General features: G+C 44.0%; 2 protein-coding genes across 6 annotated transcripts; both read left to right on the top strand.

Moving 5' to 3' along the window:
• Positions 1-2796: 2796 nt before the first annotated feature.
• Positions 2797-7152, top strand: GSX2 (GS homeobox 2; the record flags this gene model as incomplete). Its single annotated transcript, XM_083756012.1, has 2 exons — positions 2797-3797; positions 6815-7152. Exons 1-2 carry the CDS (start codon positions 3263-3265, stop codon positions 7150-7152), a joined length of 873 nt encoding a protein of 290 aa, XP_083612138.1. The 5' UTR covers positions 2797-3262.
• A 44194-nt stretch (positions 7153-51346) lies between these two features.
• On the top strand, positions 51347-114891 carry PDGFRA (platelet derived growth factor receptor alpha). Of its 5 annotated transcripts, none has more exons than XM_083755447.1 (23): positions 51347-51635; positions 69093-69153; positions 70634-70948; positions 75655-75921; positions 77711-77841; positions 79828-79999; positions 80092-80281; positions 81625-81740; positions 84490-84613; positions 86012-86205; positions 87578-87672; positions 87768-87900; positions 90606-90710; positions 93138-93248; positions 93925-94078; positions 95140-95306; positions 98071-98186; positions 98808-98930; positions 99841-99952; positions 106624-106723; positions 107931-108036; positions 108616-108851; positions 110263-114891. In XM_083755447.1, exons 2-23 carry the CDS (start codon positions 69096-69098, stop codon positions 110408-110410), a joined length of 3273 nt encoding a protein of 1090 aa, XP_083611573.1. In that variant the 5' UTR covers positions 51347-51635; positions 69093-69095; the 3' UTR covers positions 110411-114891. The 5 variants fall into 5 exon arrangements, with proteins under 5 accessions (XP_083611573.1, XP_083611574.1, XP_083611571.1 ...); XM_083755448.1 differs by lacking the exon at positions 51347-51635 and adding an exon at positions 52315-52654; XM_083755445.1 differs by lacking the exon at positions 51347-51635 and adding an exon at positions 53136-54549.
• The last annotated feature ends 29288 nt before the right edge of the window (positions 114892-144179 follow it).

Below are 144179 nucleotides of genomic sequence, written 5' to 3'. Positions count from 1 at the left end.
GATTATACCTGTCTTTTCAACCCGTGTTAGTTTAAGTGTCTTGTGATTCACATTTTAAAGATTCCGGTTGTCTCCAAAACACACACAGCTGATTTCGTCTTTCTCTCTCGTGATATCCTTTCCTCTATGTACTCGGATAAATGGCGACCGAATTCAGTGGAAGTGACTCCTGAGTAAGTGTGCACAGGATTGCAGTCCGATAGTTTCTCCTCCACTCCACTTCGGGTTGTGGGGGGTTACATATTCATGGTTTTATAAGTGCTTTCAATAGCAATTTGTCGACTTCTGCCGACCCCAGGTTGAATGGAAATGGATGGGGAGCTCTCGCCTCAAGAAGGCTGCAGCAATCTCCCCTCCATTAACTCTATAAGCCGCTTCTTAAACTCCCATAAAACAGGTCATTGGGAAATCGCGTAATATGCTGCGAAGTGTCTCTGGCTGTCCTCTAATGAAATCTGAAATGCTCAGGAATCAGCGAGCGCGCCTTTTCGCCATTTAGCCAATTTCCCTCGGCCTGATCGCCTCGGCGAACTTGGTGGAGATCAAAGCATCCTTCCGGCCGGCGTTTTCTCTTTGCATTAAGGCTTCGGAGTGAAGCCCCGCAACCATCGCCAAAGTTTGACTTGAAAGTCTTCCGTTTTGGCCCAGAAGCATCCAGAGGAGTTTTAAGCCTTTGTGCCTTGAACTAATTGCCAATTTGACAAAATCCACTGCTTGCTTGCTTTTAAAAGAAAACCTCCTAGAACCAACTTTGCGGTTTACTTTGAAGGAAGGCTGAAATCCTAAATGACTGGGGGAATAAGGCGTCCCACTGAATTCACTGAGGATCCTTAGGCTACAGTCTTAGGCACACCTCCCTGGGAATTACTACCAAAGGAAACTCGCATAGGATTGGACAGTTAGGAATGCGCTGCAGGAAGCTTCAGTTTCAATAGGACTCTCCTCCAGACAAGTAGGCTTGGTTTGCAATCGTAGGCGCATTTGACCGGAACTGAATTTCACAGGATCGTGCCGCAAGTCTGCCTCGCTCTTACAACCAAAATCACTTCTGCACAATGTTCACCAATTCCTACTGAGTTCAATGACACTTGCGCGCACTGAGTTAAGTGTGCGTTGGATTGCATGACTTGGCTCTCGGGTTCCCAGTATCACTTTACAGAGGATTTAAAGCAAAGCAATGTGGGGGTAGTCTTCATGTGGAATGTCACCAAATGTATAGAATCAGCTCCCCCTCCCTTTTTTAAATGCACCTAAAATAGGAAAGAGACGTAAGTGGCTGGGGTGTAAGTCGTAAGAAGAGCAGGTGGTGTCTGCAGCAAGAGTTGCGCTCCTTTTAAAAAGAAAGCTCTCTATTCCACTGTAATCTTCTTCCTCCCATTCACGCTACAAATTCGCTTCTCAAACTACTATTAATACATTATACGACCATGCTATGCAAGCTTATTCGGAGTCGTAGGGTTGCTCAGTGAGACTTATTCCGCAGTAAAAGGGTTTATGGTTGCAGAGAAGGATATTGCTATACACGTTTACTCGAAAGTAAATCGCACTGAATTTTATGGGACAATGTGTATAGGACTGCAGTCAGAGGTACTCAGGCATAAATAGCACAGAATGGCAGGTGGAGTACTGGCATTTTGGACGACCGAGAAGTAAATTCAATTCAGACTCATAGTAGGAGGGGATAAATATACAAACAAGCACACACACACAGAGAGCGCAAGTGCGAAAGTGACCTTGTTTAAAAATTAGAAAGCAAGGGTTTAAAATACTAAAACCAGCTTCATATTATGCAGGGAAGAGCTGCTGCAAGGCGGCATTTTGAAGTTACATAGTTGGGGTTATGGCAGCAAAAAGTTATCGCTACATTTACACAGTATTCTGTGTTCAGTGGAAACGCGAGAGCGGCTAACTGAGCAAGCAAACCCGATCCTATGCGGTTTAATAGAGAAGCAAATCCCTCGGAGCTCAGACGAGCTTTCTTCCACGTTAAGTATGGATCGTAATACCAGAGCTTTCTACGTATGTATGGATCGTTAAGGCACGGTTCTCAAAACTATGAAGCGAAGAACATGAAGCAACAGTTAGAAGCGCCTTCCATTAGGGTCCATGGGAGCCAATGCTCAGAGCAGAGCGCAGGAGAGGAGAGCTGCGCAGGAGCTGGGCTCTATGTTAAAACCCTAGAAAAGGCGAGCTCGTTGCCTCCCATTCTGCCCCCTCCAGTAGCCCAGCCGGGGCAGAAGCCCAGAGCCCCACTCAGCAGAAGGAGCAGAACGGGCCCCAAACAAAAGCAGGGCTCCTGGCTAACATCTTTTGAACTAATAAAACATAAATCTCAAGGCAGGGTGGTCATGCTGGTAGGCTGGACCACTAAGTCTAGCGTCTAACATTTCCTAACTGCTCCCCTGGAAAAAGAGACTCTTCTGGAGAAACAGTCCCGTTGCACCTGACAGTCGCAGTGACAGGAGCTCTTGCCTTGGACACCTGCGAGGGCTTACAGGGGCTCAAAGAGAGCAAAACGCGAATGGAAGATGAAGGACGAGTGAAAATGGGAACCAAATAGATGTAACGCTGGGTCCTATAAGGGAGATAACGGTTGTTGTGTTGAAACAAAGTTGGCCCACCAAGACGCAGAGGTAATCGGACTTTTTTTTTTTTAGGGCTGCGAACTGGAAACTTGTAACTTGCGCCCAAGCACTTGCTGTTTTTGCCTGCCGACTGAATCTGGTGATGGAGGAGGAACAAGAAGAAGAATAGCCGACAGCCCTGAAGTCCCTATGAAATGAAGGAAACGCACACGCGCTTCTTGCCAAGCAAGCTCCCCTCCTTTCTCTGCCTTCTTTTTTTCCCCAGGCGGTGGTGGTGGGGGGGAGAGCGTCTCCCCTGAAAAGGGTCCCAAATAGGAAGCCCAAGGAGCCTCAGATGCGCGTCGATTTCCAGGCATCACGTGTTAAATAGTTGCTATAAATCCCCACACCCGCAGTAGAGGGGGCGGGGGAGAGATCCAGGGGAGGTCTAGAGAGAAGGAAAGGGGGGTTGGTTGATGGTGTGGTTTTTTTTTTATAAGACCAGCCCTCTCCAGAGCCCCCCTTTGTTCAGCTCTCAGACTTAAGCACCTTCCGGGCTCGCCCAGGGGCTTTTGCAGAGGCGACTCGGCCCCAGGAGGACCGGCTCCGCAGAGCGCACGGTGAGAGCGCACAGAGCCAGAGAGCGCCACCGGGAGGCACTGCCAGCCAGCCAGCCTGCGCGCCTCCGATCCTCAACCATGTCTCGCTCGTTCTATGTGGATTCGCTCATCATCAAGGACCCGGCTCGGCCGGCTCCCTCGTTGCCGGATCACCACCACCCGCCCCCCGGGCAGGACTTCCTCATCCCGCTGGGCGTGCCGTCGCCGCTGGTCATGTCGGTGGCGGGCGGGCCGGCGTGCCCGTCGCGCAAGAGCGGCGCTTTCTGCGTGTGCCCACTGTGTGTCAGCTCGCACCTGCACGCCTCTTCCCGGGCGGGCGCGGCAGGAGGAGCCGGAGGAGGAGGAGGAGGAGGAGCGGGCGCCGCTGCCGCCATCCCGCTCCTCAAGGGCCACTTCCCTCCCGCTGCGGCCGGCGAGGGCCAGTATTGCCCCCGCCTGAGCCATGCCCAGCAGCAGCCAGCCCCGCAGCAGCAGCAGCAGCAGCAAGCCGGCTCGGTGGCCTCCGCGGCGGCGGCGGCAGTGGCGGCAGCGCACGCCCTGGGCCACCCACCTGTCTGCGCAGCGGCCGCCTACAGCATGAGCGACCCCCGGCGATTCCACTGCCTCGGCATGGGTAGGAGCTTCCTCCGCCTCGCCCCGCCTTTGGGGGACAGGGAGGTGGGGTTGGGGGTCCAGGGGGCAGCGGGGTGGTTGAAAGGAAAGCTGGGACAGGTCCACTAAGAGGTCGGCTCTCCAGGTAAGGCGGAGTCCAAAGGCGATCCTTCTGCAGCCCTTCGTTTCCGGAGTGGCTCCGGATCGTGTTCGCACCGGTTGGTGCCGAAAGAGTTAAGCGGGGAGAGGAGACCCCTCTGTGGGTTGCACCTGTGTGAGCCCCCAACCTGAAGGAGCTGTAATCAGTTCAGCCTGCATAGCATGAGATCTTTGCTCTCAAGGTCGTAGGTTCCAGCCCCACGTTGGGCAAAAGATTTCTGCATTGCAGGGGGTTCGGCTAGATGACCCTCGGGGTCTCTTCCAACTCTACAATTCTATGATCCTCTGGAGTCTTTCCGTTTGCTCCGACGGGGTTGTGCCATAAGCCAGCTCCACCACCGTCCGTCGTCCTGTCACTTGCCTACTCCGACAAGGGACATTTGATTCCGCTCCCCGCCGGTGTTGGCAGCTCACGCGTTTCCAAGAGTGAGCCCCACTGACTTCCCAAAGCATCCTCAAATCCTTCCACGGCAACCCTCGCCCCCTCCGACTCCCAAGGAGACCAAGGACCTCCTTAAACGCCCCTCTGACTTCGTGAGGATCAGCCCATCATCAAGAGCCCAAGGCTCTTAAACTCACTCAACCTCTTCTCCTCCGGGGGGCCTTCAGTGGGGAAATTCAGAAGCTAAGAAGTGCGAGGACTGGCGCGTTAGTTTAGCGGGCTTCTTTTTTCATCTTCCCTAGACACGAAGGTGAGAAGTTGTTAAAGTGAGATCTGGATACTGTAGGTAATGTTGTGAGGCGGCGGTGCGGGTGGGCACTAAAGTATTTCCGCACCCTATAGACTGCAGTCCTCCGTTTCCTCCTGGCTAGATTTGACGTGAGTGTGATTATCTCGCAGAAAGCAATTTGGGGATTGGTATCCCACTTAACTGAGGATAAGTGGTCAGAAAGATGCGAGGATGGAGCTGCATGGCTCCCAGAGAACAGGTGCAGAGGCCGGGCTGGCTCCGGCTCAGAGCAACCCGAAGAGAGCCAGATGCGTGTCTTTGATTCTGAATGGAGCAGAGCGCGTGTATGTCACAGGCTGAACCAGAATCAAGCTACGGGGTGCGCCTCTTCTTATGAGAATAGCGGCAAACCCCAAGCCATTCTCTCGCGAGTAGTCCCATTGGCTTGAGAATCCCAGTCTGAGCCTACACCTTCAGACCGGATCAACGATAAGTTCTGTGAAATGTGCTTTTTTCGGAGCAATAGGCTTGACGGATACGAGTTGCACATTCAGTCTTAGAATGGACCGTTTTCTCAGAGACACGGATGTGAAGGATGGATCTGACCCACGTTGCGATCCTTAGCAACCTCAGCCAATCAAGGCTTGCATCCAGTCAATGAAAAGAGGCAATAGCTCGAGGAAGATCCTATTCTGATCTTAGCTGCGCACCAGAGTCCAACAAGACTGCTCTGAGATTCTCAGTCTACACTTGCAATCCAGGATCAGGACACAGGGTTACTTTGAGTAGATTTTAGGTGCATGCAGCTCATTGGGACTGGCTTCTGCAATCCGCATAGATGATCCGGATCAATGCAGGCATAAACTGGAACCTCTGAACGGTTCTTTCTAACTGGAGTTAATAATACCGAAGTTAGAATAAAGAGTTTGAAAGGTATCCTTCTGCGCGCGCCTTTCCTTCGAGCAGACACTTTGACTTTGCTTCTCGTGTGCTTGTCAAAGGTGTAAAAAAAATAATACTGTAAAGGTCTGCTGCCAAGAAGGGCATAAAAAAGTTCTTCCCTCTCGGATAAGGATTGACGAGGTGTAGAACTGTAACCTCTCATTTCCAACTAGCGGGACTTGAAAAGAAGTAGGCTGTTCTCTCTGAAAGCTTCGAGCGAGCCTGAGGAAGTCTAACAGTTGAAAGCAGGGCTCAGCTATGGGCAATGCAGCAATTTGATTTTCATTTAAGAACAGTTGGAGCAGATAGTTACTACTTACCATTGAGTAATTACTACTTTCAGAAGAAGAAATTAGGATAAGAGGATTTCCAGTCCAGAGGCGTGGCTTGCAGGCAGCCTTCCTGACACCTCCTTAGAGTAAAATAATAACGTGATATCAGTCAACCGCGGAGTGTGCAAGCTTCTAGAGTTTCAGTTTCACCTGGCAAAGGTGAAGAGGAAAGGCTACATTGGCTTCCACCTGGTTTAGCTGCTTGGGCAGAAATAAATTGCCACACACAGTGCTAGAATTCTGAGCCTTCCAGCAGAGTGGATGGACTGTCGTTCCATCACAGGGTCATTCTGCACAGGTGCCTGATAAATTTGTGGAATTTGCTGCCACGTGGTGATGACCTTTGGTGAAGATGGCTTGAAAAGGGGGATGAGACTGAGTCACGGAAGACAGCTCTGTCGGTGGCTACTGGACATCATGGCTGCCAATGCCACTTCAAGGAACAGAGGCTCCATGTCTGTGAACAGCAGTCTCTATGGAACAAAAAAGGGGGTGGGGGTATTTTCCTCATGCACTGCCGCAGTTTGCAGGCTTCCCATAGTCAACTGTGCTGGTCTTGATGGTCTTTTGGTATGATCCAGAGGGGCTCTTACAGTATTATGTTCTGATGTCTCCTGTTTTTTTGGGATCAAACTAGTCACTGTTCGGTGCTCCAGCGCTTCTAGTTAAAGACCTCGTGTTTCATTTTCCTAAAACAAGTGACTCCAAATTCTCAGCGGATTGCTGGGGGAGCCACCCTACTTGTAGCTATTCCAGGCCAAGCGAAAGGCTCCCTCTGTGTGGCACTTGGTTCTTTATTCCAGGACTCAGCCCGGGTTTTGGAAACATATTCCAGGGCTCAGGCCCAGCATTTTAGCATTTCCTTTCTGTCGGTTGCTAACTGGGTCTTTTTGTGTGTGTGTGTGTTCTCCACCTCCCCCCCCCCCCCCCCGCAGGAGGCTCGGATGCCAGCCAGTTGCAAAACGGCAAGCGGATGCGCACGGCCTTCACCAGCACGCAGCTGTTGGAGCTGGAGAGGGAGTTCTCGTCCAACATGTACTTGTCCCGGCTGCGTAGGATCGAGATCGCCACGTACCTCAACCTGTCCGAGAAGCAGGTGAAGATCTGGTTCCAGAACCGGAGGGTGAAGCACAAGAAGGAAGGCAAAGGCACCCAGAGGAATCCGCACGGCGGCTGCAGCTGCACCGGCAACCCGGGACGTTACTCCAGGTCCGAGGACGAAGAGTCGCTCTCGCCGGCCTCGGCTAGCGAAGACAAGGTCTCCCCTTTATGAAAAGGCTCCCCTTGGACTTCTTGACGGGCGATCGCAGGCAGAGGCAGCCAAGTTGAGCCGGCGGGGCCTTCTGCAAAGAAGAACAGACTCCTAAGGGCTCTGTCCACGGGCCTAGTGCTAGATTTTGTTGAATGTAAATGAACGTTCAGTTGAAACGGTATTTATAATGTAACACAAACAGCTGCAAGGCTGTTCCCCGCCCTCCACTCCCAGTTAACACACAGTTCTGCCTTCCCCTCTGAAGGGGGTGGGAGAGGAGAAACTCCTTTTCTCTTTCTTCCTCCCCAAAAATATCAGTTCCTTCTTCCTTCCAGGGTTTGTGGGGAAAAGTTTAGAAACTGGAATTGGGGAAAAAATACTGTCTGAGACTCTCTTTTTTTGGTACAGATCTTTATATGAAATGGAAAATAATAATAATAATAATAATAATAATAATCCGAATTAGAGTTGTTCGGTGCTCTCCTTTGTATGTGAATAGTTTTATATTAAATTTATATTTATATTTATTTAAATAAAGGAGTTCAGACAAGAAGTGTGGTGGCTTTCACTTTTTAAAGGATTTATTCCCCTCCCCACCCTCTCTCTTGCCAGCATTGAACCTGAAGCTCTTTGTTTCTATAGAAAGGTAAAGGGACCCCTGACTGTTAGGTCCAGTCACGGACGACTCTGGGGTTGCAGCGCTCATCTCGCTCTACAGGCCGAGGGGGAATTGTTTCTGGAGAGTGAGAAAGGGACCATTCAAGCCACCTTAGTCTGTCGCAGCAAAAGCAAGGAAGAGTCTTGTGCCACCTTAAAGAGTATCCATTGCATAATGGCATAAGCTCCTGTGGGTTACTTCATCAGATGTGCAAAGCTTTGGCCCAAGTGAGGAAACTACATGCAAAATGTTGTGTATGTTTGTGAGGGTTGTGCAAAATGCCAGGAAAATGCCATATAGTATTTCTAAACTCATGGTACATGCCTTTCTAATCAGAGTCCCTATCCAGGATTGGGGGTGGACAGTGTATGTGTTTCTGAAGAGGAAAATGTATCCTTTTCACTTTCCTCTCACTCAATTCCTTTCTGTATAATGTGGGAAGGATTTTTTTATTTTAAAAAAATTCAAAAAAGTGCAATTTTACTCCTTTAGTTCTGAGATGATTACTACATTCTCACACACTTGATTTTATGTGCTGTGTGGAAGCTCAGAATACACAGATCTGTGGGAGGTTGGGGTACCAATTACCACTGCAGGGTTGTGTTGTTGCTTTAAAGAACTGCTGTTTCCCTTTGCTCTTGATGGAGAATGAAGCAAGTAGCCTCACCAAAGTTTTTCTTCAGTTTGCATGAAGCAGCTTGAGGAATGACAGCCAACCAAACAAGCTGTCTCCTCTTGCCTTTCTCCCTGTGTCCATTAAGGTGAGCAGTCAGAGCCATATGGGAGCTGCTTTTCTATAGCCTGATCACACATGGCTAAGGGATGCATCGGAAAGAGACAACCTACATAAGAATTTCCCTATTTCTCTGTACTTGAAGTCTATAGTTGTGCAGCAGACACAGGCAGTACCATCTAGGGAAACTATTATTGCCCCCATTATACATTTTGCAGTATTCTACTTAGAAGTCAAGCTTTCTACTCATCCAAGTTATCTTGGTATTTGAAGAGAGTTGAACTTCATCCCTTTTCTACTTCCCCCACCTTCACTCCTACTTCCAGGATAAGCAGGTCAATTCCCTCTCCTGAACTCTGTTTCCCTTTTCTCATCATTGCATTGCTCACTTGCTCTTCCGCATTTTGAAGGTCCTGGAAGCTCACAGTTCCTGGCTAGAACATTGTGTACGTTTGTTTCAATTTCCTTTCCTTTTCGAATTACAAACTACTGGGTGGTATTCAACCAAGTGTTACTCAGAGTAGACTCATTGAAATTAACAACTGTACGTTAGTCATCTGGGTTTACTCCGAGTAGGGACTAGCACTGAATACTATCTAACATCTTCTGGCCACTTACAGAATCCACCAGCTATAGAGAAAACCATGGCTTTATTTAGGGTTTTGCTCCCAGATTGATAGGGATGGAACCACTCAGGTTTGGTATTGGGGTGGGGACCTGCAACAATACATTGCAGCAGATCCCCTGTCCTTAACAATAATGTTCCTGTTCAGGACTCCAACCAGCCTGGAACATAAGCTTTGAAGCCAATGGTGTTTGGAACTCACGGAGAAGAAGGAAAGCCTCATATGTAAGGGAGAGAAGAAAGGTCATTCATTTCCTTTCCACCACCCTTGTGAGACTTTGTCATATAGCAATACAGGACACAGGTTGCATTCCCTGCCCCAACCCTAATCTCCACCTTCATTCTAGGCTGTTGGGAGCTTAAGTAGACCAATTCTGCCTCACCCCACCACCTTTCCAGCTGACTCTCTAAGCATTGTGTAGAATTATAAGCATTTTCAAATGCGTTGTAAATGAGAGGTGTCATGGTAGCTCTGCAGTGCCCAGTGTGTATATTGCGTATTGTGGCCTAAGGCTGGTTTGGGTTTCCATCTGGAAATCACCTGTGCAAGGTGCTCCTGGGGTTTCCACAAAAATCAAGTTGCTTAAATTCCTCCTCAGGTTGACAACCCAACCCCCAATCAAAATCAATTGCTTGGTTCCAGTAGAACATACTTTGTGAATAGCATGAGGTCATGTTGCATTATTAAAGCTATACAATCTATCTAATTTTCTTTTTCTTTTGTACTCTTTTACAAATTCTGACCAAATGGAATGGGTTGAGAAGAAGGAGAACTAAAGTGCTTCATGCACAATGACGCTACAGGGTTTCATCAATGCCCATGGGTTTGGGTTGAAAACTGTTTCTGCCCGAAACTGTACTGGCTCGCACTGCTGAGACATTAGGTTCCTTGCTTTTAGCCTTTATATTGCATGTGATTGCCACACATTTGCTTCCAACCAGGCTCACAGCTGGCCCAAGTCAAGGAAATAGGCCTCACCTTCTCCCAACATCTCATTCCCTACATTATATCTATCACCAGGGACACTAATTGAGAAGTCCTCAGTGTCTCACCAGACCTGCTTCTGGAGCTTTAGTCAAAGATTGGGATAGGATACTAGCCAACTAGTTTTTGTAAATTGCCAGTTTGAGTAGCACAGACATCATTCTTCTCCCAGCTCTGCCTATATTTTGCCTTTGGGCTGCCAATCCAAAAGCCACTTGGAATTCCACAGAAAGCCAGGCTTTTGTTAGGGGGTCAGAACCTCAGATTTGTATTGATTTTTATTCATTTTTACTTATGGGGGAACTGTCCCCCTGCCCCCCAGCTACATCCATGGTGGGGCCACAGGAAGGGAACATGGTTGAAAGAGGGCTATGGTCAGAAAAAGGTGTGGGAATGTTCAGGGAGGCAGGAGATGGTATATTGTTTAGTTATATCCTTCCCAACTTGTGTTAACAAGTTCTAAAATTTAGCAGAGTAACATCCCCCCTTTTTAAACTTTCACAGAGGATAATGTCTTTGCTAGGCTTGCATAAGCCTCTAAAATAAATTTCCTCATAAATCTCCTTTATTCCCTCTTAAAAAGAATAGACACCACACAGTCTTATATAAAAGTATAAAATAGTTTACTCACACACATTCTGTTCACAGATGGATCCCAGAAGGCAGACTTGAATTACAAAATATATACACTTGGAATCTATCCCATAAGGAGATAGTTCCTTAGTCCTCTCTTGGAAGCCAAGAGAGCATCTCAGGCTAAGCAGATGTTGCTTCTTCGAGGAATGGAGTCAGACAGAGATATGGCAGCCTCCCCTGTGCTGTTTTGTTACCTGCGCAGGTGAGGGCACACTCACCTCTGGTCACATGTAGAGGATGTTTCTCCCAGCCCAGGAGGAAACAGGAAGTTCCGACTGGCTGGTCCAGACATCCCCTTTTAATGTCCACTCTAGGAATGTTGTATTTGATTGCTCTGTGTTTTACACCCCACAAAAGGTTGGAAAACACTGATTTAATTTTGTGACCTTCCCTCAAGTGTTAGACTGATACTCTTTGAGTTGTTCCTTCTTCTTTCATCTGTACCATGGGAGAAAACACATATTTGTGTGCTTCTCCTGCTGAGAACAAAGAGCAAGCATGGCTCTTTGTATCTCCACCTTAGGTAGATAGGTCTTTCCTAGCAAGTATGCATACCCTTAAATAAACTTAGCTTTCTTATTTTCCATTCTCAGAGTCTTGGTGTGATTATACCCAGGGTAAAGTGTGCTCCTCCAGCAGTATTCAGTTCAACTTGTGTGTGTGTGTTGACACCAAAGACTATCATGTATAAGGACAAACTTTATGAAGTTTTCTCCTGGAAACAAAAATACAACTAAAGAGCTCGTTCTTTGAGGCTAACTTTGATGCAAACACCTCTCTTGTGATTTATTCTGGTACAAAATCTTTGTACCTCACCCCTTCTGCACTTGAATACTCTCAAGTTTAAAGACAATAGAATTTGCTTGGAAGTAAATGAGATTAAGGGATGTGGGTGGCGCTGTGGTCTAAACCACAGAGCTTAGGGCTTGCAGATCGGAAGATCAGCAGTTCGAATCCCCGCGACGGGGTGAGCTCCCATTGCTTGGTCCCTGCTCCTGCCAACCTAGCAATTCAAAAGCACGTCAAAGTACAAGTAGATAAATAGGTACCGCTCCAGCGGGAAGGTAAATGGTGTTTCCGTGCTCTGCTCTGGTTTGCCAGAAGCGGCTTAGTCATGCTGGCCTCATGACCAGGAAGCTGTACGCTGGCTCCCTCGGCCAGTAAAGCGAGATGAGCGCCGCAATCTCAGAGTCGTCCGCGACTGGACTTAATGGTCAGGGGTCCCTTTACCTTTTTAAATGTAAACACAACCAAACACTTTTCTGCCCCCACATTGTTTTAATGGAAGCCATTTAAGAACTTACCGGTAATTAACTCCCACTTTGGCATCAGTAGGACTTGGAAGTATCCCTTTGGCTTGCTCATGAGCATCTTGCTCATAGGTTTTCCACAGGCAGTTTATATTATGAACTGCACATGAAAACAAGCCGGTAATAGAAGACAGTTTTGAAGTTGAAGCTGAATGTAATTACGAGTTGCAAAATGCCTGGTCAAAAGATAGGAATGAAGATCCGCAAATGGTAAACTTTGCTGCGAGCATTTCTAAGCAGGCTGAGGAGGAAGTAGGTCTCATTCAACTCAGTGGGCTTGACTCCAGAGTAAATATGGTTAGGAAGACAGGGCTGGAAAAGCCCAATCCACTAAAACTCCAAAGATGGTGCCTCAATACCTTCATTCCACAGATTCTAGCAATTTTCTGACTTCACTGGGAATAAATGGGTTTAAATCCAAGTATGTTAACTGGTTTGGGATCGACCTGAAATGAAACATTTTTACATTGGCTAGAGTTTGTCCATAGATTTTGGATTATTATTGTTGTTTTAAAGAGGAGCTTGCTCGACTAAACAAATATAGGCTATTTTATTTGTAGATCTTCAAAAATTGCCAGGACAGAGCCAAACATGATTTCAATGGGTAATATTTACTGCCAGGGTTTTATGTACATTTCTCAGAAACAAGCCTCTTTGAGTTAAAGTTGTGTTACCTTGAAGTAAAGATACACACAGGATCGCATCCTTAAATCCTACAATCACCACTGAAATAACTGAGGGTGCAGGGATGTCCTAAGCACAGTTACTTGGAAATGACTCCCTAAGCCATGTGTTTAGGAATGCAGCAATAAAAAGTGCTTAACCATTTGCCATGGCGATTTTATGAGTTTGTCCTCATACTAAAAACAAGCTCCTTGGGCATCCAGCTGCCAAAAGATTGGATATACATAATATGAAAGAGGTTCGAGGATGCATTAAGGCATCCCTTAAGGTTATCTCTGTGTTACTTAACCTGACTGCAAGAATATATCCAAAGAGGAGCAGCAAATAAATATCTAAACAGGCACCCCATCCCCCACCACACACTTCCCCATGTGGAACATAACTAGTTCCAGATTAATTAAGGAGTGACAATTTCAATCTGCTGTGAGGCCACAGTTGGCACTGCCCAAGGCTGAGAGTGGGGAGTTTGCCAGGCTTTGCTTTTTATTGTCCGCCTTCTTCTCTGAAGAACAGACAAAGATGGATAGAGGGACCCTGAAAAACAGGAGGCGTATTTCAAGCAGCCCAATAAAGGAGGCCTGTCACTTCAAGACAAGAACCAGAGGGCTTTGATGACTTTGTATTGAGCATCACCGTTTCCAATAAGTGACTCCCGACTCCCTTGAGACTGGAGGCTGAAAGGAAATTTAAGGGGATGACACTTCAAGTGAAGCTACTTTAGCCAGGGCACTCCAGGGCGAAAATCCGCTTAAGGGAAAAGAAAGATACTGCATGGACAACTTGGCCTGGGGTGTGCGTGTGCTGTTTTGTTTTGCTTGCCAAAGTCAAACAAAATGTAGGGATTCAGAGTTGCAGAAAAGTGGGGTGCAGACTCTTAAGCCGCAAATAACTGTAGGGACTGCTCTGGAGAAAAGGGAGCAAAGCTGTCTGGGATCAGTTAGGAAGGAATCCTTAATTCCTCATTTGAGGAGAATCATTTGGCTGAGTGGAGGATATGTTTTAAAGGGGTCTTAATGAAGGTTTGGGGCTACTGTTGGTGCTTGGATTCCCCCAAATTCTCTTTGGTTTCTCACTCTTCGTACCTCTTAGATATAGACCAAACTAGACCCAACCCCTCAGAAACATTGGCAGCATTATAAATAACCCCATATGCATATATGGGTCAGGGTGTTGCGTTTTAAGTCAAAACACTTGAAAAATCTTGACAAAGCTAAACTGGTGGGGGTATTCCCACACACAAAAGCCCTGTTGTCTTTCCTTTCTACACGAGGCCATGTTCCCAAACCACATTCCACTCTGTACACGACTACTTTGGACCCACTTCTGTACACGGCTTTCCCCATTCCCACATGCCTGGGCCGAATTTGGATTCCCACCATGTGAAGCGAAGTGGCCTTTGGGAGGGTTGTGTTGGTGTGTGTGTGGAAAAGCTACATTAACCACCTCATGAGCCCCGAATGGAGACCCTTTTTCCATGAGAGAAAAGCGGAGTCCAAATCCAGGGGGCTGCTTAGGTGAGGCGAGGAGGCTGCTGAGGAAAAGGAAGGTTTTCTCGAGTGCTTGAGGGAGGGCAAAAGAAGTGGAAGAAGGTGGGCTTTCAAGGAAAAAGAAAGAGAATGTGCGTCAGAAATGACTGCGTGCGAGAGAAGAAGAAGAAGAAGAAGAAGAAGAAGAAGAAGAAGAAGAAGAAGAAGAAGAAGAAGAAGAAGAAGAATGGGCTTAGGGACGAATGGACGGATGCCAGGCTGAGTGTAGCTGAGAGAGCACGTGTGAATGTGAGGGAAGCACAGTCGTGCCTTCGAACCCGTGTGAATGGATGCGTGGGAAGTGGGAGAGTGAGGGACAGCTGTGTGACAGGAAGCCTGTGCTTGGGAGTGTGGGGGAGACGCTTGTGAAGAAAGAAAGAAAGAAAGAAGGAAGGAAGGAAGGAAGGAAGGAAGGAAGGAAGGAAGGAAGGAAGGAAGGAAGGAAGGTTAATGTGAGAATGGGGCAAGGGGACGTAGGCGAGAGTCAGTCAGAATGGTGCGAGTAAATAGGTATCTGTGGCAGAGGAAAACAGGGGGGGGGGGGAATGCGCGTGGAAATGAATGGTCCTCTGCGCGCGCGCGAGAGAGTTGTGTGACAGAAAATCTGCATTAGGGTGTGTGAGGAAAAAGGGGAGCCAACAAGAAAGCACTGGGGCGAGAGGGACGGGGTTGCTCAAGTAAATGAGGTGCTAGGCAGGCGCAGCCTTTTGGAGTTTTCTGCCCAAGCTCTTTTCCCGCCCTTTTCCTGGCCACCTCGCCACCGACGCGTGGTCAGTCCAGAGGGCCAAACGAACCCGAGGGACGAGAGGGAGGGTTTGGCATGGCGGCCGAGGGGGGCCGGCGAGGAGATTAACCCTCGCTTAATTTAACGCGGGGTGGTTGTTGTTGTTTTTCTTCTGCTCGCATTTTCGCCACCTTCCGAGGCAGGTGAAAGCGGAGCCCTCATGCGGGCTCATTCACGGCCAGGAATGAATGGCTCTTTTTTCAACTCCCACGTCCACTCACACAATATGTCACCGGGGGGGGAAAGGCAGGCCATGAATATGTTGGTTTGAATCTCTCTCTTTCTCCACCCCCCACCCAAACACACCAAATACTCATATTCTTAGTGGAGTTACATCCAGGCTGTATCGAAATGAAATCAGATGAACCATGCCAGGAGGGTGGATTCAAAGCACCCAAAAAAATGAGGAAAAGGGAGATTATTAGATTCCCCACCCACCCCTGGAGACAGAAGCCCCAGAAAGGAGATCGCTAATTAATAATTAGATAAACATGATAATTAACAGCAATTATCAAGCAAAACCGGAGGACTTACTCCCGAGTAAACGTGTCTACTATGACTGGGCTGCGAGGCAAGGAGCATCTCGCTTGGAGCCAGTCGTTGCCCTAATACAGGGTTTCGATTTTATTAAAGCACTGAAGTAGAGGCTTCCTTGAATCATCATCATCATCATTCATGCATTGCAGGGGGTTGGACTAGATGACTCATGGGGCCCCTTCCATAGAATCTGCAGTTCTGTGATTCTGTGATCATCATCATTTTTGAAAACCCTCCTGGCCACAAGGGATCCAAGGCATAAAAGGCATAGAATTGTAAGAGTTGGAAGGGACATCTAGTCCGACCCCCTGCAATGCAGGAATCCTTCACTCAAAGTGGGACTCGAACCCACGACGCTGAGATCATGAGTCTCATGCTGGACAGACTTATTCATTCATTCATTGCATTTATATGCCACCTTTTCTCCAGAGGTGGCATATACGGTACATCCTTCTCCCTCTCCTCGTTTAATCCGCAGGACAACCCTGCGTGGTAGGTTAGGGCTGAGAGATTTGTGACTGGCCCAAGGTCACCCACTGAGCTTCATGACTTAGTGTCCCAGGTCCTAAACCAGCACTCAAAACCAAGTCGGTGGTGGTGGTTATTGTTGTCGTTGTCGTTTTAAACAACAACAACGAGGGAGCCTTAATAAAATGGGGTTTAATATAATGGAAGCGGAATGGAGTCGTTGATGGGTTTTTTTATTAAAAAAAACACAAGTATTGTAAGGAACCAGAAAGCGTGTGACATCTAGGGGTGGGGGTGGGGCGCTACCTGGGTCTGGCAGGCGAAGAGGTGACCCATGCAAATGAGCTCGTGCTAGCCGAGGAAGAAATACACTCCAAATCTTCCAAAAGCTGTTTCTCTTTCCTCCCCCTTCCCCTTCGCAGCGTTTCCCCCCTATAGAAAAGGGAGGTATTCTGCATGACAAAACACAATTAAGCTTGCTATTCAGGAGTTTTTGCAGCTGGTAGCCCATTGGGAAAGTGGGAGGAAACGCGAATATATTAATTGTTGTGTGCAAAAAGTTTCTCTTTTTTGTTTTTGGAGGAGGAGGGGGGGGAGAAAACGCTCCGACTCTTTGGAGCCCTGCCCCCTGAACAATGTCGCCTCTTCCCACGTTAAAAGGCACGCTTGTCACGGATCAAGGACCTTTCGGAGTGAACCCTGCGACCTTCTTCTGCTACAAAGGTTAAACGCAGGAGGTAGATCCCTCCGGGGGGTGGGGCAGAAAAGGGCACACGTGTAGCATCAGTTGCAGATTCAGAGGTTGGGTGCGTAAAAAGATCCAGGTAGGTGAGCGCGCGTGCGCGCACGCACACAATTATGCCCCAAGAAGCGACAGATCACTCGACGCCTGCTTGTAAAAAATATTCAGCTGCACTCCAGCTGAAAAGCCAGGGATGTGAGCCATTAGACAGAAGGCGAAGAAGCGCAGCTTTGCACACAGGGTCGGTGCTGCAAAGAGCCCTGGAAACACGGGGCAAGGGGAGGGCTGCAGCTGGGCAGGTGATTTATGATCTGCAGATTGCTGTAGCCTTGAAAAAAACAACAACCAAAGTCTGCGACTGCGTTGGAATGAATCTTGTTCTGATCAGGGAGAGGGAGGTTTCCTGTGTTGTCACCTAGCTCCTTTCAGGCCTTGGAATAATCAAAATAGGCAAAGGCGCTTTTCACAGTTTCCCTTTCTTCTCGCTTCTTTTTCAAACGGTTGAAAAACAACAACAATCAACTTTCCTAGATACCATGATGAACAGCATCACGGTTCTAGACCTCATGATAAATGTTCGGTAATCCGTCTGGTACCATAAAGGCTGTGGAAGGGACTTCACAGCAATCCAAGGTATTGGTGGAAATGGGTTTGAAAGCTGAGAAGAGCCTTATACTTACTTAAAAACACAAAAAGTAGATAATTATGCAGTGAAGGCCTCTGTGCCTGTTTGCTGCTGAATCTAACCCTGTGCTATTAGTACTACTGAAGAAGTGGGTGAATCACTAGTTAACAGCCCTTCTAACTAAACAACATAATAAAATTAAGAAATTTTACAATATAAAACTGTAAAACAGTTGGTTTACTATAAAGAGCAAATAGTTCAATAGCAAGTAACTTCGTATTTACTCTTCTCTGTAGAAATATAATTGGAGACCCCTTTCTGGTCATTTATTGTGGACATCAATAACTAGAAATGGTAGTGCTAATCTCACAAGTACCTACCTACATGCAAGCCCCAAATTTTCATAATTTCTATCTGTCATCATTCTGATTATTATTTTTCTAAACTGAAACACACATTTTCGCAGAGGGAGCTATCATTGTGTTATATTTTTGTATAATAAAGTCATTCCACACAGTGAAATAGTATTCTGGTTTCACTTTCCCTGTCATCACACTACGATCTGCTAACTTCCAAAAATTTATGCAAATCTAATGTGCTTTCGAATCTACTGAGCACCTCAATTTTCAAAACCTTGAAACCAAAAAAGTATTTTCTGCTGCCATCAAATCTAATGCACACCCTAATTTTCATGATGTAATTTGGCCAAAAAGGGTGTGTGTTATAATTGAGTAAATATGGTAAATACAGCTGTGCATAACCTTTCCAGTTTTGTGTAATAGCAAGTCTAGTCACAACCAATATAAAATGTACAAACACTTTTGGTTTCAAATGTGTGCTGACTTCTTCAAATGCAGAAAGTGATATTAGTTTTGGAGTTTTCACTGTCATGAGCCCTGCAGTGCTATCAGTATCTGGGTTGGGTTTGAAGTTGCTGATGCATGAGGAAGAAATTGGGGGGTGGTCCTGAATGATGGGAACCTAGGTTAGAGGAAGGGGGCTGCAGGGGGACTAGGTTAGAGGAAGGGGGCTGGAGGCTGCAGTGACTGAACAGGAGTAAGAACAGAAGGGTGCAGTCTTGGCACCTAAAACCAGACACTGCTTTTGCAGATGGGAGCAGACTTACCCACCCCAAGGAAATATGAGTTTGCAATCCCAACATTCCTTGTGTCTGCTGCTGAGCTTGTACAGTTATATGGCTGAATAAATATCTCTTTCTTACTTACAAGTAAGAGCCTCTTCTTGTGTGTTTTGTGGCAAGAACTAGGACATTCACAATCATTTGTCCTATAATTCTAGACAGCACTCTATTCCAGATAATATCTACCTGTAGACATTGCCATCAAAGATGTGTATAAGTTCCCTTTCCCCCACATCCTTTCCAACAGTTTGGGAGGAACTTTCACTGCCTTTGTCTGAACCACACAGCTTTTAACAGTTTTTAACTGTCTTTAATTGCCTTCAGACTGTTGTTTAGAAGGCAATTAATAAATCAATGATAATAATTATTATTTATTTATTATTTATACCCCACCCATCTGGCTGGGTTTCCCCAGCCACTCTGGGTTGCTCCCAACAGATTAAAAACAGAATACAACATCAAACATTAAAAACTTCCCTAAACAGGGCTGCCTTCAGATGTTGTCTAAAAGTCAGATAGTTTATTTCCTTGATATCTGATGGAAGAGAGTTCCACAGGGGTGTGTGCCACCACCGAGAAGGCCTTCTGCCTGGTTCCCTGTAACCTCACATCTTGCAGTGAGGGAACCACCAGAAGGCCCTCAGAGCTGGTCCTCAGTGTCTGGGCTGACTGATGGGGGTGGAGACACTCCTTCATGAATACAAGAATAAGATCAGTGGTGACACATTTTCATTGTGAGGAAAAAACCCTCATTAAAATGAACTAGATTTACTTTGAATTAAGATGGTTAGCAGTGGAATAAGGCCTTATAGCTTGATGCTGTTGAATGTAAGGTCTATGTGTGGACGTATATCCCACTGATTTGAGTGGGACTAGCTCTTAAGCTAAGTGTGCATATATGATTTCAGCTTTAGAAAGATACTAGCCTTATAGTAAAAGGCAACTCATCCCAATAAGATAATGTCTAACAACTTTATTCCCTCCTTTGTGGATTCTGCAAGAAATGTGTTAATCTATGTGACAATGATATGCTTTAAACATTAATAATAATTAAGGAGGCACATTTTAGCAGATTGATAAGTTAGATCAATCAGTTAACAAACTTTTAATGAACTAAAAAGGTGTTTGACTAAGTTGGCAACATATTTTTGAAAAATAAAAATTATTAATGCTAATACTTTCTTAAAAAGAGCCATTTCCCATTTCACCATCTCACACAGAATCTTGTTAGATGATGCCTGATGTTACACACAGTTTAAATCAATGTATGCAAATGTATATACAAATGTAATTGCATAATTAACTACAATGGCAAACTCTGGGATATCTCGTTTTTAAAAAGATCAAGGAGTGGGTGATATGATAGACTAGACTAGTAGACAGAGCTACTGCCTGTTATAGTTGCCAGTTCTAGACTAGATGAACAAATCCTGTGACCCTCCGCATTGTGTCAGATCAGATTCTTGTGAATTGATGGAGGCTCTGGGCAGTGACAGCCTCGTCATGGTTTTCTAGGCTCTCATTAAGATTAGACTGCTGCATACCTGGGACTGCCTTTGTTGCCTTCAAAGAAACTTCATTTATATGGAATGTAAGTTAATAACTGGGATCAGTGATAGGGTACACTTCTCACCAGTTCTTAGACTCCTATACTGGCTACCAGTCCGTTTCTGGTAGCACCAATTTAAAGTGCCGTGCAAACATTTAGAGATCTAAACTGCTTGGTGGCAGCTTATGGACCTGTCCAAATAATAAGTTAATCATTGGTGTGTGTTTTGAAGGCTGTGTTTTAAACTGTCAGCTGTGTTTGCTTGTGTTTTTCTTGCTGCTGCATTTTTCTGTTGTTCCTTTATCTTACTATTTATTGTAAAGCATCTTAAGCAATGCATGTGTATTGGAAGGAAGGGCTATAAATCTTTATAACCAGTGGATTACTCAATCTTCTTTCGCTGAACTGAGTCAAGTGGTAACTGGAATGTGGCTCTTTTTTTACCAACCCACATGTAGAATGCCCTCCCTAGGGAGGCTTCGTTTTCTGGCAGCAGTTTGATGTGGTTCAGGAGCTGGGAGAAGATCTTTTCGTTTACCTGGCCTTTCCAGAATACTAGCTGGTTTTTATCACTCGACTCTGTTTTTGCTTGTTCTGCCATAGTTGTTGTTGTTTTCATATCACTTATGACTGTTGCGAGCAACAGGCTGAAAGGTGGTAGAGAAACAATTATAAAAATAGTGACAGTGCTACTAGCAATAGATCAATATTTTTTGGTGGGGGGGAGAGCCTATATGTTGCAGGGACCCTGAGGGGGTACAAGGGATGCTCTTTGTGGAGCTGTATTGCAACCATGGGGTCTGTTGCATGGAAGCTGGGCCACCCAGTGGCAGGAGTCATGGTTTGTCCCAGTAGCAACCCCAAGTAACTTACATTGGCTTTCCCCATAAGATGGAATAATACCGCATTTTTCCGTCTATAAGATGCCCCCATGTATAAGACGCCCCCTATTTTGGGGGACTCAGATTTAAGAAAATGGAGGGAGATAGCCCCATGTATGACGCCCCCTAATTTTTGACATTATTTTTTAGGGGGAAAAACCTAGTCTTACACACAGAAAAATACGGTAACTGTTCTTTTATACAGACAAAGTAACACCATTAGAGTGGAGTTTTCACACATGTGGGGGTCAAAGCCTGTCTCTGATTATCTCAGTTTCTTAGAGGGAACAAAATTTGTTCCCTTCCCATCTGCCTTGCTGGCCACAGTCATCCTGGTGAACTCAGTAGGACCCACTGGGAACCAAACTTGAACCTGTCTATGAAGTGCACAGATGTTGTGTTTGATTATATTGAAGTTCATCCCCTCCAGCATTGTACTTCCAAACATGTCCACTCAGGGCATGAAGATGATGGTCATTCATTTTTGCTTTCCCCTAACAGTTGGCAATCAGAAATAGGCTGCCTCTGAACATGAAGGGTTCATTAGCTGTTACGGCTAAGAATAATGAATTCATTTACCGTATTTACTTGAGTCTAATGTGCCATTGAATCTAATGCACACCTCAGTTTTCAGAACCTTGAAACAAACAAAAAAAGTATGTGTGAATGTAAATGTGCCATCAAATCTAATGCACACCTTAATTTTCTCAATGTAATTTGGCCAAAAAAGGTGAGCATTAGATTCGAGTAAATATGGTGATCCTTTTATAAAGTCATCTAAGCTTGTGGCCATCTTTCTGTCACATCTTTCAGTCCTTAGCTTAGTAAGTTAATAATGCATTGTGGGGGAAAGTGCTTTCATTTGCTTTTATCAACCGAGCCTACTGCAATCAATTCCATTACTTTGCACCAAATTAGATCGAATAAAAGAGCTGTGTTTATATTATATAAAAATCAGGGTACAATTTTACATATTTATGGAAGTTCGAGAAGTGAAGCAACACCCTCAACGACCCTTCTCTTTTTTAAAATTTAAATTGGTTGGCTTTTGACTGAACTATAAGAAAGGGAAAGAGGGATTCAGATATTGATTTTCACCTTGGTATTCAGCAGACTGTCTGAATAAAAATCTGAATCCCTGAACACATTATTATCCTAGTCATGTATTTACAAAAGTGGCTCAGACTGTGAAGAAAAAGTAAGCAAGCAAGCAAAGCAAGCAAACTTGCACTGGAAGGGATGATAGATCATGTTGGATTAATATATTTGGCATATCAGCTTTGTTTAATGCAACAAAGATCACTGAGACAGTGCATAGCATCTTGTTCATGAAGGAGCAAATACTCTCTAAGTCTGTGGGGAAGGGTCATGGCTTAGTAACTGGGCATATGTTCTGCACCCAGAAACTTCTGGGTTCAATCTCTGATACTTTTATATAAGGCTGAGAAAGACTTATCTGAAGTCTGGAGAAACACTGACACTCAGTGTAGTGCTCTTCAGACATTGTTGGACTCCAACACCCTTCAGCCCCAGCTAACAGAAATTATAGGGGCTGTAGTAAACAACATCTGGAGGGCTCCATAACGTCCACCTCAATATAGATGAAACTGAGTCTGATTCAGTGTATAGAGGTCTCGTGCACAAAGCGAGAAGAAAGCAAAAGAAATAACACATTAAGAATAGCGCAAACCTGCCAGGCTATAGTTGCTATGATGCAATCAGTAGCATTCAGGAAAAACACATCTGGGCCCATGAATGATGTGGGGTCTCACTCAATGATAGTGATTGACACAAAGGCCTTCGAGAACTGTGCAGTGACTGACATGTTCTGGGACCTTTGACCAAACAACCCTGTTGCAGTCTGGTTGAGCTTTACCTCGATGAAGCTAATAAAATACCAGCAAAGATACATTTAGGGCTTCACCAAATATTCACCCATTTCCAGGTTTTTTACAGGTTAAAGGGTTTTTTATTTTTTGAAACATTTCCCCTTAAATATAATCTTTTTGGAGCCTGCTAGCTACCAGCTTTAACACCCATTTTTTATTTCCCAAGTTACTGCAACCTCTTCTTGATGTAATCACATGGGAGATCCCAGATATTTGGGAACCACAAAGGGAACAAGGGGGTGTCAATGAATACTTAGCCAATCAGAGCAGGAGACACACTGACGTCACTGAGCTTGAGGAAGCTTTCCCTCACTCTTAATGGATGAACACTTTCAACCTATCTCAAACCAGTTCCTTAAAAACTGTTGAAATGTGTGTGCGCATGGTGGGGAGATATTTTTTTAAGCTATCCAAATGCTTCATGGAAAGTTTCTCCTTTGGGTTCATATCTACCAGAAACAAAGCAGGGTACTGTGGCTGGATGGGCACCAGGAACAAGCTGCTAAGTTCCTTTCTGGATCTGGAGCCATCTAGTGGCCTGAAAAAATGATTATACAGTACATACCATGCAATGTGTAAACAGATTTTTTTTGGGTTGTTGTTTTTTTTGAAACTGTAAGAAGTACTAAAGTTAATACAATTGGGGGGTTGTTGTTTTTTGTTCGCTTATTTCTCAGAGCCATTAGAGATACTGTGAATGGGAAAGGTAAAAAAGGAAAAAAAGTAGGAGAAGGGAAAGAACAGAAATCAAAGGACAAAACTTTCCTTTCCAAAAGTGCATTTTGACCCTCTGACAATTTCACTATTTCATGTTGCCAGGGCTTCATGAAAGGGAGTACAGGAGGAGTGATCAACCAATCAAAGATTGTATGTGGATTTAAATGCTTCATTCTTAGTGCAACTAGAGCAGAAAATGGCACAACGTGAATCCATTCTAGTGGCACTGATTGTAATGAGAATGGGAATGGCACAAAGGTAACCCATTACAGTCTCAATAAAGTAATCTTGTGTGGTCTTCCTTGGATGGCCTAACACCCTTGTGCTCTTTATTTTGTGCAACCTTCAAGTTTCTTTTGCAGAATAACTGCATGCTACATAGCCATGGAACTGCACTTTCGCGAAGCCTTATTCATCCTTAAAGGCTATCAGCTCCCACTTTAATCAAATGGATGTTGACCAGTAAACTTCTTGCAGCCGTATTATTACAGCATCATGAAAGTGATATCAGAGTTACTAAGGAGGCACTCATCATTGCAGACCTATTTCTAGGTACTTAGGACTCTGCAAAATGTAGACTATTTGTCCGGAGAGAGAAAATGCCTCATTGCTCTGTGTCTGGTTTGGTCATGTGCAAGCTCCATTGATTACAGAAGCAAACCCTAATGCAGCCGTGAAGAGACATAATGCTTTAGTGGGACTTGTGTCTGTGCACTAACGTTTGCTTATTTGCAAATCTACGAATACAGCTCATGGCATGCAATTAATTCAAATGAAAAGAAGGCTTTGCTTTTTGAGGAAAAATAAACCACAATGGGCTGCAGGTTTAGAAAATGGATTTTTTAATAGTGGATATAGCTTAAAATGGAAAGATATTTAATGAGTAAGGATGCAATAAAAAAGCATAATTTTTTAGGCGAAAGCCCAACTTGGGCTGAGAAAGAAGAAAGAGATAAACACACAATTATTACAATATTCTGTACAGGCAAGACTCAAAGTTTCAACAGATCTCAGAAAAGGAAGATGTTAGAACATACAAAAGCACATGTCTTTCGGCACTGTTAAAAATATAACTTTGAGGATTTCACCCCTAAAAGTAGTTTTCTTTGGGCGGCATTCAACTAGGTTTTACCCAGAGTAGACTCATTGCAATTGATGAACATGACTAATTTAGCTCCACTAATTTCAACAGGTTTACTCTGAGTAAAATTTAATTGAATACGCATCTTCATTTATCAGTTCACTGTTACTGAACAAATGTTTTAAATCATATACTTGCAAGCTTGGTGCTGTAGGAAATACTTATTTGCAAACCCAGGGACTACGTTTAATTCCAGTCTGCAACTATATATGAGTGTGTGTGTGTGTACCATTTGTATTCCATCCTCTCCTCTTCCTTCTATCTTCATCTTCTCTTCCACTCTTTTTGCGCCCCCTCTCTCCAAAACTTAATAGTGGTTTCACTGGTATTAATAATATTAGCAGTGGCGTAGCGTGGCGGGTGCAGTGGGGGCCAGCCGCACCGGGCGCAACATCTGGGGGTTAGGGTTAGTTGGCGCAAATCCATGGGTTAGAGGGCGCAAATTACTTGCCTTGCCCCAGGTGCTGACAACCCACGCTATGCCACTGAATATTAGGCAGGTTGTTAGCCAACTGTAGATTCAGAGTGAACAGCCAAATACCAGCAGTTAAGGAAGTATCTGCTGCAGTGCCAAATAATCATTAGTTTGGTTTATGCAATTGCTAGTCATAAGCAGTTTTGTTCTAAGTGGTTCTTATCAGCATCACATCTTCATTCTTATGGAAGAGAGAGGTGGTAATCATAATAAGGTATTGAGCCTAGAGTCAGTATACTCCAGTTCCGGTCTCATAATTGCCACCAACTCAATTGGTAGCTTGAAGCAGCCCTAAATCTGCAACCTTACACTGTTGTTGTAATTAGTGAGATAAAAGACGTGAAGTGTTTTGAACATTCTAAAGTGTGGCAAAAATGCCAAGTAGTATTTAGTGCTCAGGCTTATTACAAAAACAGATATACTCCAGATTTCAAATAGCTGCTAGTCAAAAGCTCTTGACTGCATTGTTATGTGTTACTTGGGTTTTCAGCTTTAGGATGTGATAACAGACAATTAAATTTACTTGGCACGATAAAAAATGCATGGTTTCTTTCCAAATGTAAGTATGCATTTCAAAAGGATTGCTGACTCTCCTTTAAACGTCTGGTGGAGGAATACAGTTTTTTCAATGTTCTGTGCCATATTGTGCAACTCATCCTCTGGTTTCCCCCATCATTTATTCACTGTAGTTTTGTTAAAAAATGAGCCAGTCATTCATTACAGAACAGAGAACCATTACACAGCACTCTTTCTTTCATGGAGATAACTTTACAAGATGTATTGCACAAAGGAAGTGTTATCATTAATAGTTGGCTGGCTAGTATTCCCCCCTCCCCCCAGTGTAAGATAGGCAGTTTCAAAAAGCTTCTGGATCTGTTTTCTAAAATAGCGTAAATACCTAGCTGAGCTTAATGCAAAACCAAAAACCTTTGAGTGCAATCCAGAATTAAGTCTTCTTCATCTTCAATGGAACAGAGATAAGCAACTGATGGGCTTTAACTTTGACTAGATTTCGACATTTTATTATGGCAATTCTAAATGGAATTAGCATGGGCTAGGTCACTGGTATTAGGTCAATGTGGTAAATGTTTATACTTTGGGTGGGGGGAGTGGTAAATCACATGGAAGAACTTCAGATAAATTCCAATAAGTGGGTGGAGCTATATTGGGCATGCTTTGGACTACAAGCCAAGCTCAAGCATTGCATGCAACTGTAGCAGATGATTGCTCCAGTTATAAGAAAGAGAATGATAGACTGATTTTGGCTGTGCCCTGTTGCCTTAAGAACACAATAGCATAACAATAGCCTTGTTGGATTAAAAAAAATAAAATCCTTCCAGTAGCACCTTAAGGTAAAGGTAAAGGTAAAGGGACCCCTGACCATTAGGTCCAGTCGTGGCCGACTCTGGGGTTGCGGTGCTCATCTCGCTTTATTGCCTGAGGGAGCTGGCGTACAGCTTCTTGGTCATGTGGCCAGCATGACTAAGCCACTTCTGGCGAACCGGAGTAGCGCACGGAAACACCGTTTACCTTCCCGCCGGAGGGGTACCTATTTATCTACTTGCACTTTGACGTGCTTTCGAACTGCTAGGTTGGCAGGAGCAGGGACCGAGCAACGGTTGCTCACCCCGTTGCGGGGATTCGAACTGCCGACCTTCTGATCGGCAAGTCCTAGGCTCTGTGGTTTAACCCACAGCGCCACCCGTGTCCCTTAGTAGCACCTTAGAGACCAACTAAGTTCGTATCTTCATATCTGAAGAAGTGTGCATGCACATGAAAGCACATACCAATAACTAACTTAGTTGGTCTCTAAGGTGCTACTGGAAGGAATTTTTTAAATTTTGTTTCGACTACGGCAGACCAACACGGCTACCTACCTGTAACTTGTTCGATCAGGCAGTCCAGTCCAGCATCTGGTTCTCACAGAAGCCAGCCAGATGCCTACAGGAAGGTTGAAGCACAAGAGCACTCTACCCTCCTGCGGTTTCCAGCAACTGGTATTCAGATGTATACTGCCTCTTACTGCAGAAGCAGAGGATAGCCATCATGGCTAGTAGCCACAAAGGAGTCAGCCTCACTGGAAGTCTTATCTTCCATGAATTTGTCTAATGCTCTTCTCTTTTAAAGCCATCCAAGTTGGTGGCCATCACTGCCTGTTGTAGGAGCAAATCCCAAAGTTTAAATATGCATTGTTTGAAGAAGTACTTTTTTCTGTCTGTCCTGGGATCTCCCAACATTCAGCTTCACTGGATGTCCTCAGGTCTTAGTGTTATGAGCAAAGGAAAAAACCTTCTCCACACCATGCAAATGTATATGAGCTTCTATCATGTCAATGTCCCAAATGCTGTAACCTTTCCTCTTAGTGGAGTTTCTCCATACCCTTTATCATTTTGGTTGCCCTTTTCGAAACCTTTCCCAACTCTACAATATCCTTTTTGAGGCGAGGTGACCAGAATTGTACAGAGGATTTCAAATGTGGTGACAAAGTAGTTTTGTATGATGGCATTATGGTGTTGGCAGTTTTGTTTTCAACTCCTTTCCTAATAATCCCTAGTATGCAATTTGCTTTTTTCACAGCGGTCACATACTTGGTCAACACCTACGCTGAGCTATCTGCCATGACTCCAAGGTCTTTCTCCTGGTCAGTTGCCACCAGTTCAGACCCCATGAGCTTATGTGTGAAATTAAGATTTGTTGCCACTATATGCATTGCTTTGCACTGATTCCAGGGTTTCCAGGCACTTACCAATAGTTTAGTTTCCTTGGAACGAGGGACAGCAGACACTGTGGTGTCTTTAGGATATATGGTTTATGTGCACACATATACAGCCCAAGCCTAAGATGGAGTGGCTCACAGCGTTAACACCTCAGCAGATGCTGATTCTCCTATAGTCATAGCTTGGATTCAGCCCCAAAGCAAGCATGCCTCTGTCCCTCAGCTTCTCAGTCTGCAGTCTGCCTCCAGCTGAGCTCTCACACACTACAATCTTATTGTGCTCTATCTACCATCCTGATGAGGAGGGGAGAAGGCCTACCCATTTGTCCAGAGGGCACCATCACTGTTGCCACCCAACTCATTCTTTTGGGATGCTGATAACACCTAAGTGGCCAGCTAGGTCCTTATCTTGCGAAGAATCTTGACTGACTAGACAGACAATAGAATCCTCCCACAGTTTTTTACCCTCACTGGGTATAAGACCCCAAGAATTGGAAGAGATTCAGAGCAGACTGACCCTCCAAACCTGCAATGTCCAGACATTGAAAATGTATAAGCATACCAATGAACTCACATTTAGCCCTGATCACATAATGCTTCTTCATGGTTGAAACTGCCATTTGGTTTAACTATATGGTGCAAGTTCCACCCCCCCAACCCAAACCCAGAATACTGGATATACATTGCTTGACTATGCAGTCAGTTGTCTTTGAGATCACAACAGAAGAGACACAATCTTGTGAAAACAAAAAATTATCATCAGAGCCTGACAGGAATGATATGTTTCACTTCCTGGAATTTGGGACTGTGTAGTTTTATATTTTGCACATTCTTGTTGTGGAAGGCACTTGAAACAGGGCAAGATTAAATCATTTGCTCGTAGCTTTCCCAGACAAAGCCATCTGTTTTTCAGTAATATTAACACATGAGCCTGATAGTTCCATGACTCGCAATTCTGTAAACATGACTTTTGGAAACACTATCAACTCTGAAACCACTAACTTAGTCTGAAACCGCTCCAAGGATATTGTGAATGTCTGTTTGTTATGCTAAAAATGTCTTCGGAATTTTCACTCACAATTTTGAATAACTGGATTTAAAACTGAACAATCTGAGGTAACTGGATAGCAAAAACAAGGATTCACATACTGGATCCCTATTCTCCTCTATTCTACAGTAGTAGCTTGTGGTAGTGTTGTAACTGCTGAGACTTCCAACATGGTTGTTCCCTTGTTTCATTAGTACAGAAAAGGAAGGCCTACAACCAACTACTGCATTTTTCGCTCCATAAGATGCACCTGACCATAAGACGCACCTAGTTTTTAGAGGGCGAATGCAAGAGGGGAAAAAATTATTTAAAGGGAGCGCTGAGCAGAGCCTGTATGCATCCCAGGCTCTGCTCAACACTCCCTTTCATGAGCCGCGAGAAGCATGTGTGCGGCGCTTGCAGGCTTTTCCCCAAGGAGGGAGAAGGGCAGCCCTCACTGATGGGCTGCCCTTCTCCATCCTCGGGGGAAAGCCCCCAAGAGCCCACACATGCTCCATGCGGCTCTTGCTGGCTTTTGCAGGAGGTGGGGGAAAGGACAGAGGGCAGCCCTGTGCCCTGAAGGCTCCCCGTGCCCTGAAAAGGCTTCGCGCGGCTAAGCCAGAAGCTAGGACAGCAAGAGGGAGTGCTGTGCAGCGATCCCTCTCGCTGTTCTGGCTTAGATGCTCAGCCTGCATTCGCTCTATAAGACGCACACACATTTTCCCTTACTTTTTAGGAGGGAAAAAGTGTGTCTTATAGAGTTAAAAATACGGTATATTATATGGCATATACACATACCCACTTCGACCATTTGATATTTTGTACTGAATACATACCACAACATCTTAAAAAAATTCTGGCTACAGTTCTTCCCGAACTGTTTTCTCCTCGAAATGTGTATGTGTGCCTAGAGTGAGCAAACTAGCTATTCTCAGAAGTCTTAAGTGACAGGCTTCATCAAAACAGCTTAGAAAATCTATTCTACAAAACTACAGTGCTACAGCAGTCTAGTGAACCCAGAAACCTAAAAAATGGCAAAAAAAGGGCAGGACATAGAAACTCTCCCCTTCCCAAAACAGGGGACACTACAAATGTTTAAACACCCACCCAGCTATAAAATATAAAAAGCTCATAACTTCTTCAGGTTAAAATTATTAATTTTAAAAGGCCACCACATTTCTTAATAAAGAAAAGAGCAGCATACAGATGGACATATAACATCTATGTCATTCCAAAATGCAACAAAACAAACCCATTCTGCATAACCACTCTGTATACAAATTGAATAATAATTCCAAATGATTATTTTGGACATTTGTCTTAGCTCCCTTGATTTATTTTTGCATTTGTTAAATTTCATTTATGTTGATTACCTTCTAATCCTCTGGCAAGGAGGCTGATTTTAGGGATATGTCACATATTTTAATATGTAACCATTTCAGCTATGTATTGTTTCTGAACTTTCGAGGGAATGCTATATGACACAAGGGGGCCTGAGACATTTTGGCACCTGAGGCAAATGACAAAATGCCCCCCCCCACCAGGGAAGAAGGGATGAGTAAAGATCTAAGTCAGGAACAAGGGGAGGGGGATAAAGATCCTACACCGGAATCTGCTGCCCCTGTGGATCCTGCCGCCTGCTTCACCTTGCCACATGGGTGGGCTGGTCTTGTCTGGCACCAACAACATGCTACTTTCAACATTTTGAAATATTTATTCTACCAACTAAAACTTCATCCTGGGACACCTCTGTCTGATACAGTTCTTAACAAGCATTGCCCTAAAACAATGGTTTGACAAGGGCAGCAAAGACAGAAATCATTTAAGCATCTCTGCAATTTCCTTACTTTTTTACACCCAACCCCCCCCCCCCCCGATTAGGGGAGGCTGAACTTCATAAATGAGAGGCATTTTCTCCCAGTGTCAGACCTTGCCACAGCTGATATCGTCAGCCAGCTAGAAACAGGATGCTTACAGTGTTCTCTTCTTGATTGCGTTAATCAAGACCATTCAGGTTGTACAAGGGGTACAAATGATGCTGAACTGAATCATCTATTTTACTGAAAAGGTCAGTGTGACTAACAGTAATCCTGAGCTCCCTACGAGGAAGTACATTCACCCCCCAAATCAATAGGACTTGCTTCTAAGCAAATATGTTTAGAATCAGGGTGTAATGAGACAGCAAAGTTTTGGGCTTTCCCATAATTACTTTCTGAATGCAATGGCAATGTACGACCTCCAGTAACCAGAGGTTTCTGAATATCCGTTGTTGTGAATCACAAGAGAGAAGGGTGCTATTGCACTCACGTCTTGCTTATGGGCTTCTTATAGGCATATTGTTAGCCATCGTGAGACTAGGATGCTGAACTAGGTGGGTCTTTGGCCTGATCCAGCGGGTCTCTTCTTAGATTTTACTTTATTAATGCAAAAATAAAAATAAATGCAGAACGTTTTAACACATTTGTGCGCATAACTTAAGATGTGCCTTACTTATGTTTGATTGTTGTCACACAGCTCTTTTCTAATTGACACAGTTTGGTCCTTTCGTGGGTGTGTCTGTTGACAATTCCAGATTTAGTATATTTGGTGATTAAAAGTCTTTTCTGAGCGATTCCAGCTGCGAAACTCACACGCACTCGTGTTCTTACAGAACCATCATGTTCATTTCAAAAGGAATTATTCCTTCCTATATGCTAGCTGTTTCCCGGTGCTCCTTGAATCCCAACACATCTCAGGATCTATTAACTACAGCCTTCTTTTTTCAGAAAGTGAAATAGCACAGGGGGGAGCCCGGCCAGCTGATACAGGCCTTGCATCATCCCAGCCTTGCAAAGTGGTTTGGGGCTGACAGGGTGGCATGAGGAGGACACAACAGCCATGCACTTTTGGTCCCAGCCCTGCAAAGCAAAGGTGAGACTGGGATTGAAAGTTTCATGGCTCTTGTGTCCTTCTCATGCTGTCCTGCCAGCCCTGAGCCTCCTTGTGACGCTGGGATGCTGGGACTCCTTTGCCTGCAAATTCCATCCACTTCTGTGGAAAGAAAATGCATGTAACCATTTTTAGATTCCCCATGGTTTCAGTTTTAACAGAATCGATCGGTACCCAAATAACAGGTTCCTTCCCAACACAACAGACACATATACAAGGCAAAACTTGCAGCTGGCGCAAACCCTTAACATTTCCTGCCCTAAAGCATTTATTTCTGTTGGAGCAATCAAAAATTGCTTAAACTGATGTTACTATTCTCAAAGCTAGGCTAGGCAGTGGGTCTGCCAGAGTACAGGACATAACAGAGCAAGTTCTTTTAAACTTTCTTCTTTCTATGTCAATATTGGGTAGACTGAAATGAAAACCAAAAAAAAGAAAAGAAAAAGAAAAAAAAGAGTAACACATGGAAAAGAACTTAAGAGGCTTTTTAGAAACAGTGACCATACAGGGCAAAGAGCAATTAAAAGACACCAACAGGTGTAAATGGGTTGTAGGACCTCATATTTACAATAGCTTGTATCTATTGGATTTGTCCACTTATATTTTGCACAAGCACAATTCTATTCCTGTGACATGTCTGGTGTTATATGACAGTTACATTCATAACAACAGCACCGTTTCTGCCATTCTACATGGAAATGGTTTAAAATAAGGTCACTGTTGCATTTATTTGTATTAATTAGAGTTTATGAACCAGATATTTTCCTTTTAATCCAGCAGCAATACGATGCAAGTTCCCATAGTCTTATGTAGGACACTGAACAACCTATGATGCATCAAGGCAGATAGAGCACATCCACAATGTATTTTGGTTGCTTGATTATCCTTTTTGTCTCTTTGCCCTCTCCAGTGTTTGCAGTCCATAGCATCAAAACAATGAAGTTTATCAAACCTCTGCTGGGATGCATTTGGGTTGACACATCATATGCTACGCAGGCTTGTTCTTTAGTTATATATGTGCAAGCAACTCCTTGTTATTCGACTTTACAGGGCATTTTTAAAAAATAAAAAAGCACAATAAGCTCTATAATGGTCTGCTAGGTCAGACTGGGAAAGACAAGGCCACATTTGGAAGTAATTGTTTCTAGTTCTCCCCAGAGACATTGTCCTATTCACAATACTTTCATAACAGAGGTTAGCTAAAACCAACAGTGTTCTTTGGGACAGTAAATAGAACATGTTCATAAAATGGAATTGGCTGGAGATGAGAGAAGTTTTCCATTGTAGGGATGTTTGAGTGATTTTTTTTAATAAGAAAGAGTCAAATCTTGTTCATTGTATAAAGTTAACAGAAGTGGTGCACACACAAATACTCCATTTACCCCGAGTGGGGCGTGTAGTTTCGTCCAGAGGTGAAATCTGAATACCTCATCCACAATTCAACTGATTTTCCTTGGACTCCTGCCAAGCTGTCTTGAACTAATTTTGTTGTGCTCTCCTGGACTCGAGTGCCCCCTAGTGGCTCTGCTAAAGGCCACTGGGGAACTGTACTGCTCTGTGACTTACACTCTGCATCATTTTTCTTATTATTAACTCTTGCACGCTACTAAGGCAATGGGATGCTGCTGTGGTGGGGATGGAAGTACTGCTGCATGTGTGTGTGTGTGTGTGTGCGTGTGTGTTTAATGAAATTGCAGACAAGCCTTTTTGACGTTGCTGGAAACCAGCGCCATAGCAAACCAAACTATTTCAACAACAGCTAAACCCAGCCCACATTGTGCAATATTATATAGCCAGCAGCGCAGTCTGCAGAGGAAGTCTCTCCTCCCTCCCCCTGCCCTCCATCGTCTAACAGATGTTTGCGCAGTGACATTTGGAAATCCTTGCAGCACAAAGGATATTAATAATCCTGTAGTTGACTAACAATCCATCTCAGGTCATTAGGATTTAATGCCCCATGCGCAAAACCACCTGGAGGGCTTTCGTATCCAATACCTCTCTGTTTACCTTGGGGGACATTATTTGGCTGTTATTGCTAGACATGTGCTGTGTGCTGGCCCACATCTTTCCATCTGATGCATTTGCAGAACATTTAACTCTCTGGCCTAAACTTCACCTCTGCCACAGATTTCCTGCCGGGCCCTGACTTAAGCATAATTAACAAGTTAACACTGAAAGCATGGCCCTTTCTAGGCTAGAGATGGTGATTCCACAAAACAACAGGATCTGGAATTAATTAGTATTTGGGGAGAAAGTTGCCATTCTCACGTTCCCTTGCTCAGCTCCACAAATTTGACAGGAGGAGTTCATTTGTGTTGGCAACAAGAATTAGTTACACTTGGGGAATGTGACGTAGGGCATTCTAAAACTGGGCAAACATAGAAATAAACCTAGCAAACACATATTATTGCTTTTGCTTACTTTTGTAGCAGTCTATAGGGACTATTGGGGGACGCGGGTGGCGCTGTGGGTTAAACCACAGAGCCTAGCAAGATTAACTGGGGTCATGTACCACCTATATATCATTTTCATTACATTTTCCTTCAGAGCATTACATGCCGTGAAGTTCATCCCCGTGGTCCACAACCTTTCCCAATCCTCGAACATAATATTATGCCCAATATCCTGTGCCCACTTTATCATGGCCGACTTAACCATTTCATCTTGTGTATTCCATTTCAACAGCAAGTTATACATTTTTGAGAGTACTTTAGTCTTAGGTTCTAACAATTCTGTTTCCAACTTCGATTTCTCCACCTGGAATCCTAACTTTTTATCATTTCTAAAAATTTCTTGGATCTGAGCGTAGTGTAACCAGTCTCGCACTTTATCTTTCATTTTTTCCAAACTCTGCAATTTCCAATTATTGCCCTCTTTCTCTATTATTTCCCAATATTTCGGCCATTTGGCCTCCATATTGGGTCTTTTTCGGGCCTTGGCCTCCAGAGGTGATAGCCATCTTGGAGTTTTATTTTCCAATAGGTCTTTGTATTTTGTCCAGACATTAAACACTGCTTTCCTGACAATATGATTCTTAAAGGCCTTATTGATCTTAACTTTATCATACCATAAATATGCATGCCAACCAAATGCATTGTTAAAACCTTCTAAATCTAAGACATCAGTGTCTTCTAGAAGTAGCCAGTCTTTTAGCCAGCAGAAAGCTGCGGCTTCATAGTACAACCTTAAGTCTGGCAGGGCAAAGCCCCCTCTTTCTTTCGCGTCAGTTAGTATCTTGAACTTAATTCTGGGCTTTTTGCCCTGCCAGACAAATTTAGAAATATCTCTCTGCCACTTCCGGAAACACTCCGTTTTGTCTACAATCTGCAATGTTTGAAACAAAAACAACATCTTTGGCAATACATTCATCTTGATAGCAGCAATTCGGCCTAACAAAGAGAGCTTCAAATTTGTCCAGCTGTCCAAGTCTCTCTTAATTTCAGACCAACATTTATCATAGTTATCCTTAAAGAGACATAAATTTTTTGCTGTTATATTTACCCCTAGGTACTTCACCCTTTTTACCAAATTTAATTCTGTTTCTCTCTGAAACCGTTCCAACTCTGTATCTGTCAAGTTTTTTCCCAACACCTTAGTTTTCTGTTTATTTAGTTTGAAACCCGCCACCCGACCAAAGTCCTGAATCAATTGTAACACTCTTTTTGTGCTAGATTCTGGCTCTTGCAATGTCAAGACAAGGTCATCTGCGAAAGCTTTAAGCTTATATTGTTTCGCTCCGATCTGAATCCCTTGCACCAACCGGTCCCCTCTAATCAAGTTCAAGAGCACCTCCAGGACAGAAATAAACAGCAAGGGGGAAATCGGGCAGCCTTGTCGTGTCCCTTGCCAAAATATGCCATGTGCCAGACAATAAATGTTGGAAATGTAAGGAAAATGAAGGAACATTCTTTCACCTCTGGTGGACTTGTCCCAGGGTGAAGGCCTTCTGGGAAATGATATATAATGAGCTGAAAAAGGTATTTAAGTATACCTTCCTTAAGAAACCAGAGGCCTTCCTCTTGGGCATTGTCGGCCAGATGGTGCCAAAGAAGGATCGAACATTCTTTTTGTACGCAACAGCAGCAGCAAGGATACTTATCGCTAAGAAGTGGAAAACTCAAGATCTACCCACGCTGGAAGAATGGCAGATGCAGCTGATGGACTATATGCAACTGGCAGAGATGACTGGCAGAATTCGAGACCTGGGAGAAGAGAGGGTTGAAGAAGATTGGAGGAAATTTAAGACTTATTTACAAAAATATTGTGATTTGGTGGAAAGTTAAGTAGGATGTTTGATCATAAATAATTGGCCATCACAAAAACGGATTGGAATGGGATGTAAAGCGAGGCTAAGAGAAACAAATTTTCAGAGGACTATATTTAAATAAGCAGTTATAAAATTTGCAAACTAGATGATAAATTGCTTGGAAAAATTTATGATGATGAAAATGGCAGTGGGAGATGCGAGGAAGTCCAAAGAAGTTATGAAACTTTGTTGAGATAAAAGTAAGGTTGTTTATTGTCTTTGTACTTTATTCTGTAAAAAACCCTAATAAAAATTTTATTAAAAAAAAAATAAACCACAGAGCCTAGGAGTTGCCGATCAGAAGGTCAGCGGTTTGAATCCTTGCGACGGAGTGAGCTCCTGTTGCTCTGTCCCAGCTCCTGCCAACCTAGCAGTTCGAAAGCACATCAAAGTGCAAGTAGATAAGTAGGTACCGCTCTGGCGGGAAGGTAAACGGCATTTCTGAGCACTGCTCTGGTTCGCCAGAAGCGGCTTAGTCATGCTGGCCACATGACCCCAAAGGTGTACGCCGGCTCCCTCGGCCAGTAAAGCGAGATGAGCGCCGCAACCCCAGAGTTGGCTATGACTGTACCTAATGGTCAGGGGTCCCTTTACCTTTACTTTATAGGGACTATCAGAAACTAGTCAAAATGTTCTCTCCCCAACAGGCCACTCAGCAGCACATCGTTCAGTAGTAATGAACAGGCACACAGATGCACATCATTTCTCTCTCTCCTCCCCAACACATGAATGATCAGCTGAGCCCTGCTGCTTGTCAGGGTAATTCAGTTTCCCCTTTATAGAAGCCAGGAGTGCCAACTTGGCCTGGCGGCCATGGGTGCCCTGGATTGTGGATGCTATGCAGCATGCATGGTCCTGGTACTGAAATTTGTGGGTGCCTGGCCCCTTCATGGGGAATTTTGTGGGTGCTCAGGGCCCCAGGGAATTGGCACCTATGGTAGAAGCCATTCTGTCAGTTGTGTTCTTGGTGTCATTCAAGAGATATGTCTATTCAACTTGTAAGCCCTACTCAAATAGTACAAACTGCTGAACTCTGCCTGCCAAGGCCGGTTTAGAAATTTTCTCCATGTCAGAAATCAGGGAAATGTGGTGGTTCCTTTTTGCTGCCAGAAGAAAAGCAGCTTAGAACTTCCCTCTTAGTGGCCATAGGTTGGGCTGATATGCACAACCAAATTGTCAGAGTGGATTGAGCATGCAAATGGTGGAAGAGCTTTCTGAGCGCTCTGCACAGCCTCCCAAATAAAGCCGGACTCAGAGCTTCTGAAATCTACTACAATGAGGCCTGGAAAATTGACTCCTCATTCATTGTGATACAATGCTCAAACAAGGTCTGTATAAGTCAAGCCAAGGGTGTTTGACTAGGACTGGGGAAACCTAGATTCAAATCCCTCCTGAGGTTATGAAGATCACTGGGTGGCCAAGTTTTTGTGAGTACAAATCTTTATTATTGCCAGCTTTCAGACTGCAAGAAACAAAAGTTATGAGCACCAGGTAGACCACTGAACATGGCTGGTAACTTCCATTCAACTCTGCGGATGAAAAACTGTGCTTCATGGCTTCCTTGCTATGATTATGACTTAAGGTGCAATCCTATGGTGTGTGGGAGGGCATTCCAGGACCATAGGACTATATTTGCCCCAATGACACTGGATAGAGAGAGCCAATGTCAGAGCCTCCCTTTCCATTGCCAAGGACTCCTCCAGTGCTTTAAGCAGTGGGCATGCTGGGGACATGCCAGGGTTGAGCCAGGAAGCAGTTTAGATCCAAAGCCATTTTGGTTCCCCAATGTGCCCCAAACTGTGGGAAAGGTAGACACACTTTTATTATTGTCCGATGAGATAGTAAAATACTAAATGGGAAATGGATGAAGGAACACAAGAGCGTTCATCCACTTGCACTTCTCCCTTACCAGTTTCAGCCTTTCAGAACTTTGAATCAAGTGGTAGAACTAACTTCATATTTCTCTGCCTCCAACAATTATACTCTAAGATGATAGTCCTATGCCCAATCACTTAGGAGCAAGCCCCAAGAAGCTCTGTGGGACTTAGAGAAAACATGGCTAGGATTGCACTTTAAATCCTCTCCCAACTTAAAACATGCCCATACTGAGGTCAAGTAATTATTTTATTCCTTTTATTTCTATTTCTTTTATTATTATTATTGATGTGCATGTGACTATGATGATGTATGGAGAACTGGCTTTAGATCTGGTCTTCAAAACTTGAAGTTCTCAAAAGCTGAATATTTCAGTCATAGTTACCTTAAGTACTATTTTTTATTTGTTTGGCCATAAGGGCAAAACAAAACTTTGAATTTTTACAAATTAATTTTTATTTGCAAATTTAACAGGAAGCAAAAGAAAAAAGATGAAATGAAATTAATGAACAAAAAGAGAGAAGGGGGAAAAAATGATAAATAATACTATTGATGGTAGGTCACCATCAGTTCACATTGCAGATATAGTGATCATCAACACATGAATCTTACATTAAACTTGTAAGTTCATATAAGCCCTCCAGATGTCCCAAACGAAGATGTTTATACAAAATTAAACACAAGAACAGTATTTAGATTCAGAGAAGCAGCACAAGCTCTGCCCTGGTCATCCTTCTCAACTCATATTTTAATATATATTTTCGGGACCTGCATACACAATGAAATTATTGACAGTGCCAAGTGCCAAACACTGACAATATCTTATTTGTCATGGACTTCTTGCTTTTTGTGATTCCTTCCTTGGGGTATTTTAAGTGAAGTTAGCAGTGGCCTCCACTAGATCTCCCCCTTTTCTCCTTTGATCTTCATGGCCCTGGGCTGGGGACATTATCAATCAAGTGGTCCATCTTCATTCTGTGACATGTTCAGAGGCCCAAACTGTGTTTTTCTTACAGTGAAACAATATTAAGAATCCCTGCTCCAAACACATTACTTGTACCCAAGGGCCTTGTCTATCTTTCTTCTTGCCTCTTAATTAACTGGTTAAATAACCTTCTTTTACAATTATACAGAACAGGTGACTCAAAATGTCAAGGCACTCAATAAAGCTCTAAGTGTTAGTAAGTGTTAAAACACACAGAAGTAAACACTCAGATTTGTGAGAAAGTTGAACAACCTGATGCTTCTTCTTGCATACCAAGTTTGCTAGTGGATGGTGGATGTTAAACATATCTTTAATGGTCTATTAGGCCGATTTTGATCGAAGATGACCGGAGGTTATCTTAAAACCCATTGTAGAAGGCACCTGAAGCCACAGATGACTCTACTCCAGTATTTAGTGTGGCCAGAGTAGGAATAAAAAAACACAAGCTTAGACCAGGCTGGCTTTTTAGGATCATAGGAACTGATTGTGCTTTGCAATCTGCAAAACTTTTGCCTGTATGCCTGTTTGCTTCCCATCTGCTCAACCAGCATATTGCTAGATAAACAAACACTTACAAAAACACAACAAGCCTCCAGTAAATTTAACTCTCTTGCTGCTTTAAAGGTAATTGACTCTTCACAGGTTCTTGGAACTTCCTATCACGCAGGGAACAGGGAGTGCCAAACAATATAATAAAAGTACAAAGTATCATTGTATTTTACCAATATATTTTTACAGCTTGCCAGTTACATAAGGCAAAATGGTTATGGGAAGTAAATGAGGGCCCCCCTTTTTAAGCACGATCCCCAAACTTCCACTTGCACAAACTCCACACATGCACACATGTGTGCACACTGAAAGCCACGGCAATAACATAAAGCTTTTGGCTCCATGACCTCATTCCAAAGTAGAGATGCTAAGTCTGCCTAAGGGCCAAAGGCAGCCTCACTGCCAGAAGAGTCAAACCCCAGGACTATAGAAGAAAATGAAACTTGTTTCCAGGAAAAATATGTATGCCATATTTAACTTCTTTGGAGGATTGCTGGGGGAAAGGGAGGAAGAAACCAGCATTTTACATTAAAAGCCAAAGAAAGCAACGACAACAATAACAACAGCAAAGAAAATATACTGAGACTGCAACAGCAACCACAGTGAAACAAGCAAAGAACACAATCAATTATCTTAAGTTAAACAGCCATGTTTGAGTAAAACAAAGGTAGGGGGAGTGAAGGGGTGGGAACAACTAGTCTTTAACTTCTTTTGTCTCTAGCTTAGTTCTCTCTTCCTTCCCGCCCCTCACTGGAGCTGTGCTATTCAGAGCCAAATTCTGTTGAGCAAACAGAATGAGTAGGCTGGTGCTGTAGAAGAAAAACAAGAAGCCAAAGAAACCATCCATGTGAGCATGTCAGCAAAAGAGCTGCCTAACCTTGTCAGGCTTAGTGCAGATGATGGTTGAGATCTGGTCTCTTTCCTCTCTGTTCTTTTGTCCCCTCAGTGGAGGGAGTCTTTAGGGTCTCTGGGAAGAGAAAGATTTGGAGCTTCACTTACATGCTCTTCCCATTGTTTATCCCGGCAGAAAAAACATTCCTTGTATCTGCCCTGTCAAAATATGGTGCCAAAAGAAAAATGGAGATCACGATCTCTCTAATTCTCTGCAGACTGTGCCTGAGACTCCCAGACACTCTTTGGAATGATCGTTGTGTCATCAAAATAACTATGGCACCAACTGCATTTGACTGAACAAAATTGTCCCTGCTCTGCTCAAGGCTGGCCCTGCCATTAGCGTGTCTCAGGAGCAGAAGCTGAGGGGTGGTGCACAGTGGCAAAGTACTATAGGACAGAGCTGAATACACCATGGAGTGCCTTGTCTTGCACCCCTTAAGTTAACCCACTGCCCAGCATCAGTGCCTGTTGCCACTTGTTAATGGTTGTCTCTAATAAGACTTCAAAATCATTTTAATTTCTGTGTTCTATCATTGTTTGGTTCAGACAGTGGGATGAACACCAATGGACTCCAGGAGCACAGGGGGGGGGGGGAGATTCATTTTGAGGAATGTTAGGGCCACACCTGGCAAATAATTTTTAGACAGTATTGAAATGTGTGATCCAGCTGTCTTAGGTTGGCCCTGGCTCTTCTGCAGTAGTTGCTTCTAATCTCACTCCTCCAGTAACTTCAGTGGGAACTGTTATGGGCCCATCTCACACCCATGCTGTCTCATAACTGTTCAGAGAGGAGCAATGATACAATGTTCCTTGGCCCACTTATTGAGATGCAGTATAGACTGTTGCAGCCATACCATGTTAGCCCCATGGACAGATGCACAGTGACATTAGGTTCTACCTTTTATTAGACCAAGTGGTGGCGCTAACCCAGGATACCTAATGTGGCGATCACACAGGGTCCCCAGACGTTTCACCGTCTATTGATCCCTGTGCCACCACTTTATTTCTCGCTGCCACCACCCAGGCCCTACCTGGTACAATACTGAGTCCAGTCAAGGTTAAACTTCTGTTTATTTATTACAGTTTAACAAGCGTGTGGTTTCATAAACGGTATCGATCAATTGCAATCATGGGGTGCCTATCCAGACCTATAACTTCTGCTACCTGCTCTCTCACTAAATCATCTCTCAGATATTTACTTGTCTTCCTAGCCCCTACTGTTCCTGACTCAGCTTATTTCGCTACACTAACTCAACCTACCCACACTCTATCCCAATTCACTCCCACACCAAGCAACCACCCAACTCCCAACGAACTTCTCCCTTTGCCCCTCCCATAGCTGGTTTTATAGTCCCTCTGACTCCACCCCCTGGGTTCTGATTGGGTAACTTGTTTAACCATTTCACCTCCAGCACTCTCATATGTTAACGTCACACCTGATTCCAGCATTTTTTTCCACCCCACCCCACCCCACCCCAATACCCCAGATTTTGGGAGTAGTGCTGAAAAGCAAAAAATAAATTAGACATGGTGCTGATGTGAGTGGAAAGGTGTACACCTTTGACCAGCCCACCAGCCCAATGGGTATGCAACTCAACCCCACACTGGTCATCAGATCAATCATTTGAAGAGCAGGGCCCAATTGATAAACCTCCCTCCTTGGCTGACCTGCAAGGATCAGCTGGGAAGCAGGGTTGTGTGTGGGTGCAAGCATCTGTGATCACACCCTGTGGTGTCAGGTTGCCCCTGCAGGGTTGGCCAAGGGTGAACGTGGCCCTTGGGACCAAAAAGGTTAGCCTTCCTCAGTGGCGTAGCGTGGGTTGTCAGCACCCGGGGCAAGGCAAGTAATTTGTGCCCCCTAACCCGTGGATTTGCGCCCCCTAACCCTAACCCCCAGATGTTGTGCCCGGTGCGGCCGGCCCCCCTGCACCCCCCACACTACACCACTGGCCTTCCTTACTAGATATACCAAAAAACAACAAAAAAAAAAACCACTATTGCATCACGTCTGATCTCTCAGACGAGTGAGAGTTGCAGAACAGATTTGACCAGGCTAAGTAGGAACAACCTGGCATAAGACCCCCTCTCTCCTCCCTCAGCTGCTAACACTGTTTGGAGTGCCTGCCTGGTTTCTTCCCATTGCAGAGTATAAAACAGTGGAAACATTCGCATAAGTGAACGACTAGTTTTGCTGATGCCATTGACTAGGGTTTTTTTACATGTGCACACACATTGCCCCAGGAGTGTTTTGCAGTTGCAAGATAAAGAAGGAACACGTGGAGGAGGAAGGGGGTGCTTGTGGACCTAATTCTACCTATGTAGTCCCTGGGAGTCAAGGGACTGGGTGGGAAAGTGAAGCTTGCATGCCCTGTGTCACTGAATAGTTACCACTTCCCACCTACCTACTTGAGCAATGACAGCCTCCTGTATGTGTGGCTCCTCAGATAAGGCACTAGAAGCCTCTGTTTCTAAAAAAAGTGTCTATGTGCCAATCTTCAGCTGCTAGCTGGAAACCATAGGGGAAAAAACCAGAATGAGATCGGTGCTGTGTGTGTGTTTTTCCTCCACCCAGCCTCCTTTCTCTTCGGAGCAAGCGTTTGCCTCTGGTCTGGATCAAAGAAGAAATCTCCAAGCCATTTCCTGCTGCTAGGAAAAAAGGATGGACGTGCTGCTCCGTCGGTTCTCTGAGATCGCAAGAAGAAATCGCTGGGGAAAGACTTTGATGTTTGCAGAGAGAGAGAGAGAGTGGGAAGACTTTCACACCTTCCCGAAAGACCACTTTGCTCCAGAGAACGGATGGTGCCTTTTTGTAAACGTCAGGGGGGTGTTTCGAAAGCGCGCGCCCACTTTTCTTTTCTAGGCAGTTTTGAATAAGGGCTGGGTTTTTTTTTTGGGGGGGGGGGGAGAAATCCAAAAAAGAGACTTTTAAAAAGCCCGCCCGTTTGAAGGGAGACATTCCATAAGGTGGGACAGCCGAGAAGGGTTTCAGATGAAGCCAGCGAGTCTATTTGCTGCGAAAAGGCATAAACACGGGCCACCATAATTGAAGCCAGACCTTCCATCGAGCAAGACAAAAGACTCCAGCTCGCCTCAGGGACTCGTCTGCAGAGTTTTCCCCTCCCCATAGCCGGCTCCCTCCTCCTCCTCCTGCAAGTTCCAGCACACCCACCCACCCACCCACCATTTACGAAGTTAATAAAATAAAAAATAAAAAGATAATCGACCATGTCAGGGAAGAGGGCCAGGGAAGGACTCTGAACCAAAGGCCAGCCCAAGAGCAACACCTCCCCTTGGCTGCAGTCAAAACAAAAGGGGGCGAAATGAACGAAGAGGCCGCCTCGGCTGGGTTTGCTTCCCCCCTTTGGGATGAGGCGGGAGAAAAGGGCGCGAAGGGAGAGGAAACGCGTCTGCGTCCATGGAGGGCGAATGGCGCGCAGCTTGAAGGAGGCGGGGGGTGTTGGAAAAGCCTGCCTTCGAGGACCCTCGACTCAATAAATGGCAGAAAACTTAACGAGCAGCTCTGGAAAGGAAGCCCCCGCCGCTCGCCTCCCTTCTCCCCTCCTCCCTCAGAGTGAGTCCCTCGGACTCGGCCGCTTCGCCACTTTTAGTCAACGTGGACCCGCGCGGTCTCCATTGTGGTACATGGACGCTGTGTGGGGCGACGAGGAGTGTTTAATATATTTGGGCGTCTGTTGTGGGACAGAAGAAAAGACATTCGCCTCAGCGACTGCTCCGAAAAGCGGGTTTGGGCGGCAGATCCCCCCGCCATCCGCCGCCTCAGTTGGTTTGCGAGGGGAAATCCGTCCGCCAGTGACAGAGCCGGGCGCTCGCCTGAGGGAACTCGGCTTCCCAATGGCTTGCGAGCGCTTCTTCCCTCACGCGTCGCCACAGCACCACACGAGGCAATAAAGGCGGGAAGTGGAAAAGCTGAGGGTAGAGACGCGGGCAGTGGTCGAATTACCCTCTTGGGGGCTTTTTAAAAATATAGTGATCATTCCTTTAGTTGTAGGGGAGAGAGCTAGATTTGGGTAAAACTCGGGAAAGGGAGAGGGGCGGACTCTGAAGCCACGGGGCAGCTTTATAACTGCCCTCAAGAAGCTTATTTGAAGCTGCAAATCGCGCGTTATTGGATCCATTGCCGCCATGGGTTTTGTTTTGACTGTTGCTTCAAGTGCCAGAAGGAATGGGCTGGAGTTGGCTGGCTTCCTGCCTTAACCTCGGGGACGGGGACGGGAGCCATTTGCAGCACGAACGCCTCGAGTCCTCCTCCCCCTTTCCTTTCCTGCCCTTCATAACACGAGCTCTGGACGTCCCTCACTTCCAACGAGGAATATTTATTTAGCCCTTATCCACGGAAGGGGCGGGGGGGGGGAGAGAGGCATGAAATGGCGGGGAATGAGCTTTTTTGAGAGGTCTGAATAGATACCAGGCTGGAGGCTGGGATGGATGAGCTGAGAAAGCCATCCCGCCATCCCTTCATGCTGTGGCGAGAACCAAGCCTCCTCCATATTCTCTCTCTCTCTCTCGCACAGACACGCACTTTTACTACGTGCCAGAAGCAGAAACTGAGGCATAGACGAGATCGCTGTCACATTCGCTGCAGAATTGAGACGCGAGGACGTTTGAAATAGGCGGTTCTCAACCCGTGGGTGCCCAGATGTTGTTGGACTACAACTCCCATCATCCCTGAGCTCTGGCCTTGCTAGCTAGGGGTGATGGGAGTTGTAGTCCAACAACATCTGGGGGCCCACAGGTCGAGAAAGGCTGCAAGAGCTGATCTTCATTTTTCGCCCCAAGACCTTAAAGAGCCACAGCTTTAAGGGACACCACACTAACACCTCGAAGAAATGAGACACGATATATTATTATTTTTATTTATGAGACACCCCTCTCTATAAGTGACCAGCCAATCAGATTTGAGAGTGTGTGTGGCAATCGCATGGCTGCCCAATGCAGCGAGCGCGCAAGCCAAACCCACTTTATCTCTTTTATCTCCTTCAAAAGAACTATTCCTGCTCCGCCTGTCCTATCTCCATTAGATCCATTAGCTTTTGTTGTGAGCGCTGCGGATGCCTCAGATCTGTTGCCATCGGTCCCAGTGGGATGTTCAGTCTTTGGTTGCTTACTTTTGGAACCCTGATCTGTGGACTAGATGGATCTTCGATTTGATACAGAAAAGGCAATTTTTTTAGTGTTTCTGTTTCAAAAGAAAAACTGCTGCCAAAAAATCTATATAACTGAGAAATCAGATTTGAAACGCGTCCTAAAAAACCCCACAAAAAACCTTACAAAAATATGGATCTAGCTCAGTCTACTAAAACCTAGTGGATGTTTTAGCCCTCACTCAACGCTTTCTTAAAAAAAAAAGATATAAAAATAACTGGGACACGGAAAGAACAGGAAGCTTGCCATAAAACAGGCACTTATGGGAAATAATATGAATTCGTCAAGCTATTAAGGCCACAACCTGGGAGAGTCTCGTTGAAGTCAATGTAGACTCCTCCCGAGTAGACATAATATTTTGCAATGAACAGTGTTTTATGCTGCCAACCCAAGTATATTTGCCTGGCTGTAAGCGTATGTGCCAAGCAAGTTCTGTTTCAAAATGTTCAAATGTCTTTGTATTTGGGAGGAGGTGTTAATCCATTCATTGCTTTGCTTTTACTCGATTGATGTATTGATTAACCGATTGGAATCCAGAGGTGTAACGTCTTAATAAAGGCAACAGCCTGAGGCACTTCCACTATCTGCGTTAAACACGACGCTTATGGGAAAGTAATTTTTTATGGGAACATAACAACATATGCATATCGGAAATATATATATACACACACACACATATATATATAGAGAGAGGCTGTTTAGACAATACTAGCATACGTACACTACCTTCCATCAAGGAACAGGACTGATTGAGATATATTCAACATTAGATTCTTTAATTAATTCATCAATCAATCATCACGAAGAATGTATCAATCCTAACTTAATGGCAGTTAGACAGAGAGGGATTAAAGAAGGGCAATTTCAAATATAACGAAATACATTCCCTCGGGGAAAGGTGCAGGGATTTAATGCAGGATGTGCACATATGTTTTACACACTGATGCCCCATCACCTTGATGACTGCATCAATGCTTACACGTGTGAATCAGCCATCCTGTGAATGAGCCATTTGCAGACCCAACACACCACAGCAATGATTTTCTTCCTGACATCAGCCCGCCCCCATACACTAATAGTCTCCCTTGAAGTCAGGCCACCAATGTGACAAGCATGCACGTGTGAAACAGCCCTCAGGTGTAACGATCCTGCATTCCTGTAATCCACTATCTATACACTCTTCGGGAAGCTGTGGAAAGGACTCTTCCGCTGGATTTCACGAAGTATGGCAATTAATCCCGACAACAACGGTGGTTCCCAATCAGTGATCCATAGACCCCAGGGGGTCCGCATAACCCACAAAACGAGTCCGTGCACCATTCACACAACAAAAACTACCATAAAGATAATTCAAATTTCATGGCTTTTGAACAACGGTTCTTAGCTAATTGGGAACCACTGGACCATAACATTAATGAAAACTACACTGGTGGTGCATTCATAGACACATTTATCTGGGAGTACGTCCCATCGATATTCACTTTTGCGCAGCTACCTATGGAATGCGCTGTAAGGCTGGCTTTCTGGTAAGAGTCTAGTTCCCTGTTAGGCTCTGATAGCTTCCCAAAAAGGGATAACTGAAGCAGGGCAGACACTCTTCTTCACAGATTGATGCCTAACGGAGGAATACACATTCGCCCCTCCTCTGACACGCCGGCTCCAGTTTGTTCTGCATATATATGAAGAATGTGTTGCTTAAAGGAGACGTTGCAAATCGCACGAAGCTTAAAATGGACTAGCTCAGTGAAAAACAAATGTCCTTCAGACTACTTTGGGGGAAAGAGGGAGATGATGGTTCTGAAAAACCCCCAACACGCACACACACACATGCGCACGAACAGCTTCTGATCAGTTACACAAGAAGCTCGTTTCTGCCTCCCCCACTGCCCCCCTCAAGGCAATGCTCCCATCCCTCTTCCCTGGAGCATCCTGGCTTCCCAGTGGCCACACAGTGCCACACAGTCGACACGCAGGATGGAAAGGGCGCCGGTGGCACTTTCCCTTTTGGGCCAAGATAGCCACAGTTCACCGATCACAGCACACCCCTGCCATTAACGAGAGCTGGCTGGCTCCTGAGCACAATAGGATAGAGAAGGAGGCGAAGGATGAGAAAGAGAAGGGGGGCGCGCGGTTGACTTCAGCCCAGCGGGGCTCCCTTCCCAGCAAATGGCGAGGAGACAGCTGAGGGCTGGTGGGAGGCGGCCAGGGCAACAGTCTGCTTACCCAAGGGCACATATGGTGTGAATATTCTCTGCTTTCTATCAACCCCCAGCTACTTAGATAAGGGGGAAAAAATAAACACCCAGGCTTTAGAGGAAGGGGTTTGGAGGCGGGGAAAGCGAGGATTTCTCGCCCTGTTCCCAAGAACAGGAGGACCACACAGGGATGGCACCTCGGCTCCTCTCCGTCCAACTATCTTGTAGGATCTTAGAATAACATCGCGGGATCAAAGGCCTCTCTTGGCCTCTCTTTAGCGCTCGCTCCCTGCAAAGTCGAAGAAAGGGTGCTGCTGCTGCTGCTGCTGCTGTGTGTGTGTGTGTGTGTAATACCCCCTCTCCTATTATTGATAGATGAGCTGCCTTCATATTAAGCTGGCCAATGTCAGTCCGTCATCCATCCATAGATCTGTCCATCTATGAACTGTAGCATCAGAAGAAGGGACGTGTGATGATGCCCTCTGTCCCGATCTCACTTGCAAACCCTCCATTTCTCCAGGCTTACAATCCTAACAAAGGCATTATTCAAATCAGGCACCTAATTACAAACAGAATATGCTTTCCTCTTCCCTTCTCCCCCGCTCGCTCTTCCCGCCTCTCCCCCCCCCCTTATCTTTCTTCCTTTCTTTTCTGTTTTCCAGAGCAGTAGCTCCGTCTTCACATCTGGCCCGGACTATACGTCCTGCAACAAAAGTACCCATTATCAGTTCTCCAGGCTTTTTATCTGCACAGAGAAACCCCAACCCCCGCTTTCCCGCCCTCTCCTCTCCTTCCCTGCGCGCTGACGACGCACGGGCAGATCCAGCGGACTCGGTTAGACTGTAGCAATTTGGATAGATGGAAGCCCACCGACAACAAGGAGACCTGATCGGCTTAAATCCAAAGCATTTTACACATCTGGTCGTGTGACCTCCCCACCCCCCACCCCATGCAGGAGGGATATTGCCATAGCTGCCAACTTTTCCCTTTTCTTGCGAGGAATCCTATTCCGAAGGGAATTTCCCTTTTAAAAAAAGGAAAACGTTGACAGCTATGGATATTGCCAATGGAGCATCTTTGCCACTGATCATTCTTATTTACTGTGTGCTGTGTTGCTTCACACTCCTTTTCTATTATTAAACTTTTGATTATTATTTCCCTCCCTTCTCTACATAGAGCTTAGCCGAGGCTTGCAGTCCACAAACCAGGTACACCAAAGCGCTCTTTTTGGAGTCCAAACTCAACCCCCACCCCCGGGGGCCTCTGAAGCAATTGGCTGGTAAGTTCTTGCAACCGGTCAGTTTCGGGAGATTTCTCTCCCCCCCCCCTCCATCTCCCCAATCCATAACATAAACCTGTATTTCCTGTATTAGCTTTTCAGCCATAATCAACTCCGAGAAGGTAAGTTACACACATAGGATTTTTCTTCCCTGGCGCTGAGCTGCAGATTGCAGAGTGCCGTTCCTCTCCAGGCAATACGGTATCCTGTTAGCATTCCGAACAAGGGGCTGTTCATAGGTTTGCCTCCAATAATTTCCTGAAGGAACATGTGGAAGCAATAGGCCAGGGCTGCGCATTCAGCCCAGTTGACGATGCAGTCGTGGAAAGAGAGTCGTGCTAAGGGGGCTGCAGGCAATATGAGCCCAGAGAAACGCAAGCTGGAAACACAACCAGAGAGGATCCTTGACATGAGCAGGGAAAGTCTGCCCTGAGAACAAGGCAGCCAGTTCCTCTGCCTCCACAAGGTCCCTTAGAATTGCCAGATCCCTTCAGCCAGCTGCTCCTGATTTCAGCCCCAGAAACAAAACACACGGTGGATGGACACGTGTCATGGACGGAGAGCCCGAAGGGGAAATAGCCTTTCCCAACCAACTTATAGCCCAAGCGATCATTTCTCTGGACTATAGTTCTTCTTCCAAGCAGCATCTGGGATGGTGATGACCCACCACGGCTCTACAGGATAAGGGGTGGCAGCAACCCGCTCCCTATAGAGATAGAGGCAGTGCGTTTTCAAGGATGGCCAGAGAGCAACAGGCAATATCTGGCAACCGAGTGATGAACTGAACTGAGCTGAAAAACCCCTGCAGGAATTTTCCATTGGGAGGAAGGGAGAAAGAGAGCAAAAGCAGTTTGCGGGGAAAAGGAAGAGTTTACGCCAGAGGACCCTCGGTTTTTTTGTGGTTGTTGTTGCTGCTGCTGCTTTTTTTCTTTCCAAATTTATTATTCTAACGCGCGCCTTGAAATGGAGATGATCAGCGCCTCCCAGCACCCTCCACCTCCCCGCGCTCTTTCCTGGAGCCGCACTGCCCCCTTGGCCACCAAAGCGGAACAGCGCCGAAGTTGCAAGAAGCGGCGCGTGCTGATGCTTCATTTCCTACGAGCTAGACGGAAAATAAATATAGCAGCCTGTTCTAACTCCCACGATGATAGCGCCCAGATCTCCTTGTCCCACCAACATCTCTCTCTCTCTCTCTCTCTCTCACACACACACACACAACACGCCTAAGTAAGCTCACAGCATCTCTTCCTTATCCAGTCACCAAACTCCAATCTGACCGGGCTATTCTGGCACTCCAGTTCAAAACAGTCTTTCGAGTTACACTTGATGCGCTTCGGATCGTCGTAAAATCACAGAATCGTAGGGTCATCTATAGCCCAATTTCCTGTAATCTTTTGCCCAGGTGAGGCTCGAACCAACGATCCTTAGCTTAAGAGCCTCATAGCTCTACCAACTGAGCTATTCACAGATCATTGTAGCCCTCCTGCAGTTTCACGCGGAATATCTTCCCGGATAGAAACTTAACTCCCTGGTTATCTACCTTGGGAAGAAGAAGACCTTTACATGGTTCTTGTGACTGTGCGCTCAGTAAAAAATAATAATCACGAAGCAGTAGAATGCCACCATTGTGGAAAAGAGATGGATGGGCATATTCCCTCCCCCCTTCCTCGCCAAACCTCCCATTCTCCTTTTCCCGTTCATTCACAAATACTCCGTAGCAACATGGGCTTCGCTAGCGCTCCCTGAGCCGCGGTCTGATCAGTCCGCAACAAGCCATCTCAGCTTTCCCTCCACACAGACTGGCTGCAGGGCTGGGGCCAGTCTGTGAAACGACAGTATCATAAATAAACCAGCAAGTCAGGACGACCAGGATTGCGCCTCCATCAACTTACATGGCGAGCGTGAACCCAAGTCTAGGCAGCTGACCGACCCACCGTCCCTGGGACTGTGTGAGGAGGGGAAACTTCTGTTCGTTCATGAAACTGGGACCATTTGGGAAGAAGGGGAAATAAAGTCACCCCCCGTGTCGTGCAAATGTCCCCCTCCCACCCCCAGCCTCTACCATATGGTCAAGCTCTCCCCGTCGCCAATACACACACACACAGAGAGAGAAAGGCACGCACGCACTTCTCCGCCCCCGTCCCAAATGAAGCCCGAAAGCCAGGCCTGACCCCCCCTTCCCGCCCCCCTCCAGCGTAAGAGGCGGGCAGAGGAGCTCAGGCGCCCAACAAACCAGGGAGGCTCTTATTATGAAGGAGCGCGGGGGGGGGGGGGCTTCATTTCCTGACAGCTATTTACTTGAAGCAAATGATTAGTTTGGGCAGGATGGTCTCTAGCATTGAATCAATTACAGGACTCTGTTTCTGAGGCCATCAGAGAAAGGGAAATAGCAGCAGGGAGACTGGGACCTTACTTGGGGGCAAAAACAAAAACAAAGTTTTCGTTCTCGTACTATTTTTTATGGATTATTAACACAAGAAGGTAAGGGAAGGGATTTCTTCCTTCTCTCTCTCTCTCTTTCTCTCTTTTTCCTTCGGGAGCTTTTCGAGGTCGGATTCTAGAGCTCGGTGTGTCTGGGTGGGATAAGAAAGCGCCTTTGGGGACCCAGGCGCGCGGTTGGAGGGAGACTTTGCCACGCGATTTTATGTGCGCAGAAGTAAAGTAACCGAGCCCCCTCCCCGTCGATCAAGTAGGGAACTGAATCCCAAAAGCGCAGCCTTCTCCTGAAACAACGGGGAGCAGCAGGAAAGTTTTTGGATTTTCGGGGCAGCTTGTCGCAAAGAGAGGGGGCGGTGGTGGAAACGGAGCTTTCGCCTCCTGCCAAGGTGAGACGCTCTCTTCCTGGCGCGGAGCGAGAAAGAGGCTGCGCTCGGGAGCAGAGGGGGAGAGGGAGAGGTGGGGAATCTCCGAGGATCGAGTCTGAGGATGAATTGCATGGGATGTTGGGGGAAGATACAGGAGTGGACAGAGAAACACCTCCATTCGGAGTCAAGCTCCAATTCGGATTCCTGCCCGTAAGGCAAGTGTCCCCAGCCAGTCGCCAAGGGATCTCCGCCATCGGGTGTTGCTCTCCGGGGAGCTGTGAACTCGGGTCTGAAGGGAGGCTGCGGCGCTGGCGGAAAGAAAAAAACCTCTGCCTGCTTCTTGGCAGCGTTAATGACAACCAGATTCGGCGGAGCGCGCAGGGGCCACCGCGCCGCATTCCTGCAGCTGGGCTGGGAGGAGGGACTGGGGAAGGGGGGCAGCAGCAGAAGGGGGGCTCCTGGAAGGGAGGGGAAAGAGGGGCGCGAGTGTGTGTGTGTGTGCGCGCGCGCCTGCCCCAAACTGGAGTGAAGCCCCTTTTGAGTGTATGCGCGTTTAAACAGCGGGGACAATCTGCAGATGAATCACGGAGCAGGAAGAGGACTGGGGAGCTAGCCATGCAGCCTCGGCTTCTCCCTCCTGCCTGTGCTCAGCAGATGCAGGGAGGTCGGGGGACAGCTTAGAGCCTGTTGCGGAAGGTAAGAGGCAAGAAACCGTGACAGTCCTAAAATCCAGGTCTCTCTCTTCTCTCTTTCCAATAACTACTAGAACTCTTCGTTCCTTGCGCTTTCCTTTCCCTCTAAACCGAAGCCCCTCCGAATCTGGTGATCCCAGTCTACCAGACCCAGGGGGAGATTCCGCCCCCCGTCCCTGTTTATCTGCCCTCTTAGAGCGCCCAGTGGCACTCTAAACGTGGCCAGAATATCCTTTCCAAAGCAGATATTTTCGCCCTTTGGGGTGACTGGCTGCCGCTACACCCCCTCCCTGCCCTCTCCTCCGCGTCCCTAAAGACGCGCATTTACTTCGACCCATCCTAGCCTGGCGCGCAAGCTGGACCCGAGGAACCAGGCGAGGAAGAGGAAACTTTTGGTTCGGGGACTGCAGACGCTGCTTATGGAAAACCCGACGGGGCTGTTTGTCTGGCGCTGCCAACGCTGCAAGGCGAGCCGAGTCGCCTTGGAAAAAAGTTCTTGGGCGGCGCACCAGGAAATGGCTCTCTCCTCGCTCGCTTGCTCAACGTTTTCTTTGGACCGGGATCGTCCATCCAGCAGCTAGTGGGCGATCCAAAGAACACGGCCGGCCGGGACAACCCGCTGGAGAGGACAGAAACGGATCCGGGACCGGGCGGAGGTGGGGGAGGGCGAACGCACAACCCCCAAAGCGGGAGTTTACTCTGGATTAGCCTCCACAAACACACTCCTATGGAGAGATTTTTTCTTCCTTGCTTGCATTGAGAGGGGAAAAAAGTCCCTGAAGTCCTTTGCAACTCCGCGTCAGACCGCTTTGGCTCCGAAAGGGCCACAGAACTGGGATGTATCTCTCTTTGGAGCCTAAGAATTTGTCTTCTCCATTTGTCTTCTCAATTTCTCTGGACATTTCATCCCCCCTCCCCCCAAAAGGTGAAGCGACTTGGAGCACCTTGATTTTTGTTATCGAAGCGGACGACGCTGACGCTCTCTTTTTGCTTCGTTTCTTGACCCAACGGGGCGGACCTGGAGTTCCACTTGCAGCACCTTTTCCGCGGCACTTTGTTCCGAGATGAGACACCATTTGTGAAATCTGGAGTTTCCCGGAGAAGGCAACCAAAGCTCAGCACCAGCGCGCCCTTCTGCCAGCTCCCCCTATTTTCCCCATCCCAGTCCCGTCTAACTGGAACCCCGTCCATAGGCCACCGTTGATTCGAGTGGCTTTTATACTGATATTTTTTTTTTGCTTCCTGATGCTTTGACCGAGGGGACTTTTGGCAGACGCGGGTCTATTCTGCAAACTGAAAATAAAGGGCTGCATCACAAGGATTAACTAATTTTCATCTACAGAAAGGGTGCCATCCCAATACCCACATAAATCAACTCTGAAACATCGCTCGGCTGGAACACCCTGGAATCTACTTCACACAAAGAATCCGGAGCAGAAGCCGGGACCCGGGAGTCCCTTTCATCTTCGACAGTCACTACGGCCCGGATCTCCCTGAAACCTGGAGGGATCCTTTTCATTAGGTGATCTGATAGCAAATCCTCCAGGAAGACCATAACCCTTCTCGGCCAAGAACTTACGGGAGGGAGGCACAGAATAATAGGCTCCCCTTTCGCTCCCCCCCTCCCAAATTTTTGTTTCTTGAATTTGGTCCAGACAATCCTATTGTTTTCTCGCAGGGAAGGAGTAAAAGCGTAAGGGTGATCTTCTCTTAGTCTAAGCTTTTCTTTCTCTGCTCTCTTTCCTCATTCACTCTTCCTTTTTAAACGAGAGCCCCGATGTGAAGTCCTTGGTCTCTGCGAGGAAACAGATCCTCGAACCAGTTAAGCCGCAGCGCTGCTTTCTTCTAAGGCGCCTTCCTTCAATGGACTTTCGAGACCAGGGACTCCGGCTTAACAAGGTGTGTGGACAGAGACCCACCAAGTCCTGGCGGGCATTAAACGGGCAGGCTGTGAAAAGCGTGTGAACGTAAGCAGTCTCCAAGCTAAACAATGAGAGAAGGTCGAGGCGTCTCTTTACAATGCGCAGTTGTTTTGGATTGGAAGCTAGCTTGCGCCGCTTACTCTGGAAAGGATCCCTTAAGTCGAGTCAGGCTGGCTGATGCCTGACCTTTTCCCTTTGCTCCATGGGTTTATCGAATATGGGTGAAGTCCACACGTGCATGGTCATTTTCTGATCACACGCGTTGGTGACTCGCAGTTGAACGTGTGAACAGACCGGGGCTGCAAAGCATGGCTTTTGAAGCGGCATGTCTTTATGATCTGTGGTATCTCATGCACACATGCAGTTCTGTCTTCTGTAAGCGAGGAAATGGACGAAAACCAGCGTCCAGATGTTGTTCTTCAGCGATCATCTCAAAATCTAGGCCTCATGCTAAGACACTGAAACGCGGGTCAGAGTGCATAGCAAGGAGATGAGGGAGCAGGATTTTTTTGAGGTGCATTGACGTGGTTAGAATGTCGCTTCATAAGTTACGTTTTGCCCTAGAAATCTTATTGCTAACACGTGAAAGGCGCTCGTGGTAGCAAATCGAAGTTCTTGCGCGCTGCCAGATATTCGGGATTCGAACCCGCGCCTGAGTTTCCTTCCTTGCCCAGAAGGCCACAATGGCTCTCGAGTCTATGTCTCAATATTGCCGCTTTTAAAAACACGGAGAAAGGAAAGAGGCATCTGTTATGTGGAAGGGGGTGGTGACTTTTAAAATACATGGGACCCCTCAGGAGAAGAGGGGGGAGAGGGCGAGGCGGAGGAACCTAGGAAGACTCCAGCTTGCAAACTTCGCTTTGTTTTGCTTGCTTTCCCAGGCAAGGCCTTGGTGATTCCTATACGGATGGAAAACAGCGGTCTCCAAATCGCTGACTGGGGCTGGGGCTGGCGAGAAGTCATGAATGCGGTTTGCTGGATTCACATTCTCCCTCCCTCCTCTAAAACTGTCGAGTCCGCATGTCGCCCCCCCCCCCCCCGCAAAGACTTCTCACGATATAGTTGAGCAAGGGTGGGCGGGAAGACAACTAGCGAGGAGTCACGTACCCCTGATCTTGACGCGCGACGTGCACTGCAAGGGGTTGGTCTAGATGACCCTGGCTCCCTTCCACCGTTACAATTCTATAATTCCGTGATCTGCCAAGAAGAGCACGGGGTGGTGAACTCATTAATTACCGAGAAATAGCAAAGTCCATGATCAGTACCACACCAGGCGCTGGGGGTGGGGGGATATGAAAGAGAGAAGAAGAAAGTCTAGGATTTAAGACCAGGCACTAGAAACGCAGGACACGTGTGTGTATGTGTATGGGGAGAGAGAGAAATAGTGGAGGAATCGCTCAGATTTCTTGAATGCTGCTGTGTTGACTGTGTGATGTGGCGGGGTGGGTCGGCTTGGACCGTGCCAGATTTTCTGATTTCCCAAGGGAAGAGGCAGCAGTAAATTATAGCCGCGAGGTCAGATTGGTCCTGTGCGCCGTTTTGCAACAACTCACAACAGCAGCGAGGCGTTGAGGTTGGCGGTGCTCTGCTGCCCCCCAGCGATTGTTTTGGCAAATTGCGAGCGCCTTGTGCCAGAGAGTGAGGGGGATGTGGACAGGAGACCCCATTCATCGCTAGTGGTGAATCTGCTTTTGAGCACTCTCCCTTCCTCACATTAGGGAACTTCCTGCGGGGACGCACGGCGGACTGAATGGAAAGCCCTCTTGCTTACAAGATATGTGGGGACCCTCAGCGGCTGCTATTCTAACTCCAGGGCTTTTCTGGCCACGCTGCAAGTAGTACCCTACAATGAGTGAAGCTTTAAGATTGCGTTGGTTGCTGCCCTTGGTTTCAGAGAAACTTGATCTTGTAGCCAGGAGTTTGGAACAGATGGCTCCTCCAGTGCTCTAATTCAACATTTATACATTATTATAATTTGTTATCCCTCCCTCTAATTTTGAACTCATTGTCTCTGAAATGAAATTTCTGAAAAGCAAGTGGGAGTTGTTTGTATGCTTGGGGGAGCCTGGAATGTTTGCAAAAGTACAAAAAACCCCAACCTTTAAAAACAAACAAACACAAGACCACAAAGTGGACAAAGAATACCTCTGAACATGTGCAGAGTAGATTTCTTTGAACATTGGAGTGGTCACAGGTCCACAAACAGTCCCAGGTTTTCAGAGCAGGGAATGTGGTGTCTCAACCCAGACACCTTTTGCTTTTAATATTAAGAACTAGGAGAATACCCTGCCCCTAAAAAGAAATCCGATTTACTACTTCTTATAGATTCCACTTACTCTGGTTGAATCAAATTTTGACCCTAGAGAAGTCAATGTGGGCACTGTTGTTTTTGCGTAAAGTGAGAATAACAAGAGCAATAAATCCTACTTCAAGCGGTTTCTAGTGCAGTGGTGAATTCATATGATGTACAGTACTTCTTTCAACAGAGTTGATAGTTATCTCCCGCTTGGACTACTGCAATGCGCTCTACATGGGGCTACCTTTGAAGATGACTCGGAAACTACAACTAATCCAGAATGCGGCAGCTAGACTGGTGACTGGGAGCGGCTACCGAGACCACATAACACCGGTCTTGAAAGACCTACATTGGCTCCCAGTACGTTTCCGAGCGCAATTCAAAGTGCTGGTGTTGACCTTTAAAGCTCTAAACAGCCTCGGCCCAGTATACCTGAAGGAGCGTCTCCACCCCCATCGTTCAGCCCGGACACTGAGGTCCAGCGCCAAGGGCCTTCTGGCGGTTCCCTCATTGCGAGAAGCAAAGCTACAGGGAACCAGGCAGAGGGCCTTCTCGGTAGTGGCGCCTGCCCTGTGGAACACCCCCCCACCAGATGTCAAAGAGATAAATAACTACCTGACATTCAGAAGACATCTTAAGGCAGCCCTGTTCAGGGAAGTTTTTAATCTGTGATATTTTAGTGTATTTTTGGTTTCTATGGAAGCCGCCCAGAGTGGCTGGGGAAACCCAGCCAGATGGGCGGGGTACAAATAATAAATTATTATTATTATTATTATTATTATTATTATTATTATTATTATTATTATTATATCTGCAGTCAATTTTGATAGTGTGTGGATATGTGATTCTGGTTTTGGTGGGTCAAACTGTATAAGAAGTTCTGAAAGATCTCAAATGTGGTTCTCCAATGAGCTGGACAGAATGGTTGGGGGGAAGAGAGTCTAAGTGAGTCATAAACATATTCTCATGACCATTTCTTCCATGTTGAGTATAAGCAGAGGTTTTTGAATTGTTCTGCATGTTCTAATCATCCTGCCTGTGTCTGCTCCAAGTCATTTCCAGGGGAACAGCCCAAATCTTTCTGGTGAAACTTTTTTGGGGGGTGAGGATATTTTCCAGGTTGTGTTGTGTGGCCAGATTCCGAAGTCAAGTTGTGTGGATTTAGCTAGTCAAAACAATTGCTGTGACAACCTGCCTGATATTCATTGAACAAACTAGCCTGAATGAGGAAAACCTTTAAAAAAGTGGTTGTGCGAATTTATCATCAGACCCTGAACCCTGTGATTTTCAGTTTGCAGAATCTGACGGAAATCAATATATTGCCACTTAAAAAATATAATTCCACCACAAGTGACTGACACACACACGAAAATGGACTGAAGATAATGCAGGAAATGTTTGAACCCAGTTTAGATAGCCTGGAGTTCACTTTTCAAGTATTCTGAACAGAACTTCATTTATAGATAATAAAAATCACTCAATTGAGAAGTAATGTTGAAGTCCCACCTCTCCTGCTAGATCTGTTGTGGCTCCTTGAGTACAGACCTCATGGCTTGACCTTGTGACTTTCCGTTGACCCTAATAAAGGCATCATGTTACTGCTACTACCTCTGAGATCAGTAAGGCATGATGAATATTAAGCTGGTGTTTAGAAATAATGATTTATAAAGGCATTGAGACTCCAAGTTACTAGCTCAGTTGGTTAGAGCGTGCTGCTGATAATTCTAAGGCTCATGTGGGACACCTGCATATTCCTGTGTTGCAGGAGACTAGATGATCCTCAGGATCCCTTCCGACTCTGTAATTCTATGATCTCCTTTTCTTATGGGGTTGCTGTTACATGGCTACTAAGAAATGAGGTGGCTTGCCACAAAGCACCAAGCAAAAATCCATTTGTGTGTGTGTGTTTGTGTGACATTGTGGGTTTTACTCCACTTTAAGGATTCCATGTGTTGAACTGAGAGAGACTGGCTCTCCCCAGTTCAGAGTGGATTGTGACTCCAGAATTCTTTTGCTTCACCATATAGCTAGCAAAACAGCAACAGTTTGCTTGCTTAAGCCACCTGGAACTGCTCACCAAACTTATTCCATTTCTGGCATGTTGTACCTGTGCTTCTGGCGCTCTTTGACTGGAAGGTGTGTATGAAATGTGCAATGGATAAGGGGAACTGATGCTCTTGCCTCAACACTGGGTTAGTTTACAATACAGTGGTACCTTGGGCTACAGACGCTTCAGGTTACAGACTCCGCTAACACAGAAATAGTACCTCAGGTTAAGAACTTTGCTTCAGGATGAGAACAGAAATTGTGCTCCGGCAGCGTGGCAGCAGCAGGAGGCCCCATTAGCTAAAGTGGTGCCTCAGGTTAAGAACAGTTTCAGAACGAATTAAGTTCTTAACCCGAGGTACCAGTGTACTGGAAAAGCTTTATACTGCACAATGAGCATAGAATTCATTTTATATTTTTGTAACCCATTCCTAGGCATGTTTACTACTCCTGAATTCAGCGGGGTACATATTATTTTATTTTATTTACATTGATACCTCATCTTTCTTTCAAGGAGCTCAAGGTGGTGTTTGTGGTTCTCTCCCTACCCGTTTTATCCTCTCAACAACCCTGTGAGGTAGGCTGGACTGAGAGACAGCCACTGGCCCAAGGCCACCCAGTGAAGTTCATAGCTAAGTGGCAACTTCGAACCCCTGTCTCGCAGGCCCCAGTCCATCTCTCTAACCTCTGTAGCAAACGGGTGGATGGCAGCCTTAAGTATCCTTCAGCTGCTTTAAGGCTCAAAAGGATTCCTTAATGGGTGGCTTACATATGCTTCACATTCTCTTTCCTCACTGTGTAAGTAGCAAGAAATCCTGGATGCCCTGACATTAGCGACCTACAGCTTGGAGTTTATGTTCAGAGAATCTGAAACCTTTTTGAGTTAACACTCCTGTGTTACACCAGTGAGGCACACATACCCAGTGGCGTAGCGTGGGTTGTCAGCACCTGGGGCAAGGCAAGTAATTTGCGCCCCCTAACCCGTGGATTTGCGCCCCCTAACCCGTGGATTTGCGCCCCTAACCCTAAGCCCCAGATGTTGCGCCCGGTGCGGCTGGCCCCCCCTGCACCCCCCACGCTACGCCACTGCACATACCATCCTAGAATCTCAGTCAAGCAAAAGGCAACAGATGTTATCATGCTAGGATCCAGCAATCCTTTACTGACATAACATATTAATGTCAAAAGGAAGCCTAGATGCCAAGATAGGAGAGTCGTAAGTGCACATATTTGGGCTTCTTTGGCAGAAAGGGTGGGATAGAATTAGAGTTAGTTTATAGTAGTAGTAGTAGTAGTAGTAGTAGTAGTAGTAGTAGTAGTAATTTATTTATATGCTGCCCATCTGACTGGGCTGCCCCAGCCACTCTGGGCAGCTTCCAGCAAATTAAAAACATTAAGCACAGTAAAACATCAAACATTAAAAACTTCCCTATACAGGGCTGCCTTCAGATGTCTTCTAAAAGTTGTATCATCACTTATCTCTTTGACATCTGATGGGAGGGCGTTCCACAGGGTGGGTGCCACTACCGAGAAGGCCCTCTGCCTGGTTCCCTGTAACTTTGCTTCTCGAAATGAGGGAGCCGCCAGAAGGCCCTCGGAGCTGGACCTCAGTGTCCAGGCTGAACAATGGGGGTGGAGACGCTCCTTCAGGTATACTGGGCTGAGGCCATTTAGGGCTTTAAAGGTTAGCACCAACACTTTGAATTGTGCTCGGAAACGTATATGGTAGTAGTATTTTTACATTGGTAGGGAAACAAAGGAGCAGTTCACACATGCATATTCATCACTCATGGACTTCTGCTCAAGCACAGGCATAGCTCCCCCCCCATCAAGTAAATACCGTATTTTTTGCTCTATAAGACTCACTTTTCCCTCCTAAAAAGTAAGGGGAAATGTGTGTGCGTCTTATGGAGCAAATGCAGGCTGTGCAGCTATCCCAGAAGCTTTCACTGTGCAGCGATCACTCTTGCTGTTCTGGCTTCTGAGATTCAGAATATCTGTTTTTCTTGTTTTCCTCCTACAAAAACTAGGTGCGTCTTGTGGTCTCGTGCATCTTATAGAGCGAAAAATACGTTAAATAAAAATAACTGAGCAATTGCATTGAAGATAACTCGGTTCTGCCTCACCCCAGCATAAAGCCTGTCCCCCTAAAATAAATCATGGCTATGCCCATCGCTTCACGTAGCAATTTGCACATGCCAATGACCCATCACAGATTAGGCATAGCAGACAGCATATTTTTATCACAGGTTAGCTGAAACTTAAATCTCTTCCCTTTAGTAGGTGAACAAGACTTTGCACTACACAGGTTGATATTTCACTCCAGCCAGTGACGCTTATCCAAAAATAAGAGACCACACTTAGAGCGAGTAGATTATATGGTAGCTTGTATCTCCAGAATGCCAACCCTTTTGGGGTGCTGATCCAGCAGCCTCCCCATATTCTTGCTTAATCAATAGTTTGCTGCTTTGCTGTGTTACAATGATAACAGCAACACAGGACTCCGAATGCATATATGTTCAGTTAGAGATTTTTTTAAAAAGGTGGTGGAACCCTCCACCACATGAAGTGGTGTTTTCAAACTACACCAAGCATAGGTAAAGGGACCCATGACCATTTGGTCCAGTCGCGGACGACTCTGGGGTTGCGGCGCTCATCTTGCTTAACTGGCCGAGGAAGCCGGTGTACAGCTTCCGAGTCATGTGGTCAGCATGATTAAGCCAATTCTGGCGAACCAGAGCAGCGCACGGAAATGCCGTTTACCTTCCCACCAGAGTGGTACCTATTTATCTACTTGCACTTTGTGCTTTCGAACTGCTAGGTTGGCAGGAGCAGGGACCGAGCAACGGGAGCTCACCCCGTCGCGGGGATTCGAACCGCCGACCTTCTGATCGGCAAGCCCTAGGCTCTGTGGTTTAACCCACAGTGCCACCCTATGCCAAGCATACTTTACCACAAATGGGAGGCTGGCACTCATTAGTAGACCTGTAACTTAAATGGCCCCGGGTCACACGTGCATCACTCAATGTATTTGATGCAAGGTTGCGGCAAGGTGGTGTTCCTTCCTTGGGAGCAGCAAACTAGGGAGGCATTAGGAAAAGACCCTTCTCTTCTTTCTTCTCCTCTGCTCTTTCAGCATTTCCTTGGCTGGGAAACAGTCCAGGAAATGAAATACTTGCAGCGGGTAATGGGCCAAAAGGGGGAGGTGATACCCATCAAACCAAGGAGGAATCGACATTTTTGGAAAGCAATCTTGGCTACGGGCCTTGGATGGAGAATTTGATCCTGTAACTCATTCAGGTTTTACGCCTGTGAATTCATCATCTTTAAAATGGATCTAGGAAGCCAATTTTTTTATTGCCTGCCCCTCTCTCCCCTGGAGTCACTGAAAGCTGCTGAATCCCCTGCTATTCCGTGCACTGGGAATTTCTGCTTTCGGTAGAACTTTGCTAGGAAAAAAGCCAGCAACCATGAAAAGTTGCAGGTGGCCCCATGAACATGTTTCAATGAAGCTTGCAAAATATAAAGCTTTCTTCAAAATGTGTTTCTTTATTGGGCTTCCTTGATGCTTTCTTGGAAAAGTGCAACATCTCCTTGGGGGGACTATAGGCTGATTAGCATCTGATGACCCACAAGGAGGTTTTCAATCCTTGCAAATGTTGGACAACCTTGCGATTATGTAACTGGTTCCTTACCTGGTTCTAATAATGCTTGGGCAGTTTCTAGGACTTTGGGGTCATGGCATTTAGCAAAAGCAGAGCAGAAATACATATTTTTTTCCATTTGAAAATCAAAGTTTTCCAGCAGATGTTATTTAGGTAATCTGGATTCACTCCAAGATTGATCTGTCGCCTCTGAGGTTAAAGTTTGCATCAGTCAAAAGTAATAGAACGTTGCTTTATCAGCGTGAATCAACAGTGTCGCCAACTGGCCTGTTGGAGTAATGCAGCCAATTTACACCACAGGAGCGTCATAGCAGGGATCAACGGTGTTTTAGGAGGGGGAAAGATGGGTGAATTTTCTTTCTCTTGCTCCATCCGCTCTTCTAAAGCTGGTCCCCTGACTTCTGTTTATCCATCACTCATACTTTAACATGCCATTGCTTCATTGCTTGAGAGCGGCGGACAGAATTTTGTAAACTGGCTATTTTATGGCAATACAGTGAAAGACTGTACTTTAGAAGCAAACACCTAAGAACTTGTGCAGCCCACTCGTATGCATGGTTACTTACAGGTAAGCCCCATTCTGTTCAATGTGGCTTCCTCCCAAGCACGTTTGCGTAAGATTTTGCATCGATAGGCAGCAATTTTATGCACATTTTCGCTGGGAAATACCATGATGCAAGCAGTTTACTTGTATTTTTTAATAAACATGAATACAATTGAGCTGTTACTTTGCTTCCCTTCTGAGGAACTGCAGAATGGATGGCTTGGTGTTGTTTATTTTAATGCCCACTTACTGGTGTTTTAGAGGGACTTGGGTGGTGCTGTGGGTTAAACCACAGAGCCTAGGACTTGCTGATCAGAAGGTCAGCGGTTCGAATCCCCGCGATGGGGTGAGCTCCCGTTGCTCGGTCCCTGCTCCTGCCAACCTAGCAGTTCGAAAGCACGTCAGAGTGCAAGTAGATAAATAGGTACCACTCCAGCGGAAAGGTAAACAGTGTTTCTGGTTCGCCAGAAGCGGCTTAGTCATGCTGGCCACATGACCCGGAAGCTGTATGCCGACTCCCTCAGCCAATAAAGCGAGATGAGAGCTGTAACCCCAGAGTCGGCCATGACTGGACCTAATGGTCAGGGGTCCCTTTACCTTTACTAGTGTTTTTGGTCTTAACTTTTCTAACAAAGAAGGGAGTAGCTCAAATTTCCATTTGCTCTACAAACCAACATGCCAACATCTTTTCTCTCTCTGCTCCCCCCCGTATTTTCCAATTTGATCATCACCAAAATCAGGAACTTGTGGAGCAGCTCTCTACCCAGCGCCAAGCTGAATCAGAGCAAACAACAACCTGGGGAACCCAGAATTTGCTCCAATTGAGTGCTAGAGAGTGCATTTACACTGAGAAACCTCCAGGTCAAAAACAAAGCAAAAATTCTTGGACACAGAGCTTTAAATGTGAACCTATGTCAGGAAAGATAGGTAGCCGTGTTGGTCTGCCATAGTCAAAACAAAAAAAAAATCCTTCCAGTAGCACCTTAAAGACCAACTAAGTCAGTTCTTGGTATGAGCTTTCGTGTGCATGCACACTTCTTCAGATACGTATTCTTCAGATACGTATCTGAAGAAGTGTGCATGCACACGAAAGCTCATACCAAGAACTGACTTAGTTGGTCTTTAAGGTGCTACTGGAAGGAATTTTTTTTTTGTTTTGACTATGTCAGGAAAGAACAGGGCAAAAGTGTGGATAAGCCCTGAATCCTGATGTGGTTTCATGTTTATTTTAAACATGAAAACTTTATCGTAGAATGTTTCTAAGCACACTGATCTGGAATATTTTTCACTGAACTCACTGCATTTTCTTTCTCTGTAAATAGATGGGAGTTGGTTGCAAGAAATAGACAGCAGAGGCAGCTTGAAGCACGAGAGGTTAGCTAATCAGAGAAGATTATGGGATTTATTTATTTTTTTAAAAAAAGATGTATGTACTGTGGATTCTTTATCTAGGAAAAATACAGGCTAGAACTGTGATTTTTAAAAAAAAGATGAAGGGAGAAGAAGGCTGGAAGGGAAGACGACTTTGATGTCCAAGAGCCTCTTATCAGTGGGAGGCACTTTACACAAACACATGGCCATTATTGCTAATTGAAAAACCAAGGCAGATGACTTGTTTCTGCAGGAATGCCATCTGCTGAATTTCTGGAGTTGTTGTGCATGTTCTGGTCATCTGTCAGTCCTGGTGGGGGAATGCAGGCTGCTGCTCATCCCTCTACTTACAGAAGGGCAGCCAGATTGAGATTTCAGTGGTCAGTAAATCACTCCTTTGGTTTTTCCTTGGTATTGGTTTAATGCTCCATAGGGATATGCTGTTGCAGTCCCTATGCATGTCACAAGTACAGTCTGTACACTGGTACCTCGGGTTACATACGCTTCAGGTTACATACGCTTCAGGTTACAGACTACGCTAACCCAGAAATAGTACCTCGGGTTAAGAACTTTGCTTCAGGATGAGAACAGAAATCGTGCTCTGGCGGCACAGCGGCAGCAGGAGGCCCCATTAGCTAAAGTGGTGCTTCAGGTTAAGATCAGTTTCAGGTTAAGAACGGACCTCCGGAACGAATTAAGTTCTTAACCAGAGGTACCACTGTATTTAGGAACATAGGGAGCTACCTTATACAGAGCCAGACAACTGGCCCATCTAGCACAATATTGTCAACTCTGACTGACAGAGGTCTTCCAAGGTTTCAGACAGGAGCTTTTCCTACCCCTATCTGGAAATGTCAGGATTAAGCATGCAAGGCCAATTCTGTACCATGGAGCTCTGGTTCTGCCCCAAGGAAGGACCTTATTCACAGAATCATAGAATCTTAAAGTTGGAAGGGTTCCTGAGTATCATCTAGTCCAACCCTCTGCAATGCAGGAATATGCACCTGTCCCATGTGGGGATCAAGCCTGTAACTTTGGTGTTATCAGCACCATGCTCTAACCAGCTGAGATATCCAGGCTCTAAGCCAATGGCACCCGGTATTCTCAAGTGGTCTCCCATCCAAGTACTAACCAGGCCTGACTCTGCTTAGCTTCTGAGATCAGATGGGATGAGGCGTGTTCAGGATAGTATAGCTGTAAGCTATTTATTTTCTCTCATATATGGAAAAGGAGTTTTGGTTGAAGCTGCTTAAAGCTAATTCCCTTTTTCTACAGATGGTGACAAATAATAGTTTAGTAGGGATGGATAAGAATGCAACTGGCAGTCCTATGGATGATGTTTTGGGAACACCTATGCTTGTATCGTACTTTTGTCCAGTAGAAGAGGTGGATGCTATAAACGGCAGAATCCTAAATATCTTTATTAAGTCTTTTGAGTAAAGATGCTTAGGGTCATGCTGTAAATTTGTGTTGATAGAACCCACTTCTTCAGCTGGGCAAAGGGAAGACACAAGATAACATCTGGTATGAAAGCAGCACGTGCTGTCACTTGTATTGAACTGTGCATGTTGTGTAAGGAAACAGGTACCGAGTTGTCATTTATAAGACAACATTTCTTGGGCTGTCGAGGTCTTGCTGCTATATTGTTTCAGGATCATCTGTTATGTGAGTTGATCTAGCACAGTGCATCACAGACTGTGGCCAGGATCCATAAAGCTACTTTTGTACACTCAGGACCATGTGCAGTGGAGTGTTTTGCCATATGGGTGTGTGTGGTGTGTGTGTGTGTGTGTGAGAGAGAGAGAGAGAGAGAGAAATTGCTGTTAACCCTACCCTTAAACTGCTATTCAGAATAGCTGTATGGGTTTCATGATGACTGCGTTTGCAAGTTTGTATCAACGCTGATGCAGAATAACCAGTGTGCTACAGAATGCTTTTTTAAAAAGAGAGTTATTATGGTTTTTGTTGTATGTGTCCTTTGCGGTTGTTGTTTGCATTGAAAAAATTATTAAATAAATGAGAGAGAGAGAGAGAGAGAGAGAGAGAGAGAGAGAGAGAGAGAGAGAGAAGGGAAGAAACTGCATCTTAGGGCCTGGTCCAGAAGCAACACCCCTTCAACACACTACAACAGGGGTCAGCAAACTTTTTCAGCTGGGGGCCGGTCCACTGTCCCTCAGACCTTGTGGGGGGCCGGATTATATTTTGGAAAAAATTAATGAACAAATTCCTGTGCCCCACAAATAACCCAGAGGTGCATTTTAAATAAAAGGACACATTCTACTAATGTAAAAACACGCTGATTCCCAGACCATCTGCGGGCTGGATTTAGAAGGTGATTGGGCCGGATCTGGTCCCTGGGCCTTAGTTTGCCAACCCATCCACTACAGATACCGCCACTGCAACCATGACAGCATTTATACCTGTGCGTTTGTTAAAAACAACCTCAATTTAAAACAAAAAACATGTAATAGCCAGCCCTGTGTGTGTTTGTGTGCAATTTGGAGCAGCGCATGGGGAGGAAAGGTTTAACCCCCTTATTCCCGCTGAAATTCTGACAAAAATCAAAATGGGATTATGTGAAGTGTTTTGAGCACTCTAAATACAAAGAACCTCAGCACTGGCAATGCAAATATTTTTAGACTTGGGAACATTTTTCAGTGACGCTGATTAAGGCTGGTGTCAAATATGAAATCTCCCATGCTGTCAACTGTCAAACATGACATGCCATTTCATGTCATCTATTCAATGCTGTCGGTAAATATACTAAAATATCTTTGGATACCAAATAAAGTGCATCGAATAGTTAGGAAGTAACTGGTGCATGCCTGACATTAGAATTTGTAGAGGACTGTTTGGGGGAACAGATATACCCCGTCTACGTAGTCCATTATTGACTACTCTGATTTGCAGTAACTCTCCAAGGTCTTGGGCAGAGGTCTTTGATGTCACCTGCTGTCTGACACTTTTAGCCAGAGATCCCAGGGACTGAACACGGGACCTCCTGAATGCAAAACTACAAGAAATTATAATTTCCTCATAAAATGTAAAAATGTTTCTGATCAAGTTTGTTTCAGCCACAGACAATTGCACACTGACATGTATTTTGTGTATGCAACTTAGCACAGATTGAAACCAGCTTGCTAAGGCAGACAGTACCTGCTGAATGTTCCTAATGACCTCACCCATGTTTTCTTTGTAGAGCCTTCACCAAATCACACCGTCAGCCAAACCCACCTAATCCCAGAGTCAGTGCCAAGACTTCCATTGGGTTCAAAGGCAATTTCACTTGAAAAGAGAGTTCGGTGTTTGCCTTTTAGATAGGAGCAGGTGGGCAGCTTGATTACCCAAGACTGTAAATTACACATGGCACATAGAGAAAAAGCTTGTTAGTTGTTGTGCTTGAGAGATTAGCCATTGATTTACAGCCATTCGCTCTGCCAAACTTAAAAGAGAATGCAATGATAGTAATAATGAATTGCTTCTCTTCAAGAAACAAAATACAATATGAACACGGACCCAGTGTTATATCCCTTTTAGTGTATAGCAAGAGAGTTTCGTCATACATTTAGAATCTAGGTTTTAAATGATCAAGGATATTTATTTTACAAGAAAAATACATGCCATATATTTATATAAAATGGAAATTCTGACATACTAAAAGCCCAGCAAACTATGATAACCATTTTCCCCCTCACTCTCAGTGGAGTGATGTGTATCCTGATCTTCTGCATATTTACCTTTGGACTATGTTCATTGTACTAACTCCCCAGGTATGTGTGCAGAGGATTGCAGCCTTGCTTGTTGCGAATGGTGAAGATCTTTGAAATCTGTGTATTCAGCACTGAACAGAGATGGGTCAAAGCGGAGCCTGTGTTTCTCTGGGGCTGTTTTCATAAGGAATTCCTGCAGCTTGAGGATAATGTTTTCAATGAGCCAAAGGAATTTGGAGAAGAGCATAACTAAATGGATGCTGTCTGTGGAATAGGCTAATCAAGATCAGGCTTTCAATTCCTGCTCTCTTTCTCCCAAAACTGGTGCTTTTGAGAACTGCATATGGCATTTACTACTCTATCCTCAAGATCTTGCTTCAAACATTGAATGTAAGAGACCGAAAATTTGCAAGTTCCACTTGGCATATTTTTGAAGATATCGTGTCTGGTTTCAGTAGTTGGAGAAAGAGATAGGGGGCAAAATTTGCAACAAGGTTCGAAAGCGTGCTCTTAAATACATCTGAGATTTAAGACTGCAGCCTCATGCACACTGGCAAGTCCCACCGATGTCTGCAGAATTTCTGAGAAAATTTGAAAGGGATTGTGCCGTGTGCATTTGTTGTGGGTATCTTTTTTCAGTTCACAATAAACAGAAATGCATCTGCTAATCTGCCAAATGGTACCCCTGGTGAATTTAACATGGATTTGAATGTAGCAGACCAAAATTGGTGCTTCCAGGACTATTTGTCATTTTTGACAGTACAGAATGATTAATGCCATCACTGCACATTTCCAAGGTGCTAATGTGCATTGCAGATGTAGCGTTGTCATTTCCTATACCCTCACTAACTAATCATGCCTTGCCTTTGTTTCCTGTTCTTGTTCCAGTTGATGATCGTCATGGGTCCTTCCCGAAGAACAATCCTGATTGTGGGCTACTTCTTGACAGGTAACTGCAGTTGAAATTGTTTGTCAAGCTCAATATTCTTCAGCAGAGAGCTGATAGTTAAATCAAAATGATCTAAGCCTAGACCCAAAGACAAAAATAAACAGCTGAACTACTTGGAATCTCCCCCCCCCCACCCCGGCCTGGGCTGAAGAGGTATCATCAGAAAGCTTGGAGAAAGGAGAGGCTAATAGCATGAGTTTGGTCTCTATAGAAGACCAACAAAATTGCCTGATTTGTGCAAGGACTTCCACTTGCACAATGAAATTTCTTCTTCCTCCTCTTCTTCTTCCTCTTCTTCTTCTTCTTCTTCTTCTTCTTCTTCTTCTTCTCCTCCTCCTCCTCCTCCTCCTTCTCCTCCTCCTCCTCCTCCTCCTCCTTCTCCTCCTCCTCCTCCTCCTTCTCCTCCTCCTCCTCCTCCTCCTTCTCCTCCTCCTCCTCCTCCTCCTTCTCCTCCTCCTCCTCCTCCTTCTCCTCCTCCTCCTTCTCCTCCTCCTCCTCCTCCTCCTCCTCCTTCTCCTCCTCCTTCTCCACCTCCTCCTCCTCCTTCTCCTCCTCCTCCTCCTCCTCCTTCTCCTCCTCCTTCCTCAGTGCACCCACAAATCTGTTCTGGGGGTTCCTCCAATTCTCTTTAGCAGAGTGGTCAAGGAGAGGAAAGGAAGGGGAAGTTCTGCTGTACAAGCAGAAGTCCTTGCATGAAAGGGATGACTTCACTGGATATGTGTGTGGCTTCATAAAAAAGGATCGTACAGAAACAATCACCTTAAAATTAGTCAACCGTGCTTGAAATACGGTCTCTTCCTGGCCCCCAGCTGGGTTCCCCATCTCTGGTGTTCTGGTATTCTGAACTAAAGATGTAGCCTGCTGTACTAAAGTGAGTGCTCCGTGTCCCGCAGAACTATGGTCCTCCCTCCAATAGAATGAGGAGATTTCACCCCTCCCATATCCAAGAATCTCCTGATGAGTCTGCTGATTCTCCAGAGAGAAAGAGGCGTGTTCTGCTCTCTACTTATTCTACTCCAGCACCAAGTCTGTCAGTGTGTCGGAGAGAGAGAGACTGAGTGTTACAGATCGTGTCTAGAGATAAGGTTGCTGCTAAGAGCAGCTGCAGACACTCAGTGTAGTGCAGCATTCATGCTAAGAACCCATTTAGCTCTGTATATAGTTGTATAGTAGTTGTAGATAGAATAAAGAAGATATTCTACAGAGCTGCTCTCTGAGTCGTGTTTATACTCTGCTAGACTCTGCTGTACTCTGCTGTGTGACGACAGTCTACTTGTGGAAGTGAATCCGGTGCTCACAACTCTAAGCTGTGAGTCCACAGCACTTTGACCTGTTCCTGTCCAGAAGGTGGTCTCTGGAAGTGCTACCCAGCTCGCCTAGCCCAGTCGGGGCTGAAGTGCATGAGTCCAGTTGGTGGACTCATGGAAATGGCCATTGTTCAGAAATTTCAATGTGAAAAGTTATACTTTTATTTTCACAGGGCCATGGCTAGCCTCTTGCCAGTCTTTGCTTCCAACTATTCTGCCAAACAATGATGAAATGGTTGTGCAGCTGAATTCCCCCTTCACCCTGAAATGTTCTGGAGACAGTGAAGTCAGCTGGCAACATCCAATGCCTGATGGCAACCATACCATAGACCTCAAAAGCGAGGAGAACAACAGCGGCCTGTTTGTGACCGTCCTTGATGTGGCAAATGCTTCTGCTTCTCACACTGGATTGTACACTTGCTACTACAATCATTCTCAAGATGAAGATGGTGAGGTGGAGGGGAAGGACATCTATGTCTTTGTGCCAGGTGAGTTGATGCCTTTCACTGTATCTATGATAAAGCCTCCATGATAGTGAAACCTCTTTGACAGAGAAGGGTGTGGAGCAACTGAACATTACAATGCTGGTCCTTTCCGTTGATCAAAACACACAATTTTAGAAGCTGCATATAAATCCAGTTCAGAGCCTTTCCTCTGTTTAGATTTTCAAACATGACCTGGCCACAGGTCACAGTCAAAGAGCATGCCACTAACCAAATGGAGATGAATTTTGTGGAATTAGCCCAAATTTGACTTGTTGCAATGGAAAGTAACTTCACACTGTTCTAACATTAGGGAACGCTTTCCATATCAACTTTTCTGCTGGCCGTTCCTGCATGCAAATTCCTGTGTGTACCTCGGGTTACAGACGCTTCAGGTTACAGACGCTTCAGGTTACAGACTCTGCTAACCCAGAAATAGTACCTCGGGTTAAGAACTTTGCTTCAGGATGAGAACAGAAATCACGTGGCGGCAGTGTGGCAGTAGCCGGAGGTAAAGTGGTACCTCAGGTTAAGAACAGTTTCAGGTTAAGAACGGACCTCTGGAACAAATTCAGTTCTTAACCACTGTCCTGCAAAAGGAACTGAACAATGCTCAGTTTGCAGGTCCCAGAATCTGCTAGGCTTTATTTGTACCCAACAGAATACCCAACATTCCTCTGTGGCTGTGCATGACATGTGAAGGTGAATAATGGACAAATGATCTTCCAAGAAAGCTTGATGATATTAGAGTACTTCTAACATTCTCATCCATTGAGGAGCCTTTGACAAAGCTTCCAAGGAACCCCAGGATTTTCTGGACCACAGTGCAAGAAACATTCCCTTAGATAGCTTTAGAATCAGAGAATGCATCTTGAATATTTTCAAAACTATTTGGGGTATGTGCTTGAAAATGTTTAATTTAGTTTCACTTTCTGAAGGCCACTGTTTAGTTTCACTTTCATTTCGTTTACACTCGTCTCATTGCATGTTGGTTATTCTCAGTTTTCATTTCATCTTCATTTTTACATTGATTTCAACCAAGATGTATCCTCTGTTCTGCTGCCTATGACATTGGTGCATTCGATCCAAATGGCAGAACATTCACAGGCATTCTGCTATGCCTCTGCCTACAGCATCATATCTGCTGGATTGGGTACAGATTGGCCAAAGGGGATCCCATTTTATAGGCAATAGAGAGATCCAACTGCTTTTCTCTTGTCCCCCTCCCCATGCAAATATCATGACAGTTGTGGGCATTCTGTCCCCCAAGCCATTAGAAAGACGGTTCTGTTTGATCATTGATGACTTCTTGTAAGATACGGAACTAATGTTTCTAAGCTTCAGATTGGAGAGTTGGCATGTCTTTTCAGTTCCACAGTTTTCTCCCTCCTCTTGTTCCTTGTACCATTTCAGGAATATTTTCATTTGCAATGCAATGCAATGCAATGCAATGCCTTCTAGGTAAAACTAACATGTGAAACTTTCTTTTTTTTTAAGTTTTTGCATTGAAAAGTAATGTGGGGTAATTAGTCTCACATTACTTTCTGAAACTAAGGCACACCCCAACGATCCATATAAACAGGGGACTTAGTAGTAGTTTGAGAACCACAAAGCATATGCATTGCATTCCAAAGTTTGTCTTCCATGAGTAGAACAACCAATGAATGAATCACAATTGATTGGCCTGACAGACAGAGATAGATACCCAGGGCTTCATCCAGTCGAGTTTAGGGCAGCCTTCTTGCCTTTACAAAACCCACCAGCAAATATATGCTGCAGTTTTGCCATTGTTTAATGGGATAGTTACAGCGGGAATGATTGTGGCATTTCTCCTTGCCCAGAGAAGTGATTCCTGCTTGACTGAGATTTTCCCCATAGACTAAAAAACGAGCTGCCAGTGTCGCAGATCTTAAACTTCTTCTTTCTCTATTATTCAAATTAAAATGTCTCTTTCTATCACGAACAGTATATTTTCTAAGGAACCCATATATTCCCTCCCCCCCACATAAGAATTTTGAAAGCACAGGTGGAAGCCATTTTCTTTATTAGAAGCAGAAAGCATTTACAGTCTGTGCACTGGATCAATCCCAAGGCAACAAGGGGGGGAAGCTGTGAGAATCCCATTTGTGGGGGGAAAGCAAATGCATTGCTTTTGTGGAATGCAAGTTTATGTGCTGCTAGGTTTGAATGATTACTAGAAGGTCTCACAGCACACATTACAAATTCCTTTGTTGGCTGGGTTTGGATTTTCTATATAGTCAACTGCCCCCTAAAAAACTTAATACAAGACATCCCAGGCTTGAAGTACCATTTTCCTTATTTTTACAAGATAGATTTCAATAAGAAATGGATTTCCAAGCAGAATACCATATTATGGTAAAATGTGAAACACTGGGAGATGTGGTTTCTTTGTCTTTAGACCAAAGGGTGGTTTAAAAGTTAATGGCCTATAAACCGGGCTATACATACTCTGCACTAAGGGCCGGTTCTGTCACCCCCATTTCTGTGGCAAGAAAAAACTGGATTCTGATTTGCAGAATTTCTCGTATGTTGCATTCTTCATTCTGATTTTTTTTACCATGTGTACCATTTCTGAGAATAGTATGCAGCTATCCAGAGAGGTGTTGAGCTGAAATTCTCCAGAGGGGAACTTTCATCTTGTATTTCAGGGCTTCGGGGTGTGTGTGTGCGTGTGTGTGTGTGTGTGTGTGTGTGTGTGTGATAGGGCAGCCAAACCCCCTCTTTCCAATTTGAGAGAAGGGAAAATTCGGAGGTGAAACTCATCACTGCCACCCAAAGTTCCTCCTTGCTCCTACCGTTTTCTTTTCCCCAAAGTCCCCAAGAGTGACACTACAAAGGCCAAGTTTGCACATCACACTAAACACTGGTTGGTGCAGCTTTCGTTTTGCACACCAGACATTTCAGACTACATTTCCCATCATCCAGTGCCTTGATTATGGTTGTATTGTGATTGGTTTTTTAAAAAATGTTGTTAGCTACCTTCAACTCCTTTGGGAGAAAGGTTGGGATTGGAATTTAAATCCTCACCCTGAACAATGACAATGGCAACTGAGGCTGAAGGAAGTTGTGGTCCAAAACATCTGGAAAGCACCAATTTGGAGAAGACTGGTTTAGCTTTATGAGGGCAAGCCTATATGTGCCTGAGCAAAGCATCAGACTCTCACACTCCCCTTTCCAACTAAGATTACCTTCACTTCCAAAGAAAATTGGCTTAGTGTTACATATGGACTAGGGAACTAGCTTTGAAACAAACTCTGGGTAGTTTAACAAGCCAGCTTCATGACTCATGGTTTGAGTTCATTGTGACCACTATTTTGCTCAGCCTTAATACAGGGCACTACAGCTCCACCCTCTGGCCACTGCAGATCTTATTCAGCAATTCTCTGGCTTTTGAAGTATTTTCCAACTACTTTCAACCATGCCTCAAAAATAAAAAGAAACCTATTAAAAGCAATTGGCTGGCTGTTCTGGAAAACAGGATGCTGCCCTAGAAAGACTTTGATCTGATCTAGAAAAACAGTTCCTAATGGCTTCAAGTTCCTTCCTTACAGCTGCTTGCCTCTGTCCGTGACTGACAGAAACTGTATTATTCAAATAGGAAAATGTTTTGCAAAATAAACACTTTGCAAAAGAAAGAAAGGAAGGAAGGAAGGAAGGAAGGAAGGAAGGAAGGAAGGAAGGAAGGAAGGAAGAAAGAAAGAGGAAGGAAGGAAGGAAGGAAGGAAGGAAGGAAGGAAGGAAGGAAGGAAGGAAACTTTGCACATCAGCAATCAAAAGGGCTAGAAACCTGCTTGTGGAAAAGAAAAGAAATAAAGCTGCGTTTCTTTGGGATCTAAATTCAGTAACCTCTACCACATCTGCACACACACACACACACACACACACACACTTTACAATCTGGAACTGAAAACTTTGGCTGCTACTGAATTTGGACATGTTTAGCAAATGAACACATCCTTTCCCGACCAGAAGGAAGGGTTGCACTGCCATGTTATAACGTGAATGCTTTGGCCCTCTTAACAACTGTTCTGTATGGTGGCAGAGGTCCCATTCCCGCTCAGCCATTGGTGATGTGCATCTCTGAGACTGCATCAGTTTGCATGAACATGATAACGACGATTTACGAGACCACCTAAGATTGTTGCTGGTGTTGTTGTTTAAGCTGGCATATTTATAGCAGCTATCACTGGAATTTTAAAGCGGCACTTCTCCATGTTATGCGTGCAGTTTCAACCACATTCTGAGGACAACTGAATGACCATAGCTCAGTAGCACAACATCTCCTTTGCATATAGGAGGGAGGGCTAGGAGGGCTGCCTCTCTGAAATCCTGGAGAGCCACTGCCAGCCTGTGTAGACAGTATGGAGCTAGATGGCCTGATTCCAGCAGAGCAGGAGACTCTTAATCTCAGGGTTGTGGGTTCAAGCCCCATGTTGGGCAAAAGATTCCTGCATTGTAGCTGGTTGGACTAGCTAACCCTTGTGGTCTCTGCCAGCTCTACAATTCTATGGTTCTAGCTCCCTATGTCCCTGTGTCAGCAGCTTGCCAGTGTTATAAAAGGTTTTAATGGAGATCTGCGGGAGCTGCTGAGCTTCACACACACACACAGGATACAGGATTGAGTCACCAGATATTAAAGTCACTTACTCCTCTAGCCTGGTTGATGGTTCAACATATCTCCCTCTTCACAGATCCAGCTGTTCCCTTTGTTCCGACATTCCCAGAAGATGAGTTCATTGTCATCACCGAAGAAGAAGAGTCCTCCACCATCCCTTGCCGGACAAGTGACCCCAACGCCCAAGTAACTTTGATGACCAGCGAAAGGAAAATCGTGTATGCCTTTTATGACAACAGGCAGGGCTTCATCGGAAACTTCTCCGCAGGCTCCTATCTGTGCAAGACCACCGTTAAGGGAAAGGAGTTCCTGTCCAGTCAATTTGTCATCTATATTTACAAAGGTATTTCTTTTCACCTTTTCTCTATGTAAGGGACAAATGAGTTTTTCACTCACGCCCTTGAAGCATGAGCGAAAAACTCATTTGTTCTTTCCATATATCGCTGCAATGCATTATATGTGGGGCTGCATCTAAAGATGTGGGATGTAATCCACTGAGAGCAGTCAAACACAACATTCCTTGTTTTCCTAGAGAAGACATGCAGGGGAATGTTTGGTCCAGCCAGTCAAAAACTTCCTGTTTCCTTTTGGCTGGAACATCCTTCCTTTGCATGTGACTAGAGGTGGGCGTGACCTTGCCTGTCCAGGTAACAAAAGGACAAGGCATGCTGTCACACTCTCTCTTTTTCACTTCCTCCTTCGTTGAACCAGCTTCTTAGCTAGAAATGGGGTATTGGGACCAAGTCTCCCATATGGAGTAGATCCACATGTATCTATTTGTAACTAAGTCTGCCTTCAGGGATCCAACTGTGAACTGATGTGAGTAAACAACTTTTATCAACTTTAAATAAGATTGTCATGTGTTTATTCTTTTATAAAAGGGGACTTACCAGGAACATACAATTCAATACTGAATTGTATGGTAGTCAGAGGCTTACACAAGCCTGCAGGCAGCTATCTGCTGTGCGTTTAAAAGGGGAATGTAAAACTCTGCCAAGTTATAGAACCTGCTAACACTAGCTAGTAAGGATATTAATAAACAATATATCCTCTCCTGCCTCCTTGAACATCCCCACAAAAGATAGTTCAGAAACTTCAGCTTTTGCAGAATTCAGCGGCCAGGTTGCTCACTGGGACAAGACTGTTTGGGCACACAAGGCCAATCCTACTGGAGTTGCCAATTAGTTTCTGGGCCCAATGCAAAGTGCTGTTTTTGACCTACAAATCCTTAAACAGCTCAGGACCACAATACCTCAAGGACCCCTCTCCCCATATGAACTGACCTGGACCCCACCACACCCCCTGGTCTCTGAGCTGCTCCCCACCCCCTGCCCCAAGAGAGGTGTCTCCTCATGCTGCCCCACAGGGGCCTGGAAAGATGATGCCCCCAGACTTAGCGGTCCGACAGAGACCGACCAAAGGTGAATGTGAGGCAAGCAAATTACCTCACCTCGGGAGGCAGCAGTGACAGCAGCGGGCGCTGCTGGGCCTGCATGGTAGAAAGGCTCTCCTTCAATGCTGGGCACTCAGCTCCCAGGCAGGTACTTAGCTCCCAGCAAGCACAACGCCTGCCTGCCTGCCTGCTCAGCCTCCTGGTTTTCTGTCCATTCCCAACAGCAAAGGCTGGTGCACTGGCTGGCTGGCTGGCTGGGCTCCCTCACCCACTTGCCTGTTTACTCCGAGGCCACCTCAGTTCCTGGCAACCAGAACCCCCTGGCCAACCCCAGAGGCACTATTCGCCTGGGGAGCTTGTAGCCAGGGCTGCTGCAGCAAGCAGCCACACTAATCTTTGGAAGGCAGAGATGTGAGAAGGTATCACACGAGGAAGGGAAGGAAAAAGGAACAGAGGGCAGTGTTGCTCACAGCACCCCTGAGTATCATTCAAGCCACCCCAGGGTGCCACGGCACACTGGCTGAAAGCCACTGCCTTACATTTTGGAACACCTGACAATAATCATGTCAATTGTTGAATGCTGGTTTCTGAAAGCACCGTGGTTTATTTTAACAGACTTATCCCTTTGCCTTAGTGCAAAGGTCCCCCTCAACAGTTCCTCAGAGCAAATTGTTCAAAAGAACCTCTGTGATGTGCAAAATATTTCTTAAATGTGCTAATTCTCTTTTTCCTCTTCCAGCTACATCCTATCTTCATGTTGAGATTGAATCCCCCAAGACCGTGTATAAGACAGGAGAAACCATTGTTGTAACGTGTGTGGTCTTGGATAACGAAGTCGTGAACTTACAGTGGAATTATCCAGGGAAAGTGGTAAATATCTCTCCCCCCCTCCCCAAATACTTGTTGTTGAAAAGTGACCGAAGAAGACTGTGGGTGGAGTTTTAGGGGGATTTTTTTTTTTTTGGTAAAAAATAAAAATAACAAATAGAATAAAGACAGATGAGAGAGCATTTTCTTGTTGCGTTAGCTGGGTATCATGAACCAAGACTTTATTGTTAGTAGACCTGCAGAACTTTACAAGATGTTAAGAGGAGATGAGTAACATATGAGGTTGACAGGAAGTGGGACAGTGGTTATAAAGTAATAACACTCCCCTCAAACCTGGAAAACATAATAGAACAAAAAATGGAGTGTTTCTGGAGCTGCCCACATGTTACACTTCTGTACATGTGAGAATATGACTGTCTACAAATGACTTCAAGTCATAATCAGATGGGCTGATTCTTCTCTGAAGCACAACACACCAGAGTTAACTGGGAGCTAGTGCAGCAGAGGATCTTAAAGTGGTGGATTGGGACTAATCCTGCTTCAGAAAGTTATTGCAGAGATAAAAAGAAAGAGTGGAAGAGTGGAGAATTAATCACAACGGGCTGGAGCCCAATGGCGGTAGTCACACTAAGGTCTCATTGATATTGATGTGAATAGTTAGTCATGACTACCTGAAGTCCCATTGATTTTGATGGGAAGCAAGTGGATCCAACTTCGTGTTTATCACAGCTACCTCAGCAGAAAGACAAGGGAAGAATAAATCTCATAAATTGTCATATTGGGCCAAAGTGAACTGAGAATAGATCCCATGCCTAGATTTATGATAGTGTATTCCTAGTCCCATTCATTCTGATTCTGCTGCTAAGATTTTACTTTTCTCCATGTCCATAATGTGCCATGTGATTAAGTAGATAAGTGAGCAATACCATAAATAGGATTTCGGTTTTTAAAAAAATGTTTTGCTCTCATTCTTGGCATCTATCAAACCCGCCAACTGGCCTGTTTTAACCTGGACATCACAGATCACAGAAGCCAATCCTGGCATCTGTTTTGATTCCCGGTTGTCCCTTTTTCGGTCTAGCGCTCTCGCGATTTCAGAAAATAAAGAGTTGGACAGTGTGCTTCTACTTCACATCAATTTTAGTTCTCAGAAAAAGTCTTTATTTTTGTGTAGGCCCCAATTTTGTTAGTTTCCATATTCATCAAGAGCTCTAGCTATTCCTACTGCTTTCAATTTTTTCACCACCTTTGAGGAAGGCTGTGCTGTGGTTTGATCTATTAGATCAAAGAATCCTTCCTTTGACAATTGCCTAAATCACAGAAACTGAGGCGTTTGGGATGGGTTTTTTGTGGTGGGGGAGGTATTACAAATTAATTTTGCTTTCTGAAAACCTGAATAAGTAATCGGAACAAAAATCAGTAGCATTGCCACTCGAATGGAAATAAATTACTGTGATCCCAGTTTGCTGACTTCCTTTTCTACCTCATTAGCATTCAGCACTGTGGACATGTTGATTTTCAAATGTACTAATTCTAGGTTTGGGCCCAATTTTTTAATATTCACGGTATAAAAAATAATTTTTTTGGCTGTTACATGTATTACTGCAGTCTTCAGCATTCTCAATAGGTTATGCTCAGAGTCACTTGACTGAATAGTCACACAACTACTGTGCTCCAGCTAGGGCCCATATGTGCATATAAGCTGTCATTAGTATATCCTTGGCTATATGATGAATTTCACAGGCAAGCAAGGTACTGTGTGCATGATTGTTCCCAATCTGCAAAGAAGAGGTGTATATGCCTCCTGTGATACAGATATGGAACCACCACCAAAAGTTCCCTGTCTACTAGTGGAAAAAGTCTTTGACTGTTTGTCCATTTGACCTTGAGATGAAGATGGGATCTACTATAGGGCTTTCTCTGAGGGTCTTTGTGAAACCTGGAAACTGATAATGGATCTTAAGGGTGCCTAGTTGTTTTCTGTAGCCATGTTGTTTGACCAAGTTTTCTGATACTTTAACTATGCAGAAGAACAAAGGTACAATTTCACTTGAGGACATCAAAATTCCAACCCAGAAGCTGGTTTACAACCTGACCATTCCAGATGCTTCAGTGAAGGACAGTGGAGATTATGAATGTGCTGCTCTTCACGTGACCAAAGATTTTAAGAAAACGAAAAGAGTCGTGATCACAGTTCATGGTACAGTCTGCTTCTAGTTTCCTTTGTTGTTCTCAATTGAGCATGCCAACTATCATTGAGAGATACTCATGGAAACCTTTGTCCTCCTACAGATAAAGGGTTCATTCATCTGGAACCCCATTTTAACCCCATGGAAGCTGTCAATCTTCATGAAGTTAAAAAATTTGTAGTTGATGTGCATGCATACCCAGAGCCAAAAATGTTTTGGCTGAAGGACAATGTGACTCTGATGGAAAATCTCACGGAGATTGTCACTAAGTCCCAGCAGATCCAGGAGACGAGGTAAAGAAAATGCTTGCCAAGGAATTTGTAGGTTTTAGTTGTCCAGTTCTCCATTTGCAAACCAGAGTATCTCCTTGGAAGTAGATTGATCTCTCCTCTAGAGAATCTGCAGCCTGTTCTGTATCTCTATGAAAATTCCACTTGGCAGATTCTTGGTTCTCCAATTCCTCTACTATTCCTATCTTTGTGCATTTTTCAAACCTTTATTTGGCTTCATACAGGTTTTAAGAATTATTACTTGCTTCTCCTTCTGATTTATTATAAGATATGCAGGATGATTCTATGCATGTTTACTCAGACATCTCTTCAGGTGACTTCAATAGGGTTTACTCCTAGGGTTGCCTGCTTACAGTTTGTTGTGTCCTTGTCTACTCAAAAGCCAAGTCTCCTTGGGTTGCGTCCAACAGTGTCACTCAGCTGACAGTATGGGTGAGTGTATCTGCTCTGGAGACTCTCCCACCCCTCCAAGGGATTGCATAGGGAGGGGGAAATTGCTTACCTCCCTATTCCATTGTCAGAATCCTTACTGTCAGCTTTTGCAACTCTGTTGGATACAACCCACTAAGTGCACTGGGATTACTCTCAGGTAGGTATAATAAAATAAGGCTATAATTCCATGCATAGAACCAGGCTGTTAGAGAAATAGGGTGTGATTCAGAGAAATTTGAAGATTACCATGTAAAGTGTAACATACATTTCCCCCACTCCCGCAGTACATTCGCTTTATCTACTTAAGTTTTACTGACGTAAAGTATATTCTTTAACATAGTAGATTGTCTTACATTAAACATTGGTTTAAAGCATTTATCTCATTCTGAAAGAGATAGTATTTCATACATTTTTTCAGTCCTCCCTCCAAAAAGCCCACAGAAGAAAATGGAAATTTCTGTTAAATTTTACTATACCCCTCGCAAGGCCTTCACTTCACTAATCCGATCACCTCATAAATGTAAATGTTCTGGTTTTTGTTTTGTTTATTTGTTGCTTCAGAGTATTACAGACACAGACACACACACACACCATAGCTGTCAACGTTTCCCTTTCTAAAAAGGAAATTCCCTTATTCCGAATAGGATTCCTCGCAAGAAAAGGGAAAAGTTGACAGCTATGACACACACACACATCTTCTCAGGCAAGCAAAAAGGGGACAGAACTATCCTTGCATTGATAATGTGTGAAATTAACACAGGCCAAATTTAGTCTGATTCGTTTGTCCTTACCATATACCGAGCCTGTCTTTTACACACAGAGAGATTGATTTCCAACAAAGCTATCAGTTTGTTTTGATTATTTTTTTTACTGTTCCTCTTGTGGGAAATGATCACAATGTTCTCTTTCAATAGGTACCAGAGTTTATTAAAATTAATCCGTGCCAAGGAAGAAGACAGTGGATATTATACTTTTGTAGCACAGAATGAGGATGAAACTCAAAGATATATTTTCTCCCTGCTCATACAAGGTAAACCTGTAAAATGGGTAAGATCAGTATAAAACTAGAGGAGTTAGGTAGATGCGGAAGTGACACTACAGAGACTGATCCATAGGCCAACAAACAAATATGAACTACTGTGGGTTTAGGAGAAAGTTTAGAAAGCTAGAAAAACTAAACTTGGAAATGGGGGTGAGGGGAATCAGCTGTGAAGCTTGCTGGGTAACTGTGGGCTAGTCATTTCTCAGCCTAATCTTCCTCATGATGTTCCTCATGGCAGGAGGAACATGTGTGCACTGCAGATGAGGAGGAATTTGAACTGTGCTCTCCCAGTTGTTTAACCACATTGACTTTCAGGGAGATTTAGGTAGCCAAAGGCCTGGTGTACACAGACAAAAACAGATGAGAGGATAAGATTGTTGCTAGCTTGAACCATTCAGACTGTAGGTGGTAGTGCAAGCTGAGACACACATACATCTGGAAAGTAATTACCGCACACAGAAATCAAGCATGGTGGGGGAAAGGCAAAACTGCAGTTATTCCCCCTGGGGCGTGGGATTCAATCATGTGATTCCTACCCATCTATCTGAATTGATGCAGCCCAAAAACAGTTTGGCCACCTCATTTGCTGTTTGTGTAGGTCACATTTGGGAACCTGTTGCTATCTACTATGGTCAGTGGTCAGGGGTGGTGGGTGCTGTAGCAACTGGAGAGTCAGAGTTTCCTAAGCCCTGGTGTAGACCAAGCCTAAATGTGCAAGCTACAGCCTAGATGACTAAATCCAGGTTACTTCTTTCATGTGACCCCGGCCATATTATTTGTACATTGAGTTCTTGATCCTAGAAGGAAAGTTCTCTTGCCATTCGTGTATCCAGCATTTGCAAGAAACAGCATATGGTACGAATAATACTTCTGAAAATAGGAGTCAATAATAAGGCAAATTATCTAGGAACAAACTCGCTTGCTTGCCGCTGTCCATGGAAGATACTTTGGAGATTAGTTCAGCCCCAGATGCCGACAAACTTAAACATCTGCTGTGCCTGGCTGAGAGTCAGAAATGGTCCCTTCCACATGGATTTGATTTGGAGAGAGGAAGGGGTACATAAAAGGGATGAGGAATCTCAGCACAAAATGTGCATTTAGTGTAGAACTTATCATGGCGACCATTGCTCAGAGATATTTTGAAAGAAGAGTTTTGGAAAGAGTTCATACAGATGTCTACTCCACCCACCCCCATCTATCAATCACTTATCCTAATTTATGTACTGTACTTGTGTGTAACTTTTCTCCTGAGCTGTTTACATATGGTTCCCAAGCAGCCTCTTATCCAGACCTGCTTAGCTGCAGCAGCAGAATGGCTGTCATGTCATCTGCCTTTAAAGCATTCTCTCATAGCTGGGACAGTAGCTCTGTGTTAGAGAACATGGTTTGCTTGCAAAAGGTCTCAAGGACAATCCCTGACACCTACATATAAAAGGATCAGGTTGCAGGTGACGTCTAAGACCTCTGCCTGGAACCTTGGAGAGCCACTAAAAGTCAGAGTGGACAATACTGAGCTAGATGGATAATCAGACTGACCCAACTCATAGGAAGGCCATGTCTCCTACTTTACAGAGGACAGTCCTCTATTGGAAGGGCTTCCAAGAACCGTAAGAAGGGAGAGTAGGGACCTTGGTGATGCCTGTCAGTAGCATGTGGACAGTAGACTGAGCAGACACACCAGTTCACCACTATGGTGAAGACACAGTGTATTTCTGTTTTAGTTAATTACTTCTAAATTTGCATGCATCGATACATATAAATCAGCATATCCACATTGTATCCAAAACACGTGGTAGACACCAGGTTGGCAAAAGATGAATGATCCAAGTAACAGTCAAAGCATGGCTTAAATTAGTCAACCAATCAACTCAAGCTTCAATTGATTAATCTGTGAGAGTCAGCTTACTAAGGGCAGGCCATTTTGGTCTGTGGGATGATGAACTAAGGGCTGGGCTTTTAAAGGCTGTTTGGGTTGTGATATGCTGCTGTAACAGAATGAAAAATTATCTTGGAAATAATCTAAAAATGCTTCAGCCTATTGACAGCCTTAACTCAAAGAGGAGTTCTGAAATGAGCAAAAGAAGAGTTCATTCTTCTCTTGATCGTGCACCCCCAGCTTGCTGTGTAGCTGCCTTGTTGTGACTGGATTCCTTTATTCCACGTCCCAAAAGTACTGCCATATGTTCTTCTCTTGAAGCCAGGACCCTGCTAAGGCCCTACAGGATATGAGTCTCGATTAAAGCCAGTGAACTAGTAATTCCCACTGAAAACTAACCTTCCGTCTGATCCTATGCATGTTTATTCACTTGAGTTAATTGGGACTTTCCTCAAGAAAGTGTGCAAGGTTTTGCAGTAGAACGATCCCATACTATCCATCTTTACTCAGAAATAAGTCATACTGAATTCAGTGGAACTTACTCCAAGGAAAGTGTTCTTAGGATTGCAGCTAACAGCCTAATCTTACCTATGTTTAGTAAAAAGTAAGTCCCACGGAGTTGGATGGTGCTTGCTTCCAGTAAGTAAGTACAGGTAATCTAGATACAGGAGAGGATATCATGTGTTGGTGAAAACAAGCAAAGAACTCCAGAAAGTCTGAATCCAGATTTCCCAAAGGAATGACTGAGTTTGCCAGGCAGATGGGAGTTCAAAACTATGCTTCTGTTGCTTCTTTTCAATAAACAGAATTTCTTCAGCACTGTAAGGATCTGACATGCTCTTCCCAAATTACCCTTTTCAGTTCCAGCTTTAATTCGAGATCTGGTGGATAGTCATCACGACTCTGCGGGGCAAACAGTAACATGCTTGGCAGAAGGGACACCACTCCCTGATGTGGAATGGCTGGTTTGCAAGGACATTAAAAAGTAAGGAAAGTTGATTCTGACCGTCTTAGAATATCATCCGTGGAATTATAAATGGATAACATGATTATAGATCGATAAGCTTATGAATTCTTTATAATACATAGGGACTTGCATTTTTAGAGATGGAGGGGATATTATTTCAGGTAATAATAAACCTCTGCAAGTTACTGTATATTGCTGTTGTAACATGGTCTTCTGAGTGGGTAGGTGTGATGTTAAATGACTTCAATGTGTCTTTTTATTATTATTTGGGGGAGAAACCACAACAATCATGTGACTACCCAATGATGACTGGATCTCAACATATGGGCAGGGAGGGGGTCCCAGCAAAATTACCCCAGCTGCTGTTTCCTTTGGGAGGGAAGCTGCCAGCTTCTACTACAGTATGATTTATAACTAGCACCCAGGTGTAAAGATTACTAATAATCTGGTCATATCAGTTGTATGTAGTCAATATTTTCTAAGCTGCTTTGTAGTCACTGGTTATCATCACTGGGCATGACCTTTTCTTGAGCCTTCATCCTCATTTGTTTGCCGGGAGCATCCTGTTTGTTTAATGAGCATTCATTCTCATGCGTTTGTGGGGAGTTTAAATGATGTTGCATAGTTCATCTTCCAGTGCATTTTTGCATGTTGGGGTCGTGGGAAGTGGGTTTGTTGCGCAAGACCTTCCATCCAACTGAATTTGATGGTTTATTTTTGAAGTCTATCTGAACATGGCAACAGCCTGGAATTGCCCAGTGAAGTTTCCAAAGTGGTACCTGTAATCAGCATGAAAAGCTTGTGAATTCTTCAAGGACAGTTTTTTTTAAAAAATAGTTTTTATTAAATATTTTCTTGTGCTACAAAACACACAAATAAATGGGAAAGTACATCTGTCACCTCCGCTTTCAACTCATAGAGTCTTTTTCACAGTTCGTTTACACGTAGTGAGAGACAATTTTGTCATAGACATCTTGCAGTGGAAGGAAAAGAGGGGAGAGAGGGAGAGAGACGGGGTGTCGTTCTTCTGTTCTGTTTCAAAGTGTTAGCATAGGAGTTTGTGTCGGCATCACATGGGCATGTTGTGTATGTGTGTGTGTGGAGAGAGAGAGAGAGAGAGAGAGAGAGAGAGAGAGAGAGAGAGATTGCAGGAGGTAGGAGGTAGGAGGTAGGTTGTGTCCAGTTGACATTTCTAAGGCAATGTGTCTTCATACAAGGGGTTGCCAATGTTTTGGACTTCATTTCACCACATCCCTGATAATTGGTCATGCTGGCTAGGGCTGATGTGAGCTTGAGTCCAAGACAACACACTGGCCACCCACTGATGTATGTATATAAAGTTGTTTGCTCACTGAGCAATTCTCAATTATAGGGAAGTGTCTGGCAACCCTCATTTATATCTATACTTCTCTTCAGGTGCAGTAATGACACCTCGTGGACCCTCCTGACGAACAATATCTCTGATATTACCATGGAGACTCACCTTGATCAGAAAAACATGGTAGAAAGCCAGGTGACCTTTCAGAAGGTGGAAGAAACACTGGCTGTTCGCTGTATGGCGAGGAATGACCTCGGAACTGTGGCACGGGAACTGAAGCTTGTGGCTCCCAGTGAGTAAACATTGTATACGGTGGGCACAGCTGCTATTGGCTCCATCTCCTTAAAAGGGACCCAAGGAGTCATGAAACAATTTATGCTGTGTGGATGTGATCTCAGACCTTTTATGATGGTGGTGCCCTCAGGGTAGCCCTTTAGCTCAGAAGTCCAGGGCTCCACTCTGCTATGAGAAGGAAGCTCCTCAAATGCAGTGAGGCAGGCTTCACACTTTTTAAAGTAAGTGAATGGATACACGTTGCCATCTAAAAGACCACATGATAGGACGATTAAGTCCAGAGTGTAAAATTACCTAGCTGCACCACTGTTTTAACAACCAGATAATATTGAAAACCACAGTCTTGCATGATTTACTGCATCTTTTGCATTTACCATCCTGGTGCCTCCAATCTATATTCTGATGGCTTGGGCAAGATATGCAGTATTGTTTGTCTGGTGTGAAGCTGTTTAGAAATATTTTCATGTTGCCGTACCCGAGATCACAGAAACCAGTCCAAATAATTCCCCTTAGTTATTTGCATTTTTGCACTTAAGGGCCTCCAAGCGACTGGCACGGTAAAAATAAAATAAAAGGGCATTAAAATCAGGTAAAAGCAGCAATGAGCAAAAAACTAAAATACTCATATGACAATATATTTAAAAGTCCTACCCATTTAAAGAACATGCCTATTCAGTATATGTAAGTATAATGGTATGTATATTAATATCCTGAGTGGGACGAACCTGTAATTGCTTAAATAATTCTTAGAATGTTGAAAACAGGAGTTGATGGAAAGTTGTGTGAAATATGGAGCCTTCTCTTCACACTTATGCCCCCCTCCAACTTAACTATAGCTGAACCCACAAAGAAAGGGTGTGTGAGAGGAATTTACAGAGGAAATAGTGGTATCATATGGATCTTTAATCTCAAGGAAGACAGGAAACAGCAACTGGTAATTAAAAGATGGATGCATACAAATCAAAAGGAGGGCATAATTCAGCTAGAGTTAAGGAGTTTTAATTTCCTTTTATTTCAGTGGGAAAGACTTAAGGCATGCACAAAACTGATTTATCAGAAGTCCATTGAGTTGAAAGGGATTTACTTTGAGATAACTGTGTATAAGGAAATCCCATTGAACATAGCTGGACTTAGCATGTGTAGGGTTGCACTTCACTGCTCATGCTTAATTCTATGGAATTTTCTGCCTGTTATGCCAAAATAACTTGGCCAGACTTGGATACTACACACCTTGAATGAGGAAGAAGCACAATTTACTGTACTGTCCCAGGCCAGCCTGGGATCATGGCCACCATGACTGCTTTTGAAAGTGAGCTCCTACCGGTGAGAGAAAAAAACACCCTGAACTATACATTTCCTTTCTCCTACAGCTTTACGATCAGAATTGACGGTGGCTGCTGCAGTCCTAGTGTTGCTCGTAATTGTAATAATTTCGCTGATTGTCCTGGTAATCATATGGAAGCAGGTAATGTAGAAACACACTTCTTTAAAACTGTCTCCATTCACGTGTTCAGTAGGGATGAGTTTAACATGCTCCGTTCCATTCCTTGTGTGCTGCAGAAACCAAGATATGAAATAAGATGGAGAGTCATCGAGTCCATCAGCCCGGATGGACATGAATACATTTATGTGGACCCTATGCAGCTGCCATATGACTCAAGATGGGAATTTCCACGAGATGGATTAGTACTAGGTAAGTCCCTCTTGCTGCTACAGAGATAGCAGCATTCATTTAATGTAGAATATTAGTATCATTGTTAGCAATGTTTGCATAGCCATTGAGAAAGGAAATGCTTTGACTCTGCGGCTAATAGCAAGCTCCTTCTCTGCATGCAAATCCTTAATGTAGCCAAAATGGCACCATCCATGTGCAAGAGGGAGCTATCAGCAGGCTTGGGAGAGCCCCAAGTTTGGCAGAAGTGCGGGAAGAAAACCCAGATTTGTGGGGGAACCAAAAAAAATGGCCCAGTGCAAAACTAAGGATGTTCAGTGGCCACAGAATACAGCTGACAGCTGAAGTGAGAATGGAATGGCCTATTCTGCATAAGGGCACAGCTGGCTGGAACCCTGAACAGGAGCAGACCACACTGCAGTGGATATTTTGGGTGCTGTGATCTTGCATGCTGTCGGGCTGTGTCTAGTCGCCAAAAGGTGCTTTGGGGGGGCTAGAGTGTGACACAGGCAATGCAACTTGACTAGAAGTGTGTCCCTGAAGATATGGGTCCCAGTTTCGGATCCGCAAAAGTTGGACAGTATGACATGGTCCGTTACTGAAAAGTCACAACCAATTGATTTCTTTCAACCCTTTAACTTTGTTTCAACCTCTAATTTGCTTACAATGTGTTGTATATGCGGGCATTGTGGGCCAAAGCCAGGCTGTATGCATGCAGTGCAGGCCTAGGCGTTCAGGTCTCCTGGAGCTCAGAAGCTTCATCTGCATAACAAAAGACAGAGAGGGTTCTAAAACCCATCAATGACATTGTTAGTAACTGGCAGGCAGCCAACCCCTGCTGAGATAGGGCCAGTGTTGTGATTCGCTAATTGCAGCATTAAGGCAATCTATCACAGGTGGTGTGTGTGTTTTGCCTGGGTCGGCTTAAGGTATATATACTGGGCCAAGAACCCTGTTTGTCATTCTTGCTCCTGATGTTCCAATAAATCCTTTCTGAGCTGAATCTTGGTCATGGGTCATGCCCAAACTATTGAGGGTAGAGGAACACTCGTGGTTAATTATGAGTTATGCTTATGAAGAAGGTTGGTTTCATCCTAGCCAGGCATCACCAGAGGCCAGCCCTGGAACTGGCTTTCAGTGCTAGGAGTTCAGCCATGGGGCATGCAAAACAGTGCCTGTCACCGTGTGCAGAGGGCTTTCCCCTCAAAAAGATAAACTGTGGTCTGCAGAGACAAGCTGTGGATGGAATCATCTGATTCCAGACATTCATGTTGTAAACACCTGGTAAACAAGTCTTTTATCCAAATGAACGCGCATGAGTGCAAACAGGAGACCTACTAATAAATCCCTGACGTCCAGGAAGTTCTCCCACCTACCCTACACATACGGAGCAGAGGTGTGGGCAGAGCAGGAAGTTTTTCTCATGTTGAATATATACACAGCCATGACACTGAGTAGAGTGGGCACTGGATGATGACTAGATTGAGCCATGCCAGCAAATGTTTATGAGAGGCTGCATCCTGCCATGTGGTCCACAGACCTCAAGTCACAAAAGGCCTTTGGGGGTTTGGTAGAAGCTCAACATGTTGGCGTGGGTTTGACATGTCATAGGAAGCTTTCTTCATCCTGGCTATATCACAAGAAGCCAGATCAAAGTTTTGTTGAACTGCAAGAATTTCCTTGTGGGATTTTCAGAAATGGACCTGACCATGCTTGCACTTTAATGGGGGAAATATTAGGTGAAGCTTCTCTCCGAATCATCTCTGAATTTTCACACAGGTTCCAACAGTTGCATTAAAATCCCTGAATTGTGACACAGGCTTGAAGAGCCTTGAGTATACATGCACATTGGACAGTTTTAATAATTACCACAGTCTCATTTGGCCAAACAAGTGTGGAACTAGTGTTGAGACTGATTAAAGTTTTCATGGAACACAGAAAGCCAGAAGGGGAAATGGGTTGCAGGTGGTATAATAATTGAGAAGGACCACAACTTTTGCTAAGTGAGAGAGCCCCAATCTGTCAGTCTGAAAAAGCTGTCCACCTATTTTCAGAGGTTTCTCTATAACCATGAGGTGCAGAAACTTGCCCTTTTAAATGAAAGTGGTGGCATTGAGGACCCTGCTAGGACAGATCTTTCTTGCAAATACAAAGTCTTACAAAATCAGTTTAAACTTCTATGTTTTCAGTTAGACTGAATTGTCAGCTAACTCTGGATGTTGTAGCTGTTCAGGGTGCTACCATGTCTTTGTTATAGACTAATCTCCTCATTGAGGGATCCCTGATCTGCTTCATTTCTTGGGTCATATTTTGAAAACCACTGCTCTGAAGACTTAACTGTTTAAGCAAAGCATTTAATGCAATATTGCTGGGATAAACCAAACTGCATTTGACTGACCAAAGCTGTTTGCTTACGAATGATTTACTCTAGAACAATGCTATTAATGTCTTGGAATCATGATGTTGTAAGGCTGTAGAAGAAATGGGTTCAGTCTAAGAAATGGGTGTCAGAACTCTGATACATGCTCAGATTTCTCATGTGAGTAGGTATCTCCCATTCATTCAGTTGGAGGAACTGGCTCATCATGTGTTAATGGGTTTTTAGAGGACACATGCCTTCCACTCTCAAATGCATGCCAGCAGCAGGATTTCAAGAATACAAGAAGCTGTGAAGTAAGATATGATAGGTTGCCTCTCAGTAATTAGCAACACTCCGTTGTTTACAGGACGAATCCTTGGCTCTGGAGCTTTTGGGAAAGTAGTTGAAGGAACTGCTTATGGATTAAGCAGGTCACAGCCTGTGATGAAGGTGGCTGTGAAAATGTTGAAGCGTAAGTGTTTCTTCAGGTTGTAAGTACTCCAATACATCTCTCTGGCTCATCTCAAATCATGAGTACGACTGAATTAGAACTTAAAAGCAAAATTAACGGGCATAATATTTACCATGACAGTTTCCCTTCTGGATGCTTTTGATTCCATCAAGTTATGTCTGCTTTTATGTCTTTATTGCCACTGTGCCCATTCCGCTGCTTCAATCTGTGGAGATGGCACTGTGAAATGTACCACATTCCGTAGCTGTGAGAAATTGATATTTTAGTGTGGTGGCACTTTGGTGCTCCCTTCCTAATGACATTTCATTAGCCCAAGAAGGACCCACTTTTTGGCACCTGCTTAAAACATTTTTGTTTAGGGAAGCCTACCCAAAAATGTTCATGTTGATGTGCTTTAATATTTTAAACACTTGTAATGGTTTTTTAAACTGCTTTATTGATAATTTTAATATTTCTTGTAAATGACTTGGACGTTTTACTACAATCAAGTGTTGTGTAAACCTGGTTTAGGCCTGGTTCTGGCACAGAAATTGTTTTGGTCAGCCTGAAAGCATCATATGAGACCTTCCTTTGAGTGGTCCCCTCCATGAGATGTCTGGAGGACATAAGAACAGGCCTTTTCTGCAGTGGCTTCCCAGTTGCAGAATGCTCTCCTCAGGGAGGCTCATCTGGTGCCTTCATTACATATCTTTAGGCACCAGGTGATAACATTTCTCAGTAACCAGGCCTTGGGCTGATTAAACATTCCATGACCAAAGAACCAGTTGCCCTCCATCTGTTGCTGGATTCCAACTCCCATCAGGAACTATGGGATGTGCAGCAGAATCTGAAGGACTGCTGGTTCCCTTGCCCTTGACATATTCTGCAATACTTAGGATGATAATGTTATTCATTGCTTCAAAGCAATGCTTCAGTTCTGAGCTTATTTGCTTGGAATGGAAGTAGATTCAATTGATTTCAACAGAACTAACCCCAAAGTGAATGGGTAGGATTCAAAGCACCCCCTGAGGCATTTGTAAGAAAGTCATGCATGCTACTGGAGCGGGTGTCACTGTCTTGAAACTCCCGTAACAAGCGATCAGAAGCTTCCCTTCACCGTGGGAGGCAAACTCAGTTAAGACTACAAAGCACACTTCTGTCTTCATGCATGACTTACTTATACACACATGCGCAGCTCCTTTGGAACTTGTCCACGATGCTTAGAATCATCAGAAGCTGTGATCCTCAGAGACCTTAATGCTAGAAGCTGCCGGTGATAAAGCCAATGAGTCTACTTCAAAGGTATGCCTTTATAGGACCAGAATACAAGCTACTCGGCTATATGCCACCTTGATGATCCCAGCAGTAAGTCTCTGAATATCAGATTCTAGAGTTCAAGGGCAGGAGAGTGCAGAGGTTTCCCAAAGGAATGTGGTTGACCAGGGGTGAAACTAGGCTTTATTTCACCTGGGTCAAAGCCCCAGTTTGGCATCACCCTCACACACTTTTGCATACACACACACTGGATGGGAACCTCAATGGTATCCCTCTGGAGGCTTCACCCGGGGCTACAGTAGCTACAGTACTGTGAGAAACAGGATCATGGTCTAGATAGGCCTTTAGTTTGATCCAACAGGCCTCTTCTCATGTTCTTAAGACTTTTACTTAGTTGCCATTTCTTTAAGTTAATAGTAAATAACATGTTTCACCATCTATGCCCACTTCTTGTGCAAGTGAATCCTATAAATAAATGGAAGGGTTTGTTGTGGGCTGCCGCTGTGCACTCTGGCTAAGGAAGAGGCGGGAGCTTTGATAGAAAGGAAAAAAATAAAATTAGCGTTCAGTGTGATTTTGAGTTTCTGTGCTGTTCCTCCCAACCCCATAACATTTTAACAAAACCCTGAGGTTGCAATGTAATAGGTTTGACACGGGTAGTAGCAGAACAGAGAACAATCGTAACTAAAAAAAAAAGTGAAGCTGGCATAAAATGGTGCCAATTAAACCAAACCAGACTAATCCCAAGCAAGTTCAGATTGGTTTATCTTGAAATTAGGCTCATGTTAACATAAGCTGATTCAGAAATTGACCCAGTTTGATGAATTAAAAATGAATCCTCATCATACAAATGCACCATTGTTTGTTATACAATACAGGCCTTCTAGTTGAGAAACCAACCATTTTAGGCTGCAACGCTATACTCATTTACCTGAGAGTAAGTCTCATTGAACTGAGTACAAGATCCGTAGGTTCTACTGTCTATGTATAATTATTTTATTTCCAGCAGCTTTTACCCCTGACAATACTTTTTCCTCACAAAAACCTGATCATAAGACCATAATTAACAGCTTGTTACTGTAATGATGTATAATCTTATCACTTTATTATCCTTTGTATGTTATCTGTTCAATATAAATTCTAATTAGCTGTTCTATTCATTTTTTCCAACAGCCACTGCGAGATCCAGCGAAAAGCAGGCTCTTATGTCTGAATTAAAGATAATGACCCATCTTGGACCCCACTTGAACATAGTGAACTTGTTAGGAGCTTGTACGAAGTCAGGTAGGAGTGGTTAAGAGTCTTCTCACACCACTGAAATAAGGAACTGAGCAGCTCCTTGATGTTCTGTTTGCTTGATCTCACTGACCTAGTATTCAGACAGGGAGGCAGACTCCATAATTTGCCAGGTCAAAAGGTAGCTACTAGACTAGATGGCTGCTGAGAGTCATTCCACCATAATTGATCTATAATTATTTGCCCACATCATATAAACATCTGCCTGCTGTAGCCATCATAGCATCTAGGTTATCAGGCCTACACAATCTGTGACCCACCAAGCCAGACACAGAATATTTAGCCCTTGATGGAAGCCCACCTGGACCTTAAAAACAGCAGGATTCTTGTGCATCTGGAGTGTCACAATTTACAGCTGATGGGCCTTATTCAGATTGTCAACCCTACAGGACAGGGTTTTATAGGTGTCAATGCAGGAAAGCTTAGACCATAGCTGGGAATTAATTAAAATGCATTTCCTGGCTCCAGGATTTGGAGGGCCCTCAGGCAAGGACACCCAACAGCCTGCTTTTATCTCAGAAGGTGGGGCATGCATCCCAGAAACTCTTTCAGGCCATCTCTGAGACAGTGGGAGAGTGAGCTTCTTGCTGGTTTTAGACCTGACCTCACCATTCTGTGGAGATGACCCTTCATTTTTTTGCCCTTTTTATCCCACCTCCATCAGGTCCAATTTATATCATAACGGAATATTGCTTTTATGGAGACTTGGTGAACTACCTGCATAAAAACAGGGACAACTATCTGAATCGACATCCTGAAAAGCCCAAGAAGGACCTGGACATCTTTGGGATGAACTCAGCTGATGAAAGTACTAGGAGGTAGGGTTTATTTTTCAGGTCTGGAAATGGTTCTTTCTTTGGGTAAGTTGCATAGAATTGGAAAGTGGAGCACAGTAGGTCATGTACCTTTTGTGATGGCAAGAGAGTTGAATCTGATGTGAAATGGGGGGGTTGCCAAATATTAATGGGGGGGCAGTGAAATTGTCCAGCAGTTTTTCTCAGAATTCCCTCCCCCTGGAAAATGTTGGTTTGTTTAATGTTGAATGAAACACTATTGTGGGTTCAGGTTGGAGGATGAAATGGGCTGAGGAGAACTGGAAGGTATAGACATCAAACCTATTTAGTATTCAACTAAATTTTACTCATAATAGACCTATTGAAATTAACTTATATGGCGAAATGAGGTCAATTAATTTCAGTAGGTCTGCTCTGAGCAAATACCAGTTTCCTGACAAGAGTATTAAAGTAGATCCACCTTTGCACTCACAATTTATGGGTGGCAAAATTTGCCTTTTCCACCAAAAGAAAGAAAGACTGAAATTCTCCAACAATTCAGGGGAAGCTCAAAAAAACAAAGAGTGCTATTCAAGTAAGAAGAGAACTGTTGAAATTAAGGGACCTAACTTACTCGTGAATTTCAGTGGGTCCACTCTGATCAAAACTCCATTGAATACTACTGGGAAAGTTTTTAAATTTGACAGAAATTTCTTTTCTGAGAAATTTCAGGTAATTCTTAATTTTGAGAGAAAGGATCATATTATAACTACAGTCGTACCTTGGAAGTTGAACGGAATCTGTTCCGGAAGTCCATTCGACTTCCAAAACCAAAGTGCGGCTTCTGATTGGCTGCAGGAAGCTCCTGAGTCCAATTGGAAGCCCCATAAGCCCCGTTGAACATTCAGCTTCCCAAAGAACGTTCGAAAACCGGAACACTCACTTCCGGATTTTGATCGTTCAGGAGCCAATTTGTTTGGGAGCCAAGGCATTTGAGATCCAAGGTACAACTGTATATCTACTCTGTTTTGTGAGTAGAGATGAATGTGGCACAAATCCCCACCATAAACCTATTTCTCTTTGCTGCTGTTGCGCTTTCATTCCAGCTATGTAATCCTATCCTTTGAAAACAATGGTGAATATATGGATATGAAACAAGCAGAGACCATGCAGTATGTGCCGATGCTAGAAAGGAAAGACAGATCAAAATATTCTGACATCCAAAGGTCATTGTATGATAGGCCTGCTTCGTATAAGAAAAAATATGTGTCAGGTAAGTTAAGGTGCATTTTTAATAGGCTAATATTCTGCCTTAATCCCAAGTAGTCATGGAAGGCTTCCCACGTGATACACCACTTATTTTTATCTGCTTTTTAAGTGAGATGTTGAGCTGTGTTTGATTATTTAATGGTTTCCTGCTGCTAGTTTTTACATTGTTTCCCTCTTCACTGATTTTTTTATGAGAGTGTGGAGCTAGTCCATGCCATATTTTAGGCTGCTGATTTAGTTCTATTGTAATGAGGTGTTTCTGTTTTTATGCTTTTACTGTTTATGTGAGCTCCCATGGGGAAGCTTCGCCCTGAAAGACAGGACAGAGGGGCAGGGGGAGGAAATAAATAAATAAAAATAAATACATCCTCTTGAAGTAGAATGCCCTTGTAATGTTTCTGTGACAATTGCATTTAGCCGGTACTGCTATTTTATTGATTCCTCTTGCATAAAATTGTAGCTCACGTTTATCTTGTTGCCAAAGGCGTCTTTATTCAGACTTTGCTTTGGTTCCTTGAAACTGAAAACTTTGACACAGAAAATAAATCATTAGATTATTATTTCCATTATTCTAAATAAGCAGAGTCCAAAAGTAAACTGAGTTGTTGTGGGTAGTGATGGAGGAGACATTTGATTTAGTTCACGTTGAAAGGTGGGTTTTTGTACCCAGTATAAAAATACAAGTTCACAATGTAAGATAAAACATGGGGGGAAATTGTTAAGATACACCCGTGTAAAAAATAAAAAAATAAAAACCATATAAACATTACATGATTGTTATTGTATTTTAACAATATTTTTTATAAACACTGCATTAGGTTAAGTTTAGGATAAGTACAATAACAAACACAGCCAACCTTCCAAATTCACACTGAATTTTGCAGTGCACTTCTCCCACCAAGTAATGCACACAATAATGCATGTACTGGGGTAAAATGTGCATATAAATGCATATATTGCTGAAAATAACATAAACAATGCATTATGTTAAGGAGAACAGCTGTGCAAGAAATATGAATATTGGGCAAGATTTCATTAAAAAATGTGAATATTGGGAGAAATTTGCACTTAAATGTTGATGGATTTTCATGAGGCCCTTTGCAAAAAAGAATCACAAACTGATGTGGAATTGAAAAAATGAGAAATCAAAATTGATATATTTGCCTGGCCCTAGTTGTGGGCCCCTTGGGACTCACACCCAGCAATGCAACTCACCTTGCCAAATATACCTGAACACCTGAAAGAAGATTTACAAGGAGAAGAAAACTTGAACTATGGGTTTCTGCAAGCAGAATCAATGAATGGGCCTATATCTAAGTTGTGGGAGTGGATGACAGGGCAGCGCAGCAGGGCCTACTCGACCTTCAGTTGGTTAAGTTGCTATTGCTTCCTTAAGAGGTAGAGGGAAGCAGTAGGTTCGCTGCACCTGTGTGCAAAAACATTGGTGAAGATCCCTAAATAAAAATACTGCAGGAATTCAGAGATCCTCTGAAAGTAGACTTCTCCTTTCACCTTGCCACCACCACGCAGCACCATAATGACCATTCTTGCAGATGTGAAGGAAGTTGGTCGGCGGAATGGTACCAAATTATTATTATTATAGCTAGTAAACAGCCAGTGTCATACGTGGCACTTGTAGTAGCTTTGATACCTTTCTGGATTCAGCAGAATTTTGAGCCATTTGGCTGGGCTATTTGTTAGGGATTCATTTCCAGCAGCCTCACTGCCCTCATATAGAACACTCCCAAATGATTTGTAGAGTATTAAATTGAGGGTTAGGAAAGGCCCATATGGCTAACTCATCCCTTTTACTGTCCTTTGACTAAGAAATCTGATCTGCGGCATTCAAAACAGGTTGGGTCACTCCTGGCTTGTGGTCTCAGAACCTGAATCTTTTCCAGACCCAGGCTTAAGAGGCTAGTCAACTCTTGTATTTCACTGAGCCAACAGGGTAATTGAATAGCTAGGTTTTAGACAGTTTGCTGCCATCATTTTCCAGGACAAAAATAAGGATAACTGCCCATAGAATCACTGGTCTTTGGATGGCATTGAATGGTCCCCATCAAATAGTTAACTTGAGAATTCTGCAGGGCTAGAAGAGACAAAAATGGATGTATATATAAAAAAAGTTGACAAGACTATGCCATCTCTAAATCATTGCTTTGGGTATAAACCACAACTGGAATAAAGTACAAAACCAAGCTGTATAATATGTAGGTGGCACTTTTTTAATCCTACAATTTCTTGGAAAAAGTCTATAATCAGTGGAGAAAGGACAGCTATATTTGGTATTTGTACCATTTTTTTTTACGGCAGTGTCTATCGCTGATTGATGCAAATGTACAAGTGAGCCACTTGTTTTGAAGAAATGTTTTGGAAGGAGATGTTGGAGTGCTGGTACCAGGGAAAGCGGAGAAGAATGCCATTGGCTATGTGTAGGAAGACAGCTAGAAAATACACTATCTGTTTATTCTCTGATGTCAGGGGTGGACAGTATGATGCCCTCCAGATGTTGTTGGACTTCAGCACCTATCATCCTTGACCACTGGCTGATGGAAACTGTAGTTCAGCAATATCTGGATGGCACCACAATGGCTGCCCTTGCTCTGCATAGTTTAAAAACAAACTTTTCCTCAGTTCAAGTGAGTTCCTTGTGCACAGATATGTTCTGGAAAGATGATGGACTGAAACAGATTGTCTGTTCGATGTATGCTTTCAATGCACCTTCATGCTTCAGATGGTTTTTTCTTTTCATCTTCCCGACTCAGAACTCGATGTGAAGAACCTCCTCTCCGATGACAATTCAGAAGGCCTCACTTTGTTGGACCTGCTCAGCTTCACTTACCAAGTTGCACGGGGAATGGAATTCTTAGCTTCTAAAAATGTGAGTGTCTAAACGGAAACGGTGAAGGGATTACCTAGCTTTAAATGATGTTTGTTTTGTTTGGGGAACTTTTGTTGTTGTTGTTGTTGTTTAGTCGTTTAGTCGTGTCCGACTCTTCGTGACCCCATGGACCAGAGAACGCCAGGCACCTCTGTCCTCCACTGCCTCCCGCAGTTTGCTCAAACTCATGCTGGTAACCTCGAAAACACTATCCAACCATCTCGTCCTCTGCCGTCCCCTTCTCCTTGTGCCCTCCATCTTTCCCAACATCAGGGTCTTCTCCAGGGAGTCTTCTCTTCTCATGAGGTGGCCAAAGTACTGGAGCCTCAGCTTCACAATCTGTCCTTCCAGTGAGCACTCAGGGTTGATTTCCTTCAGTATGGAGAGGTTTGATCTTCTTGCAGTCCATGGGACTCTCTTAAAATGTGTTTTATAAAAGAGCAGCCTACAAGGTTTTAGGGTTTAGCATTTTAGGGTTGCAATACTGAATGAATCTATCCTAGGGTATCCCAATTAATCTTTTTTTCTTACACATCCTTTCTGAAGTTCCTTCCAACATGAAATATTACGTGTTCGTATTCTATGCCTACATTCTACTCATGTAATTTATGCATCCCACAGTGTGTTCACCGTGATTTGGCAGCACGGAATGTCCTTCTGGCTCAAGGAAAAATTGTGAAGATCTGTGACTTTGGTCTGGCTAGAGACATCATGCATGATTCAAACTATGTGTCTAAAGGCAGTGTATGTACCTTTATATTTATTACCATAGACTACATCATTAGAAAACATAAACTAATGCAAGCAGTGCTTTGGGAACTTGTGCTCAGTGTGTGTGTGTGTGTGTGTGTGTGTGTGTGTGTGTAAAATGAAATTAACTGACATTCAGATAACCAACACCCATCCAGTGTCTCCAATCAACCTATTCATGCCAAACACAACCAGCATCAAAGCACTCTTTACACATTACAGAAAAGTTGAATTTTACTGCACAGAATTCCCTTCCTTCTCTGCAGGCAAATTATAGTAATGTGTGGTGTGTCTTGTCAGAGCTGCAATTAGAACGGGCAAGATTTGCACAGGACCTCACATTTACTATAGCATAAGAAGCATATAGATTGGTGATATACATCTCTCCCCGCCCCCACTTACTTGTCCAGATCATACAAGTTTTCACAAAACAATTGGAGCATTTTTCAGTATTTGCAAAAAAAAATTATCAAACCAGTTATTCCTGGATTAGTTTCTACTCAGAGTCAACAACAACATTTGAGTCATTCAGTAGAAGTCAATAGGTTGCATTGCCACTGGCCTCCATAATGACAAAATGTCACGCAAGGCTCATAATCACACTATTTTAAATAATATTACTGGAAATTATTTGAATAAAACCAAAGTATGGGAAATTGTATCACCTCTTCAGACAATACTACTGATATGTGGTACTGTAAACCATTTTAAAGTCTCAATTATGTTTGGGTGGCCAGGGACAATGTAGGATGCATTTTAATATTTCCATGGATTTTTAAAATGTTGTGACCCATCCCAAGCTTTTGAGATATGCTAAAAATCAAATTAAAATATATGTACTGGTGAACATCTCCTTTTATTATTGTTTTGTAACTACTCTTATTGATTTTTTGTATTCTTGCAGACCTTCCTTCCAGTGAAATGGATGGCACCTGAAAGCATTTTTGACAACCTGTATACAACATTAAGTGATGTCTGGTCTTATGGCATTCTGCTGTGGGAAATATTTTCTCTTGGTAGGCATCCTCATTACTTTGCAACATAAAAAGAATGGAACTTCAATGAATAACTGGAGATTTGCCAATTGTGCTGTGTAGGCATGTGGCTAGAGGCTGGTCGAACCCCTTCAAAATGTTTAAATCCAACGAGAAGACTGACTACAGAGATAAATATAAAAAAGCAGAAGGTCATATCCCTAATGAGGCAGAAAGGAGCACCATGTTTTCCTGACTAGATGATAACTTTCATATCCTGATTCTTATCCAAACTACAAATGATATAATCCCCCCACTAGACAATGTTTCTTCTAAGAGATGTTTAAGGGCAGGTCTTGGCTTAAACCAAATTTCACCACAGGAAAAGAATAGGCTTGGTGCCACCATTTGTTCAGTATTGTTTTTTTAATTACATTTGTAGCCCCATTTTATAACCTGGATGCATGGTTTGCAAACATGATTTATCCCTGTTATTTAAGGTGATCCTGGAACGTAACCCCCACGTAGGTTGCAGGCTTACTGTACTTAATTCTTACATCTCACTCACTGACTGACTGACTGGACTTCCAGTCGGCGCCAGCGTTAATGGCGGTCCTTGCTTCGAGCTCCGAAGCAGGACTGCTCCACGAGTTCGGGTCTGACCCGCTACGGCGAGCGGGGGACCCCTAAAATCACAGGCGCAGAAGCCTGTGAGCAAGGAGATTCGGCGGGCACCTTTGCGCCCCACGGTACTGTGAAAGAGCCTTTTTAAAGGCTCCGGAGCGGCACCGGGTGTGAGCGCGGTGCTGAGAATCGCTACCCAGCCCGTGGAGTGAAGCCGCGTCGCCATCAACGGAGAGCGCCGATTCCTTCCTGAAACTAAAGATTGACAACATCACCCGTGAGTAAGAACAAGAGAATAAGATTAACGGGACACTAAAAATTTTGACATTCGGCTGAAAACGGGAAAGGTATAAATTAAGGAAGTCTGCCTTCCCGAACTGCATGACTAACAAAGCAACGAAAAAGCAAGCTGTATTTAAAAGGGAAACTTTTCTTTAATCCAGCAAACCTGACATCGAACGTAGACCTCCCCCCATCCGGCAGGAGAAGGGGGGAAGATAATTGGGACATTGTTTAACCTGCATTAAATAATTTGGACGGGAAATCTTTCACTGTCAAATCCTCTGATTCGGGCTGCCTGAATAAGGCACCGGGAAAGCGATCTGTCAGACGGATCTTGGATACAAAGTGGGACTTTATCTGTAACAAAATTACGGGACTTTAGTGGATTTATACTGTTGAATTTTGAACTGAAACAAAGTAAGGATTTACAATTGGACTTTTGAACTTTTTCATCGCTCTACGCTTTCTTGTTTCTTTGTGGCTTATTCCTATTTGGATACAATTTGCTCCCTCTAGAGGGTTTCAAGGGAAACAGTTCCATTGAGGAAGAAGCAGTGGGATTTTCCACTTGTAAATCCTTCCTGTGAGAACGACCTTGGATATGAGCAACCCAGTGGATGAGATATCAACTAGATCAAAAACAAAGCAAGCACAAGCACAAAAGAAAAGGGGCTCTATGTCAGGAGCAGTACCAGCTGCACAGGAAAAAGTAACAACTGCATCAATGGATTCTATGACACAGGCACTGCTTAAGATAAATCAATCGCTGGAAGCATTGACAAAGCAGTCTACAGGAAATTCTAAAAAATTGACAGAACTGACAGCGAGATTGGACTTGAACACGGCAACTGTGACAACTAACACAGACTCCATAAATCGATTAATACAAGAAAGTTCAGAAACAAGAAAAATCGCTGAAAGTGCTAAAAGCACTGCAGAGGAGACAAGGGAAAAGTTTGTGCCAATTGCAAAAAAAGTGAATGAGCATGATGCAACTTTGGCCTTAATGGAACTGGAGAGGAAAGGGAAAAATCTGAAACTAAGATTGCTTCCTGAAAGTGAGGGGGACAACCTTGCGGAATTCCTTACAGAGAACTTTGAGGAATTTTGGCAAGACGAATTGGAGAAAGAGGAGGAGTTTGTGATAACTACAGCCTTCCAGTTGGGCAGGAGACAGGGCAAGAAACCAAGGGATTGCCTAATCACGTTGAGATCCAAGGAAGAAAGAGATAAAATACTGAATCTACACTATCAAAAGGCACTGGTGATCCAGAATTGTCAAATACAGATCTTCAAGGACATCCCTAAATACATTTTGGAGGTGAGAACCTTCTATAAAGATCTAGTTGACCTGCTGAAGGAAAATACCATCCCATTTAGGTGGGAGTTCCCACAAGGACTGTCCTTTAACTTCAAAGGTAAGAAGATAAAAATAAAAACAATTCAAGACAAAGAACAGTTTTTGGAGAGATATTTAGAAGACCTGCGGAAAGGAACGGTAGGAGAGAGAGAACCAACTGATATCGCAAATTTATCATTTGGACTTAACCCAATACCAACCAAGGAGGAACAAAAGCTTGGAGCAGTCGGTGGAAAAGGTACCCAGTAACAAGATGTCTCTGCAACTTCTGAGTTGGAATTGTAATGGTCTAAACCTTCCCCGAAAAAGAAATCAAGTTTTTCACATTTTAAAGAAAGAACAGTTAGATATAATATGTTTACAAGAAACCCATATTGCCAGGATACACAGGAAACTTTTGACAAATAAGAGATTGGGACAAGAATTTATATCATCAGACAAAGTCAAGAAAAGAGGTGTGGTGATCTACGTAAAAGAAAAACTAGTTCCAAAAATGATATTTAAAGATGAACAAGGAAGATACCTGGCAGTTGAAATTCAAATTCAAGGAGAAAAAGTTTTGATAGTAGGAGTATATGCACCAAACGAAGGGAAGGCCGAATTCTTTAAGAAGCTGCATGAGACATTAATGGACTTCCTGGACTATAAAATCTTAATGATGGGAGATATGAACGGAGTTGTCTCCACAAACATGGACAAAGCACAGAGACAAGTGATTTCTAAGGAAGGGAGACTACCAAAGACTTTTTTTGAAATGACTGAAACTATGGATTTGACTGACATCTGGAGAACAAGGAACCCTCTGGAGAGGGAGGGAACCTTCTTCTCTGAAGCAAAAATGACATGGACAAGAATTGACCAAATATGGGTTACTAGTAGCCTGGCGCCAAGAATAAAAAAAGTAGAAATCTGCCCAAAAACCTGCTCCGACCATAACGCCGTAAAGATGGAGATGAAACTAACAACAACTGGATCCTTTAGATGGAGAATGAACGACACCCTATTTAAAGATGAAGAGATTTACAAGAAGGCCCAAAAAGCAGTGAAAGACTATTTTGAGGTAAATTTGAGAACAGATGTGGAGAAAAGAACAATTTGGGACGCTAGCAAAGCCGTGATGCGAGGTTTTCTAATTCAACAGAATTCTATAAAGAGGAAAAAACAAAATGAGAGGAAAGAAAAAATCTTAGAAAAAATAAAAGAAGCAGAAAAGAAATTGAGGTCCAGACCAAAGTCTCAGGAGATTTTGAGAGAAATAAAGTATTATCAGACGCAATACATGGAACTGATGAACCAAGAAATAGAATGGAAAATAAAGCAGATGAGACAAAAGACATTTGAATCAGCAGACAAATGTGGGAAACTTCTGTCATGGCAATTGAAAAAAAGGCAGAAACTGAACACTGTGACAAGTCTAGAAATGGACGGAAAGACTATCCACAAACCTAATGAGATAAGTAATTGCTTTCAAAGCTTTTTTAGGAAACTGTATGCACAAGGGCCAGTTAATGAACAAGAAATAGAAGAATTTATTAGAAAATATGGTTTACCAAAAATTTCAGAACAAAGCAAAACGATTCTGAATGAAAAGATAACAGATCAGGAAATAGAGGGTGCCATTCAGAACATGCAATTAGGAAAATCTCCAGGACCAGACGGTTTGACTGCTAGATATTACAAAGCGTTGAAGGAATGGTTAATACAACCATTGAAGGAAGTTTGTAATGAAATTATGGAGGGGAAAAAGGCACCTGAATCGTGGAAAGAGGCTTTCATCTCACTTATACCGAAAACAGAGACTGAAAAGAACCAGGTTAAAAACTACCGCCCTATATCCTTACTTAATGTGGATTATAAAATTTTTGCAGACATTTTGGCAAAAAGACTAAAAAAAGTGCTGATAGGGGAGATTCATAAAGATCAAGCTGGCTTTCTCCCAGGGAGACATATGTCAGACAATGTGAGGAACATTATAGACATTTTAGAGTTATTAGAAGTTGACATTAACCGAAAGGCGGTTTTGATTTTTGTGGATGCGGAGAAATCCTTTGACAACATTTGTTGGAGCTTTATGATGAAGAATCTCCAAGGGATGGGGGTAGGCCAAGGTTTCGAAAACGGTATAGGTGCAATATATTCTAAACAAAAAGCAAAGCTAATAGTGAACAATGTGGTAACGGAAGAAATACCTATAGAAAAAGGTACACGACAGGGGTGCCCAATATCCCCTTTGCTTTTTATATCTGTCCTGGAGGTTTTGTTAAACATGATTAGAAAGGATCAGTTGGTTAAAGGAATACAGGTCGGAGCTAAACATTATAAATTAAGGGCATTTGCAGATGACTTAGTGTTAACGCTGCAACAGCCAGATACTAGTACCAAAAGAGCATTAGAACTAATTGAGATATTTGGTCAAGTAGCAGGATTTAAACTGAATAAACAGAAAACGAAAGTGTTGGGGAAAAAATTAACAATGGAAGAAAAAGAGAGATTTCAGAGTGAAACTGGTTTGGAAATAATGAAAAAAGTGAAATACCTAGGGGTGAATTTAACATCTAAGAATGTGAACTTATTTAAAGACAATTATGAAAAATGTTGGACAGAAGTTAAGAAAGATCTAGAAATATGGTCTAGGCTGAGACTTTCCTTGTTAGGCCGAATTGCTGTTATCAAGATGAACGTATTGCCTAGAATGTTATTCTTATTTCAGACCTTACAGATTCTAGACAAGATGGACTGCTTCAAGAGGTGGCAGAAAGATATATCTAAATTTGTCTGGCAGGGCAAAAAGCCCAGAATAAAATTTAAGATTTTAACTGACGCAAAAGATAGAGGGGGTTTTGCCTTGCCGGACTTAAGACTCTATTATGAATCAGCGGCTTTTTGCTGGTTGAAACACTGGCTACTCCTTGAAGACACAGACATTTTGGACTTAGAAGGGTATGATAATAACTTTGGTTGGCATGCATATCTATGGTATGACAAGGTAAAGGTGCATAAAGGCTTTAAAAACCATATTATTAGGAAAGCTTTGTATAATGTTTGGATTCGATACAAAGATTTGTTGGAAAGTAAAACCCCTAGGTGGCTGTCACCAATGGAAGCCAAGGCGGTGAAAAAATTAAACATGGAACCTAACTGGCCAAAATATTGTGAAATCCTAGAACAAGATGGTGAAAAGTTTAAACTCCAGAGTCATGAGAAGCTAAAGTTTAAAGTTCGAGATTGGTTACATTACTATCAGATAAATGAGACATTTAAGCAGGACAGGAAATTAGGATTTCAGAAGGAGAGGTCAAAGTTAGAAACAGAACTGCTAGAACCCAATACTAAGAATTTATCTAGAATGTATAACTTGCTGTTGAAATGGAATACACAGGAGGAAACGGTTAAATCAGCTATGATTAAATGGGCACAGGATATCGGTCATGACATTATGTTTGCTGACTGGGAACAGTTATGGACCACCGGTATTAAGTTTACGGCATGTAGTGCCTTAAAAGAGAACATAATGAAAATGATCTATAGGTGGTACATGACCCCAGTCAAGCTTGCAAAAATCTACCATTTGCCCAATAATAAATGTTGGAAATGTAATGAGTCTGAAGGTACTTTCTATCATCTTTGGTGGACCTGCCCAAAGATCAAAGCCTTTTGGGAAATGATCTATAATGAAATTTAAAAAGTCCTTAAGTGGACATTTATAAAGAAACCGGAGGCTTTTCTCTTGGGCATGGTCGGCCAGCTGGTGCCAAGGAAGGATAGGACTTTTTTTATGTATGCGACCACAGCAGCAAGGATCCTGCTGGCAAAGTATTGGAAGATGCAAGAACTACCTACTCTGGAAGAATGGCAGACAAAGGTGATTGACTTTATGGGACTGGCAGAGATGACCGGCAGAATCCGCGACCAGAGGAAAGAGACAGTGGAAGAGGACTGGAAGAAATTTAAAATATATCTTTAAAATTGTTGTAAAATTGAGGACTGACAAGATGTCTAGGGGTAAGAAATAGAGAATTACAGCTGTAAACATTAACATTAAGGAAATTTAAAGAAAACTACTAGAGAAATTGACTGAAGGGTTGCTAAAGAGTTGTAAAACAAGGATGCAGTGAAAGGGAGGTATGGGGAAGTCATGTTTTAAATGTTTTTATATGTTTTTGTTTTGTGTTTTGTTTGTCTTTTTGTTAAAAAACCAATAAAAATTATTATAAAAAAAAAATTCTTACATCTCACTCACTGACTGACTGACTGGCTGGCTGCCTCACCCTTATGTACATCTGAAAGCTTGACTGAGAATATTCTAGAAGGTTTGAGGAACATGCAGTTCTCAGAAAATCTTGAAAGGTTCTATATGGTCCTAAACATTTGAAAAACGAATCCATGCATATAATTTATTTTACTTCAACAAACATTATAACGACATCTATTTCCCCTTGACTTTCAGGTGGCACTCCATATCCTGGCATGATGGTTGATTCTATGTTCTATAATAAAATTAAAAGTGGCTACCGAATGGCAAAACCGGACCATGCTACCAGTGAGGTGTACGTATTCTTTTCGTCTCATTCTTCTGCAGCACCTCAGGGAAATTATGTACAAAGCACTTAGACTGATCTAGAAGCGCCCTCACAGCATTCAATCCAAACATACCTAAACCTCTCCAGGTTTGACTTGGGAAGCAGGGAGGCACAGCCTTCAAGTTTGCAGCAGAACCTGGTTGTGTATGATGCTGATTAACTTTCCTCCTACAATGCGTTCTTCTCCCAGGTGATGGGTCTCAGCCAGATGGGGATCTAGCCTGAGCAGGGTGGTCAGATGCTAGGCTTCCATAAAAGGGAAGCAAGGCAAACTCAAGCACATCCAAATTCAGGTTCTGGTAAGGCAACAACTAGGAGGACAAGTTTTAGGCAATGCCAAACAGAGGTCAGGTTCCATTAAGGAGTGGAGAATATGTGGCTCTGCAGAGGCTGCTCTGACCGTTGACCATACTGGCTGGGTCTGACGGTGTCTAATTACATCTGGAGGGTCCCAGAGATCTGGTACTGGTGAAGCAATATCCAAACTCTTCTGTTGAGGAAGACCAGGGACATAGGAGGAGGCTCAAACATGGCTTCAATGGCAAGCAAATACAGACCGAGGTTTAAATATTTGAGTATATAGCTCCAGTGGGTTTGAAGGGCTTAGCCAGCTTCAGAAGCTGTCGATTCTGGTGACACCGGGGAGGCAATGGGTTCTGCTAAGGTTTCTGGGCTGGAGTAATCAGAGCTCACAGATGGCAACACAGCCTCCTCAGGCTGGAGAGATGTTGAAGGCATGGGCTCCAGCTCAGATATTCCTTGGCAATGGGGACATGAGGCAAGTCTATTTACCACTCCAAACCTTCTTCTGAATCTCCAGCATTGGACCCCAAGATCATGCCATAACATCACTCAAAAAAACAACAACACTTGAAAAGAAGTTTCCTTTCTAAAGCAATGTGACAAACATGCAGATAAATGCATGGTTGGTCATGTGGCACTTTTAAGAGTAAAAAAGGATAGACAGCCCACCTGAAGCATGGGGAACGGAGCAAGACTGATGGCTGAGCCAATCCCCAGTTCATCAGTTTGCACATTTGTCACGGCACCTGCAAAACTAGGCTTCCTCTATGGCTCTCTTTCCCCGCATTATGTCTGTCTTTATACTGTCATCAATTTGCTTAAACATCACAAATCATTAAGCTATTCCCTCCCGCCTCAATACTGTTCACAGGTATGACATCATGGTGAAATGCTGGAACAGTGAACCCGAGAAAAGACCTTCTTTTTACCACTTGAGCGAAATAGTTGAGAACCTGTTGCCTGGAGAATACAAGAAGGTTTGTCCTTTTGGAAACTGGGTTGCTTCTAGGATTTCAGAAGAAGACATTGCTTGGTTGTGCCATTGACTCTTGGCTCTTAAGTGGGGTAAATAAAATGTTGTTTCATGATGACACTGCAGAGAATGGTGAAAATGTGGAGACAGAAAACCCCACCATAATATCCTATTTGATGCTTGACCTATCTCAAGCAGCAGATTTTGACGGTAGCCTAAGAGGGTGACAAATTGTCAGTCCTATTCCCTCTCTTTTCAGTTTGGCGCTGTAGCTTTCTCTGTTCTGCACCTGATGTCATGTGATGTCAGGACAGGTGGGTGTGGTTTGGGCCTAACCATGCCAGAGGGCAAATGGAGAGGCCTAGTGGTTTTAATTAGGCTCCTGAAGGTCAGAAGTCCCACCCCACTGCCTTAAATGATGCTTCTGACCCCATGTGACCCAAAACACTACTCATGTGCAAAAAATTCATTGAAAGGAAATCTTACCAGGTTTTATAGAGATTTATAAAGATCCTATTTTGGGGGAGTATGGGGTGGAGAGCCTTAAACAATTCCAACCAATTTTGTTATATATATATTTCAGAGCTATGAGAGAATTCACTTGGACTTCTTGAAGAGTGACCATCCCGCTGTCACACGCATGAGAGCGGACTGTGACAACACCTACATTGGAGTCACTTACAAGAATGAAGACAAACTGAAGGACAGGGAGAGTGGATTTGATGAACAAAGACTCAGCGCCGACAGTGGCTACATAATCCCCCTGCCGGATATTGACCCTGTTTCAGAAGACGAGCTCAGCAAAAGGAACAGGCACAGGTACACCTGATTAAAGTTCACTGTGACCTAAATCCTGACATCATTAACCACTAGGGCTGGATGGATCAGTCTATTTCTGTGCCATTATTAATTTTATGCCTGTCACTGTTTTCACATTGATCTGCAACTTAAAAGAATATCTACAACAACGTACATATTTAAATAACGGTTTCCCACAAAGCATGACAGAGCAGTGTAGTCAGCATCACATTTGTCACCCCAAATGCCAGTTGGGGCAGAAGATGGAGGGGAGCTATGCAATGCCAGTGACTGCAGTGGGGCTGTCTTGTGATCTGTCCCTCTCTGCTCCCTGAGTGCCCAATTTGGGTCTTCCGGTGTTATCAATGGTGGGAATCCTTCTGACTATGTTTCCACCTGCTCACAAGTTTGGCACAAGTGGAACTGGGAGCTCTGTGCCAGAGGATTCTTGCTGGCACCACTCTGCTGATGGAACTGGTAAGATCCCTACCCCATCTACGTAATCCCACCCACCCACCCACAGCAGACTAGGAGTCTGGACTGAAGCCTAGATGTATTTTTTCTTCAAAGTATGCATTTCTAAATGTACTTTTTTATAATAAAATGTCAACATTTTTGTTGACCATTTTGGTACCCTTGGTTGAGCCAAGAACTCTGCAAAATTCAGAGAAGTGTGAACTCTGAAGGATAACCACATTGACAGTAGCCTGGGAAATGCAGATCACGTCACTATTGCAAAGAAGAAGCCCTACAAATTTCCCACTCGAGGCAGCATACCCAGAATATTGATTTAAAACGTGTTAAGTAATTTGTCCTTGATTCATGATTTCAGTGCTGAATATAGGCAGCTTTTTACCATTATAATTTATCATTATGTGCACAGAACTAGTGGCTGATCTGATCTTCAGTACTGTCCAGCAAGTGGTGGAGTCCAGATAGTATTTTACTACTCTCACGCTTCCTCAGATTAATGATTTGGGGAGCTTCGTGCTCTATTCATCCCTTGTTTCCTGAGATTTGTCATCAGGTGTAGACTTGTGCTAGAACTCCCTTTAGTCCCACACATGGTAATGGTGAAGCTCAGCAAGGCTGACCTGCATGAATTTAATGTGCTACCTGGGATATGCTCCCAGAATCCTCTGCAATGAGCAGTGGTTCTGTGACAAAAGCAAAGGGATTCCTCAGCAAGCAAGCTGACGTGGAGAAGTTTCCCCAAAGATAGAGAGCTGGAAAAAACTGCAGCATTAAAGCATTTCATGTAAGAGTGAGTCTCTTTGGGAAACTTTTCTTTTGGACTCCAAAATTATGTGGCATGTGCCTTCTGATGAATTCCTAAGGAGGATTTCTGTTGCCCCAAGACAATTGAAGAATGTGTTCTTCACAGTGTGTTTTTAAGTTCCTAAATGTTTTCCCCTGTGGTCTTCTTACACAGTTCCCAGACTTCTGAAGAAAGTGCCATCGAAACTGGTTCCAGCAGCTCCACATTCGTAAAGCGAGAGGACGAGACTATTGAGGATATTGACATCATCGATGACATTGGAATGGATTCCTCAGAACTGGTTGAGGACAGTTTCCTGTAATTCCCGAAGGAAGTAGTGGACATCTTTTGAGGGGTGCGAGACGAAAGAAAGAAAGAAAGAAAGAAAGAAAGAAAGAAAGAAAGAGAATCTCAACACATAACTCATGGGTTTTTGACTCCCTAAGGAAAACCACTTTAACATAGATGGTCGAGACTTGCAATCCTAAGTGTCCCCACAAGGGACGCAAAGATCTCACCCGGATTTGTGAAACAAGAAGACATTTAGAAACCAGCTTTTAAGCACTTCCATAGCATCTCAGTACCATCTGCTGTTCTGATAGGTGAGTGGATAAAGGAAAAGGCCATGGACAGTCCAATTTGTGTTTCAAGGGCATTCACAACTCAGATGAAAAACATTTCCACTATGGTGAAACATCACCCATGTAATTATGTAAATACCTTACCAGGATGTTTTGTGGCATATGTGGAATAGGCATTTTTTTAGAAGACCACTCAAGACTTCTGTGTATTTTCTTCCTTCAGTCTCATCATAAGCTGCTGTTGAACTATCACATGAGATGAAGTACATGCAAAAAAAGAAAGAAAACCACTTTTGAAACTCAAACTAATTGGTACTAGGAAACCTTTTTACCTTTCTCGCAGCTAATACAAATAAAACGGAATTACAGTAATTTCTAACCTTATACGATAGCTTAGTAAATCAAGTGAGACTCTTCATAACCATAGAAGAATAATTGTTTACCTACTGCTGTTTTCAGTATCACTAAGTATAGTTTTATAACTACTCCTTGCCCTTCCTTAAAAACACAGTACTGAAAAAAACTAATGAACTAAAGCATTTTAGCATTTATACATTTACAAGAAACAACTGTTCTATTTGATAGTTAATGGCTTTGGTAAATTAAAACTAGTTTAGGAAGTAGGGAAAGCTAATGTATTCTATGGCATCTACCCTTAGCAGAGTAGCTATCCTAATGCAATGAATTTATGTGCTGGTGAATCCTCCTTTGATTCAGTGGAACTCTTCAGAAATTGAAGTTTATTTTTAAACCTTCGTTTGCAACCAGGTTCCTCAAGTTATTGCACAAAATATGTGTGGCTAATCAATCAATAGTAAGGCTGCTTGGAGCGGTTGAGAAAAAGAGCACATCGGGAAGTTTGTTTGGGGTTTGCATGTGACAAATGGATTGGATGCACCAAATGCTCTTTCTGAAAACGCTTCTTCCCGAGCCTGAGATTTCAATTAAGTATGTAGCTACTTTGGAAAGAAAGGAAGAAAGAAAAAGTTCTACTTTTGGTATAACAGAAATGGAACCGGATCCTCTTGCCCTTGTCAAGTTTTTAGCTATAACGTTGGACGTTAACAAGGACAGCGGACGCTCAGGTTGCGAACGTGATATGTGTGGGAGGCACGTTCGCAACCCGCAGCGCTGTGTCTGTGCACATGCGGGTTGCGATTTGGCGCTTCTGCACATGCGCAAAGTGCAATTTAGTGTTTCCACACATGTGCGAGCGCCGAAACCCAGAAGTAACCTGTTCCGGTACTTCCGGGTTCGGCGCGGTGCACAACCCGAAAACACACAACCTGAAGTACCTGTAACCCGAGGTATGACTGTAAAGAGTTTTTTCCATCCACACCAATGGGCACTGAATTGGGAGTGAAGGAATTGTTTCTAAACAATGTTGCATTTTTGAAGGAAATACATTTAAAATATAGGATTGGCTGTGACCTCTGTGGTGTGTGTATTCAAGTGGCATATCTGTCTCTGTAATGTGTAAAATGGCCCCAAGCTGTTGCTGATCCTTCTTTTAGTCATTCTCACACAATAGTTTGAGATCAGTCTTTTTTAATCTGAATATAATGTGTCTGACAGTGTTTCTGTGATGATTTACAATGCATTCCTGGATGAGCCTCATTCAGTTCTGTGGGACTTATTCCCAGCTAAGTGGGCACAGTTGCAGCCCTAGGCTGTGATTTTCTCACAGTCTATGGAAATCATGAACTGGAATCAGTCAATGCCATACAGGGTGCATGAACGTATGGTGCACAAAAAGAAATTCCATGTTTTTCATAAATCCAGATCTTGAGCTTCATTAAAGAGAAATGTCACAGGGTAAACGTGCAAAAGAGTTGTGCCATTAGCTCGAAAATTCCTGTTCCTTAATCCTAGACATGTATGTGGCAGGCAACAGTTGCTCACTGGTGGGGAAAAAGGAACTTGACATATTCTTGGCATATTCTGTGTAGTTATAATAAAACATACTGAGACTCAGACCTGGGTGGAATCTACACAAATATAAAAAACGTTCCAAAAATGCTTTTTAAAAAGCGTTTTTAAAAGTACATTGAATTTTCCATAAGGCTCACCATCCCCATCTAGTGTCACATTGTATATTACACTTAAAACATGCTTAAAACATTTTATTTGCAGCTGTATAGCTGAGTCCCTGGTATTGAAACCAGATGGTAGAGCATTAATTGATGCAAATGTGGCCCAATGTGGATGCTTGCTGGATTTCCTATGATATCACTAAGAGCAGCACAGGGTAGCAATTGGCCAGTGGTGAACAACCATTTTGAGCAATACAACTTTCTCTGTGCCAAACTCGCAGGTTTACTACCATTACAGCTATGGCTCCCTACTTTGCTGATGTGATAAAGGACAAACAGATGAAGGCAGCTTGTGCTGGAGACAGTGCTGTGTTGGAACTAAGCTCCACAGCAGTTGATAAGCGCCTAGCAGGATTAAAAATGCAGTGTAAATCAATGCTTTCAACGGACTCAGAAGTACGCAGCCATCTCTTTTGATGCTAAATAACTAACTACAACTTAAACATGAAGCATCAAGTGATGCTTCAGTGCATTGAGTAAAAAAGAGCTCAGTTTGATCTCCCAAAATAAGTGCGGAACCATATCCCATTAAAATTAATAGGACTTAAATGTGCACATAGGGATATCTGTGGTAAATAATTATTTGAGGTGCTGAATGCCAAAACGCAATGGGCCCAGTATAAATCTGTGCAAATACTTGGACCAGATGAGTAAGTCCAAGCCTTCGAGATATTCTTCTCTGCTAGATCCAATTTATTACAAATATGCCAGTGCAATGGATGGAAATTGCAAACACCTTACTTGCGTGTGTGTGTGTTTTGCATTACTTCACACGGATCAGGTCTTCTCATGATTCGCAGGCTTTCCTGTTTCACTGGCTACTAAAGAATAAGCTACAATAATTCGTACCTTGGTTTTTCTTTTTCTTATTGTACTTTTTGTTATGTATCTCACAAAACAAACTCATGCTAATCCCATATCTTGCTTCAGGTGAACACAGATCCCATTGCAATGCACATCTGCCCATACTGCATGTCATAGATGGGGCTCCATTTTCATTTCCTGTCTACGTTGCAACGTGCATGAGCGCATTTATCGCCACCTACCATACTCTCTCATGTTAGTTATGCCCAACATGTTTTGGGCAAGGTAACTATAGCTGGATTGGGACCAAGTTCTAGTTGTGGACCAAAATATGCAGTATATTTTTTTAGATTTATAATCCTATGAAAAGTTCCTGACACTGCAATGGACTGCACATCAGAAAACTTTACAAAGGCAACACATTAATGCAGGAGGTACTGTTAGACTAAGGCTTGCAATCTTGTATTCACTTACCCTATTGAATTCAATGGGACTTACTTCTGAGTAGACCTATATAAGATTGCAATGTTAGTCTTTCAGTATTAGCCTGGGGAAAAACCCTGGATTTTGTTACTGTCTTGATGATTTGTTTTAGGAAAGGCTTCTTCAAACTCAGCCCTCCAGATGTTTTGAGACTACAATTCCCATCATCCCTGACCACTGGTCCTGCTAGCTAGGGATCATGGGAGTTGTAGGCCAAAAACATCTGGAGGGCCAAGGTTGAGGAAGCCTGTTTTGGATCTTAGTGACTATTTCTCTGTGACTCAGATTTGAGAAGCTTTCAGAAAAGATATACCCAGCTTTTGTCTGTTCTGTATTTGTATCATGACAATCGAACCTTGCCTGTGAAACACAACTTTCTCATTTTGAATGGCCCTGTTCCTTACAATGTGGTCTGCAAATGTACAAACAGTCCTATGATATAATGAGGGACATAAGATAAGGTGATGTTATACATCAATATGTATATATGTATTTTTATATCAACTTTGAGAGTACTGCCAAAACATTTATGACAAGCTGTATCACTGCCTTTGTTTATAATTTTTGTTTTGTTTTTTTGTTTTTACTGTGATATACTCCACAGGCACGCTAACTGTTGCACTTTTAAATGTCCAAAATTTATATTTTAGAATGATAAAGAAAAGCGAGAAAGAGTTTCCATAAAGGTGGTATTGTGAAGTGTTTGAGAAGAACCAGTTGGAATGAGTGACCATAGGTACAAAATGTAATACAAGTGCCCCTGTTCTTATTTTTGTCTTTTTAAAAAAACCATGTAAATTAAGATCTTTATATTTCAATAAATGATATATAATTTAAAGATACCTAAGAGGGTTTTTTTTTTACTCTTGCCTCAGAGCAGGGCCTTTCCTGTCAAGCAGGCCTCTCCCATGCATGTCTCAGTTCAGTTCGTCTCTTCTTCTTTTTTTAACATAATTTTTATTGGATTTTTCCATATTTCATTTTAATTCAACACACATATTCACAACATCTTATTTGCTCAAAATGAGCTTTTACTTCCTTCTACCTCTCTTTCTGACATCCCTATAGCCTATAACATATCTTTCGCATTCCCATAATCGCTTCTTTGTCTATAATCACCTTAAGAAATCACATTCTTAATTTCACATTACAAAACCTTTCATGTTAATGCTACAAACATTTTTAAATGAGCACAGTTTTCTTTCAAGTAATAAATAAATTTGCTCCAGTCCTTTTGATATTTTTTCTCGGGCCGATTCCTAATTCTCCTCGTCAGTTTGTCTCTTCTTAAACAAATGGTAACTGGCAGCATCACTGTGTGATCCTATACATGTCTACTCGGGAGTAACTCCTATATTTGAGTTCAGTGAGATTTACTCCTAGTTAAGGGTGTCCAAGATTGCAGTTTCAGAGTACAATCCTAAACCCTTGTGCCTATTTCTGAGGGGGGAGTTGGGGATACTGCATAGATTTCTGTCTTGCTGATGTCTGCTGGTGGAAACAGGGGTCCAATGTGACAGAGGCCCTGAAATGAGGTAGGAGGCAGTGGCGTAGCATGGGGGGTGCAGGGGGGGGCCCGGCCGCACCGGGTGCAACATCTGGGGGTTAGGGTTAGGGGGCGCAAATCCACGGGTTAGGGGGTACAAATTACTTGCCTTGCCCCGGGTGCTGACAACCCACGCTACGCCACTGGTAGGAGGTAAGAGCTTGGATATTTCTCACACCGGACACTGAACAGGGAAAGCCTCAGAATGAGGAGTTGCAGGATACCAGATACTTTGGATACACTGGATCTAAGGTCCTTTGGATCTGCTGAGGGGCAGAATCCTCGGGATATGGCAAAAGAGCTACAGTGAGGGAGGGAAAGTATTTGATCTGTCGACAGGTGTCTTTTGTACAGGTACTGCTAACGAGCTGGGATTACAGGTAAGACCTCAACCCTTACAGCAGGTGCTTCTAATCTCAGCTCGTTACATACAGTGAAGATTCCAGGTAGCCTGACATCTGGCTGGTTGATAGGGGATCAAATACTTATTTCACTCATTATAATGCAAATCCATTTCTGACTTTTGTCTTCTGTGTTTCTGGGAGTTTTCCTGTTCTTATTCTGTCTCTCACAAGCTACAATAAACCTACCATTAAAATTATGGACTGGTCATTTTCTTCGTCAGAGGGCAAATGGGCAAATTTAGCAGGGGATCAAATACTTTCCCCCCCTCACTGTAAAAGCAATAGAATTTTACACACACACACACACACACACCCCAAACAAACAAACAAACAACTTTAAAAACTGCAGAAGAGTAAGAATCCAAAATCCTAGCTTCAGCAGAACCAAATTGGTTTGGGAGAGAAAATAAAAATATCTTAGACAGGCAAATAATAATAATAATAATAATAATAATAATAATAATAATAATAATAATAATACATAAGAGGAGAAGCTAAGCAAACCTTCATGGGGACAATGTTCTAAAGCCAAAACTAAAAAGGGACCCCTCTTCCCTAGCAGCCATCAACTTGACATCGAAGGACAGGGATGTCCCATTGTGCAGAGGTATGTGTAGGTATGTGTAGAAAGAGCCAATCCTTTTGTTGCAAAGCATGCTAGAGCTTTGAAGGTAAGTAGTAGCAGTTTGAATTGTGCTTGAAAATGAACCAGGAGCCAGTGATAGGGCGGCCATGTCTCCTCTTTTACAGAGGACAGTCTTATGTTTGATGGTATCCTCTATTTGAAAGGGCTGGTCTAAGTTCCATTTTTGAAGAAGAAAAGGTGGTGGTGGGGAAACCTTGCCACTGTGCTAGCAGAAGCCCCTTTGCGAATTAGTTTAACTCTGTCTTCAATCCAGATTGTAGTTTAGAAAATCCCTCCGTTTTTCTTAAACACAGTTTCCCCCACTTCCATCACTTTTCCATATCCAGAGGGATTTATTATGCACATTCCTTGAGTTGGGTTTCCAATTTGAGCAAGAGGGCAGAAAGAAATTTTATTTCCTTCCGCCTCCAAGGCTGCTCCCACCCACTTCCCCTGAAATGACCCATCTCGTCTCCACTTCATTTGAAGTGAGATTCAACTACCAGTCGAGTCGTCATCTTTACAAAGAAGGGAGGGGAACATCTTGCCTTCTGCCTCAGGAAGCAAAATAGCTTTGGCTGGCCCACTCCATGTCCTTAAAAAATCTGGAACAGAAGCAAACATTGGTTAGTCTGATAACAATGCTATCTCTGCTGCTTGTAGTATGTGCCTCAGAATGCCTATTGATGGAATCACAGATGGAGAGAATGATGCTGAGCTTAGGTTCTGCTTGCAAGCTTCCCATGAGCCTCTGCTTGGCCATTTTGAGAAGAGGGTGCTGAACTAGACAACCCATTGGCCTGATCCGCAAGGCTCTTTTTATGATCTTAGCTTTTCTCAGAGTCGGCCACAAGGTGGAAGTATTGTTCAAGAATCAATTAAGCTTAAGGCACTAATTCAGTTTTTCACCGGCATCTTCTTCCCCACGGCAAAGAATTCTCTGGAAAACAACTGGTGGTCTCAGGACTGCAATTTATTTCCTATTACGAAGTATTTCCTGGCTTGCTCAGCGTTCTGAAACCATTTTTCATCCGGACTCACCATTTTGATGCAGTAAAAAAGAGTGTGTGTGTGTGTGTGTGTGTGTGTGTGTGTGTGTGTGTGTTTGTTTTGGTTGTTTTGCTAAGAGGAATTCAAGGTATCAGAAATGGGGAAAGAGCAGAAATGGGGAAAAAGAGAATTAATTCAAAAGTTGCACATTTTCATGTGAAAATATATGTTTAGCTTCTGAATGTGTACTTAAGGTCAAACCCACCTGATTTGGACAGAATAAAATGCCTCTCAAAAACTCAGGCTTATGGGCTGGGGGTTCCTCCTGGGGCCAGCTTTGAGCATGAATTTTCAGGTGACAGCAGTGGTACAATTACAAGCCCACACCCCAGTAAACCAGTGGACCAGTAAACCCAGTAAACCAGTAAACCACCACATGGCATAAACATGCATGCTTTTCCTACACAACTATGGTTCTACCTCACTGTTTGTACTCCTGACCTGAGGCATTGGCCTCAGAAGAGTCATGTTGTGTTGGACAGTCAGCTCCAGCAGCTGTTTCAATTTTCTCCTCACTGTTCCCTTGTTTTTCTCCTGCCACCTTTCTGTCATCCCCTCAGCAGTCTTGAATCTTCTCTCACAACACCTTCCAGCAACAACCTTCAACCTTGTAATGCAGAAAGACACTTCTCTTTCAAAGTAATGGCTCTTGGCCTTCTGCCTTCTTTTTAGGTCTCCACCGCATCTACCATCATCTTCTTTCAATGAGTCACGCCCGTTTTGAGTAATTCTCCCAACATGCAGAATCAGTTGGCTCTTCTCTCACCCCTGAGCCTTCTTCAGAAAGAGCATGCTCATCTCACCTCTCATGCAATCACCCACCTTCGGACCTTTCAGATTCTCAGTTTAAATTGTAATACATTTGCCAACCCGGTTCATTTGTTGGAGGGAAATCATGGCGCAGTTATACTACAACTCATTTAAAAGCTGTTTTCTCTCGTCAGGGAACCCCGGGGATGGCAATTTTCTGAAATGTTGGGAAAGGGGTTACAAGAGAAAACTGTAACTGCTAGAATTCTTTCAGAGAAGCCATGGCAGTTAAACTGGCGTGAAACTGATAGGAGCTTGTAAGATAAGTATGTTGTCCTCAGATCCCATTCCCTCCCAAAGCAAAAGCGACAATAGAGTGTGGCGCCTTTAAATTCTAAGACATTTATCATACTATGAGCTTCCACAGGCAACAACCTATTTCATCAGATGCATTTGATTAATGAGTGTAGTTTTCCCCCATGCTGCTCTCCTGCAGCTCCAATTTGCTTGTGTTAGATATATAGGTTCTGAAGCAAGACTGTTGATTGGTTTCATTTGGGTTTATCCTCAGAGCTGTCTGTAGTTTACCAAAATACTACTGCTAATACTACTACTACCACCAACAATAATTCTTCCCTGAAATTCTACAAGTTTTGCAACTCAAACAAATTGACACAATCTCTACTGTTTCTGCAATTAATGAAGAAGAACAATGAAGCAATGACAGAAAAGCGCCTCCCCCCTTCCTACTAAATCCTGCACAAGCCACCCACCTGACTTCTGAGATTTAGCTGGACAGTTGACCAAAGTTACCACAAGGGCTAGAAACTGGATTTAAAAATGAAAACCTGAGATTCTCATAATGCTGAATTCTAGATCCCACACTTATGGAATGCGCACATCCCTGATATGGCTGGGATTTCTACTCCCTTCCTCCAAAGCAAGTTACATTTCAGAACTGGGAAGGGACTGCGTGACGGAGCTTTAAAGACTGAGATGGGCATCTCTTAATACCATATCCCTTAAAAAAACCCAACCCCACCCTATTGCATTTCAGTTCCATGGACATTAATCTCATATAGCATTCATTCATAAGTGTCCTTACTGGAAATGAACAGTTTGAAGAGCACAGACAATCTTCTTATGTGTAACCTGACACAACTGCCAATAATTAATGGCCCTAATAGCAACATATTGTCCCTTGAGTGACAGAAAGAAGTGTGGTCACTGTGCTTGTGTCTTTCAATCAGAAAGAAAATTAATAATTAGAGATGCTGCAAAGCTGCTCTAGTGTCACAGGCCATTTGCCGGCTCTCAATGCGTATTTTAATATCCGTGTTCCTAAGCGTTTGAGAAAAAGAAAAACATTATAGTCTCAATCATTTTCCTGGCATGAAATGTCCGAGGCAGAAGTGATCATACCTTAACAGGCCAGTTCTAGGCAAGTCTACTCAGAAGCAAGTCCTACTGAGTTCATTGGTGCTTACTCCAAGGTAAGTGAGTAATGAATGTCAGCCTAAGTAGCCTTGGACTAGAATAGAAGTTGTCTCCTTGTATCAGTTCAGCCAAGTCGTACCTTGGTATTCAGATGTTTTGGCTCCCGAATGCCGCAAACCCGGAAGTGAGTGTTCCGGTTTGAAAACGTTCTTTGAAACCTGAACGTCTGACAGGGTTTCCATAGCTTCTGATTGACTGCAGGAGCTTCTTGCTGCTAATCAGAATCCACGCTTTGGTTTCTGAACATTTTGGAAGTCGAACAGACTTCCGGAACGGATTCCATTCTACTTTCAAGGTGCGAATATATCAGTACGAGGAATGGGTAAGGCTACAATCTGTATTCATACTTGGAAGGAAGTCCTATTGAGCTCACTGGGACACACTTCTGAGTAGACATGTTTAGGATTGCCACCATAAGGTTGTGTTCCTAAGCATGCTTCCTAGGGAGTAAGTCCTAATGAACGCAGTAAAGTCAGGATTTATTATGTGCTGTTCTTCAGCTAGGCAATTTGCGTGAGGAATAGGGCCTAATCTCCAACAGATTGCCAGGAAGACACTTTCTAACACACAAAAATGTCGAGCAAGATGTGCTCTGTTTGCAAAGCTCCCTCTTATCCCCTCGACTACTTCCCAGCATCTCAAAAGTCTCCCGGAAAGCCCCCTCCCGATCCCTTTTTGTCAGTCATCCTGTTCTTCCACTTATGTTCTTATATTTAATAACATAAGGGGCCTTTCCTTTTTGGAAGGATTTGAAACTGGGATGATGTGGCATTACTTTAAAAGATGCTCCATTTAATATTAATTCAGAGGGAGTTTTATAGCATTTTTCCTGATGATTTATTGGTTTTATAACCCCACTGGGGATATGCGTTTACAGAAAAATGAGGAAGAAATATACCAAATTTCTGCCTCCATCTCCCTCTTTCTCCTGAAAGATTCCTTGTACTCACAGAGGTAAGGAGAGAAAGTTTTATTATTCTTAGCCCCTTTTACCTGCATAAGCAGCTGGAGAGCAGGATAAGAACTGTGGCATAGCATAGTAGGTCTTATTCCTTTGTCCATACCATCTTCTGAATAAGAATCACTCCATGCCTTCTATTTTCTGTGGGAGCTTTCCTCCCATTGACAGCAATTGGCATTGGACGGGTCTGATTCCAGTCAGAACCACATTTGCAGTGGAAGGAAAGCCTCTCCGGTGTTGGAATGAGGACAGTATATTTCCCTGATTTTGTCCAAGTGACCAACAATTTGGGACGAGGGGCCCCTGAAAAAAGAACAAAACACCCTAGCAAATTCTCGTATGAGAAACTTCAGTTCACTAAATACTGAATACAAGTATTTTGTTAGTTAAGACTCAGGGATGAAGGAAGCTAAGAAATAGCTAAAAGAGGAAGATATGATTCCATTGATTGATTCCATCGACAATTATATTAAAATATGTTGTGCCAGATCCCCATCGTGAGGCAGCCTCCTCAGGTGGTATCTACTGTGGGGCAGGGAGTAGACAGAGCTGTGTGTGTCATACGTCACCTGCCCTGCGTCCCCTAACATACTGCTGCCCTCAGGAGTAGTGGAGGGCGCCGCCCCATTGCCTATGTTGAAATAACTTGCTTTGGTACGTGGAATTTTGTACATCTTGCCTGTCGCCTCAGGCAGCAAAATGTCTTGAGCCAGCCCTGCTGTGATTCTCTCTGGGTTTCGGAAGGACGTTGCTTCTGAACTTGGCTGTTAATTACATGTATTGATCATGGATAATAGTCACTGGCAGATCACGATTCTCCCTGTCTAATCCCCTTTTTAAAAGACATCGAAACCCATAACCATCTTGTGGCAGCGAATCTCATAATTAATTGCATGCTATCAGAAGTATTTTCTTTTGTCTGTCCTGAATATGCTGCCAATCAGTTTCATTGAGTGCTGCCAGATTATTAATCAGAATACTCATACCAGAATCTTTTTTTTTTTTTAACCACTCATATGTGTTTGGGGTTTTTTGTGAAAAATCCCAACTGTTTTTTCCTGCACCATCTCCTCGTCCTCCTTCATAGATAGCAGCTCTAGATGACCATTCAGCTTTTGTAGAGGTATTTGTAGAGGTATTTTGGATGAAAACAGTTGCCACTTGCTGCAGAATGTCTCACCACAGGCCAAAGCGACCTCCTCAGGGACATCTTCTGTCCCTCAGACCAAACCTGATTCAACAGAGAGTAGCTTCTTCTCTTCCCTTGATGTTTGGCAGAGTCCTCAGCCTCTTCAAGAACACTTTGAAGCTCTGCTGCAAGAGGACAGTGGCCCACTGCTTACCTAGGCAGAAAGAGGCAGGTGCCCTCTCTCCTAGAGATGGCGGATCCATCAGGACAAGTGGGGCACTGCCCCACCAAGCTCAGACTATCTTCAGCTGGTCCCCACCTGCATCTTCTCTCATTACCTCCTTCCTTACAGCTACGGACCAGGAGAAACTTGATTCAGTTCACATTTAAAAGTGAACCTACCTAAATGGCATTTTCCAAAACAGTACAAAAACCAAAATACAGCCACTCTTCACAATTTGCACTTATCCAAATTTTACAACGCAGTTCGCCAGCCAAGGGATGTGTACCAAAAATGCATTTACTAGGGCAAAGGGGGCATTAAGAACACATATGTTGGTGAAAATGCCGTACAAAAATGCATTGTATTAGGGGAAATTGCTTTGTTTTGAATATCAGCCAATAAAAAAGCCTGGACACAAGGATCCAGTGGCAAGCATAAGAAAAGGGGTTGTGTGTGTTTTAAGGATAAAACCATTATTATCTAGAGGGGATGATAAAATTGTGTATCTCCTTCCCTCAACTCCGGAAGCAACCAAACTAAGCTGCTCTTAGCGGACTCCCGGTGTTAAGACGACACAGCGATTCTTCAAGCAGCTCTTGTTTATTCACAGGCCAGAACAGAACTGAACTGAAGGGTTCAGCCAGCCTGCTTATATAGAGCTCCACTAGAACACAACAGTAACCATTTTCTATAACTATCCAATCACTGAACATCACTTTCAATCCCTTATTTGCATATGTGGACCTGAGTGAAAACTATCTACAGCATCCCCCTGCTGGCCCAGGGTGAGAACTTCAGTACATAACACCCAGCAGATATTTCCAGCTGATGCTCCCCCTCACAAATCAAATCCCATGAAGAGCTTCTTGGTTTGGTTCCTGCCCCACCCCACCCGTTTTAGATAGCAACAACTTGTCCTGATCAGATTGCTCAAATTGGGGCAAAGGGTCCATGTGGCTGATCCTCATTCTTCTTCTCTACTGAGCTACTGCTGGTGATCTTTCGAAGCCTTGTTTACAGTCATCACATTATTTGTCTTGCGTTCCAGGCGAACTGGAAGATAAGCTGGACAAAACTAGTCGGACATGTTGTCGAAATCAAAGCCAAGGCAGCAGTCGGGCTTCATTCTGGCTATGCATCTGCAGCACAGATATGTAAGGATGGGGAAGGCTCCCTCACCTGCAGATCTACCTGCGTCACAGCTATTCTGCGCAGACCTACCTGTTCTGCAGTTCAGTGGCAGAGCTCTGCATGTGGAAAGACCCAGGTTCGATCCCCACTATCTCCTTTGTCTACCCCGCCCCCAATTTTTAATTGATTTTCATACAATTTAATAAATTCAATTCAGTTTCAATACAGTATTCCCTTAACATTTTGATTTACCATCCTTACCTCCATGATGTTCCTGTTCAAAACCTTTATCCACTGCCTTAAATGTAATACAGTGGTGCCTCGCAAGACGAAATTAATTCGTTCCGCAAGTCTTTTCGTGTTGCGAGTTTTTCGTCTTGCGAAGCACGGTTTCCCATAGGAATGCATTGAAAATCAATCAATGCGTTCCTATGGAAACCGCCTTCAGACCAGGTCCGGGACAGTCTGTCCCCCGACCTCTTCTGAAGGCTGGGGGGGGGACAAGGGCTTTTTTCCCCACCGCCAGCCTTCAGAAGGCTGTTCTGAAGGCTGGCGATGGGAAGAAAAGCCCTTCTCCCCACCTCCCGCCCCGGGGACAGGAGGGCTTTGCTACTGACCGCCAGCATTTTAAAAGCCCCCGGGACAGCGGAGACTTCTCCGCTGTCCCGGGGTGATTTTAAAATGCTGGCGGGCGGCAGCGAAGCCTCCGCTGTCCCGGGGGCTTTTAAAATGCTGGGGGACAGCAGAGAAGTCTCCGCTGTCCCGGGAAGGCAGGCGGGGGGGGGAGCAAAGACTTTCGCCCCCCGTCGGCCTTCAGAAGAGGTCCAGGAGCTCTTCTGAAGGCCGGTGGTGGGCGAAAGTCTTTGCTCCCCCCCGCCTGCCTTCAAAAGCCGTCGGGATAGCGGAAAAACGCGCTGCGCTTCTCCGCTATCCCGGGAAGGCAGGTGGAGGGGAGCAAAGACCTTTGCCCCCCGCCGGCCTTCAGAAGAGGTCCAGGACCTCTTCTGAAGGCCAGCGGTGGGCAAAAGTCTTTGCTCCCGACGGCCAGCATTTTAAAACGGTCCGGGATAGCGGGAAAGCGCAGCGCAATTCCCTGCTATCCCGGACCGCTTTTAAAATACTGGCGGTGGGGAGCAAAGCCTTTCGGTCCCCGCCGGCCTTCCTGGACCTCTTCTGAAGGCCGGAGGGGAGCGAAAGGCTTTGCTCCCCACGCCAGCATTTAAAAGAGGTCCCTGGAGATTTCCCTATGGGCTTTCTTCTTGCGAAGCAAGCCCATAGGGAAATTCGTCTTGCGGAACGACTCAAAAACGAAAAACTCTTTCGTCTTGCGAGTTTTTCGTTTTGCAAGGCGTTCCTCTTGCGGGGCACCACTGTACTTATTGCTATAACAGTACATTCCTTTATCATTCTCATTCCTTTGCTTATATTTCCAGTCCTGCCTGCGATTTCATTTGTCTATACTATTATCTCAGATTGTCTGAAAAGGATCTCCACTCTTTCACAAATATTTCGGCTTTTCGTCTCTTATTATTTTCCCATCATTTTCACCATCTCCATATACAGTGGTACCTCGGGTTACATACGCTTCAGGTTACAGACACTTCAGGTTACAGACTCCGCTAACCCAGAAATAGTACCTCGGGTTAAGAACTTTGCTTCAGGATGAGAACAGAAATTGTGCTCCGGCAGCACGGCAGCAGCGGGAGGCCCCATTAGCTAAAGTGGTGCTTCAGGTTAAGAACAGTTTCAGGTTAAGAACAGACCTCCAGAATGAATTAAGTACTTAACCCGAGGTACCACTGTATAGTCCAATAGTTTTAAAGCCCACTCCTCGTAGGAACCTTTCCTTTCCATTTCTGCACATGCAAAATTCTGCCTGTGGTGGTAGCAGACAATTTATCCAACTTTTTCAGGACCTCTGTACCTATTCCCCAAAGAAATGCTTCCAGCTTTTTGGGGATGACTATTTTAAACAGGCACACACACACACACACACACACACACACACACACACACTCTACCTTTGCTTTCCCCCAGAATGACCCTCACAAAGCTACTTAAAAGAATTGGCTGCGCCATTGCATCTCTGGGCTGTAAAGAGGGGTAATTTTATTTAAATGGGTTAGGAGAGAGGCTTGATAAGAGGGTGCTGACTGGCAGTTCAGCTGCTCGGAACGAAACTGGGTTGCCAACACAAATAACAGTAGTGAAATGGACATCCTTTACCATCTGTCAGCTGTTCAACCTATGGGGAGTGAATCATTGTCTACGTCCGATATTTTTAGAGCAGCCATCACTGTTGTTAGTGTGCAGATGTCTCCGTCTCAAAGTTGTTTTCACTTCCAGGTAGGTAGCACATCCCCATATTCACCATCTCGGCGTTTACAGTGATGGGATGAGTCTTTGTTTAGTGTCGAAGCATTCTGTTAATCCCAGTGCAGAGGCACAGCAGAAGTACCCCTCAGAGGAGCTTGCCCATTGCAACTCTGCATGAATATGTGCTAGTAAAGGTAAAGGGACCCCTGACCATTAGGTCCAGTTGTGACCGACTCTGGGGTTGCGGCGCTCATCTCGCTTTATTGGCCAAGGGAGCCGGCGTACAGCTTCCGGGTCATGTGGCCAGCATGACTAAGCCGCTTCTGGCGAACCAGAGCAGCGCACGGAAACGCCGTTTACCTTTCCGCCAGAGTGGTACCTATTTATCTACTTGTACTTTGACGTGCTTTCGAACTGGTAGGTTGGCAGGAGCAGGGACCAAACAATGGGAGCTCACCCCGTTGTGGGGATTCGAACTGCTGACCTTCTGATCGGCAAATCCTAGGCCCTGTGGTTTAACCCACAGCGCCACCTGCGTCCCTTCCGAATATGTGCTACCCTGCTTCCAATCAGGCTGTGTGTCAAGTATGGTGATTTGCACAGAACCATAGGCAAAGGCAGTGGTGATATCAGGGCCACACTTCAGAACTGAACTCCAGGACTCTGCTTAGCAGAATGAGAAGGAGTTGGGGCCCAGTAGAGCAAGGTTGGCTGATAACACTTTGAAGTGTAAGACTATTAAACCCAGAGTCTAAAATTACATAACTGTATCAGTGGGTGAATAAACAAACATAACTGTGAAGGCTGTGAACAGGAACAAGCAGATTTCCCCCTCCCAGCTGAGTATTGGGTTCTGTTGCTCTTCCACCACCTCTGATCCTATACAGTGGTACCTTGGTTTACGAACTTAATCCATTCCGGAAGTCCATTCTTAAACCAAGGCATTCTTATACCAAGGTGTGCTTTCCCATAGTAGCGGGGGACTCAATTTACAAATGGAACACACTCAACAGGAAGCGGAACATGTTCTTATTCCAAGGCAAAGTTCACAAACCAAAACACCTACTTCCGGGTTTGCATCATTCTTAATCCAAGTTGTTCATAAACAAAGCTGTTCATAAAACAAGGTACCACTGTACACGGAAAGGCTGTGGATCAAATCCTGATTGTCTTTATATATATATATATATATATATATATATATATATATATATATATGCAGGTTTTGGTGTCCTCGGGTGTCTTCCCGTGTAAAAGTTGGGGTGTCTAGGCGACGTTTCGACGAGGTCTCACTCGTCATCTTCAGGCTGGTGCTTTCGGCTTCTTGTTACTGGAACAGAGCGGGATCTCAATGTTTGAGTTCCTATAAATACTGTAGAGGGGGTGTGGTGTCTAGCCTCCAATGTTCTGGGCAGAGAGGAAGTTCCCAGGCTAGTGTGCCTTTTCTTCTTTTGTTCCTTAATTACTTGAGAGATACCTTGAGTGATTTCTTGAGTGATATCCTGAGTACCACTTAGGTGGGTCATTAGGTGTGGATTAGTTGCTAAAGTCTTTGTGTCTTGACCTCTTGAACTTTGTGAAGAGTTTTCCTGAGAAGATGGCTGTATTGCACTTAGTTGTGCTTTGGCTTGGCTTCGTGTATAGGGGCGAGCTGTGGTTTTGTGGCTTGTGTCAGCCAGATCTGTGTAGGGATTGCAGGGGGGTGCAGCATCCGGAGGTGCCACCATGGATTGGCTACTGGATGGTGTCAGTAATTCATCTGTGGAGAGGACAAAGGTAATGCCACAGTGGTGATGAACACATCGGACTACCAAGCAAAACTATCAAAGCTACTCCAAGATCCTGCCTACAAACCTATAAAAACAGATCCCACCACCTATCTGGAAAAAACCACCAAATCCAAAATAAAAGCCTCTCCTATCAGTGAAGAAATCCAGCTAAGAATCATCCCCAGAGAAAAATCATCCAGATGCCCCAAACTCTACGGCCTCCCCAAGATACACAAAGAAGGAACACCACTCAGACCAATAGTCAGCTCCATAGGCTCACCTCTACAAAATCTCGCTAAATTTCTCGCCAAGCAACTTCAGCCCTATGCAGAATCCATCTCTTCACACGTACCAAACTCCTTCCAGTTCATAGAAACAATAAAGAAGCAAAACCTACATCCTAATGACCTACTTGTGAGCTTCGATGTTGTATCTCTCTTCACACAAGTGCCCATTAATGAAGCCTTGACAGCTATTCAAAACAAATACAATCCCCCCGAATACATCTTGGACCTGACCAACCACTGCCTAACCAACACGTACTTCATCCACAATGGACAAAGATACAAACAGATAGAAGGAGCACCTATGGGATCACCCCTCTCACCGGTCATCGCAAACCTGTACATGGAACACTTTGAAACCAATGCTTTAGACAAGTCAGAACACAAACCCAAACTTTGGCTCAGATATGTTGACGACACCTTTGTAATTTGGCCACACGGGAAGGAAAAACTGGATAGCTTCCTCACACATCTCAACAACCTACACCCCAAAATACAATTCACTATGGAAATAGAAGCCAACAACCAACTTCCCTTCCTTGACGTCCTAATCTACAAAAAACCTGATGGCTCCCTAGGACACACTATCTACCAGAAAAAAACACACACCAACCGCTACTTACATGCACAATCACACCACCACCCTGCACAAATAAACTCCGTAGCCAAGACTCTCATCTCCAGAACCAAACGCCTGGCTGACAAAGACCACTTGACAACTGAGTTACAGAATCTCTCAAATGTGTTAATTGCCAATGGATACCAGCAAAACAGGATTACGAAGCTAATCCAAAAGGAAACACCCCCCAAAAACCAAGACACAGAAGAAAACAATGGCATGGCCCTCCTTCCTTATATCAAGGGCACTACAGATAAAATTAGCAAAATCCTCCATAAACACAATATCAAAACAGCCTTTTGCACCAACCAAAAAATAGCCAATATCCTCAGAAACCCCAAGGATAAAATCCAGTTGGAAAACCAAGGGATCTATGAAATACCCTGCAAAGTCTGCCCAGCCACGTACATTGGACAAACAAACAGACGAATAAATGCACGTATCGCAGAACACAAGAATGCCGTCAAAAAAGAAGAAAAAACTTCCTCTCTTTTCCAACACATGAAAGAAACAGGACACGAAATTAATTTTGCAGATTCCAAATTGCTCTTTAACACGGAACATCACCACAAGAGAATAATCATGGAAGCCATCGAGATAGAGAAACACCCTCACAACATGAACAAGCGTGACGACACATCCCGCTTGCCAGACATCTGGAAATTAGCCCTCCCCACAAAAACTGACACCAGATCCAGAGGCACACAGAACGCCAACACCAATCAACCACACCAGACCCAAACCCAGACCCTCTCCACAGATGAATTACTGACACCATCCAGTAGCCAATCCATGGTGGCACCTCCGGATGCTGCACCCCCCTGCAATCCCTACACAGATCTGGCTGACACAAGCCACAAAACCACAGCTCGCCCCTATACACGAAGCCAAGCCAAAGCACAACTAAGTGCAATACAGCCATCTTCTCAGGAAAACTCTTCACAAAGTTCAAGAGGTCAAGACACAAAGACTTTAGCAACTAATCCACACCTAATGACCCACCTAAGTGGTACTCAGGATATCACTCAAGAAATCACTCAAGGTATCTCTCAAGTAATTAAGGAACAAAAGAAGAAAAGGCACACTAGCCTGGGAACTTCCTCTCTGCCCAGAACATTGGAGGCTAGACACCACACCCCCTCTACAGTATTTATAGGAACTCAAACATTGAGATCCCGCTCTGTTCCAGTAACAAGAAGCCGAAAGCACCAGCCTGAAGATGACGAGTGAGACCTCGTCGAAACGTCGCCTAGACACCCCAACTTTTACACGGGAAGACACCCGAGGACACCAAAACCTGCATTCCTGTACCCGTGAAAATCTACGAAAGCATATATATATATATATATATATGTTTGCTTTCGTAGATTTTCACGGGTACAGGAATGCAGGTTTTGGTGTCCTCGGGTGTCTTCCCGTGTAAAAGTAGGCCAACTTTTACACGGGAAGACACCCGAGGACACCAAAACCTGCATATATATATATATATATATATATATACACACACACACACAGTCATGCTTCTGTCCATAGCTGTCAACTTACAGATTTGAAAAGAAGGGATGCTGGGATAAGGGAGTTTCCCGCCAAATAAGGGACGGTTGACAGCTATGCTCCTGTCTGCTTTGTTTGTTTGCTTGTTCTTTGAGTGCCTTGCATGTTTATGTGGTCAAATGTTTGCTCAGTGCTCAATTTCATTCTTTACGGATTTAAAAACTGTTCAAAGGAAAGAAGGTTTGGCATTGTGGTTGACACAGGCCAATCCAAACTCTTCACAGCCCAGCTCTAGGGCATAAATATGTCCTGCTTTACAGAGAGCTGTTCTCTGATTGAAGAGATGTCCAGTCTACATGCATTTCAAAGATTAAAATAAACTCCTAAGGAGGGTGAACAGGGGCCTTGAAGTTTGCACGTGGGCAGCAGACTGAGGAGGCATGCAAATCACCCGATCACAGTCTTCCCAGCGAGATGTTCTGCATTTTGATTTAGATTATAATAATTATTTCTATATTTGCATCCGTACATACAAATTGGCATATTCAAATAACATGCAAATTGGTCCTCTTTCATCTTCTTTTTCATTGATGCCCTTCATCTTTTTTGGCGATGCAGAAGTGGCCACCTTCGTGAAACAAAAGACTTCACGAGAAACGGCCCTGCCTCTTCTGTGCTTTCTTTTTCGTGAGCTCGGCTGCTCGTCCATGTGGCATTCAGACTGGCTCCGGTTCAGCCCAACAGAGGGTGAGCATCATAAAGGCTTGCCTGGGGGCCAATATCATGCCATGTGTGTTCAGTAAACAATCAGCAGAAATGTGAGCAAGTGCTGGGTGGGTGGCAAGGCTGGCTTTGGAATTGTGCAAAAAAAATAAAATTAAAAATGTCGCCACCTGCCCGCCATCTTGCCACTTGTTTAGTAAATAGGCAGGGCTTGACAAATTGCCCCCCACAATTGCACCCATAAAGAAAGGCAAGGTAAAAAGTCACTTTAAAAGAGTTTTTAAAATTAAAATAAAATTGAATGTAGGCCTCTAATGGAGTTGTTGTGAAGACAAACTACAGTGATACCTCTGGTTACGTACTTAATTCGTTCTGGAGGTCCGTTCTTAACCTGAAACTGTTCTTAACCTGAAACACCACTTTAGCTAATGGGGCCTCCCGCTGCTGCCACACCGCCAGAGCATGATTTCTGTTCTCATCCTGAAGCAAAGTTCTTAACCCGAGGTACTATTTCTGGGTTAGCGGAGTCTGTAACCTGAAGTGCATGTAACCTGAAGCATATGTAACCCGAGGTACCACTCTAAAAGGTTTCATTCTGTCATTACAGTTTGTGTGGGACTTCCACTGATCTCTTAAGCATTAAAAAGTGGTGCAGTAGGAAAACCTTTCTGTGTGAAGGTTTGTCTGGCGCCTCCATTATACACCTTTAGGCGCCAGGCAAAAATGTTCCTCTTTAACCAGGCCTTTGGCTGACTGACATCCAATTCCCTTTTAAAATGTGTTGGGGTGGAGTTATTGGGTTGTTTTGTTTTTATCATGTATTTTGTATTTTTTATTGTGTTTTTATCCTGTGAACCACCCTGAGACGTGCGGGTATAAGGCAGTATACAAATTTCAATAAGAATAATAATAACAATAATAGCAAAGGTTTTCAATGATCATTGAAGCTATTTACAAGTAGTAATCTATCATCATATTACTGACGATGAAGAATATTACCTATATAGCACAGCAGACTGTTCGGCACCTTATACAGCATTATCTCAGTGATCCTTGGAGCAGCTTTGCAGGATCCGACCCCCTGTTCTAGCACCCTCTCTCACACAGTGCCTCACTTGTACTGAAATACATGTTAGCAATTATTCCCATATTACAGAAAGGGGGCTGAGTAACAACATAATGCCACAGGCAACAGGTATGTTTACGGCAGAAACAAAATTTGAACTACGGGCTTTTCTGCTAGCACAGTCTCTTGGCAGCCACACCAGTTCTTTAAACACCTTAAAACAAATTGATATGCTTGATCTCTTCTGGGGTCGGCAAAATAGCATGCCAGTGGCTGGCAGCTGCACCTGAGGAGCTGAGGAAGCCCTGCTAAGGAGTTCTCAAGTGTAAAATACCAACCAGCAAAATGCTTGCGGCTTCAGGTTATTTAAAATAGCAGAAACATGAAACAGAAATATGGAGTTGCAGTCATCTTTATTAGCTAACTTCTTGATGTTTAACCTTTCAACCAGAGGCCCACGCAGTGGACCAAATCAGTTTGAACCACTTCTGTGTCCCAGGCTGCAGGTGCAATGATTCACTTGTCCTCAAAGCTGTTATTGCTCTCGAGGGCATGGCTGGAGTGGGTTCCTCCTGCGCTGTTTTCATGTTAAAGCTGGTCTGCCTTTGAAGACACGCTTTCCTCATTCCTCTTGCTTTCACTCTGAAACCATGTGACCAGAGCCGTCTTTCCTATTGGGCTTACTGGCGCATTGTGCCAGGGTGCTGGCCTCTCAGGGGTGCCCCAGCGAGTGGGGGAGCTGCGAGGCCTTGCCAGCGGTTTCCCTTTCCCTGCATGCCCACCAGCTGTGCCCCGTCAGCCATATGGCTGGCGGACATGCAGCTTGCCTCCCAAGTACAGGTTGGTTTCTAAAATGGAAAAAAGAAGAGTAGAACCTCCCAAACTTTTACAGTACTCTTAGATGCTCTCCAGTATAGATCAGAACTGTCCACTGACGAAAGATTTTTGTGCTTGATTAATCTTCCCTTTAACCAATTAATTAGACAATGGGGCTTAAATAAATGTGGATCTTACAAAAGTCTCAATCCTCTGTGAGATATCGACAGATGTGCAAGAGAACGTACAAGTTAATAGGGAGAAACTGCCACTCCTCGTTAGGAAGGAAAGTTAGCTTCAAAATATACATTTTAACAAGCATTACTTTAGAGTAAAAAAACCCAAACAACTTACAAATGTTGTCTATATCCAGATATAGACCCCTAGGTAAAAATCTTGGAGCTTATAGAGGTTGGGGTGTAAGGCTGGGGTCACAGAGGTGCGACCCTGATCCCTTTCACATGTTTTTACACATAATTAATATTTTGCAAATGCAAATGCCCTGTTCTCTTGTTCTTGAAATCAGTGGAACAAATTAGTTTTGATTAACCTAAGTCCAATTGATTTCAACACAGCCATGATTAACTATCTCTGGATTAGAGCCAAACCATATATTTCTTAAGATTTACCTTCAGCTAGCATTTATAGGACAATAATGTGTGCCTTCCTCTATTAAAAATAGCACACCTTAGTTTTGCCAATTGGAGTTCTGCCACGTTTTAACCATATCCCATCCACATGATTTATAGGTTGAGGTGTTTCTCACACGTGCATATAAAATAAAATAACAACTTCCCGATGGTCTTAAGTGAGTTACAAACAAGCTGAGGAAGTTTAGAATGTATTTTAAACACTATTCATCAAGTTTCCTTCTCACCCATTGCTGTAGCCTGAACATGGATTTATTGTATACTGTCTTTCCATCCATCCCCAAAGCATTTTTTTGGCAGAATTTTTCTGGTCATTCAGGATTAGATGCCTTGCTGGATTTTTTTTTTTAAATGAAAGGTTCAGCTCTCTCTCAAAAAAAGAGCACCCCATTACTCTATTTTGGAAGTGAAACACGTATGCCCCAGTTCAGAGATATAGGCAGTAACTGCAACAAGGGCCAGTAGCTAAAGTGGTGCTTCAGGTTAAGAACAGTTTCAGGTTAAGTCTTGACCTCTGTAATGAATTACCGTATTTTTCACTCTATAAGACACACCAGACCACAAGACGCACCTAGTTTTTGGAGGAGGAAAACAAGAAAAAATATATTCTGAATCTCAGAAGCCAGAACAGCAAGAGGGATCGCTGCGCAGCAAACACAGTGATCCCTCTTGCTGTTCTGGCTTCTGGGATAGCTGTGCAGCCTGCATTCGCTCCATAAGACGCACACACACTTCTCCTTACTTTTTAGGAGGGAAAAAGTGAGTCTTATAGAACAAAAAATACAGTAAGTTCTTAACCCGAGGTACCACTGTATATCAAAACTCCTATCTACATTGTAATGAAGAGCTAACGCAAAGTTCACTGGGCTTTCTCCAAATATCTATGTTGGACAAATTCTACCTGGACTTATGTAAAAGATGGCGGAAACATTATGAAGATTCAAATGAACAGAGTGGTTGCAAATTTTAAGTTTTACTTTCAATGCAGACCCATGCTATTGACAAGGGAAATCACGGTTCTTGGAATGAATGTTAAAAGAGCCCTTATTACAGGCAAGGCAAAGAAGCTCAAGAGAATGGCAAAGGGTTATTTCTACTGCATTTGTATCATGTATCATGCTTTACATGAGCATCTGCCTCTTGTGTCCTTTAAGAGAAGAACTGCTCTCAGGAGAAATACCGGTCTTTTGATTTTTGTCACAAGCTCCAACGGAAACCATCCTCTATCTCTTTAGGAGACCCTTCCCCTGGGCATTCATATCAGTTGAGGTAATCATTTCCAAATACAGCAAAGAGCATAAATCAAACCATAGATTAAAGAGGGAGAGAGAGTTGTGGATTCAGTATCTCCAATGCAGAAAATTCAGTTCAGACTTCCTGTGAGATTATGAACTATCTCAAAGGATCAAATGTTATAGTAATCAATACAGGCCGAGTCTCTTTCCAGGCTTCCTGTGCTGCTTATCTGCTTTTCAAGTAGCAGTAACAAGTATAACTCAGTAGCTCAAGATCACAGGGCAATGAGCCACAGAAGCAAAACAGCACTGTGGAGAAGTGGCAGAAGACGTTATTAGGAAGGGAAAGGCTCGATACTGCTAACTGTAAAGTCCTAGCCCTAGACCCTTGCTAAATGCAAGACACGGATGGGGAACTTAGATATTGTTGGACTACAACTCCCATCATCCCTGACCATTGGCCATGCAGGCTGGGGCTGATGGAGGTTGGAGACCAGCAACATCTGGAAGGCCACAGGTGGGAATGGATGAATCTGTCCATTTTGGTTTCTCTCTGTTGCTCATTTTTCCAGTTGTAAGTTCCGTTCTCTACATTTTCACATCAATTTGTGCTTCTGTTTGTTTACTTGAAAATCCACATGAAATATCACCAGGATTTTAGGGCAAACTTCTAATATACACATTTATGTGTACAATTTCCCCTAATATACGCATTTCCCCCCCAAATCAGTTTTCTATACAGTGGTACCTCGGGTTAAGTACTTAATTCATTCCGGAGGTCTGTTCTTAACCTGAAACTGTTCTTAACCTGAAGCACCACTTTAGCTAATGGGGCCTCCTGCTGCCGCCGCGCCGCAGGAACACGATTTCTGTTCTCATCCTGAAGCAAAGTTCTTAAGCTGAAGCACTATTTCTGGGAGTCTGTAACCTGAAGCGTATGTAACCTGAAGCGTATGTAACCCGAGGTACCACTGTAATTATTTTGGTATGTTATTTTGACTAAAGTGGGCATTCACCTGCACACTTTGCCACAGTATATGCATTTTTGTACATGTCATTTGCGGGCAGTGGGGTGGGGAACTAAGCTAAACAAGCAGAAACAAATCAAACTGGCAGCAGCACTCAGCTGCCTCTGCTGGTGCATTTGCACCACACCAACCAGTAGTGGATCGTATGCTACCACTTTCTGGGGAGGGTCACGGAGGAAGCCCGCTGCAGTCGCACCATCCCAGCCCTCACCTGCAACCCAGCGGAGGAGAGGGGAGGCAACGCTGCCGTTGTCTCTCCTCCTCTCCGCCCCCAGGTCAGGCCGGACCTGGGAGTGGAGCCATGCCTAGTTGGTGGAGTTGGGCCATAACAAAGGAAGCTGCCTCCATGGCTCCCTTCTGGGCCAGAGTCAGGCCCTGAAGGCATGGCCTTCCTTCCAGTGTGGGGTAGTGGTTAAGAGCGGTGGACTCGTAATCTGGTGAACCGGGTTCACTTCCCCGCTCCTCTACATGCAGCTGCTGGGTGACCTTGGGCTAGTCACACTTCTCTGAAGTCTCTCAGCCTCACTCACCTCACAGAGTGTTTATTGTGGGGGAGGAAGGGAAAGGAGATTCTTAGCCGCTTTGAGACTCCTTAAGGGGAGTGAAAGGCAGAATATCAAGTCCAAACTCTCTCTCTCTCTCTCTTTCCTGTGGCTCCAGCCTTGATGAGGGAGCCTGTTGTGGGGGTGCCTGGTTGCGTTCCCTCAAAAAATGTGCCCAGGGCCACGGCCCCCCAGCCCTCCCACACGATGCCCTATTTCTTTCCAGTTACCAACAGAAACAACTCAACAGTCAGGTGAGATCAGGTGAGCGGGGCCACCCTATCATGCCATCCGCTACTGCACATAACCCCATTTATCTTAGAGATTGCCTTGTATGTCTCTGGAACCCCCAATGTTGCCAGGGCAAAGTAAAGGCCCAATCCATTAATTTATCTGCCACTGTTGGGGACCCTCCATCCATCCGGCACAGGAATGGAGATCACATGACAGCTGGATGTTATGGCGAACCTGAGCAGTCTTATTGGGGATTATCTGTACAGTGCAAACACACATTCAGCCTGCGGAGATGGTGGAGTCTGAATGGGGGCCACTTCACTCCATTTCACAATGGTGGTTAAGTTTCAATCACTTGTTTGACTAAGAGCGTCACAGGATTAACATCTAAAAATACATTAGATATAAAGCAGACTCCGTTATCTTAAATATACATCCTTTCCTGTTCTTTCTGTAAACTCAGGTCACACAATCTAGACACAAAACGGACTTCTTTCATTTCGGCTCTTCTGCTTAGCTTAAAGAAAAATACCCTCGATATTATATAGCTCCTCAAAGTATCACCAAATAAACTGAACAAATCCATAGATTCCTACATACACCCTGAGTCTAGTAATGTGTTTGATACAGTGCAGTTGTCATTTTCATATAAATATTTAAAGCTGGAAACTTTTCGCGTTGCTTCATTTTACATTAAAACATTGTTTCAGTGGATTGTTCCCAGGACAAAACCAACCCTTTTTTCACCCGTAGAAAAGAAATATCAAAACATCCTACATAAAGTCTTACATAATCAACTGTGTAATCGCCGCAGCTATTTCGTTTTTTCTCAAACAGCTAACAATTCCATAACAAAGCTTAATTTGGTTCAATGCCCACTGCCATATAGGACTTTGTCACTGTTGTTACGTTGACAGTTTATTGCTTGCTGGTGTCTGCATCACTAACAGCATAGCTATACCACAAAGTTGTTTAAGACTCTCCTCCCTGAAAGAGAGGGGAGTGGTTGTGGACGGGAGCCCGAACACCGCTCCTAGCAGGGGGCGTTGCCCCCTGCCTCCAGCTCACCTGGCTGGCACTCACGCCCCCCCCCGGTGGCCGTCCAACCAGGTGCCATGGGGGGGGCGTGTCCAGCAGCCTTTATGCTGCAGTGCCAGCCTTTCCCCGGCCTCATTTCTCTTTGTCATCCTGTGCGAGTCACCCACCCTCCACTCCCTTTGAGTTAGGGCTTAGGTCATTGGCCTTGCTATGGACCTTAGGTTGGTCGCCCTGGTTGCCCGGGGGGCCTGGTAGGAGTTTTTCCATTTGGCATTAGGCTTTTTGGTTTTTTCGCCTACCTCGTAGCAATCGTCACAACTTTTTGGTGGTATTGGTGGGTAGGTTAGGCATTGGAATAATGTGTTGTGGTGTGTCGAAGTGCTAGGTGTGGCCATCGCCTATGCCTTCAATGTCTAGGGGTATTCCATTAAAGGAATCTGGCGGTCGTGTATTCCGTCCGAAGCCTGCTTGGCGGGAGGCCATGGCACGACCCTCGGTGACAGCAGGGGGTGAGCCTATAGTTGGATTAGCATCAACAGGTGATGAACCCCTGGTGAATAAACCCACTTGTTTCGCGATCCAATGCCTAAGCCAATACCTTTTCATTGCTGTAATCAATAAAGTTGTGGCCTTTTCTAGCCCATTAACCTTATATCACGTGTCCCTGTGTCTTCATTTTACTTCACGGGGGTCGGGTCCTCGAACCACAAATGGACATTATATGGGAAAGGGCAATAGGGCAGTGGTAGAGCATCTGCTTTGCATGCAGAAGTCCCAGATTCAATCCCCCAAATCTCCAGGTTGGACTAGGAGAGTCTGCTATCAAAAACCCCAGAGAGCCACTGTCATAAACAGTATTGATTGGAAAATGAACGAGGTCCCAACTAAAGAAGAATGCCAACTTAAACTGATAGAATATGCACAGCTTGCAGACTTAATATATACAATGGTACCTCGGGTTAAGTACTTAATTCATTCTGGAGGTCCGTTCTTAACCTGAAACTGTTCTTAACCTGAGGTACCACTTTAGCTGTTGGGGCCTCCCACTGCCACTGCGCGATTTCTGTTCTCATCCTGAAGCAAAGTTCTTAACCTGAGGCACTATTTCTGGGTTAGCGGTGTCTGTAACCTGAAGCGTCTGTAACCCGAGGTACCACTGTAGAATAAAAGAACAAGAAAAACATTTGTTTAAAGAAGATTGGAAAATGTTTATTGAATATATGGGGGGACATTGTGTACACTTGAAAACGTTGGCAGCATTAAGATAAATTCAACAGTGATGTTTTACTGTGGTTTTATATTTTTTTTGGAAACTGACCAGAATGGCTGGGGCTACCCAGTCAGATTGGCGGCAAACGAAACAAACAAACAAACAAACAAACAAACTAAAAATTATTTATTTACTTACTTTGCTAGATGAGCCTCTAGTCTGATCCATTAGGTTAATTATATTCTTATGATCTGGACTGTGATCCTGGTGGGAGACCCAAAGATTAAAAACCCCAAACCTCTCTGCCAGAGTTTATTTATTTTTATTATTTATTTATTTTTTTAAAAAACCACACCAATTTTCGCAATCGCTAAATGATGCAGCAACCTTGCAGCAGCTAAACAAGGTCTGGTCATCTACCTGGATTTGTGGCTACCTGAAACCTCTATGTGTGCCACTTTGCATCCCATGGAAGAAAGGAAAGATTCATTGTAATAATATGTCCTATATTTCTTTATTCTTTATTTCTTCACTATATTAGATTCAGGTGCAAACATCAAACATGCAATAAAACACAAAGGAAAGATAAAGAAAAATAAAGCTTCATTCACTGAAGGTGTAACGATGGTTATAAATATTTGTAGGTAATGTAAAAAGGAAGCGATTCCTGCTGATTAAAAACCATGGACATTGGTACAAACTCTTAAATGCATCTGAGAAACAGAGGGAGATATTTTTGAATGGAGTCCAAAATTTATAAACTGCACAAGCCTCTTAATTCTTGACACTTGGAATTAAAAATTAAATAGCAAAAGTTTAAGCAAGCAAGCTCTTCTTGTTTAACTAAGGCTTTGCATCTTTTTAAATTGGCTTTTCTCTCTAGCATAGTTGGAGACTCCATGTGTATTAGCTTATTTGCTTTACAGCTTGTGGCTTTAGTGGTTTAGGCCTGTATTTTAAGATCATTGCCCTTTACAGGAAAGGGAAAGGTATGGAATGCAAAAGATCAGTTTAATAGAAATAAATACCAACTAACAAAAGTCCAAATGATTTAGTGTTTGTGTGCAAAAAAGACAAGGGCCTCACAATTTCAAAACACACACAAACAATCTCAATAGCATTTTTTTTCTTCCCCGGAGAAGGATAGATACATGGTATCAATATTGATTTGTTGTGCTTATCTATGCTGTGCCTTTATGTAGCTGTCAGCAAACACTGAACTGCAGAAATTATACTTTTAATGTGAAGTTTCTGGTTTTAACTCGTCGCCAGCCCACAAACCACCCAATAAATTGACACAAGTCTATCCGGCAAACCAATCACAGCTGCAAGGAAGAACAGGGCAGAATTAGCAACACTTGTCAAATAAAATAAATATTTATGGTCTCCCTGCTTCAAGTCTCTTACCCACATGTTACTTGGCCCCGTGCGATGGAAATGTTTTTCTTGGAATGGATAATTTGCTAGAGGAACTGAGTGGGGTGACATATATACACACAACACATCCTTTCAACACAGTTCCCACAGTCTATACTCACAGAGGGGTCCCGTTGTGGCAATGGTTATTCATGCAGCAGGTCCAACTCTGGCTATACACGGAGGTGTCCTTGCACATGGCTGGACAGGGCTTTTTTTCAGCTGGAACTCAGTTCCAGCACCTTTCGGGTGGGCACCACTGCCATTGTTGTTATTGTTGTTTAGTCGTTCAGTCGTGCCCAACTCTTCGTAACCTCATGGACCAGAGCACGCCAGGCACTCCTGTCTTCCACTGCCTCCCGCAGTTTGGTCAAACTTATGTTGGTAGATTCAAGAACACTGTCCAACCATCTCATCCTCTGTCGTCCCCTTCTCCTTGTGTGTTCCCCTTCTCCGTCTTTCCCAACATCAGGGTCTTTTCCAGGGAGTCTTCTCTTCTCATGAGGTGGCCAAAGTATTGGAGTCTCAGCTTCACGATCTGTCCTTCCAGTGAGCACTCAGGGCTGATTTCCTTAAGAATGGAGAGGTTTGATCTTCTTGCAGTCCATGGGACTCTCAAGAGTCTCCTCCAGCACCATAATTCAAAAGCATCAATTCTTCGGTGATCAGCCTTCTTTATGGTCCAGCTCTCACTTCCATACATCACTACTGGGAAAACCATAGCTTTAACTATAGGGACCTTTGTTGGCATGGTGATGTCTCTGCTTTTTAAGATGCTGTCATTACTGCCACTGCTATTACTGTATATGAAAACAAGGGAGATGTTTATGGTGAGTTCCAGCACCTCTTTGTCTAGAATAGCACTGGGATGGGGAACCTGACGCCCTTCAGATGTTGTTGGACTCCAACTCCCATCATCACCATCATTTATTGAATTTATATACCGCCCTATACCCGGGGGTCTCAGGGAGGTTCACAGAATAAAATCAAGATATAAAACCACAAAATACATAATAAAAATGAAAACAACAACCCAATAGTCCTGCCCCCCAAAAAACACATTTTAAAAGGGCATAGGATGTAAATTGGATCAAGCAAAGGCCTGGTTAAAAAGGAACTTTTTTACCTAGTGCCTAAAGGTGTACAATGAAGGCGCCAGGCGAACTTCCCTGGGGAGAGCATTCCACAGATGGGGAGCCACTGCAGAGAAGGCCCATCATCGTGTTGCCACCCTCCGGACCCATCGAGGAGGAGGCCCAAGAAGGGCAGCCTTGGAAGATGATCTCAGGGTCTGGGTTCAGGTTACAGACTCCGCTAACCCAGAAATAGTACCTCGGGTTAAGAACTTTGCTTCAGGATGAGAACAGAAATCGTGCAGCAGTGGCGCAGTGGCAGCAGGAGGCCCCATTAGCTAAAGTGGTGCTTCAGGTTAAGAACAGTTTCAGGTTAAGAACGAATTAAGTACGTAACTAGAGGTACCACTGTACTTGTTTCTGACTGTTTCTCGCCTGAGAATTTTAATGTTTTATTTTATATTTTTGTAAACCGCTTATGGGTGAAGTTGGGTTTTTTTTATATATATCCTCAATCAGTGTATGCATTATGTGAAACAAAATACATAAATAAAATCCTATGGTGAGCACCAGGTTAGACGAGGTGTCCTCTAAGGGCCTTTCCAACCCTATCATCCTATGTTCTTGTGCTGCTCCATTCATGAAGGCTTCCTCAGAAAAAAAATGTCACCGGAGGATTGTGCCTGATATAAATCAAGGTTTCCCTTAAGAACAACATGCCAGCGCAATCCTACAAAAATCCATAGCCAATGATACTGCTAATTCCAAGAATAAGATTAAATGAACATTAGTTGGGCCATTTCCGGCAGAAATAACCTCACTTGACCTTGACATTCACCTTGTGAATGATCATCCCAAGTGATTATGCCCACCTGCAGAGTGATCCACATTTTCATATAAGTTCCTCTGGGATGCCAGTTTGAATAATTAGACTTGACATTTCACTGACCAGCAAAAAAGAGGTCTTTTATTTCCTAAAGGAAACCACAAGGATAGCAATATCTTTATACCAATCTGTGCACTGCCGTCAAAATCATCTAATTTGTTTTTTTCATGCATTTGCAATGGCATTTGGCCATCAGGCATATATCCTTTTTCACTAAAGGTGAAGCACAAGCGAATCGTCAGAATTGGCGTTTGCTTTTTAATACTTCTTTTTTTAAAATGTAAATAATAACATGCTGATTACGTAGATTCCTCCCCCTCCCCCCCCCCCCGTTTTTTGGCCAGTATTTTATCACTTGAAACATCTATGTCTTTCCTTTCTTTGTTCATGGTTCAAATGTAACTGTGCAGTTGGGGCACCCATTTTGAAACTGAAGAAAGATAATTGCTGCTGTTCTGCAAGTTCATTTACAACATCCTGCAACCAGATGTCGAGCTTTTAACAGTAACAGTTGATGAGAACTGATAAATGTGCAGAATATGTGAGTGGAAAGAATAAGAGTTATGATTTGTTGCTGTTGTTGTTGTTTAGTTGTTTAGTCATGTCCGACTCTTCGTGACCCCATGGACCAGAGCACGCCAGGCACTCCTGTCTTCCACTGCCTCCCGCAGTTTGGTCAAACTCATGCTGGTAGCCTTGAGAACACCGTCCAACCATCTCGTCCTCTGTTGTCCCCTTCTCCTTGTGCCCTCCATCTTTCTCAACATCAGGGTCTTTTCCAGGGAGTCTTCTCTTCTCATGAGGTGGCCAAAGTATTGGAGCCTCAGCTTCACGATCTGTCCTTCCAGTGAGCACTCAGGGCTGATTTCCTTAAGAATGGAGAGGTTTGATCTTCTTGCAGTCCATGGGACTCTCAAGAGTCTCCTCCAACACCATAGTTATGATAGCCAGAGTTATGATAGCCCCATGTTATTAGGATTTAGCCCATCATGAATGTGCACACATTGTAAAAATGAAGGCGGTGTATTTTTCGTGAATAAACCAAAAACGCTAAGTAGAAGCAGCCTGCTCTGGAGATATTTGGATCCCTTTGGATCCAATCAAGGCAATGTGTGATGTCTGTTCAGACTTCCAAATAAAGTCAAATCCACTATCCAAGCCAATGAGCTGGGTTCTGAAACATTTTATAGCACTCTAGGTGTATATGCATTGAACAGTTCTAGAGGAAGACGAATTGTGCCTTCTGATTCATCGCTCCACATAGCCAACATTTAATTCTGAAAGAGGCTACACATATCCAAACCAGGGGCAGCCCATGCAATAGGCCAGTGAAGACATTTGCTTCAGGCTATAGATCCAACTGCCACCGTTGGGCTGCTGTCAGACCCATCAAGGCTTTGCCTGGACCACAAATACAGTCCCACCAAACTTCACTGATGTGTCAGGCAGCAGTGCAGACATGACAGAGGGGGCAAGGTGGGGCCCCAGATCTGTAGGGGGGTCGTGGGGTCAAAGGCAGTGTTGGCAGTGCCTATAGTGGAACAGCCCTGTTCCAAATTATATGCATGTAAATAAGAAGAAGGCCTGGGAGAGAAAATAAAAATATCTTAGACAGGCAAAAAAAAAAAAAAAAAAAAAAGACAGAAGAAGAAGAAGAAGAAGTAGAATAGTAGTAGTAGTAGTAGTAGTAGTTTGGATTTGATATCCCGCTTTATCACTACGTGAAGGAGTCTCAAAGTGGCTAACATTCTCCTTTCCCTTCCTCCCCCACAACAAACACTCTGTGAGGTGAGTGGGGCTGAGAGACTTCAAGAAGTGTGACTAGCCCAAGGTCACCCAGCAGATGCATGTGGAGGAGCGGAGATGCGAATCCGGTTCACCAGATTATGAGTCTACCACTCTTAACCACTACACCACACTGGCTCTATAGCAACAACAACAACAATTTATTAATTATACCCCGCCCATCTGGCTGGGCCTCCCCAGCCACTCTGGGTGGCTCCCAACAGCATATTAAAAACACGATAAAACATCAAACATCAAACATTAAAAACTTTCCTAAACAGGGCTGCCTTCAGATGTATTCTAAAAGTCAGATAGTTGTTGATTTCCTTGACATCTGATGGGAGGGCGTTCCACAGGGCGGGTGCCACTACCAAAGAGGCCCTCTGCCTGGTTCCCTGTAGCTTCACTTCTCATAGTGAGGGAACCGCCAGAAGGCCCTTGGAGCTGGACCTCAGTGTCTGGGCTGAACGATGGGGGTGGAGATGCTCCTTCAGGAATACTGGGCCAAGGCCATTTAGGGCTTTAAAGGTCAGCACCAGCACTTTGAATTGTGCTCGGAAACGCACTGGTAAAGAGATGATAAGGCCAATGAACATGAGCCTGCTTCCTTGCCATCTGGGTTAAGTGAAC

The sequence above is a fragment of the Podarcis gaigeae genome (assembly GCF_964106915.1).
Source record: "Podarcis gaigeae genome assembly, chromosome: 9".
NCBI lineage: Eukaryota > Metazoa > Chordata > Lepidosauria > Squamata > Lacertidae > Podarcis > Podarcis gaigeae.
This window is presented reverse-complemented; position numbering and strand designations above follow the sequence as displayed.

Bases quoted from the DNA above. Each gene is read 5' to 3' on its own strand.
- PDGFRA (XM_083755445.1), top strand. From the start codon at position 54,514: ATGGACTTTCGAGACCAGGGACTCCGGCTTAACAAG. The intron at 80,282-81,624 runs GTAAAGAAAATG...CTCTTTCAATAG, and splicing joins CAGCAGATCCAGGAGACGAG to GTACCAGAGTTTATTAAAAT. The intron at 106,724-107,930 runs GTACGTATTCTT...TACTGTTCACAG, and splicing joins GACCATGCTACCAGTGAGGT to GTATGACATCATGGTGAAAT.